The sequence below is a fragment of the Phocoena phocoena genome, chromosome 1 (assembly GCF_963924675.1).
Source record: "Phocoena phocoena chromosome 1, mPhoPho1.1, whole genome shotgun sequence".
NCBI lineage: Eukaryota > Metazoa > Chordata > Mammalia > Artiodactyla > Phocoenidae > Phocoena > Phocoena phocoena.
In genome coordinates, this window is record NC_089219.1 from 7,222,939 (window position 1) to 7,364,080 (window position 141,142).

The following is a 141,142-nucleotide window of genomic DNA, read 5'->3' on the forward strand; positions in this document are numbered from 1 at the left end:
CAAATAATTAAAAATAGAACAACCACATGATCCAGCAATTCCACTTCTGTGGAATACCCAAAAGAACTGAAAGCTGTCTGCAATCCTAAACAGACATTTATTTATACACCCACATTCAGAAAAGTCTTATTCACAAAAACCAAAAGGTGGAAGCAACCCAGGTGACCATCAACGCATAAATGGGTAAACAAAGTATGGTACCATATTGTTCAGCCTTAGAAAGGAAGGACTGGCACTGCCCTGGGGGTCCAGTGGTAAAGAATCCACCTTCCAATGCAGGGGACACCGGTTCGATCCCTGGTCAGGGAACTAAGATCCCACATGCCATGGGGCAACTAAGCCCGCACACCACAACTACTGAGCTCGCACCACAACTAGAGCCCGCGTGCCTCAAACTACAGAGCCCACGCACTCTGGAGCCCGCGCTACAACTAGAGAGAGAAAACCCTCACGCCACAACTAGAGAGAAGGCCGCACGCCACAGTGAAAGATCCTGCGTGCCACAACTAAGACCCGACGCAGCCTAAAATAAATAAATAAATCTTTAAAAAAAAAAAAAAAAAAGGAAGGAAGGACCGACAAAAACAACATGGACAAACCCTGAGGACATGATGCTGAGTGAAATAAGCCAGTCAGAAGAAGACAAATAGTGTGGGATTCCACGTATAGGAAGTACTTCGAGCAGTCAAATCCATAGACAGAAAGTAGAAGGGTGGTTGCCAGCGGCTCTGGGGGGAATGGAAAGGTAATGTTTAGAGGAGACAGAATTTCTGTTTGAGAGGATGAAATAGTTCTGGAGATGGATGGGGGCGATGGTTGTACAACAAGGTGAATGTATTTAACGCCACTGAATTGTATTCTTGAAAAAGGTTAAAATGGTAAATCGTGTGACGTCTGTATTACTACAATTAAAAATAAATACAGAGAATAACTTGGTTTTGTGTTCTAAACATTATCCTTTGTGTCTCATCTTGGATTTGGAGGAGTTTTGTAGCAAAAGGTGTTTTGGGGACCTCAAATCAGCCGTATTTCCAGAAACAGAGGCTCTGGGACCAAGGAGTGAAGGACCTTGAGGGTCCCTCGGCGTCCCTGTCACCATCCCCTTTACAAACTGTAAACACGGTTGGTTTGCTTTGCGAGCCTGTTCCTCCCTGACTGTGTGATTCAGCCATGTCTGTACAGCTACAGACTCACGGGGCTTGAATCGGTGAAGTTTCGGCGTATGAACTGGGATGTATTCAGAATGTAAGTTGCTGCAAGCCAATCCCCAGACTCAGGGGGAGGGGGTGGGGGTGGGGTAAAAACAGGTCCTGAAGGTTGGAGTCCGTGTCTGTGCACACAGCCTGCCTGGTCTGGTGAGGACCTACCTCTCCATCCCCCCGGCATCTCCCCTCCGCTGCTCACCAGCCCCCAGCCACACAGGCCTCCTTCTTCCAACTTCTCACACAATCCAAGCTCACTCCCACCTCAGGGCCTTTGCACCTGCTATATCGCTGGTGGGGACACTCACCCCAGGTCCTTACATGTCTAGCTCCTTTGCATCTTCCACATCTAGCCTAATGCCACTTCTGTAGACAGGCCTTCCCTGACCACCCTCTCCAAAGGAAATGTTAGATACTTAAATCATTTACCATCACAGTGCTCCACTTACTTCCTTCGCGGCATTGGACACGAGGTTATAGTTTATTGTACCATTTGTTCCTTTGTTTATTGATGGTCTTGCCTAATGGAATTTGAGCTCCATGATGGGTGGGGACCACTTCTTGTTCTTATCTGAGTCCCTAGCGCTCAGATCAGAAGGAATTCAGCTAGAAGCTGTGAAAAAAAAAAAAAAATCAGACTTTTCATGATTCAGTGACTCCATTAAGTCCTGAACTGATTCCAGGCCTGGAAAGCAACACGTGGGTGGCGATGTCCTTCTGATGGAGACCATCCAATGGGGCAGGTGAGGTGGGCTGGGGAGGATGGGCTGAGGAATCAGTAGACAGGCTTTGTCAATGTTCGTCCCCACCTGCCTATTCAATCCCCATCTGGAAGTGTCAAGTAGGTGGATATTCCAGAACAAATCTAGGGAAAGGGTGGAGCTGCAGATAGAAATTGGGAGTCAACACGAATGTCATATGGATGGTTTTTTAAGTCATGAAACTTGATGACGTCACCTAGAGAGAGGGTTTGGCCCCCAATCACAGCATTGGGTGGCTTGGCTGTCTTTGAGCGGTAGGGACCACATTTAAAACACTTTGTCAACCACCCAACACGTAGCCTTCAGTGATGGGCATTGGGATCCCATGGAATCGGGAATGATAAGACCCAGGTCTCCTGTTATTTCTGTCCCTTACAATTTGTAGAGCTATCGAGATGCAACGTCTCTAAGCCTCAGTTTCCCCATCTGTAAATTTATTTATCAATAATCCAACTACACTCCCCCAGTGCCCTCGCATGCTGGTGTTGGGAACGACCTGTCCCTGTCCTGGACCCCACAGTTTAGTGGGAGAGCTACAAGGAAGGAGTGGGCTGAGTCCCAAGGAAGCAGGAGGGGCCACTTCTAACTCTGAGAGAGGGTGCGTGTTGGGGAGATTCTGAATACCCCGATGAAGTAAACATTTTAAGCATCTTTTTATAAAAGAGGAAAGTCAGGTTCACTGCAGGTCACACAGCCCGTAAGTGGCAGAGCACACAGTGACATGCTCGGCTATCATTAGCTTTGATGCTCATGGCCATGGCCGTGGCAGCCAAAGCCCTCTGGTAATGAGAACCCAGCTTGTCTTCTTTCCCTACCCCTGCCTTCCTCTCCCTTCACTAGTAATAGATTTACAAATCAGCACAAAGAGGGGTGATCGATGGCAAGGTGGCTTACAGATCAGGGAGAAAGAATAACTATGCATTCTGCTGAGGGCCCCTAATCCAGTCCTGGGAGGTTGGAACATAGAGTCTGGAGCCCAACCACACTGGTTCAAAGCCTCTGTGCCTCAGTGTCCTCATCTGTATAATAGGGACAAGAATAACATTCTCCCCTCACGGGGTTGTTGGGACAGTTGAGTGAGTTAATACAGGCACAGGTGCTCTATAAAGGCTACTAGGATTCTGGCTCCCTTTTGTACACCTGCCCCCTCCCTTGACCTGGGCCCAGGGTAACAGCAGCCCAGCTCTGCCCCACTTAGACTGTGGGGCTGCCAGGCCTGCAACCAGAGCCAGCTCCCCCTGGGAGGACAGCAAACGTGGGATAATTGCCAAGAGCTAATGAAGCCTTCAAACCCTGGTGCCCTGGTTCCCCCTCCCTGGGCCAGGGAGCCCAGGAAAAAAGCCCATTGAGAAGTCAGCCGTCAGAGCCTGAAGGACAGACCCAGGATACACAGGCACCTGTGCCCTCCTGCACGTCTGCAGGGACCCACCGGGACTCCACCCCTACTCTCATGTCCCCTGTCTACCAACTCCCCTGTGGTCCTACAGAAAGCCAGAGAGAGCTGTAATTTCCCCCAGTTCTGTCAGGTACAACTGAGCTGAAGCTGCCCCAAGAAAAAGAGCCCTTCTCCACCCAGCTTCCCCAAGGCAGATCCTCAGTGCCTTTCTCTTGTTTTGCTTACACGGGTGGGTGGTTTTCGGAGCAGGGTGAAGGGGAACACTGGGGTCGTCGCTGGGCTCTGACATCCACCATCATCAGCGTTGGAGTTGGCACAAGCACCCTGGCTCTAGGCCATCTACGTTGGGCCCACAATTTTCTTTTTTTTTTTGGCCCTGCCGCGCGGCTTGTGGGATCTTAGTTCCCCCACCAGGGATCGAACCCTGGGGCCACAGCAATGAAAGTGCTGAGTCCTAACCACTGGACCGCCAGGGAAGTCCCTGGGCCCCCACTTTAAAATCGTAACTGGTTCAGGCTAGGCCAGGAGAGCCCAGCGTGACAGTCAGCAAGTTGGAGGAAGGAGGTAGAGGAAGCCATGCCCCTGCCAGCCGAAGGCTGTAACGGGAGTGCCCCCCACTCCATTATACGTGGGCTCAGAAAACCAGCTGTCTGCCACAGGGACCACGGTCTGTATCCCCACCTCACAGCCATCCCTCACATGGTCTGTCATCTAAATAAATGCACAGCCCTTTCCTCTGCCCCCTATGTCCTGACCCTGCTCTAGGCTACCACTCTTTTCTTGTCTGCACCATCCAAACATCTCTCTGATTCTAATCTTCCACCAACCAATTCTTTGACCACACAGCAGCCAGAAGCATCTTCTTCAGACGTCTTCTCAGGTCGTACCACTGCCCTTTTGAAACCACCACCCTTCAGTGGCTTCCCATTCCCCCCAGGATAAAGTGCAAAATCCTGGGCCTTATTAGTCTGACCTGGCTGCCCTCTCTCCCTGCCATTCTCCGGCCCCATGGGACTTGTTTTCTCTCCAGGCCTCAGGCCCTTTGCCCCTGCTGCTCTTCCTCCGTGGGCCATTCTCCCCCCTCCTTTTAGCCTGGTTCATTCCAGGTCAGTCTTCAGGTCTCCAAGAGACTGAAGCCCCAGGCATGCAGGACCCTATAAAATTCATCCACTAAGGATGCCGTGTGCCAGGCTCAGGTTTGCAACAGAGAAGCGGGCAAATCAGTATTTGTTGCATGAATGCATGAACGAATGAATGAGAAGTGTCTGCCCTGTTTCTCTCTCCTGCTCAGCCCCGTCCGCCTCAGTGGTTGGAAGCTGCTTTGGGTCTAGACACCGTTGCCTCTCCCTGTGGGATGGCTGCATCCACGCTGATGCTCCTGGCCCAGAATCCCTCAGATGTCAGCACAGTCAGCACTGGGTACCAGGTTGAGGAGAACAAGGGGCCTCTCTCCAGTTCAAGGCCCCACCCTGTGGACAAAAACCCAGACCCCGCTTCTCAAAGTCTCTCACCCAACAGCCTTGCCAACTGCCGGCAGCAGCCCCCTCCCCAATCAGTGTAGCTTAAACCCATATCAAGGGGCTGGGGAGCCAAAAAGCATGATAATAATGAGACTTATGTTTACTGGCAGTTTCTCTGGCCAGGGCACAATTAGCTTATGTAATCCTCTCCACAACCCTGAGAGGCAAGCACTGTTAGTATCTATCTCCTCTTTAGAGTAGGGGAACAGATGCTCAGAGAGGTTAAGTGACTTGCCCAAAGTTCTGGAACTTGAACCCACATGGCCTGACTCTATGTGGGTATGGTTAACCTTTGCCACCACTTGGTGGTAAAGCACTCCCATTCTGCAGGCAGGGCAGCTTGCTTAACCTCCCCTAAGCTCAGTTTGCTCAGCTGCAAAATGGGTATAATAAGAGGTCGTGGCTTGTTGGGAGGATTAAATGAGATAGCACTGGACCTGGCTAGCGTGAATGCTCTTACCATTGTCTCAGGGCTCTGGGACGTCAGGCAAAGTCCTCAGCCTGGCCGCCCTGGTGGGATAATACCCACCTCCCAGGCTTGATGGGAGGATGAAGTGAACCACTCCTCCACAATCCCTCATCCACCATCCTAAAATGCAGAAGGCCCCGCAAATTGGAAGCTAACTCCCTCGGCAGCAGAAGCTGACCTGGAGCCACCTCATGTGGCGGCAGACTCTGACCTTGCTGGATCCTGAAGCTATTTACACGGTGTTTTTTAATCCCACACGGTGTGACCATCCAGAACTGTTCTGTGCTTGCGGATGGAGTGCTGCCCTGGGCCTGGGGTGTCATCTAGCATGCAGTACGTGCACCGTCCAGTGTTTCTAAAATCATCAGAATAGCTCTGACTTGTGACACACACCCCAGCGTTTTGGATAAGGGGTTGTGTTTATAGCATCCTCTGCACAGGCTGGCATATAGCAGGTGATCAGTAAATAACCGTTCTCTCTTCTTTTAGGGTTACACGCGTCCTTAACCCTTCTCTCCAGCCTGCTCTGCTCTTTTAAATTGGAAATGACAGTTCTTGTGCATTTCACTGGATGCAAATAGATACCTGGTGAGAATCCTGGTCATAACTACTGTGTATTCAGTATTGATCATGGGTAGGGCTCTAAGCTCTTCATGTGTCCTACCTCAGACCACGTAGCTGGGTGGTTAAGCACATTCTCTTTGTTCAAATCCCAGCTCTGTCACTTATTAGCAAGGCCTGCTGTGTGATGACCTCCCCCCACCCCATGACATAATAAATCGGGATACAGTCATAGTTCCAACTGAAAGTGTCCTAGAAGGACTTAGGACAGCATGTAGCACATACTCAGTGTTAGCAGAATTATTACTATTAATCTTCACTTTGAAGTACATACTATAACTAGCCTGGTTGAACAAGTGGGGTGACTGAGGCATGGGAAGACTGAGTAACTTGGCAGTTGGGTGACACAGTGCTATATTCTACTGCCTCTCAGAAGTCAGGACAAAGGGAGGAGTGGGAGGGAGGGAGGGAGGAGGGAAGAAAAAGGGCATTATCCACCCCGGCAGCGTCTGCCCAGCCGGACAGACTGTCCAGTCAAGTCCCAAGCTTTATTCAAAATATATCAGAAGCACAAGTCTGGGCCTCCGAGAATTTACATTTTACCGAAGGCGCTTTCCTTCTAAGAAATGGTCAGGAAAACGTGGGGTCGGGAATAATGAGCTCACAAAACATTTGGAAAAACAGGTTCCAGCCTGTGGACAAGGAGAGGGAGACCCACTGGCAGTGGCTTATCCTTGCAGGAGCCAGAACAACACAGCCTTTCATTAATGAGAAGGCTTGGCTTGCAGAGCCTCATTAGGACTGTAACCAGAAACCCGGCTCAGGCTGAGTCTGGTAAAGAGGAAGGAAAGGAGGGAGAGAGGCTGCTGGCCTGTGTCCTTTGCCCCCAGTCACACCACCTGCCCCTGCTTCCCTCCAGCCCCCAGGCAGGCACAGGCCTTTCAGCATCTCCTGAGATGTGGGACCCCTCAGGAGAGACTTGTCCCTGCCCCGGACTTAGACTCTGCGAACCTGAAATGCTCCTTACGAATCTCTGCAAAGAAATGAAATCTCAGGCCCTGGGGGTGGGATGGGTAGTGGGATGTTTTCCCAATAGTGTCCCTTTTGCAGAAAAACAAGGATTGAAGAAGCAATTAAAGGTTTGACAGCCAACTGTCAGATGAAGAAAGCAAAAAGAAACCGGTAACAGGTCAGCAGGAAGCCTCAGGACCTTCAAAACCAAAACCTCAGGTTTGGTTACCAAAAACCCAAGCAAGTCTCTCCTCCAGACCCCACCAAGTCTGGGAGCAGTCCACGTCTGAAACTAAGCAATGCCTAAGTGGATCTCCGGGTGTAACTATCTGTCTGTGCCCTTCCACATTTCTAAACTTGATGCGATGTACACATATGCATTTATGTAGTCTGCCTTACTTTTTTCTTTTTAATGAATATTATTGAGATATAATTTACATACAATAAAATGCACCCATTTTAAGAGTAAGTTTTAATGAGTTTTGACAAGTGTGTATACCCTGACCAGAATACAGAACACTTTCATCACCCCAAGAAGTTCCTCCGGCCTCTTTGTAGTTAATCCCCTTCCCAGCCCCAGGCTCAGCCCGAGCCCCAGGCACCTACTGATATGTTCTCTGTCGCTGTAGATTAGTTTTGCCTTTTCTAGAATTTCATATATAGAATCATGTACTCCTTTATGTCCAGCTTCTTTGTTGTTATTGTTGGGGTTTTCTGATACTATTGTAAATAAATTTTTTTTAAACTTCATATTCACACTGTTTGCAGCTAGCAAAAGAAGTATTTCTTTTTTTGTATATTGACCTTGTCTCCTTTGAGCTTGCTAAATTTACTAATTAGTTCTAGCAGTTGTTATATAGATTCCTTAGGATTTCCTAGTAAACTATTACATCACCTATGACTAAAGACAGTTATAATTCTTCCTTTCCAATCTTTATGCTTTTTATTTCTTTTTCTTGCCTCATTGCACTGACTACGACCTCTAGTACCATGTTGAATAAATGGCAAGAGCAGACATCTTTCCTTGTTGTCAATCTTAGGGGGGCAGGCATGCAGTCTTATGCCATTAATTATGATGTCAGCTGTAGGTTTATTGTGACACCCTTCAGCAGGTAGAGGAATTCCTTGCTCCAGTTTGCTAAGAACTCTTTTCAGGAATGGGTATCCTGGGTTGTCAAATGCTTTTTCTGCACATAGTCGATACTCAATAAAAATGTCTTGAATGAATGAATGAATGAATCAGATAGCTTCCTTGACATGGGAATCAAACAATGTATGCTTTTCAACATTTTGTCAGAAATGTCCAGACTTCCCTCTGAAAATGTCCCAGTCTTCTCTCCCACCAACACATACATCAGGGAACGAATGCTGGTCCAGCTCATTGCCACACGGCACAGCAACATGGCCTAGTAACCACAGCCACAGTCCCTTGGCTGAGCCATGAGGGATAGGAGAAAAAAGCACTCCATTTCCCCAGGAAGCAGGGAGTGGCTTCACAGAGAAGGTGACTTCTGAGCTGGTCTCAGAAAAGGTCCAGAGGAGTCTGGCCAATGGAGGAAGGGGACATCCTAAGCAACAGCATGTTCCAAGGCAGGGAGGCATGAAAGATTGTTGCATCAGCCACTAACTAGATGTGTGACCTTGGGCAAATCTATCCTGCTTATCCATAAAAAGGGAAGGAAAACAACAGGGCTGCCAAAGAGTGTGAGTATCCAATGAGATAAATACATGAAAGACCTTGCAAAAACTCTTAACATGAAGGCAGCATTACTGTTAACAAGGGGATGGGGAAGCCTGTTTTTGTGTCCAGCACAGCCTAGACTGACAGTCCTTAGGGAAAGAAGGAGGGGGCAGGGTGCTGCTGTGGTGTGAGAAGCCTGGGTCCCAGTCTCAGACACCTCTATGGGAGCACAGCCAAGATGGAGGGCTGTGCTCCAAGGATGGAATCTCCTTGGGTTTAGAATCCCACCTGGATGGGAACAGCTCCCTCCTGGTTAATAGGGTTGCATTACTCTCTCCTGTTTCTACTCATGCCTCATAAATCATCTTCAGCTAAAACCAGCACTGACTTTCTGAGCAACTGAATCAAGGGATTTGGGAGATCCAGGAAGCATGAAGAAAAACCTTTCTCTTTTCCCTGCCTCCCTCATTTCCTTCCTTCCTTCTTTTTCCCCAAATATGGAGCACTAGTATGGCTTTCCCCCTTCCCAGGGGCAGTAATGGCTTTAATATACAGCATTCACTGTATTTGTATTTTGGATGACTGCTCCTAAGAGCTGTTTTTAAAGAGTCCTCCCAGCAATCAAATACCTAGCTCCTGTGTTTGCACACAATTTCCCTTCTGCTCAAGCTCTTGTTGTGTTTACACACAGGACATCTAGCAGCTTGGTCTGGTCAAGGTACTGCTTTTAGAAGCTCCGGGAGACTGAAAACAAAGTGTTGGTATATTCTGTACCTGGTTCCTCTGGAGAGCGGTGAGAGTGGAGGCCGACAGACTCAAGGGCTGGCCTGTGAGAGCAGGTAGAAGAGTTTTGTTACAAGAGACATGAGGACTTGAAACCAGCAGCAGCAGTAGAAGGAGCACAGAGAGGGGGATACTTTGGGAGAATTCCAGGAAACAGAAGTGCCAGGTGGACTGGGGGGGTGGGGGGGGTGGGGGAGAGATAGAGGAGTCCAAAGTAACAGGAAAGTTTCCGGCGTTGGTGACTGTGCAGATGGTGGTGTCACCATCTTCCAGGACAGGAAATACAAGAAGCAGACAGGTTTGGGGGAGGGGAAGAATTAAGTCATGAGGTCTGTTCAGGACATTTATTCATTCGTTTCTTGGGCATTGCTAGTGGCAGATACCTTGTCAGGAAAAACCGTGAACAAAAGAAACAAAGTCCCTGCAATCCTGAAGCTTACACTCCAGGGGCGGAAGGACAGTTTACACAAATAAAACAACAAAGTAACTGCAGAAGCTTATGTGAGGAAATTAAGCAGAGTCGTGTGGTTGAGTGTGCTGCAAGGGGGGCCAAGGAAGGCCTGTGTGTCCAGACTTGGAGTTAAGAAGTTGCCAGGCTGAGTTTGACGGTGACCCAAGGACATACAAGCAGAGAAGCAGCTCGGATAGAGAAGCTCAGAAATCTGGGCTGGAGATGATCATAAAAGAGGCCAAAAACCGTACCGCAGCATATAATGCTATTTCTAGAAAAATCAAAGATACACAAAATGATACCACGGGTACACTGGGGGTTAAGGCTATTCGGATCTTGTTTTTCCCCTAAACTGGGCGATGAATACAGAGCTGTGAGATGTCATATGTAATTTATATACTTTTTTACACAGCGTATCACAAAGTAAACTTGACTAAAAAAAGGAAAAAAGGCCAGGCGCAGGGTCTCACAACGCTCAACGAAGACCCCGTTTCTGTACCTCCCTCATCAGGGACCAGGCAGCCTCGGCCGGTTCTCGCTTCACGCGCATTGGCTCAGGCAGTCTCCCCGCCCATGTCCGCCCGCCAGCCAATGGGCGTGCGGGATCCGGGTCCACACCCCCGCCGCGCACCGCCCCGGGCCCGCGCCGCCTAGTGACGTCACGGCCCGGCCCCCGCACGTGACAGCGGCGCGCCGGGCTCCCGCTGGCCGTTGGGCTCCCGCTGACTGCCGGGCTCGCGCCGCAGAGGCAGGTGAGGCGCCTGTGGCCACGCGGCAGAGGGCGCGGGCCGAGGGAGCCAGTCGTGGGGGCGCGCGCGCATGGAGGCGGTGCCGGCGGCCGCCTGAGGACAACCGGGAGAGCGGAGAGGCCACCTCGTGCATCCGTCAAGCCGCCTCGAGCCCGCGGCACCCGGCGGCTGCGGGCCGCGGAGCCGGCGCGGCCATGGCGACGGGCAGTCAGCAGAAGGAGAACACGTTGCTACACCTCTTCGCCGGCGGGTGAGTGTCCCGGCCCGACTCCGCGCCCCCGCCCCGCGCCCTCGGTGCGCCGGGGCCGGTTACCGGCCCTCCCGAGGCTGAAGCTCCGCCTGCCGAAAGAGGAAGTCCCTGCGTGGGGGTGGTGGGGAGCCCCGGGGGGAGCAGGGCCTGTCCCACCTCCTGGCCGCATCCCCAGAGGGTGATTTTACGCCGCGTGCGCCGCGCCCACGCCCACCGCCATCCCCATCCCCAACCCCATCCCCATCCCCACGGCACCACCAGCTTTTTCTCCTTTTAAACAGTTAGTGGCTGGTCTGACGAGTGTCACTCGGGGGCGGTCCTGCCTGGCCACGCTGCACTTAACGACCCTCTGCCTAGATTCTCCTCCTGGGCCTTTTTCCGAAGGCTCTGGGCGGTCTTGGGGATGCTTAGTTTGGCCCGGGAGTCCCTCAGGATAGCGCAGGGGCGAGTTCAGATGGTCGAGAGGGCTGCCGGTATTGGGCATCAGCAGGGGCCTGGAAAGTGCTAGTGAACCGTGATGCAGCGGTCAACAACCTGTGGGAGAGCTGATGGGGGACCTCGGGACTAAGTGGAGTCGGGAAGGTGTGCTGAAATGCTTCTCACCTGCTGGTTGAAGCGTCCAACGTCAGAAACAACATTAAATCTAAGACGTGCCCTGTTTTGAAAGTATCATTAGCTTAATCGTCATGGCACCTTGAATTTTTTCAGTGGAGGCAACGTATTTTTAGGGAGGTGGGGTGGTAGGGGGTTAGGAAGGGAGCTGGTGTTTTTGTTTCTTTCAGAAAATAAAAGTAAAAATGTTTTGTATTAGTAATTTGTTTTCTTTTAATACAACCTTTGGGTCCTTTTGGAGTCTTGTAGATGTTTGGAGTCTTATTTGAGGACCTCACAGGCCTGGCACAGCCATTTTTAAGTGTAGGACATTCTGCATAAAGTAGAATTTATCCTGGATTATTATCTTGATTTGTGTATTTTAGTTGCAGCTTAGTGTTTTAGTTACTACCCAGATACGTTCCTTATTACAAACAAGTAATGGTTGAGAATTTATTTGCAAAAATGACCATGATGAAAGTGTTCCTGAGCGCTCTGTACTTTTTATCGTAGTGGATTACCCAGTTACGTTGTTTCTCCGGTCAGAAAATTGGTGGTTCTTCATACACAGGAACGATTTCTCATTCAGCTCTTCCCTATCAATCCCCCTCCTTTTGCTTCATCTCCCCCTTGATATTTACTTTGAGAGTAACACAAGGTTTGGGGAGGGATTCCTAAATTAAGACAGTACATTAATTTGTCATTGTGGGGAATTTTAAACAAGTTGACCATGTTATTTAAGTCATTTCTCAAGCTAAGAAGGATAGCTAATCATTTTCTTTTTAATGATTTTATACTCAGTGATTTTGATTTACAGTTTTTAAGTGAGGTGGTCTTTTAAAAAATTCTTGTATTCCGAACTGGGAGAGTTACTTGCTCTGGAGCAGCCTCTGTGAGGCTTGCTTGGTAATTGATTCCCCTGTCGACATGAATCTCCCTACACGCCCTTCACAGTGCCCTCTGGGTGCTGATTCTCCTCCCGGAGCCCCAGCCTCTTACCTTGTGATGGAGGAAAACTGCAGGAGCCAGCACAGCTCTGGACTGATTAAAACTTGGAGTTTATTAGAGGGGTGCCTGGGGCTATTGTATTTAATAGGGTTCCTTTCCTTCATTAGCAGTTCGGGATTCCTTGCAGATAGGCAAGAAAGAAAATAAATCTTCGAAAAGGATGCTTTCAGAGTAACTAATTGGATTTCGACTCATTCCCACTAGCCTAAAATATACTACTTCCATTTCTTTTAGGGAAGATCATTAAAGGAGCTAAGTATCAAATGGGTGTGTCATGCAGTGAAAATCAGTGGCGCAGTGGTCCCCCCCCCGTGTGGTAGAGGGCTGTGTTGCTTTGCTCCAAGTAACTAGTTTCCACTGTTAAGCTGGCCTCTTTCCAAAGAACTGAGTACTTTCTTTGAAAAGGAGTCAGAGCCCCTGCTTTTTAAGGGGGGGCTCTGTGACATTTCTCCTGATTATTGAATAGCCGTTGGAAACTAACATCAAACAAGTTTAATGCTATAGCTAACTAATGATACTGAGTAAATATTTTTATCAGGTATAACAGGCTTATGAATAGTTGAAAATTAATTTTAGATCCTGGAAAGTAAAAACACCCAAAATAACTCACTGTCTTTTAAATTTCTTAAAAAATTTTTAAGCAGTTTTGTGTCTTCTTTGCAAGGCAAAAATACTCATAAGTTAACCTGTAATAGTTATCTTTTTAATATAGTGGTGCCCTTTAAGAAAGAAGAGAACTGGAGGAGAAACACCCACAAACCAACACCTAGAAATAAGCACTTAAGAATCAGGTCTGTGTGTGTATATGTGCGCCAAATGTAATTTCATAGTTAATTTTAAAATAGGCTCCCGGGCTTCCCTGGTGGCGCAGTGGTTGAGAGTCCGCCTGCCGATGCAGGGGACGTGGGTTTGTGCCCCGGTCCGGGAAGATCCCACATGCCGCGGAGCGGCTGGGCCCGTGAGCCATGGCCGCTGAGCCTGCGCGTCCGGAGCCTGTGCTCCGCAACAGGAGAGGCCGCGACAGTGAGAGGCCCGCGTACCACAAAAAATAAAAAATAAAATAGGCTCCCATCCTTTATACATTGCTTCCTCCTTAGAAATATGTTGGGTTTTGATGGCAGCATGGTAGTGAACTCTCTGAATGTACTCGTAATCAGTCGTTACTGTTCTGTGGTTGCAGTGAAGAAGGTAAACACAGTTTCCAAGCCCAGTGACAGGAATTCAGGGAGGCTCTTATAGCGATTTATGACAGGGCTACCTAATTTATTCTGATTACATAATTTCTTTCTGATCTTTCTTTGCTAATTTTTTGCCTTTATAAACTGGACATCCTTATGTGTACCTGTGTAGTTGTCTGATTATTTCCTTAGGTTAAACCATTAGAAGTACAATTTTTGAGTCAAAACACATTTTTAAGGCTTTTGCTAGCTACCAGCATCTTCATAAGCCATCTCTTAGGGTGGTTTGCTTCAATGTGAAGGAACCTCATTCATTTGATGTCGATTTTTAGTATTTTTAGGGATTCTGCTGTTTTCTCCTTTCTCTCCTCCTATCCCAAAATCTGGGTAGTATTGTTGTCAAAACAAAAAACCTAAATAAATTTTTTTGTAAACCTATCATTCCTTTTCTACTGTTTAAACCAGACCATTAAGAGAAACACTGAAATCCTCCGAAAGTGGCCCTTCTGTGTCTAGGCCTTATGTCTGTTGAGAAAAATCTCTTCTTAAACTTTCCCTATCAAATGACTTGGGAATTCTGGTTGTGCGTGTAGTGTTAGTGGCGTCCTTCGCCTGCTGAACAAGCACCCAGCGTGGCAGGGTGGCGATTCAGGAGAGTACTCGGCACCTGAAATAGCTGTGCTAAGCTGCCCTTAGATTAGAGGTTGATGGCCTCGATAATATGCATTAAGTCTTATTTTTATGGCATGGTTTTGTCATTAAATGTACTTACATAGCCTTTAAAATGTATTTTAATGGGGATACGGTATGTCTTTAAGGTTTTTAAAATATGTAACCTAAGATAATGTTCATAATTCAGTATTTCCCCCCATTACGGACAGCTGTCACCTGGTGTACTCCTATACTGTCCTTGTCCCTGCCGATTTAATCTGTATCAGCTAATGGTTAGCTTTGAAGTGTTAGACACGTTAATATATCTGCTAAGGAACGATGTAGAGAAGATGCAAGATTTATTTGCAATGATGAAAGAAGTTTTGATATAGTGTGCCCATTTATCTTATATAAGGCTTATATAAATGTATTAAGGCTATAAATTAACTTTGATTTCATCCAGTATATTTCATATATGTGACATTTTCAAAAAATTTTATTGTGTTTGGATGAAAGATTCCTGCTAGAATTTAAGCTTCATGAGGGTAGCACCCGTGTCTGTTTTCTTCACTGGTCCATCCTAAGTACACTGCCCACCCCATACGTTAGAGATACTTCACTGATACTTGTTTAATGAGTAACTAATTGATGTGGCCTGTTAAATTGTCCCAAATAAAGAAAAGCAGTACTTTATTTGTGAATTATGAACATGGTTCTGTAGTAAGATTTGCTGAAACTGAATTGGCATAAGGTAATATTATTTTGGATTTGTGTGTTTGTGAAAGATAATGATTCTCTTCAGATTCAGCAGGTACTGTAGAGGTTTTTTTAAATAAATTTTTTTATTTTATTTAGTTAGTTTCGACTGTGTTGGCTCTTCGTTACTGCACGAGGGCTTTCTCTAGTTGCGGAGAGTGGGGGCTACGCTTCGTTGCAGTGTGTGGGCTTCTTATTGCGGTGGCTTCTCTTGTTGCGGAGCACGGGCTCTAGGCGCGCAGGCTCGGTGGTTATGGCATGCAGGCTCAGTAGTTGTGGCCCATGGGCTTAGTTGCTCCATGGCATGTGAGATCTTCCCGGACCAGGGCTCGAACCCATGTCCCCTGCATTGGCAGGCGGATTCTTAACCACTGCGCCACCAGGGAAGCCTACAGAGTTTTTTTATTCGGGTGCTGTTTCAGATTTTTTTTTCTAAATGAGGTAGAATATAGAAAATGGCATCTAAAGGATAGTTACCTGCATCAAAAAATACGTGTTTTGCTTTTACTGAGTGAATACAGAATTTGCATAATCAGAATCTTCTAAGCCCTATGCCAGGTATTCAAATAAAACATTCCAGACAATTGTGTATAAAGAGGCACTCTTTTTTTTCAAGTAGTGACAATAGAGGTAGCAGATGAAAGGAGGAAATTACCAAAAGCTCCAAAGATTGTCTGGCCGTATTATTAGTTAGTAGAATCCATATTGTAGTTAATGTATAAGCTGTGAGTCTGGAAACCAGTTTACTATCAGTTGGGTAGCAATTATAATAAAGAGCATCTTGGTCTTGGCTTTAGTGTCTAAAATGAGTGAGTGTATAGAAAACAGCTTCTTGTTGAAAACATCTAGGTTTTAAAATCCTCCTTGTTGCTCGAAACTCAGAGTTAAAAGGTAAAAATTTGTGTACATAATTTAAAAATTTTGTCTCTGATCACATAAAGATTGTAGATTAATGTAGTGTACGTACTGTAGTAGTAATAGTCCAGTTTTGCTCTGCTGTAAAGTGGAGGGGAGGAGCCTAATCCACAGGTGGAAGAAACAAGCAAGCCCTATGTGGGTAAAGGTAAACAGTTAAATACATCTTTATGTAATAAACACAAGACTTCAGTTCTGGGCAGGAAGAATGAGAGAAGGTAGAGAATGAGGGGAAGGGGAAGGAACAAGTAGTAAAAGATGAAAAAGGTGCAGAAAAATACAGGTAATGGGTTTTTTTTTTAAGAAAATTAGGCAAACAGGTTTCAGAGAACAACGACCTCTTGTGGCTGCTTTGAGACGTGTGTAATTTAACTGCTGAACAAGCAGCAGCGCGGCAGGATGGTGATTCCGGAGAGTACTTAGCATATTTTAGTGGTCCAGGATATGGGTATCCAATCAGAATTAGTCAGTTTCCTGACTGTGTGATGCCAGGACCGCCTCACCATGAAACTCAATGTCGAATGTGACTTTTCCTGCCTTCTGAGCATTGGCTACCAGGACCCTCAGCTGAACCTACTCTAAGACTTAGAAGGAGGTGGCAGAATTTGCCTGACTGCCATTGACCGCTGCACCCCAGGCTGTATATGCAGAGCAGAAAGCTTATGGTTGTCAGCATTGTGGCATTTGGAGTGTTGAGAGAGGCTTTTTCCCGTCACTCTCCCCTTCCCTGTCACCAGCCCCTACTGGTCTGTAGATTGAGGGAGGTTGTGAGGCTGAGAGATGGGCACCTTGCTCTGTGTCCAGAGGCTTCCTGGAGGTGGGAGGCTGCTGCATTACCGGCCCATGCCAGCAGCATGAGAAGGGGCAGTGTGGTGTGCTTGGGAAGGACGTAGGGCTGACTTCCTACCCAGTGCCAGTCTTGTTGCTTCATGGTGGGTGTGGAAGGACACTAGTGGACTCCATTGGCTTGGTGTCAAGGAGCATGGGGACCAGAGGAAGGAAGGACACCTAGTGCTGCCTGCAAGGTTCCCAGGCCAAGTTAGGCCAAAAGGAGGTTGAGGGCTGGAATGCTGGTGGGCCGAATACAGGGGTTCTCAGTGTCGGGGCTCTTGGGGAGATTGAGTGCCACCCCAGGGAGGCCTGCACACCATTTACACTGACTCATAACGTTCTCTGAGGCCACCAATATACGTAACACATGGCCAGGTGGACCCACAGCTAGACCTGGACCATTTACATAAGACTGCTTCTCTCCCAGTCCTCGTGCCCAGAGAGCCCTAAAAGGAAGGGAAGAAAAAAAAGACGGAAGAGCAGACCAAGTCCCCTCAGTGTGTTCACGAGACTGAATTTGAACAGCTGCAAGGGTTAGGAGAGGCAGGATTCGGTGGAGCACAGCTGAAAAGCAGTGCCAGGGAGGACTGGCCAACAGAGCGGAGGTCTACACCGTCTCTGAATGGCGATTCCTGAAAAGCTCCGTTAATGCCTTCTGCAGAGTCATAGTGGATGGGGCTTCATCCTAGCTAGTTGACCGGGTGAGGGGCCGGGCTAATATTGAAGGTCTTTGCATTGAAGAATTGAGAATTGACAGGACGGTTTTTTCCTACAAAGAATATAATTTGTTGTACTCTGAAGTGCTTTGGACTCAACTTGACTAAATATCTCCAGAAAATTTGGAAAGCCAATCTAGAGAAGGCAGTGTTCTGATTCATATGATGTTATCTCCTCAGACTGATGAATGTCCAGTACATGTGGTTCGTGAAGAAAGAAAAAGCAGTTGAACTGAAAGAGTAACGTTTAAAATTCTGCTGTGAAATGTCTTAAATTTCAGGAAGAATCTTCTTTGGACAATTTAGTTTAATGTCAGAACTTGTCTTGTAATTAAGAGTATTTTCGTGAATTTGTATCCAACACAGCTTAATGATTTAAAATATCCTTTGGGGGGACTTCCCTGGCAGTCTAGTGGTTTAGACTCCGCACTCCCACTGCAGGGGGCATGGGTTTGATCCCTGGTCAGGGAACTAAGATTCCACATGCCAACCTGCATGCCAAGCTGTGCAGCCAGGAAAAAAAACAAAAGTCCTTTGGGTATTTTTCATCTAAGATTTTTTTTCCTGGTAGATGAGGAAGGGCTTAGCTACTGAGTTTACAGCTGGCAGTGCTTTCCCAGTTTTTAGTTGTTCCCTGCGATGCTGTGAGGCTGCCTCATCCCTCTTGTGGGAGAGGCACCTGGAGAGCCTCAGCTTGCCCTGAAGGAGGCCAGGACCTTTTCACCACCCCACCCCTGCCCTGGGCACGGTGTGTAATGTGTAGAATGGTGGCTGTGGAGTGAGTGTGGCCCACCATCCCCAGGAGGTGCCCGGCTCGCTATCGCTGGGCGTTCGCTTTGTTAGCAGGCACCGTCCAGCAGGCCATCCTCTGATCGGTGGCATTGGTGTGGATGGCAGTTGGCCGAGGTAAGGAGCACTGCTGACCTGGGGACAAACCAAAGGTGGTTGACCCGTGTCATATTGGAACTTTCTGACTTTCTGATGAAAGAATTTACCCAAAGCTCTGTTTATTTTTTTATTTTTATTTTTTTTCAGCGACAAGAAGTCAGGTTATTGACTTCAGATATTTCTTTATCTTACTCAGGAGCTTGTAAGTTTTCCATTGTTTAAAATGTTATGCTGTTTTTCAAGCACATGGCTCTTTTTAAAAAATATTTATTTATTTATTTGGTTGCACTTGGGTGTTAGTTGTGGCAGGTGGGCTCTTTAGTTGCGGCACGTGGGCTTCTTAGTTGTGGCACGCAAACTCTTAGTTGTGGCATGCATGTGGGATCTAGTTCCCTGGCCAGGGATCGAACCCAGGCCCCCTGCATCGGGAGTGCGGAATCTTAACCACTAGAGAAGTCCCGAACCTGTGCATTTTAATGCCAGGGATACAAAGATGAATACAACGCAGGTCCTGATCTTCAGTGCTTTCCAAAGAGTAGAACCTGTGTCGCTGGTGGTATGGGGGTGACTTTAGATGGTACAGGACATTGTTACCTAGAACCAGACCATCAGACGTGCAGTTTCGTGGATATTATTATTTAAGAAAAGATGAAAGTAGGTATTCTAGGATAAATAGGTGAAAATATTTAAATTTTAAGTTCAGGTAATATTTCAATATGAACAAATTGTAAAGGGTAGTTTGGGGAACGCTGACCCACAGAGACAGTGCATCTCATGACATCTCAGAGGATGAATTGATTAGTTCTGACTGAGGGAAACACAAGGACTTAATGATTAAAAAGTAAGCTTTAGTTTGATTTTCAATGGAGTCCAGATTAATCAGATTTTAATGAAAATCTGGGTTGTAATAAATACTGATTTTCAAAATAGTAGCATTACCTGAATAACTATTTTGTTTCACTGTGAAAAGATGCATTCTCTAGAATATTCATTGCAACATGAGAGTGAAATTGGAAATGACATGAACGTCTAACAGTAGGAAATAGGTTAAAATATTTTACACTGATAGAGAGGAATAGTATGCAACCATTACAAATGGTGGCGTAAGTGTCTATTGACGTGGAAAGACAGTCACGATATCTAGATAAGAAGAAAAAAATGTGAGATTGAAAAACCACTAATGAAAAGCCCTAAAGGATGTACTAACGTGTTAACAGTGGTTATCTTTTTAAGCTGCTGGGATTTCAACTAATTTTTTTTTAAACTCTTGGTGTGCTCTAATTATGAGATGAACATAGGTACCTTTTTTTTTTTTTTTTTTAACAGAGAAAAGTTCAGTTTCCCATTTCATCTGTGTACAGAACAGTATAGCTTTTCTGATGCTGTTGTGATTTCTTCTCTTACAGGTGTGGAGGCACGGTTGGTGCTATTTTCACTTGTCCACTAGAAGTCATTAAGACGAGGTTGCAGTCTTCAAGATTAGCTCTTCGGACAGTCTATTATCCTCAGGTTCATCTGGGGACCATCAGCGGAGCTGGGATGGTGAGACCGACGTCAGTGACGCCTGGACTCTTACAGGTTCTGAAGTAAGTTCAGTGGCGGTTCCAACTCCTACCCCCAGTCCCCCGCCCCCACTGTCAATGCAGTTTATCAGGCCCATCAGATGGAATGTTCTGCTTGTACAGGCTTTGTCCAAATTTAAGAATTAGGTTTCTGTACCAATACCTCTGAACTTTGACCTTGCTGTCTTGGCCTGAGGGCTCCCTGTGTGCACGTGATCAACGTCCAAGGACAGTTAAAGTAAACCTAACAAAGCAAACCCGACATCCATGTTTAAACTGTTGCATCAGAGTGTTGCGCTTGCCCCGCATCTTCTGAGGGCTAGCGAGAAGCTCTGAGGTGGCAGTGAAATTAAAGTTTTTAAATTACACAAGAGGAGGGTTGTGAATATTTTAAGAGGAAGTAATATGGAAATAAAATGGTACAATTTTTTACTTTTTATTTGGAAATAATTTTACATTTATAGAAAAGTTGAAGTATATATTTAGTAAAATGGTCTTTAAAATTTTTGTTTCATACCTAGGCTATCTGCCTAATTTATTATTTTTACTGCATTAAAATATCTCATTTGTTTACAAAGTAGCTAAATATTCTTAGGTCAAATTTGGCTTATCAGTCTCTATGTGTAAGGCAAAATCAGTAATTCAGAAGCGTGCTTGGCAATGTCTGCGTTTTAGCTTGGGGCCTTGTGCTTTAAAAGAGATGTTCAGTGAACGATAGTTGACTTTGACTACGCTGACATTCAGAACTCTAGCACTGACCATTGAGAGAGCATGGGCGCAAGAGAGACACAGCTGTGTATGAGTGTGCGTGTTTAATTGGGAAGTGTTAGAAAAAGACGCAGTACAATGGAAGTGCTCTGTCGTAATAACCACAACGCTTCGCACTTTGGGCAGAATTCTGTCACATTTTAGATAAGGCAGAATGGATTGGAAAGCACTTAATTTATTTTTAGGTACGTTTTGTTTGTAAAGCCGACTTCTGAGTCACTCAGGCACCCATGCCAAACACACGTACGAGGGTGCATCCAAGCTCGGGCAAGACTGGGCAGCAGGGCCAGCTGCCGAGGGCAAGGTCCCAAGTGGGAGAATCAGAAACCCAACTCGGGAAAGAGACGGCTGCTACCCAAGACTCGAGGAAAATCTTTTTTTTTTTTTTTTTTTTTTTAATTGAACGCTGAGAAAGGTTGGGGAGGCACAAAAGGCAGAAAGTTAGGGACAGGCGCAGGGAAGGCGGAAGCACAGAGACGGGAGGCACGCTTTGCTCTCAGTAAGGAGAGAGACAAGCCCGTTTCCTCCAAAAACATGGCTCTGAAGACACCCCATCTCAGTTCGCCTTTTTATAAGTGTAGTCACTAGCAGTGTCTCAAATGACGCCTTTCTTCTGAGGAACTTAAAATGCTAGTGAAACAGGTAATTTGCCAACTCTGCTAACATCCAAGGTGAACTTCCTCTTACATGCTTGCCAACAACGCATGACTGGTGGATTCATCTACTTACTGTAACTGGGAAACTCTTGCCCGGAAGTTGAGGGTGTCACCGGGGCCAAGCCCGTAAGATAAATGGGACTGCTTCTCTAGTTCAAGTATTTCAGGATGCGTGTTCTGCGCCCCCAGTACCTCTGTCTCTCTATCTCCAATAAATCTCTCTCCATGTATGTTTTTCCCCAATTAGAACAATTGTTTACTAAAATGTAAACCAAAGGGGAAGAAGAGCCTCTCCATCTTTTAAAACACATGAACAGTGCCCACACCGCACGCAAGACAACCCATTTTCCTAAGTGGTCTGGTGAGAGACCTTGCCCCCTGCGCCATCCTCAGGAGCAGCGGAGAAACTTCTGCCCAGATGCCTCCAAGGCCCATGCCCCACCCCCCAGTAAAAGCCAAAGCTACTTCCGGGGCCTGCCGGTCTCAGCACCCCTGTCACCCACCCCTCCCATTACTTCCCTGACTTCACCTCCTCGTATTTCCCCTCCCGAACCCTTTCGGCTACATCAGCCTCCTCCTGTCCCTTTAAAAGACTGGGAACTCTGGAACATTCCACATCAGGGCCTTTCTATTGGACATTATCTGCATGGCTGGCCCTCAGTTGTCACCTTTGCGGGAAGGCCTTGCAGTGACCATGCTGTTGAAAACTGAGCCCTTCCATCATGCCCTGTGCCTCCTTCCTGCTTTATTTCTATCCACAGCACTCACCTCTATCCAACACACAGTGTAGTTTACTTATTTATATTGTTTCTTTTCTTTCCCTGCCCCCACCAGAACGGAAGTACCTCAGAGGCAGGGACTTCGGTTTGTTTTGACCACCGAGGTACCCCCAAGCACTGAGAATGCCGCCTGTCACACAGCAAGAATTCAGGACAAATAGAACATGGCACACCAGTAAGATACTGAATATAAAGAGCTTAACACACAGTCCTCCCCCCACTGTGTAAATAATAAATATTAGCTGCTATCATAATACATACATACATAAGAATTATAACTGAGTTTCTTGGTAGCCAAGGCAAAAAGGGGGCTCTCATACTACATAATTCTCATCTGGAGAAAGCACATATGTTATTTCCTGGTAATCAGTTCTGAAAGCAGTCTGTTACCCAGTACTTACATCAGACAGTGTACCAGCATAAGAAGCATATCTTTTAGGATGCTTTAATGGAAGGTGACTACTTTTCACTTTACCACCACCCTCCTGGCTCATCTGGATCATTGGACTGCTTTCTGATTCTTCCACTTATCACCCCTAGGCTAGTGCAGAGCCAGCTCTTTATCCAGGAAATAGTAAACCGAGGACAGAGATCCAGGCCTTTTCTCTATGCCACAAAGCCCATCAAGGTTGTCTGTTCACAGTGTTAGAAGCCATTGGGTTTATCAGATGATTATTCATTTACAACTAAGCTGCTTATTATCAGTCTTACTCTTCCAAGAAGTACTGCATTTATGGTTTTTTTTTTTTACTTCTTTTTATTTATTTATTTAATTTATTTTTATTTTTGGCTGCGTTGGGTCTTGGTTGCCGCATGCAGGCTTTCTCCCGTTGCGGCGAGCGGGGGCTACTCTTCGTTGTGGTGTGCGGGCTTCCCTTGTTGCGGAGCACGGGCTCTAGGCACATGGGCTTCAGTAGTTGTGGCACGCGGGCTCAGTAGTTGTAGCTCACGGGCTATAGAGCGCAGGCTCAGTAGTTGTAGCGCACGGGCTTAGTTGCTCCGCAGCATGTGGGATCTTCCCGGACCAGGGCTCAAATCCGTGTCCCCTGCATTGGCAGGCGGATTCTTAACCACTACGCCACCAGGGAAGCCCAAGAAGTACTGCATTTAAAGACTTAGCAGACAACAGAATTTGTGTACAGGAAGTTGATTTTTCAAAGTACAAATCAGTGTTTGCTTGTGTCTCGCGTTAGGTTAACCTATTAGAGAAAAAATATTCTCCAATGGAGCATCAATTACCGTTATATTTTGAATATAGTTACGAAAAAAGGCAAGATGTTAAAACAATTAGGCTCTCAGTATTAAATTTACCACGGGGTAATTAATACTCCTTTTATTCAGGCATCTGCCTTAAAATGTCTTAGGACTTAGTCTTCTTTTTTTTTTTCCTAATCAGAACTCCTGTTCTTTAAACTACTTCAGGTTACTTTATTTTTGTTTTTTGAAGTACCTCTTTGAAAAGTAATATGTTAGTGAGGTCGTTTCTCTTTTAAACACTGATGGGTTCAGATGAGAGCTTTGTCCTGGATTGGTCAGTGGTATGCATAGTATGATCTAAAATAGTGAAGAGAATGAAACGCTCCAAACAGGACTCTAATTTCTTTCTGCATTTCTTTCCTAAATGAAAGTTTCTATGACTGTGGGAAAATTAGTCTGAGTCCTAACAAGCTGAGGAGTACCATTTATAGTAGGAACTTGATTGTTCCAGAAAAGTTTTGTAAACATCCAGCTAGGTTAGCAGTTTGAATTATGTAACAGATTTGACTTTTTTCCCACTGTTAATATGCGTAACTATGGAGACAGCCTTTCTGCAGTTCTTAAAAGGCCTGAGTCACTTGAGGACATGCGTTCCCTACTGCATTATAGATGAGCGGCTCCCAGCTCCCTGGAGCCAGAGATTCCCTTAATTGTGTGTAGGTGACCCCTGGGCGGCTGCATGGTGAACATTCGTGGGGACCAAAGATGGAGTCTGAACTTTAAAAAATGTTGAATGTATTGACCGTTTGAAATCTTTTACATGCTATACTATAAGGTGTAGGTCACTTCAGGGTGTTATTTGAGAGAATTTTTGGTTGAGAGAGCCTGGCTTTTTAAAAGCCCAATCCTGTTTTGAGAAAGAGTAACAGTAAAGTATTTAAAGTTGAAAACACTAAACTCTGATGCCTGTATTAAGGACCAAATGGCTTGGTTTTGGCCAGTGTGAAAATGCACTGAAACTCCGTGTCCTTCATTTGGAGTGTTAGGTTTACAGAAACCCACGAATTATCTTTACCCCAACCCTTGTTTCGTGGCTTTGTGGGCTACAAACATGAGTTCAGTATTTTTATAACCTATGACCTATAGCTTTTTTTTAAGAACTTTTTTTTAAAATTATTTCTAACTTACAGAAAAGTTACAGGAACAGTGCAAATAACTTGCTTATATACTCTACCTCAGGTCACTTGTCTTTAACATTTTGCCACATTTGCTTATTTGTTTTTGCTCTATATACATACAGTTTTTTTTTTCTGAACCATTTGAAAATAGGTTACATTGCATTATGTCCCTTTACCCTTAATTCTTTAGCATTTATTTCCTACAAAAAGGATATTCTCTTAAAACCACAGTACAGTTTTCAAATTCAGGAAATTTAATATTGATGTACTGCTTTTTAACTAATCTACAGTCTATATTCCAGTTTTATCATTTATCTATTGTTAAGCGATTGATTTAGCACAAGGGTTAAATTTTGTTTTAAAACTCTGTTCCTACAAATATGTCTTCTGTTTTCAAGAACTTTTTCAGTGAGGCTTTCTGGGGTTTTTTTTGTTTGTTTAACTGCTTTATTAAGATGTAATCTACATGCCATACAATGTGCCCACTTAGAGCACACAGTTCTCCTGTTGTAGTATGTTCAGAGTTTTGTGCACCCAGCACAACAATTCTAGAACGTTTTCATCCCCACTATAAGAATCCCCTAACCTGTTTGCAGTCACTCCCCATCCCTAGGACCCCAGCCCTAGACAACCAACTGCTAATCTTCCTTCTGTCTATATAGATTTGTCTCATGGATATTTCATCTAAATGAAATCATACAGCATATGGCCTTTTGTGTCCAGCTCCTTTCACTTAACCTACTTTTTTTTTTTTTTTAAGATTTATTTATTATTTTATTTTATTTTTTTTGGCTGTGTCGGGTCTTAATTGTGGCACGCCGGATGTTTGTTGTAGTGTGCGGGCTTCTCTCTAGTTGTGGCTTGCGGGTTTTCTCTTGTCTAGTTGTGGCGCGCAGGTTCCAGAGCATGTGGGCTCTGTAATTTGTGTCATGCAGGCTCTCTAGTTGAGGCGCGCCAGCTCAGTAGTTGTGGCGCATGGGCTTAGTTGCCCCAGGACCTGAACAGATATTTGGACACTCACATTCATAGTAGCCAAAAGGCAGAAGCAGCCCAAGGGTGAACAACATGTGGGGCATCCATATAATGGACTTATAATTTAGCCTTAAAAAGAAGGAAATTCTGACACATGCTATAACATAGATGAACCTTAATGGCACTGTGCTGAGTGAAAGAAGCCAGTCAGAAAAGGACAAATATTGTAGGATTCTACTCGTATGAGATCCCTAGAGCAGTCAGATTCACAGAGACAGAAAATAGAAGGGTGGTTGCCAGGGCTGGGGTGGGGGGATGGAGAGTTAGTGTTTACTGGGTATGGAATCTGTTTGAATTTTATTTTATTTATTTTTTTAATACAGCAGGTTCTTATTAGTTATCCATTTTATACATATTAGTGTATACATCTCAATCCCAATCTCCCAATTCATCACACCCCCACCACTTTCCTCCCTTGGTGTCTATACGTTTGTTCTCTACATCTGTGTCTCAATTTCTGCCCTGCAAACCAGTTCATCTGTACCATTTTTCTAAGTTCCACATATATGCGTTAATATACGATATTGGTTTTTCTCTTTCTGACTTACTTCACTCTGTATGACAGTCTCTAGATCCATCCATGTCTCTACAGATGACCCAATTTCATTCCTTTTTATGGCTGAGTAATATTCCATTGTGTGTATGTGCCACATCTTCTTTATCCATTCATCTGTCGATGAACATTTAGGTTGCTTCCATGTCCTGGCTATTGTAAATAGTGCTACAGTGAACATTGGGGTGCATGTGTCTTTTTCGATTATGGTTTTCTCTGGGTATATGCCCAGTAGTGGGATTGCTGGGTCATATGGTAATTTTATTTTTTGTTTTTTAAGGAACCTCCATACTGTTCTCTATAGTGGCTGTATCAATTTACATTCCCACCAACAGTGAAACAGGGCTCCCTTTTCTCCACCCCTCTCCAGCATTTGTTTGTAGATTTTTTGATGATGCCCATTCTAACTGGTATGAGGTGATACCTCATTGTAGTTTTGATTTGCATTTCTCTAATAATTAGTGATGTTGAGCAGCTTTTCGTGTGCTTCTTGGCCATCTGTATGTCTTCTTTGGAGAAATGTCTATTTAGGTCTTCTGCCCATTTTTTGATTGGGTTGTTTGTTTTTTTAATATTGAGCTGCATGAGCTGTTTATATATTTTGGAGATTAATCCTTTGTCTGTAATTTGCAAATATTTTCTCCCATTCTGAGGATTGTCCTTTCATCTTGTTTGTAGTTTCCTTTGCTATGCAAAAACTTATGTTTCATTAGGACCCATTTGTTTATTTTTGTTTTTATTTCCATTACTCTGGGAGGTGGATCAAAAAACATCTTGCTGTGATTTATGTCAAAGAGTGTTCTTCCTGTTTTCCTCTAAGAGTTTTATAGTGTCCAGTCTTACATTTAGGTCTCTAATCCATTTTGAGTTTATTTTTGTGTATGGTGTTAGGGAGTGTTCTAGTTTCATTCTTTTACATGTGGCTGTCCAGTTTTCCCAGCACCACTTATTGAAGAGACTGTCTTTTCTCCATTGTATATCCTTGCCTTCTTTGATAGATTAGTTGACCACAGGTGCATGGGTTTATCTCTGGGCTTTCTATCCTGTTCCATTGATCTATATTTCTGTTTTTGTGCCAGTACCATATTGTCTTGATTACTGTAGCTTTGTAGTATAGTCTGAGGTCAGGGAGTCTGATTACTCCAGGTCCGTTTTTTTCCCTCAAGACCGCTTTGGCTATTCGGGGTCTTTCGTGTCTCCATACAAATTTTAAGATTTTTTGTTCTAGTTCTGTAAAAAATGCCATTGGTAATTTGACAGGGATTGCATTGAATCTGTAGACTGCTTTGGGTAGTATAGTCATTTTCACAATATTGAGTCTTCCAATCCAAGAACATGGTATATCTCTCCATCTGTTGGTATCATCTTTAATTTCTTTCATCAGTGTCTTATAGTTTTCTGCATACAGGTCTTTTGTCTCCCTAGGTAGACTTATTCCTAGGTATTTTATTCTTTTTGTTGCAGTGGTAAATGGGAGTGTTTCCTTAATTTCTCCTTCAGATTTTTCATCATTAGTGTATAGGAATGCAAGAGATCTCTGTGCATTAATTTTGTATCCTGCAGCTTTGCCAAGTTCATTGATTAGCTCTAGTAGTTTTTGGGTGGCATCTTTAGGATTCTCTATGTATAGTGTCATGTCATCTGCAAACAGTGACAGTTTTACTTCTTCTTTTCTAATTTGTATTCCTTTTTCTTCTCTGATTGCCGTGGCTAGGACTTCCAAAACTATGTTGGATAATAGTGGTGAGAGTGGACATCCTTGTCTTTTCCTGATCTAAAGAGGAAATGCTTTCAGCTTTTCACCATTGAGAATGATGTTTGCTGTGGGCTTGTCAAATATGGCCTTTATTATGTTGAGGTAGGTTCCCTCTATGCCAACTTTCTGGAGAGCTTTTATCATAAATGGGTGTTGAATTTTGTCAAAAGCTTTTTCTGCATCTCTTGAGATGATCATATGGTTTTTCTTCTTCAGTTTGTTAATATGATGTCTCACATTGATTGCTTTGCATATATTGAAGAATCCTTGCATCTCTGGGATAAATCCCACTTGATCATGGTGTATGATCCTTTTAATGTGTTGTTGGATTCTGTTTGCTAGTGTTTTGTTGAGGATTTTTGCATCTATATTCATCAGTGATTTTGGTCTGTAATTTTCTTTTTTTGTAGTATCTTTGTCTGGTTTTGGTATCAGGGTGACGGTGGCCTCATAGAATGAGTTTGGGAGTGTTCCTTCCTCTGCAATTTTTTGGAAGAGTTTGAGAAGGATGGGTGTTAGCTCTTCTCTAAATGTTTGATAGAATTTACCTGTGAAGCCATCTGGTCCTGGACTTTTGTTTGTTGGAAGATTTTTAATCACAGTTTCAATTTCATTACTTGTGATTGGTCTGTTCATACTTTTCTATTTCTTCCTGGTTCAGTCTTGGAAGGTTATACCTTTCTAAGAATTTGTCCATTTCTTCCAGGTTGTCCATTTTATTGGCATAGAGTTGCTTGTAGTAGTCTCTTAGGATGCTTTGTATTTCTGTGGTGTATGTTGTAACTTCTCCTTTTTCATTTCTAATTTTATTGATTTGAGTCCTCACCCTCTTTTTCTTGATGAGTCTGGCTAATGGTTTATCAATTTTGTTTATCTTCTCAGAACCAGCTTTTAGTTTTATTGATCTTTGCTATTGTTTTCTTTGTTTTTATTTCATTTATTTCTTTTCTGATCTTAATGATTTCTTTCCATTTATTAACTTTGGGTTTTGTTTGTTCTTTTTCTAGTTCCTTTAGGTGTAAGGTTAGATTGTTTATTTGAGATGTTTGTTGTTTCTTGAGGTAGGATTGCATTGCTATAAACTTCCCTCTTAGAACTGCTTTTGCTGCATCCCATAGGTTTTGGATTGTTGTGTTTTCATTGTCATTTGTCTCTAGGTATTTTTTGATTTCCTCTTTGAATTCTTCAGTGATCTCTTGGTTATTTAGTAACGTATTGTTTAGCCTCCAGGTGTTTGTGTTTTTTACGTTTTTTTCCCTGTAATTGATTTCTAATCTCATAGCATTGTGGTCAGAAAAGATGCTTGATGTGATTTCAATTTTCTTAAATTTACTGAGGCTTGATGTGTGACCCAAGATGTGATCTATCCTGGAGAATGTTGCGTGCGCACTTGAGAAGAAAGTGTAATCTACTGTTTTGGGATGGAATGTCCTATAAAAATTAAATCTATCTGGTCTGTTGTGTCATTGAAAGCTTGTGTTTCCTTATTTATTTTCTGTTTGGGTGATCTGTCCGCTGGTGTAAGTGAGGTGTTAAAGTCCCCCACTATTATTGTGCTACTGTTGATTTCCTCTTTTATAGCTTTTAACAGTTGCCTTATGTATTGAGGTGCTCCTGTGTTGGGTGCATATATATTTATAATTGTTATATCTTCTTCTCGGATTGACCCCTTGATTATTAATTAGGGTTCCTTGTCTCTCGTAACGTTCTTTATTTTAAAGACTATTTTATCTGATATGGGTATTGCTACTCCAGCTTGCTTTTGATTTCCATTTGCGTGGAATATCTTTTTCCATCCCCTCACTTTCAGTCTGTATGTGTCCCTAGGTCTGAAGTGGGTCTCTTGTAGACAGCATATATATGGGTCTTGTTTTTGTATCCATTCAGCAAGCCTGTGTCTTTTGGTTGGAGCATTTAATCCATTCACGTTTAAGGTAATTATCGATATGTATGTTCCTATTATCATTTTCTTAATTGTTTTGGGTTTGTTTTTGTAGGTCCTTTTCTTCTCTTGTGTTTCCCACTTACAGAAGTTCCTTTAGTATTTGTTGTAGAGCTGGTTTGGTGGTGCTGAATTCTTTTAGCTTTTGCTTGTCCGTAAAGCTTTTGATTTCTCCATCAAATCTGAATGAGATCCTTGCCGGGTAGAGTAATCTTGGTTGTAGGTAGGTTCTTCCCTTTCATCACTGTAAATATGTCATGCCACTCCCATCTGGCTTGTAGAGTTTCTGCTGAGAAATCAGCTGTTAACCTTACGGGAGTTCCCTTGTATGTTATTTGGCGTTTTTCCCTTGCTGCTTTCAATAATTTTTCTTTAATTTTTGCCAGTTTGATTACTATGTGTCTCAGCATGTTTCTCTTTGGGTTTCTCCTGTATAGGACTCTCTGCACTTCCTGGACTTGGGTGGCTATTTCCTTGCCCATGTTAGGGAAGTTTTCCTCTATAATCTCTTCAAATATTTTCTCCAGTCCTTTCTCTCTCTCTTCTCCTCCTGGGACCCCTATAATGTGAATGCTGTTGCGTTTAATGTCCCAGAGGTCTCTCAGGTTGTCTTCATTTCTTTTCATTCTTTTTTCTGTATTCTGTTCTGCAGCAGTGAGTTCCACCATTCTGTCCTCCAGGTCACTTATCCGTTCTTCTGCCTCAGTTATTCTGCTATTGATTCCTTCTGGTGTATTTTTCATTTCAGTTATTGTATTGTTCATCTCTGTTTGTTCTTTAATTCTTTTAGGTCTTTGTTAAACATTTCTTGCATCTTCTCGATCTTTGCCTCCATTCTTTTTCCAAGGTCCTGGGTCATCTTCACTATCATTATTCTGAATTCTTTTTCTGGAAGGTTGCCTATCTCCACTTCGTTTAGTTGTTTTTCTGGGGTTTTATCTTGTTCCTTCATCTGGTACATAGCATAGCCTCTGCCTTTTCATCTTGTCTGTCTTTCTCTGAATGTGGTTTTTGTTCCACAGGCTGCAGGATTGTAGTTCTTGCTTCTGCTGTCTGCCCTCTGGTGGATGAGGCTATCTCTGGAATCTGTTTGAGAAGATGAAAAAGTTCTGGAGATGGATGCTGGTGATGGTTGTACAGCAGTGTGAATGTACTTATTGCCACTGAACTATACACTTAAAAATGGAAAATGGTAAAAAATTTATGTACCACAGTAAAAAAGTTTTTAAAGAAAAAGCAGGCACAGTATTCTCTTTGAACCTGAGATACTAAGCGTTAGCTTTAAAGAGCAGTCATCGTCCCGTGAAAGTTACTGGATTCTTCTGTTCCTCATTTCCCTGTTTAGGGCTCTCCTGTAATAGGCAAAGATCTAGAAGATAGGTTAGAAATAAGGAATAAATCCAAAAGAAATACCATCCAAAGAAATTTCTCAACCTGTTTCTCAGTGAATCTTGTCATAACAAGGACATCATTTCCTGTATCAGACCCTTTGCTGCTCTCTGCCTTCCTAGGATGTCGGTGGGTAGTGCAAACCCTGAACACCTTGCTCCTTGCCTGAACAAGGGATATTTTGAAACATGTTTTTTCACTGTAGTAATGAAAGCAGTATTCATCAGTCTTCTGATTTTGTATTGTAATATAATCAGATAAGACCCTGGGGTTTTGTAAACATTCTGTTCTTTACTCAGGGAGCTAATGAGAAGGCTGAGCCCTTATCATTTTGCACAGGCCTTGCCTAAGGTTTTTAGAGATACCTCTTTTCTCGTTATTCAGGTCGATCTTGGAGAAGGAAGGACCAAAGTCACTTTTTAGAGGCTTGGGTCCAAATTTGGTTGGAGTTGCACCATCAAGGTAAGCAAACCTTTCAGCTAGCTCACTGCATACAGTATCTAATACACTGAGTCCTTTCTTACTGGAGGGGCAATACGGCTAGATGTCTAGTTTCTTTTTCTGTGGGGGATTTGCCAAAGTGCGTCTGACATATGGAAGTAGTGATGACTGTTGGCATGTTTTTCAGTGTGTGCGTGAGAAAGAGATTCTTCGTTATTTTATACTTAAGTTGAGAACTATTCTGCTCCCATCACGTGGTGTCTCCTCTGAGTGTTTGCTACTCTAAGTATGGCGTGTGGTCAGCAGCATTGGCATCACCTGGGAGCTTGTTAAAACTACACGATCTCAGACCACACCCCAGACCTACATCAGAATTTGCATTCTGCCAAAACCCACAGGTGATTCATATGCACTTGGAAGCACTGATCTAAAGCAATTTTAAAGGCTTCCAAGCTTACTTTATTTAAAAAATTCTTATTTGTGTTACAAGGTTTAATTCTCTTTAAAGCTTATTTGAATATATCAAGCTGCATTGTCCCAATGCAGTAGCCCCTGGTCATGTGGGGCTACTTAAATCAATTAAAATTAAAAATTCAGTTCCTTGGTCTCACCAGCCACATTTCAAGTTACTTAGCGTTCATATGTAGCTAGTGGCTCCTGCATTGGAGAACATAGGTATAGAACATTTCCATCTCTGCAGAAAGTTCTTTTCGACAGTGCTGATACAGAGGATAGGTGTGTGTGGATATGAAAGTGAATGTCTCTGCGTGTGTGTGTGTGTGCGCGCATAGCAGCAGATCTCTGAAAAGTAGGTAAGAAACTGCTTCTAGAAATTGCCTCCTGGGAGGGGGAGCGCAGTGACAAGGGTCACTTATGTGAATCCACATAGTACTTGAATAGACTTTAAGCAAAATTCATCTTTATAACAAAAATGAGAATTTTGTTTTATACAAAGTTAAGACTAAAAGCTTCTAGAATACTTGCATGTCAGTGCTCCAGTTTATACGCAGATCTCCTGAGGATGTTGTAAAAATGCAGAGGTCCAAGAGGGAGGGGATATAGGTATACATATAGCTGATTTACTTCATTGTACAGCAGAAACTAACACAACATTGTAACGCAATTATACGCCAATAAAAAAATGCAGATTCTTATTAAATCCTTTTGTTCCTTTGGAATTCTGTAGCTTATGTGTATAATCTATTGAAAATATAGAAAATACTAGTCTGTGAGGTTATATGAGGTATGCATTGTTAAGAGAAGGCAAACATACTGCATATATGTAGTAAATTTTTTAAATGGAGTCAGATCTACTTGTGGACAGTGCTAATTTGGTAACATCTGTCAATCTGATATAGAGTCCTGGCCACCACACCCATTTAGAACAGTTGGGACCTAGAAAAAACGAAAGACTGTTTTATAACACGTTCATGATATGTAGTCAGGATCCTAAGTTGAAAAATACATTCTGTAATTGATCCATGGGCCAACTGAAAAAAAGCATTTTCCCTGACATTGCTGGTGAAGAAGCAGGGAAAATCACAGCCAGGCTCTGCTCTCCAGCCCCAACAGGAGAGGAGACAGAAGCGGGGAAGCAGACAGAGGCAGAGAAGAGAAGACCGGAGAGCCAAGGTGGGGCGCCCGCCACCCCCAGCGGTCCCTTTCTGGGGCTGGGAGCACGTCAGTGGAGGGTGCATTTGATGAAAACACGTGTGCCACCGTACATGTTCCTATGTGATCCTGAGTCATCAGGAAAAAAGTTCACAGTACATCTGACATACTCATTTCGGTGTAAGGCAGGACAAGTGTGGTATGTTTTAGAAATGTATTATAAATTTTAACAGTTGTGGTATGTGTTGGTGCTTAAAAGGATTGGCATTCATCCAGGATGAAGACTGTAAACGGACTTTGTATGTATATTACCAAAACCTCATTTTCCTCAGTTGTTTTGGGCACTCCCGTCATCATTGAGTACTTTCTGGAGGGCCAATCAGGAGCTTCCTGAAGATGCCTGCAACAGGTTTTGGTTTTTAGCACAGATAAGGTCAAGCTTTCGGTTACATGTTAACTTCTTTCCCATATTGCTAAATTTTTCAGGGGCTGTGGAAGGACATACATATTATATAGCGTCGAACCAATGTCTTGATAGCATTCTCTCTTTGTTCTAACAGGGCTGTGTACTTTGCATGCTACTCCAAAGCCAAAGAGCAGTTCAATGGCATTTTCGTGCCTAATAGCAATACTGTGCACATTTTCTCAGCTGGCTCTGCAGGTATGTTACCGTAGTGAGTGGAGATGAGTTGTTCACTTTGCTAAAGCATGTGTTGTACCAAACAGCTTTCTCCAGGAATTAGAAATTAGGTCTCTGCTTCTTTTGCATCTAAAATCATTTTCCTAAAGCTTTATGTTAGAAGTGATAAAACATGAGTGTTTGAGAGCGGTTTGTAACTTGCTTCCGTTTTCTTTTACCCTAAAGCTTTTTATTCTCCCTCAAAATTGACATGTTCTCATGCATGCTCCTGGTTAGTGTGATGTATCTTTTAAAGGAATATTAATGTGTTTTCATGCCTTTTTATTACATTATTTTCTAAAGTTCGAGCTGCTTTTTCTGTGGCTCCCGACGGTGTCTAGCCTACCCTGAGTACGGTTGGCACTTCTGTCCTTAACAGTTGGATTCTATGATGAGGGCTCCGGGCTTGTAGCGGGATTCTTGCAGTAGGATCAGTGATAGATTAGGTAGCTTCTGTTCTTTTTTGAGGGAATCATTCCACCTACCATGGAAAATTCACAAAAGGATTTTTTCCCCAGGAAATACTTGGCAAAAACATGGACATGTAGATTGCTGAGAGAAGGCTATGTCTTTTTCGATGTAAATTTTATGTCTATTTAAATAGAAGGGTGTTTTAGAGAATTAAATTGGCATTTTATGAAAACTTTCTACCCTCCAAGTTGTACGTATCAGTCTTGTCCCTGTTACTCCAAATAAAAGTACTAGTAATCCATCTGAATAGTTACGGATAATAATTTCTGGACCCCAAATGGGAAATGACATTAGCAGAGCTGCTTCACAACAAGAAAGGTGTTTTACAGAATACGGAGCTCTGAAAGGAGTGCGTGGGGTTCAGAGGAGGCCAGGCTTCACTGCCAAGGCCGATAGGGAGTTAGCCATACGCGAAAGGCTGTGCCCCAGTTTTGTAACTTTTGCAAAATTAACATAGAGGAACCTTGGTAAATAAAACAGACCTGGAGGGAGATTTTTTTTTTTAAATGAAGTCTTTAATTTGCTGTTTTAAGGAGCTAATGTTGCTGTTACTGTTTTTTGTTTTGTTTTTTTTTCCTCCTTCCTGGTAACATTCAGTTTTTTGGGTTTTTTTGTAATTCTAGTATAGTTGATTTACAAAGTTGTGTTAGTTTCAGGTGTACAGCAGAGTGATTAAGTTTCTTATGTATATACACACACATATATTCTTTTTCAGTTTACTTTCCATTATGGTTTATTATAAGGTATTGAATATAGTTCCCTGTGCTGTACAGTAGGTCCTTGTTGTTCATCTGTGGAGGGAGATTTTTAAACCACTATCTAGGGTCCTATTATCTAATCAATCTACTTAGGCTGTGGAGGGGATGAGGTATTCCAGAAGACTCACTGCGTGTCAGGTCAGTACTGCTTTTTTGGTTGGTCTGGAATGATTAACAATATTAAGATGGAGAAGACTTACTTTAAAAATGGTTACTATAGGCAGATCAGTCTTAAAACTTTGATTTCCTAAAATGGTCAGGTATTAAAATGTTGAAGTTCGGATTCAGGTAAATGGAGATTTAGTTTCTTCTATTTTAAGTTGTATATCAGGTACCCTTTTGGATAAGATCAGCAACTTTTTAAAACAAATTATTTCTGAACCTGAACCTTTCAATTCAGTTTTAAAATAGTTTCATATATGTTTACCAATGGAACCACATTAACAGGAATATCAACAGCACCACCTAGCGGCTGAATGGACTAGACAGGGCTCTAGAAAATTGAGAGATAAATGTTAGGTCCTACATACCAGTAGATGTTACATTTTAGGGGACTATAGCTTCCATCTGTAGTATGGAAATATAACTGCTTCCTACCATCCGTTTTTATTATTAAGCCATTGAAAGCCTGATTTCAAAGTTTATCACATGGAATAGACAGCTTTAATAAGCATTGATTCTGTTCACTGATAACATTTACTATTCTTTTTTTCTTCCAGCTTTTGTCACAAATTCCTTAATGAATCCTATATGGATGGTTAAAACCCGGATGCAGCTAGAACGGAAGTAAGTTGTTAATTGTTCCTTCCTTAATATAAGAATTCTTAGGGCTTTTTTTCTTCCACCAGTTCCAGCTGTGGAGTGAGATTGTCCTTAGCCATCCCCATCCTTGTTTTGTCTGAATATAAGCATATGTAGAAACTCCTTTTGTCTTGAGGTTGATACTGCCAAGCCTTGTGGGGAGACAAAGGCCAACAGAAATAACACACAAGGGGGTGTCGAAGTTCGCTCAGTTGTGGCCCCTGATCTACAGGGTAGTCGGTGGGTCTCTGCTCCTGGATGACCCCACCGCCCCCAAGTTGGAGTGCTGCGGGCTCTCCTCCAGGTGGCCTCTCTTTCAAGTGGGAAGATGCCAGGAAGGGCAGAACAGCAAATGCCCCTGGTCTCAGAAGGGGCATTCTAATCTCCAAGGCCCTCAGATATCCGAGATTCCTGTGCTGAAACTAGCCAGGAATTCTTGGGATTTTTCATGCTGTGGGTTCTCTTGGCAGTCTCTGGTGAAGGCTGCAGGTGCTTTTTAGAACAATATTTTTAAAAGCAGTGAAAACCAATTATTGAAATACAATTATCAGTGGGTTTTTTTTAATTGCAATATAGTAATATAATTCTTTAACACATTAAATAACAAGATCAAAGAGCATCCCCATAACTACCGTAATTTCAAGTTAGTGAAGATGGTAAATGATGCTTTGTGATAGGATTCTAAGAACCCTTCTGTTACTAGGTTGCCTAGAAATGTTGTGTGGGGCGCTGGAAACTTCCAGCTAGTCCAGTCTAACCTTAAGCTACCCAGTAAAGAAAGCAGGGGAGAGAGCGAGCAAGTGCGCCCCCTGGAAGTGGAGCTGGGGCCTTAGCTTGTTTTTTCTCTTCAATGACCCCCATAGCCTCTGAATTGGTCTTTGATTCTGTGTTTCCCCTAATCCATTCTGTCTGAAAGAACCTTCTAAAATGCATCAGGTCTAATCATTTTGAATAGATTGCTTGCTCAGAATCCTTCGATGAATGTCAGTGACTCTCAGGGTCAAATCCTCACTCCTTGGCTTAACATTCAAGGTCCTTTGCGATTTTCTAAAAATGTCATGTGCTCTCATGCTTCCGTCTCCCTGAATCTGCCGTCCCCTCACCAGGAATCCCGTTTCCCCTTCTTGTCCCTCAAGAACACCTTGTCCTGCAAGCTGCAGACCAGTGTCCTCTCCTGGAAACCTTTGGCAATCGCTCCCAGTTCCAGGTGTGCACACAGTGTCCTAATGTCACTTCTGTTTAGCAGCGGATAAATGCATGAGTCAGCCGAGAGCCATCCTTTATACGCATTCTTTTACATCTGGCTGGAAGTGACCCGTGCTTAGGCCATTGGAAAGCCGTGTCTGTGTGGGCTCTGTTAACATAGCCCTCAACTGTGAGTATGTGTTGCGTGCTTCCTGTGCAACTAGTCACAGCAGAAACAGCAGGGAATAAGACATGGGCCTTGCCTTCCAGAAGCTCACAGCTTTACAGCAAATAAAGAGAATTCTAGGCTGGTGGGATAAGAGGCCTGAGGTGCTCCAGGACCCTGGAGGGTCCTTAATGCAGCCTGGGCTGGACGTGCAGCCAGGGAGGGGCTCTTGTGGCATCCACCCTCCCATCTACAGGATAGCCGGTGGGCAGCGGCAGGTGTGAAGGTGCCTCAGGCAGGGAATCTGCTGTGCAGAAAATCTGAAGGCAAGAAAGCATTGTTCATTCCGAGCGGCAGAAAGAAGGGGTGTGTCCTGCGTGCAGATGTGCTGGAGAAGGAGGGAGGTGCAGGGAGATAAGACGGGAGAAGCCAAAAGAGAGGGCCACATCCTTAAAAGCCCTGGGGAGGAATGGGCGTTTGGACTCGGCTTTATTTTGAGGCAGCAGTGGTTCAGGGGGCCTGTCTGTCCTCCGTTAGAGGATATTTGGCAGTGTCTGGAGATGTCTTTATCCGCTTAGGTGGCATCTAGTGGGTGGAGGCCAGGGCTGCTGCTAGATATTCTACAACGCATAGGCCCGCCCCCAGCGGAGAATTACCTGGCCCCAGATACCTATAGTGCCAAGGCCGAGGAGCCCTGCGAGGGGGTGTTAAGCAGGGGAGCGAGGTGCTTGGCGTTGGTGTCGCAAAGGTCACGCCAGGTAGGGGGTGTGGCCGGGGGGCCTCCCACGTGCGCCCAGTGTGAGCACTGTCCAGTCCTGGGATTCTGTTTGTATCCCGGCGGTTTATGAAAACTTCCTGTCGTGGGGTAGGAGCATCCAAGCCAAAGGCTTTTTAGTTATTGTAGAGTCTATTCTGTTTATAATTTTACAAATGTAGAAATGATGGAATCAAAATACACCCTTTGGAGACTAGAACGATAAGAAAGAATACTCACACTCACCACCCTGTCGGAGTGTTGGGGAGTTTTTCCTTCAGTATTTTCTTAAAGCATATGTGTACAGTAATCGCAATTATACTTTACATGTAATTTTGTCCAGCACTTCCCCACATCTGACTGCCTTCACAACTGTTTTAATCTAGTATATGTACCACGGTTTACGTATCTGTCCCCATGTGTAGACATTGGGATTGTTTTGATCCTGTTGCAGTCGTATTTTCCTCTGTGATGAACACCTTCCATATAGCTCTTCCCAAAAGTAGATCGAAGACCCTGAGCCCGAGTCTGTGACCCAGTACAGGTGCACGTCCCATCCTGTGGGCCTGTCGGGTGTCCCGGCTGATGGGCCTGGCCTCACAGCAGGCCGGGCTCAGCCAACCACAGACCAGGGAAGACTGTGGCACCCACCATGCAATTCCTCTTTAGCTAATCTTTGTGACTCGGTACAGCAGGCGGGCTCCTGAGCGTGTTGTCGTAACGGCCTCTCGTTGGTCTCCTTCGTGCAGAGTGAGAGGCTCCAAGCAGATGAACACGCTCCAGTGTGCTCGCTATGTTTACCAGACGGAAGGCATTCGTGGTTTCTACAGGGGACTAACTGCCTCGTACGCTGGAATTTCAGAAACCATCATCTGTTTTGCTATTTATGAAAATTTAAAGAAGTATCTGAAAGAAGCTCCCTTAGCCTCTTCTACAAATGGGACTGAGAAAAACTCCACAAATTTTTTTGGACTTATGGCAGCTGCTGCTCTTTCCAAGGGGTGTGCTTCCTGTGTCGCTTACCCCCATGGTAGGTTTTGCTTTTCCTTCCGGAGCAGGAAAATAGCCATCAGTTTGTGTCAGTGTATCCAGATCTCCGTAGCTCAGGTGGACGTGCAAGCACCTGCAGGCGACAGGGTAGCTGAGCCCAGCTCGGCTGGCTTCAGCTCACGTATGCAGCTCACGCGGGCAGTGGGAGCTCCGCTTTACTTGGCGCAGCAGATTGTGGCCAAAACTCGGCTGTGTGGAATATGGGCCCTGGGTTGTGGAACTTCTGATGTTTCCAAAGAAGCCAAAAGTCTGGATTTTATTTAAAATTCCTCAATTTAAAAAAATGATGTAGGAGCCAAGCTTTAAAAAAAATTTCAGCTTCCATTTTGAGTGGAGTGCTGAGGAAAACTACTTGGGGTAAGTTTACTTTTTAAGGAATTAATAATAGACCTAATGTTCTACTGAACTACTTTTAAAAGGAAAAAAAAAACAGCTTATTTTATTGTGCCATGAAAAACAGGTTTTGTTTTCAAACACCCGCTGCACCGTCAGCTGTGACAAATGCACATGGTCAACTTCTCACAGGTCATTGAGCCCCCGTCATGTGCTGGGGCACCGAGCAGCCCCACGGGCTTGCAGAGAGGGGGTTGGATGCTTCCCGGGTCACGTGCCCTGAAGTCCGCTTGACAGGCAGTCACAGGTGTCATGCTGTGGGTGCCAGGGTGAGGCAGGGCCAGGTGGGCAAGGGTATGAAAAAGGAGGAGGCTGGACGGAGTGGAGAAGGATCCTGGTAGGAGGAGAAAGTTGGGGAGTACATGGAAAGACAGTTTTGTTGGAGATGTCACCATACATAATACAAATACACCTCCAGGGAAATGACAGTGTTTACTTCATTGAGAGTAGAAAACCGTAAACTATCTTAAAATTGAGTCCCATTCAAACTAAGCTTATTTTTTAAACCCCTAGAAGTTATTTGGTACTTTTGTATGTATACATCAGTCTTGGGACAATTGACCAATTCCCTAATTGACCGATTCCCAGAGTTAGAAAATGTTCTGAAAAGAACTTTTCATTGTCTCTCTGTGACTACCCCAGCCAAATAGAGCTGAGATGGCAAAGAGCCATAGCTGTACATTAACGTTTATAAAGCTGTGTGCTTCGCGTTCTCTGCACATATTGCTTGGAAGTACAGTTCATCTGTAGCCTGAAATGTGTGTTTCTCTCTGCAGAAGTCATAAGGACACGGCTCCGGGAGGAGGGCACCAAGTACAAGTCTTTTGTCCAGACTGCTCGGCTGGTCTTCCGGGAAGAAGGCTACCTGGCCTTTTATAGAGGACTCTTTGCCCAGCTCATCCGGCAGATACCAAATACTGCCATTGTGTTGTCTACCTATGAGTTAATTGTATACCTGTTAGAAGACCATGCTCAGTAACAGACCATAAAATTGTGGTCTAGAAGAATAAAACTGAGAAACTCTAGAGAATTTTTTTTTTTTCCATTGATGTGTAGAATGTTTGAGACGGAAACAGGAAAGGCCGTAGACTATCTGGCTTGTGTCACCTGTTGGACATTTCCTTTTGGATTCATGCTTTCTGGAAGGTTTATTTTCATTAATGTTAACAGTTAATTATAACTTTTGGTTGTTTTTGTTTTGTTTTGTTTTAACTTAAGAGAATTCAGGATAAAGCAGCCAGTAAATTAAATCATGGTATTTAAGTATAAATTTGTTTTGTGTCCTCTTTTATGTCCGCCCATAGGGTAAACTGTAGCTAAGGACTTCAGTGAAGCACAAGCCTAGAAACGCAGAGAAAAACCATCAAGTCAAGGTACAGTTGTTTTCTAATCTGACTGTAAGATCCTGCACTGTGGGACCGGTAGGAGGCGTCACATCTTGATGGCACAGGGCAGACCAGGACAGACTTCCCAGCTAGTCTCCAAAAACCTTCCACAGATTGATCATTTAAGCTTTCCAGCTGCTGAGTTTAAAAAAATAAGTACAGCTTCCTGACACTAAATATTTTAAACTATAAACCTTTTCCAGAAGTTATCCTCTATCCCCAGTTTAAACCAAAGGCAAGAGTTTTTTTTGTTTGTTTTGTGGTACGCGGGCCTCTCACTGCTGTGGCCTCTCCCGTTGCGGAGCACAGGCTCCAGACCCGCAGGCTCAGCGGCCATGGCTCACGGGCCCAGCCGCTCCGCGGCATGTGGGATCCTCCCGGACCGGGGCACGAACCCGTGTCCCCTACATCAGCAGGCGGACTCTCAACCACTGCGCCACCAGGGAAGCCCAAAGGCAAGAGTTTTAAAGAATGGTTTACCAATTACCTTGGCCCTGGATGTACTTGCCCCAGTTCAGCCTAGTCAAGCCCAGGTCCCTTGTGAGAGTGTCAGAGGGCAGCCTCCGAGTCAGCTGTGAGTGTGGAACGTGGCGCATCTGCAGCCCTGTTCTCGGGGCTCCACCACTGGAGAAGAGGGGCAGGGAGCACGGTTGACTGCCCACCCCTAGGGGAGTGCTCTTTTATTCTGACAGGAGGCATTGGTGTTGTTTAAATACCCTAGAATTTAAGGTTAAAAAGTTAAAATCCTAGAAATGAGAAATCACCAGAGTTTTAAACCCCCCCTCATTTTTAAAGGAAATTTAATAAAGGACAGAAAGATAATAAGACAGAAGGCAGGTAAGATAGATCGTCTTCCCATGAACTCTAACACTGGAATTTGCATATACTGTACATTAAGGTTATTTTTCAATCTGAATATCTAGAAAGATACTTGATTCTAATCACTGATGCACTGTCACATCAGATTCAGTGGCAGATACTCTGGTAGGGATGAGAAGAGGTTATTTTCAAATTGAAATACAGTTGAGTTTAATTCTCTTCACCTTTGGTCATAAAGGAGGTCGGTTGGTGTTTTTGAGCGCCCTCTAGCGTAACTTGCTACAACTGTCAACACTAAATGGAAGTCAAAATAAATGACTTTAGTCCAACTTCAGTGATTCTACAATGCGCGACAGCAAAGATATTTCTGTCCCAGAAGCTCATTTTAACTGTTTAATAGTGGCACTTAGCAACACCTTCCTATTTTAATGTTCATACGAAAGCCTGAATTTTTCCTCAAGATTTTATCTAATATGAAGGTCAAAAGTTAGGTTGCTTAATATTCACTAGTTGGGTATGAGAATTATTTGGAAATAATTTTCACTTATACATTCTTGAGGTAATAAGTTTGACATTAAGCTGGTATAATTTAGTTCTCTGCTTCTGCACCAGGGCATTGAAATGAAAGAAACGTTGAGTACCAGAAGTAGGAAGAGAACAAGCAGGAAGAAAGTGATGCTTCCTCTGTAAAGGGGCTCACTGGATTTTAAAGTGGCATATATCACTGAGCTGTTAATGGAAAAATCCCATGATTGATTTCTCTCTTTTCCACAAGCTTAGTCACTGACATTTCACCATTTTTCAGTAGTCATACGTATAAGACTTTTTAAACCCTCGTTGCTTATCCGTGCGTGCCATGCACTGTGCAAGGTGTTACTTACTTTCTCATTTAAATTCATTCTGACAAACTTGTGAGGCACGTATTACCATCGTGCACATTTTACAAATGAGAGAGGCTCTGAGGCTTGCCTGGCTCGCCGGAGATAAGTAGTAAACTGGACCAATCGTGGGTTTGTGCTGCTTGCTGAGTAGATGAATGTAAGGTGGAAGGGGCATCCGAGCCTACTCAGTGATCTGACTCTGAAGCTAAGGTACAGCAAACCATTCCATTCAATTCACTTAAGGCTTACGATTCCACCCCAGTCAAGGTGAGCTTCTAGCCATGCCCAGGACAGAACTGTTGGGTGCATTCTTTGTCCACATGGATCACAGAGCCCTTCCTTTGAGTGGGACGTTCTGCAGACAATCTTCCTTGGAAAGAGGATGGTGCTTAAATACAACGCCTCACATTTTGAAGGGAAGCTTCACTGCTATTCATTCATTTGTGGTGAAAGCAGAAATGAAGCGAAGGAAAGCCTCTACTCTGACACTTAACTTACAAGAAAGTGGAGCGTCCAGGCAGACTCTCATCACTGCCCAGGCTTCGTGCCCTGCTCCCTTGTCTGCAGTTCCTGGTGAAGGCACAGGACTAGGATGTGGGACAGATTAACCAGCAACAGGAAACAGGAAACATTTGCCGCTAAATCACCCATCACTGTCCAGGACGGTAAGGATTCTAATGTTGACCTCAAAAAACTCTAGTAGTTGTGAAACACTGAAATAGATACTGCGGAATTAAATACAAATATTCCCAACTTGAGCTTCCTTTTTTTTTAAGTTATAAAAGTAATTTAGCACAAACCAATAATACTAAAACACTTTCATGAAGTGAATCTTCACCCCCCCCGAGGTAGCTGTTTGCAGTTCAATGTTAACCATCGTCTGTTCCAATAAACGTACACATATTATAGGAGTTTATTCAAACTTAAGTATTATCAAAATTAATGTGCATGTTGCTTTTTTTTTTAAGTGTTTCATCCCTCTAGGCCAATACCTATAGCTCTGACGTTCTAATAGTTGAATTACGTTCCGTAGCGTGGCTGTCCCATGATCTAGTTACCTTCCTCCCTATGGCGGGAGTGGGCGGGGTTCATGTTTCTGCAAACTAATTTTTTGACCATTGGAGTGGCTTCAGTGGAAGCGGCTTAAGAAGCTCCGACTTGCCGTAAAACAGCGTCGCGCGCATAGGCCCGGTTTGGCTAGGCGTTGGGAAGACAGGACTAGCCGGGGAAAGACTTATTAGCCCGGGATGCTGAAGTCGGGGCGCCGGGCGAGCGAAGCGGGAGCGAAGAAGGGCCGGGCCGGGCCCCGCGCCACCTCCCCCCTCCGGCCGCGGGAGGGCGCGCTCTGGCCGGTACGATGACTTCCGCCGGCGCCCCGCCCACCAGGCTCGCCCCACGCTCCGATTGGCTGCGCGGCGGGAGCGCGCCGAGTCAGGGGGCGGGCCCGCGCCGGCTACAAAGCGGCGAAGGTCACGGCGGGAGGAGGCGCGCGCCGCCGCTCCGCGTCCCGCCCGCGGCCCTCGGCCCAGCCGCCAGCGCCACCGCCGCCGCCTGCCGCCTGCCGCTGCCCACAGCCCATCGCCCGCGCCGGGAGCCATGGAGGGAATGAGCGCGCTGCTGGCCCGCTACCCAACGGCCGGCCTGGCCGGCGGCCTGGGGGTCACGGCGTGCGCCGCCGCCGGCGTGCTGCTCTACCGGATCGCACGGAGGTGAGTGCGCGCGGCCCACGCGGCCGGCTAGTATCACGCCCGCGGCCCTGCACCCGCACCCGCCCTCCGCCCGCTGTCCTCCCAAAACCGCCGGCTCCGGGGCCGCCCGCGCCTCGCAGTCCGTGAGCGCGGCGAGGCCGCGGCGCGGCGGTGGGGCCCGGCCCGTGTGTCCCCGCGCCGAGACCCACTGTGCACGCCCCGCCCCCGGAAGGAAAACCGGGCTGGGGATCCCCAGTCGGGAAGCGGCTGAGGAGTGGGCTGGGGGACCCCAGGAATGTGGGGCGGGCGGGGACAGCCAGCGCTTGACGTACGAACTTCCTACCCCGCGGAGATCTGCGCTGGCCCAGATGCAGGGTCTGCAGGGCCCCCAAACCCTGCGGGAGCGTCGAGCGGGGGTCGGGCCTTGCTCCTTTCCGTCTTGAGCCCCGATCCCTGGTCCTCAGGGGCACGTTGGGTCGCGTGAACACCGGCCGGTGGTTTCTGAGCCGCATACGCTGTCTCGGGCGTTGTTCTAATCTCACATAAGCCCATTTCGGAGTCACAACCCCTGCTCTGTCTAGAGAAGCTGAGGGACAAAAGAGCTACATAAATTGTTATTAACTAGACGAGTCAGGGTGTGAGCTGAAGTATCCTGACGCTGGAGCCTGCATCCCTGACCCCCGGGCTCCACAGCCTCCAAGAGCAGGCAAGCCTGACATACTTCAGAGGTGTTTAAACCGGGCTGGGCTGCCCAGCGGGTTCAGTGGCGGCTCCCCACCCCCGACCCTGGCTCCGAGATCATGCTGACTGACCCCACTGTGCACAGCTGGTCTCCATGGTCAGGGATAAAAGCTTAATGGCCTCTTGCTTCAGGAGGACCTCAGGGGCAGCCCCACTGTCAACCCACTTGATCCACCTTCCCAGGGGATAGGGGAAAAAGGTGGGGTTGTGAGAACATTCTGGAGACAGAATGGGTGGGCTTGTAGCTTCAGCAGGGGATGTGGAAGCGCAGCTCTTAGGTGGGAGAAGCGAAGGAACTTGCCCACGGTCACTCGGCAGCAAGTGGGGGAGCTGGGACTTGAACCTGGAAGGCATGTCTGTTCTTCCTTAGCCATCACCGTATACTGCTTCTCACCCAAAGGGAAAAGAAGTGAGGGTGACTGAGTCACAGGCTTCCTGGGGGAGGAAGGGGTAGGAGGGACGTCAGCTGTGTCTGCTGGATGAGCCAGCCTGGCAGGCTGAGGAGGGGGTGGCCTCAAGGGGTCCCTGACAACGCACAGCTCTACGTGTCCCAGCTTCTGCCCAAAATTTGGAAGCTGGAGGGGCTTCCAACCAGTTTGAACCAACTGGTTCAAACCAGTTATCTTATGCACGAGGGAGCTGAGGTGCAGAGGTGCATGCCACTTGCTGTTGCTCAGATTCCCAGAGCGTGTCGACAGCAGAGGTGCGTCCAGAGCCCGGTTTGCCTCCCAGTTAACCGGGGGCAGGGAATGTCAGCCCAAGGACCAGAGCCTGGGCCAGGTCCTGTCTCCAGGCTTTGCAGCTCTCACTTGTGTTGGTGTGGCTAGATTCGCACTGGGTTTGCTCACTGTGCCTCAAGCTCCCGTCTTGTGCTGCGGCTGTTCCTGGGGGTCCCTGGGCTGCCAGCCACAGCTTTCCCTCTCCCGGAGACAGGAGTCTGAGGCCTTGGTGCAGTGTTGGGTGAGCTGCTTCGAGGGGAGCCAGGAGGGTACCAGTGTGGCGTGACACCAGAGTCGTGGTGTGGCATTGGGACCTTTTGATTGAGAAGGACCAGGCCTTTCCCAGGAGGCTCTGAGATTCTACCAGAGCGCTGGCTTTTGTCTGGGGGTCATAAGTTAGCCACTGTCACGATTCAGAAGCAAGACCAGGCTGAGCCCTTCTCCCTCTGTGGGGGAAACAGTGACAGTGAGGAATGGCTTTGGCCACAGCGTGGGTTTAGAATGACCCTGGGGAGGGCATGTGAGGAGAGTTGTTTCTGGAAATGGACTTGGCCGGCTGGGTGTTTGGGGGCTCAGCACAGCGATGGAGGGACCTGGACGGAGGATCGGCCGGGGAGCAGGGGGAAGAGCCCGCTTCTCTGAAGGGCTGCGGTCCCCAGAGCCTCCGGCAGGGCCAACCCTGGCTTCCCACCCGCGGAGTGCTCTTGACCGGACTGTGTGTTATGACCTGGCGTGGGGCAGGAGCTGCCGTTGGCCCCATTCTACAGACGAGGAAACAGAGGCCCAGGGAGATTGGGCTTCCTGCCCTATGACACCAAGTTGCTAAACGGCAGAGCCCTGCCTCACTCTGGCCCTTCAGCTCCTAACCAAGCCTTGTGCTCTGGGTCCTCACTGAGCAACTTGGCTGTCACTCTGCACCCATAGGAGGCCAGGTGGAAGCCCCAGTTACACTTCCCCAGGCTGGCGTGCCCTGTACCCAGGCAGTCTTGGTGGCTTCCTGTGCCTCCCCCACCCAAACTCCCACCCCCAGGCTCTGCCGCTTGCCATCGTATCCATCTCCTGCCAGCACATCCCTACTCAAGACCTCTGGAGGCCCCCGTAGGTGGTTATTGGATTGTCCACTTTCTGGTGTTTGGAAACAGAGAGGATGCAGCCTCCCAGGTAAAAGAGTTAAGCCTCGGCCTGGCGTCCAGGGTCCCTGGTTCCCGCTCACCTCTTGCCAGGCTCTCCTGGTGCTGCGCACTCTGGCTGGGGGGACCCTGCTCTCCGCACGCATGCCGGGTGGTGCCCCCCTTGCCCGCAGTCCATCTGTTTGAGGGCCACCTGCTCATTTGCCTTGCTGCCCGGCAAACCCGTTCTTGAGGGGGACGGCAAATGCACCACTTGTTGGCTGTCTCCTATGGCACCTGTCACCAGCTGCCCTGTGAGGTCGTTGTCCTCGTCCTTGTGTCCGGGTCAGGAGTGGAGAGCCTCGCTCGTCTCTGCCTCCCTGCGATCCAGCGTGTACCCAGCCAGCGCTGTGCTGAGGGGCCGGTGTGGTCCACCGAGGGCGGATCCGGCCTTTCCGTCTTGGTGTTGGCTGGACTGCTGTGGGCCTAAGTGTGATTCGCCTTGAGGCTGGCGCGGGCGGCTGGAGGCCCGCTGGGTCCTGGTGGCACTGAGTTGCACTTTGGTGCCGCTGTCCCGCTGCCCAGGAGGCTGCTCCTTGGATTCTCTCTGGTGGATCGGACAACACTCAGGGCACAGAGGAGCAAGTGAGGAGCCGTGTGGGGTCCAACAAGGACCCCTCGCCTGTGAGCCTGTCCTGGGATCCCCTCGGGGCCCTGCTGGAGGCTGACCTCTCGGCCCCCCAAGGGAACCAGCCTGACTCTCAGAGACCATCTTCCAGACCCCGCCAGGCCAGCACGTGGTGCCAGGGTCACAGGCTGCGTGCCAGACCCTCTCGGGGAACTTCTCAGGGCCTGGCGGAGACTGGTGGACGCCTGGGCCTCCCCCAGATTCTGAGCACCACCCCCCCGCCCCCCAGCAGGGACTGATCCCTATCAGTGTCTCTTCCATGTGGCACGGTGCTGGGCTCACAGCAGGTGCCCACCCCCTGGCAGGGTCCTGGACCAAGGGCCTGGAGCTGCAGCCCTCAGAGAGATGGGCCAGTGGTGGGCTAGAGCTGACGCCCCCCGCTCCCACCAGACCTGTAGGGCACGGTGGGATGCCAGGGCACGAGCTCTGTTGGAACTAACTGTCCGTGTGTGGGGCTGAGGGGGTGATACCATTGTTGGGAGCCTGTGTTCATCTTTTCTTCCCCATTGTGGGTCTGGGGCTTGTGGAGGGACGGTTCCAGAGCATGCAGTTGCCCCTGGCTCCCCGCCAGGGGCCCATCCTGCCCTTGGCTGCCTCGGGCCTCCTCCAACCCCCGCAGAGCCTGAGAGAGCTCAGCACACAGGTAGCAGGAGCTGGGTGAGTACCTTCCAGACCCTCCCGGCCGCTCACCCTCTGGGGCCCAACCTTCCACCTGAGGTGGCCTGGCCTGGCCTGGACCCACCTAACTTGCTCCTGCCTGTGTCACAGGGACCTTCTGTCTTGTCCCCTCAGATCTTGTCCACCACGAAGAGTGCTTTGACCCAGAGCCTCACTGGGGATGGAGGTTGTTGGCTTGCGGGAGAAGCGGGTGAGGGCTAGGAGGGGAGCAGGCTGGAGGGGCTTTTCCCTGAGCAGCAGCAGGACCCCGGCTAAGTGGGCGCAGAATAGGCTGACCCAAGGGCTCCTGCGTCAGGCCTGGTAGCGGTGGGTGCAGGCCCAGAGGCCGGGCCCGCGCCGTGGCTGTGGGGACAGTACGTACGAGCTGTGAGGTCAGCCGTCAAGTGCAGCCCGCGAATGTGAGTCACTTCATCCACGTGTCTGGCGCGTGACGCTTCCGGCAGGCGGCAGCGGCACTGGTGCTTGGGGAGCTGACATTCACACCCAGCTCCCCGTAGCTTTGCTGGTCTGTCTGCCGCTCACAGGCCTGCACGCGCTTTCAGGGCTCACCCCTTGGGAGCTTTGGGAGGTGACTTCCTGGCGCGGGGACCCCCAGCTGGCCAAGGTGGCAGGCAGCTGCCCTGTCCGCGAGAGAGGACCCTCACCCCGCCAACCCTGGGCAGGGATTACCAAGCCAGAGCCGCTGGCCCAGGGACCAGGACTTATCCCCAGCCTCCCCTTCCTGCCACCTCCTTCCAGGCCAGGCTCACTTCCCTAGCAACAGAGCTGGAGGTTCAGGGTAGAAATGATGACTTCCTGGGCGGGAGGGGCTTCGTGCCTGGCCCCCTGGACCAAAGCTTCAGTTCCTGCTCGCCTGCCACCGGTCGTCTTTATTCCCTTCCCATCTCTCTTTATTCGTGGGCTGCCAGCTCTTCTGCTGGCTTCTTTCCAGAGGCGGGGTGTGGTGCGGTGAGCTTCTGGGGTGAAGGGGGCAGAGGGACCCATCACGAGGACAGCAGAACCTGGGGGCAGAGGGGAGAGGTTTTCCGGCCTGCCTCGTCACCCCTTTGGACACACCACTATGCACTCTAACAGAGAAGCCTGTGAAGCAGGTACAGGTTAACAAAGAGAAAGCCAGGTGCTTAACTGCCCAGGGATGCCAAGTGCCGGCTTCTCAGCAGAGCGGTTCCCATACGCTAGCCGCCTCCTTCCCCTGCTCTTTGCCTGAAGCCCAGTGAAGCTGTCAAAACGCCTCCGCTGATCACCTGCCCAGCTCAGCGCTTTCCTAAGTTCTCTCATTTGGGGAATGGACATGGCAACTACCAAGCAAACCCCTCCAGTCCCAAGAATCTAAAACAACGTGGGCGACAGGTGGCAGCTGCTCTCCTGGGGACTTCTGTGAAGCCCAGGAGGTGCCTTCCATCCGATCCCCTCAGCAGCCTTTTGTGGGCAGGGATTATCATTATCCCCCTCGGCCAGATAAAGAAATGACTTTCCCCAAAGGCCACACCATGACCACGAGCCGCGCTGCCCAGTGCTGCTGTTTCTGGGCCTTGCCCTCTGGTTCAGTGATGCTGAAGACGTGCGGTCCCTTGTCGTCCATTCTGAGGGCCTTGGCCTGAACTGGAGCTGCAGGTGCCCTCTGTGGACCCTGGGACCCTTCCTTGCAAGGTCTGGTTTCATGTCCTTGTCTCTGTCTGGGCTTTCTCCTCCCCTCCCCTGCCCTCCCCGTGTAAGCTGTCATTTATTGGGTATTTAGCTGGGCACTGTAAGCGCTTCCCACACTTGACATGTCTCGTGCCCAGTCGACAGGTGAGAAGACTGAGGCTTGGAGGACTCTAGTAACCTGCCCATGGTCAGTGCAAGGGCAAGGCCAGGAAGCATCAGCAGTGTCAGAAGCAGCAGCTCTGCTTCCCGGGGAGCCAGCCTTTCTTCCAGGCCCCTGACAATGCCGGGGACAGGGTAGTGACACAGCCAGCGCCCTGCGTTGCGAAGCACCTTTACGTGTCTTGTGTCATTGGGTCCTTGTAACACGCAGATGCCCTGGTTCTGTGATCGCTCCCACTTTGCAGATGCGGGCCGAGGCTGGGAGAGGAGAAGGTGGCAGAGCCGGGGGCTCTGGCTCGCAGAAGGTTGGGGCCGTGCTGTCCTGTGGACAGTAGGGGTGTCCGTGTGTGGTATGGCTGCCCATCCCAGCGAAGGCCCAGGCGGCACCCCCAGAGCTGGAGGTGGACTCTGGGGGTGAGTAGGGAGACAGGAGTGGCAAGGCCAGGACCCCAGGGTTCAAGCAGCTGCCACCTGTTGCCCACATTGTTTTAGATTCTTGGGACTAGAGGGGTTTGCTTGGTAGTTGCCATGTCCATTCCCCAATCCCCTCGACACACACACCCCCAACAGCCAGGGAGATGGATGGCCGGCCCTAGAGCACAGATCCGTCGGTGTCTGGGCCGGGATTATCCCGCACACCCCACCTGTCAGCACACATGTGGCCGGCAAGGGCCACTGGGGCCAGCCTGTCCTGTCCCCCTGCTGGGGAGGGGTGGCCCCAGGCTGAGCAGCCTTCTGCAGTCCCTACCCCTTGGCCTCCTTGGCCCTCGCTCTCCTGGGGACTTCTGTGAAGCCCAGGAGGTGCCTTCCATCTGGAAACTCCCCAGGGAGCACCATTTCCGCATCCTGGGAACAGGCCCAGGTCTGCGGGCCTTGCGGGGATGGAGGGTGGTCCTAGAGCCTGGTCCCTGTCGGCCCCGTGGCCTGGCTGGCCCTGGGTTCTTGGTGCATCTCCAGCTCAGGGGAGGCTTGGCCTCAGAGGCCAAGGAGAAGCCCAGGTCCTGCCGTTGGACACACAGCGTCCTGTCCTCCTCCGCCTGCCTGCATCTCCCGCTTCCCACATGCTCTCCCTGGTCTCCTGTCGCCTGGGTACGGAGGCCTTCCCGCTGATTCCACTCTGCTCGTCCACAGGATGAAGCCGACACACACCGTCGTCAACTGCTGGTTCTGCAACCAGGACACGGTGGTGCCCTATGGGAACCGCAACTGCTGGGACTGCCCCCACTGCGAACAGTACAACGGCTTCCAGGAGGTGCGGCCCTCCCATCCAGGACCTGTGGGCCCTGGGCCCCTCCTTTGAGGAGGAGCAGACAGGCTTGGGCAGCTAGGGTGACTTGTGCAAAGTCCCAGCTCTGAAACTGGCAGGTTTGGGTTCAGACCCAGATCTTTCTGGCTCTGAAGCCCATCTCTACCTTGCACCAGGCCAGGGTCAGCAGGCTCTCTGTGGGCCGGGCAATGAGGAGTTCAGGCTTTGCAGGCCACACGGTCTCTTGCGACTGCTCGGCACTGCAGAGCCTCCACAGACATGTGTAGCGCGTGTGGCTGTGAATAAAGCCCAGGAAAGCTTTATTCACAGACGTGGGCAGCCAGCCCATCGCCAGAGTTTGCCAACCCCTGTGCCAGCCCCTGTTGGGTCCTGAGGAGGGACACCAGGTGGGAGTGTGGGCAGGGGGCGGGATCCAGGCTGCACCCTCAGCGTATCGCCTGTGTTGGGGGTTCCCGTGAAGTTTTTCTGGAAGAAGAGCTTCTGCGTTGCGCGTAAAACAAGGGAGTGTTAGCGATCCACTTCCGTGGAGTGTGGGCACGCGGGCCCTCCGTCCGGCCCCCGAACCCGTGGGGAGGCTCTTGCCCGCAGGGAGGGGCTCCCCCTGACTCAAGTCCTCCTCCCCGCCCAGAACGGCGACTACAACAAGCCGATCCCCGCCCAGTACCTGGAGCACCTGAACCACGTGGTGAGCGGCGCGCCAGGCCCCCGAGCCCCCATGCAGCCCCCGCAGTGGGTGAGCAGCCAGGTGCTGCTGTGCCGGCGGTGCAGTCACCACCAGACCACCAAGATCAAGCAGCTGGCCGCCTTCTCGCCGCGCGACGAGGTGAGCGGGTGTGGGAGGGGCTGGGGGTTCGAGCAGTGGAGGGGAGGCCCCTCCTCACCCCAGCCCCGTGCTGGCCCTGTGTTCCGCGTGTGTGATCTAGTCCATCTCAGCTGCCACTCGCTTCTCGCTCTTTCTGTCTCGTGTCACTGCTCTGGGGGCCCCAAGCCTGGGAGCATCGTGGAAAGCCCAGCTCCTGCCAGCCCAGAGGGCTTTGTCCCTGGGTAGGGGGAGGTAGGGTCCTTGGGCTCCAGCTTGGGGCCCTGTTGGACCATCCTGTCCGTGTCCCTCTGAGTCAGTCTTAGCCACTGGCTGGCGGGCAGTTTGCTCTGGAGTTGGTGGACGATGTCCCGGCTTGTGGGAGAGGAGGGGAGACAGGTGCTGCCGAGAGGCTTGGTGTTAGGGCTTTGCCTCCCCCGGGTCCACCGTGGAGCCCAGCAGCCTTGTCATCTAGCTGATGTCACCTCACCCAGTCTGGGGGTTCCGTGACCTCAGGAGAAAATCCCAGCTGAAGCCCAGAGACACTGACTTTCCCAAGGCCCAGCCTGGGAATGGTGGAGGGAGGGAAATGGAGGTGAGCTGGGGCTGGGAGGGGAGAGGCAGGGAGGCTGCAGAGAGAAGGGCAGGCATGTGCGATGAGGCAGCCAGGGCACCTCTTCTGGCACATTCAGTCCCAGCAAGAGATCAAACTGATAACCCTCCCGCCCTCCCCTGGAAGCAGGGAGGGAGGGGCGTGTTGCTGCATCTCTTGGGGGAGGAGGGGTGGGAGGGGACTCGAGTCTCCTGGGCTGTTCCTGAAACGTAAAGGCCCTTTGGTTTCTGCTAGGGCCCTGGCCCGGCCAGGGGCTCGCCAGTGTCTTCTAGACCACTGGGCTTAAGGGCGGAGGCAGCCCCACCTCTGGGTTGTCCATCTGCCCGCGTCCAGGTGGTGTCAGCCCAGAGCTACCTTCCCCCGTGGGTCACCTGCCTTCCTGGAGCTCTGGAGTCCGGGAGCAGGGCCTGAAGCAGGGGCCGCGTCCCAGACTCTGGCCTCAAGGTGCGTCCTTCGGAGCGACAGAATTGGCTGGAGTGTCTGCTGTCAGCTGAGGGCCCTGCTGTGTCCCGGCCTCTGGGCGGCCCTCATTCCCAGCCGTTTGTCCTGTTGGGCAGCAGGGGAAGCAGGTGCAGACTGGGGACGACTCGCACACGGTCGCGCCCTGGAGACCCTGAGCCTCTGTCTCCCTCCGCAGGGCAGATATGACGAGGAGATCGAGGTGTACCGGCACCACCTGGAGCAGATGTACAAGCTGTGCCGGCCGTGCCAGGCGGCCGTCGAGCACTACATCAAGCACCAGAACCGCCAGCTGCGCGCCCTGCTGCTCAGCCACCAGTTCAGGCGCCGGGAGGCCGACCAGACCCACGCGCAGGTCCGAGGGGCGTCCATGGGGCACTCCAGGCATCCCAGCCCTGGGGTCTGTGCAGGAAACCCCTTCCCAGAGGGCTGGGCCAGCGACTGGGGGGCAGCTCTGCAGAGCTGAGGCCCTTTTCCCTGGGGCAACAACTGTCCCGTGGGGCCACATCCCAACCTGTCCCCAGACACGGAGCGGAGCAGGGGTCCTAAGGAGAATGTTAGTTATTTGCGTGCGTGACAGGGGTTTCTGAGCTGCCCTGCTGAGCCTGGGCACCTGCCAGCACCTGTGTGGGTTCCTCCCAGCGCCTTCGTGGTGCGTGCTCTCCAAGGCGCCGTGGAAACCAGACTTGGGGAGGTTAAGTCACTTGCAGAGGGCCACGTACCTGGTGTGTGGTGTCACCAGGATTTGAGCCCAGGACTGGCTGGCTAAAACCACCGTTAATTTTTATCACTGTACTCAGATGCTGGAATGTCCTGGCTTTAAAGAATGTGATATAAGTAGCAACTGGGTTTAGAAGTAAAATCCGTCCTCCCCAGAGAAACTCCCACCCACACCCTGGGTCCCCGGAGGCGCCCTCTGGTTGTGGCCATCTCGCTGACTGGTTGGTGTGTGCTTTCCAGTCTGCAGCCAGGCCCCCGACCACACAGCCACGCGCCAGCCACACGCCCACTTGCACAGTGGGATGCTCTGACCCTTGCTTTCCTCCTCTGCACCGCGTTCCCAGACTGAACAACTTACTGCTGTTTTTTTAAACTTAATTTTGGCCAGAGTTATCTGTACACTTATTACAATTCCAGTTAGAGCCGCAGTAGGAATTTTTTATGAGAATTTGCAAACGATTGAAAAAAACGTGCTTGAAAGAAGAGGCCACCATCACTTCAAAAGGATTTCTGTGGAGAATGTGGCAGCACGGCTCTTCCCCTCACAGGAGCTCGCAGTGGGGTGACGGCCCAGAAATGAGACAGAGTAATGGGACCCAGTGGTGAACCAGAAACAAAGCCAAGAGGGTGTGAGAATTTAGGGCGTCTCTGATCACCAGGAACTGGTGGGTTCTTCGGCAGGTGGGCCCCGGCCAGACCCCCGTGCACAGAGTGGGCACCAGGATGGGTGTCGGTGGCTCTGTCCCTCTTGCCGACCAGTCTCTCCCTCCCTCCCTCCCTCCCTCAGAGCTTCTGCTCGTCCGTGGTGAAGGCCCCGCTCCAGGTCATCGTGCTCCGAGCCCTCGCCTTCCTGGCCTGCGCCTTCCTGCTGACCACCGCGCTGTACGGCACCAGCAACCCTTTTGCCCCGGGGGCGCCCCTGCCCCCGGCCCTGCCGCCTGGTAGCAATGGCTCGGCCCCGCCTGACAACAGCACAGCCCCTGGGACCGAGGGCTGGCGGCAGCTGCTGGGCCTGCTGCCCAAGCACGCGGCGGAGAAGCTGCACGAGGCCTGGGCCTTTGGGCAGAGCCACCAGATGGGCGTCGTGGGGCTGGGCCTGCTCACCTGCCTGCTGGCCATGCTGCTGGCCGGCCGCCTCAGGTGCGTGGGGGGGCGGGCGGGCGGGGCACGGTGGGAGCAGAGCTCCAGGCTGGAGGGGCGGGGCTCTGAGGGGCCACTGGGGCCACACCGCCTCGCTGCTCCACCTCAGGCTTCTCATCTGCGGAGTCGGCTGATGATAACCTGCCTCACGGGCTGTTGGAGGTCGAGTGGGCGCCCTTGGGCCTTTGCTCTGCTTCCCCGTGCGGTTGCAGACCCTGTACCGAACGGTGTCCACATCATCTCCCAGTGACTCTGAGGGAGGTTCCTTAGCCCCGTCGTACAGACTAGAACACTGAGGCTCAGAGAAACACTGACTCGGAGTCATGCGGCCTGTAACTGTTGGAAGCGGCGTTCAGAGGCCCACGCTCTCCTCATGGCCCTGGGTTCTGTCCTCTGAGCAGGGCTGGGGGTGGATGAAGGTGGCAGAGTGGGAGGGGTCGCCTTATCCCGCCTCGCTGGGCCCTCACTCCCGCTCTCCCCGCAGGCTCCGGAGGATCGACGCCTTCTCCACTGGCCTGTGGGCCCTGCTGCTGGCGCTGCACCTGGCCGAGCAGTACCTGCAGGCTGCCTCGCCCAGCTGGCTGGACACGCTCAAGTTCAGCACCACGTCCCTGTGCTGCCTGGTGGGCTTCACAGCAGCCGTGGCCACGAGGAAGGCGACGGGCCCACGGAGGTTCCGGCCCCGAAGGTCAGAGAAGCAGCAGTGACTGCGGGGGGAGGACAGACGGACGGACAGGCCCAGGGCTTTGCCCGCAGCGCAGACAGTGCTCCTCTGTCTTGCATCTTTCTTACCTGCCTCACTTCCGGCCCCGCCCAGCCTAGGGCCCCCGGTCCTGGCCCAGCCCTTCCACTTCCCCGAGGAGTCAGGCCTGCCCCCCTTTCCTTTCTGGCTCCACCAAGCCATTCCCCAGCCCAGGCCCCCAGCCCACCGAGTGCTCTCTAGCTGCTCACTGCCTCCACCTCTCTGGCCAAAGACCCCCTCACCGTCCTGAGCCTGGAACACGGGCAGCGCCCATGCTGCCTGCCTCTGACCCGTGGCTTCCTGCTGGCAGCTCCAGGCACCCCACACTGGCCACGGCCCTTTTCCTGGCTCTGACACCACGGGAAGAGGGTTGCAGGCCTGCTGCCTGCTTCTCCTCTCACCTTGCCGTGCCTCTGGGCCCCCTGACATGGGTTGGTGATGGTGGCTGCAGGCTGGGCCCTGGCCGCATGGCCTGACCACTCGGGCTGCTTGGCATGGGCAGGTGCTGCTGAGCCGGGGCCAGAGCAGAGTCCCCTACCTCGTCCCACTGTCGCTTCTCTGGTCTGTCCCTTTGGTCCTGCCCGTTGCCCTGTAAGCCCCGTGGAGCTGGTGAAACCAGGAGGAGACAGGGCTGCCCCCTGGGTTCCCTGCTCTGAGACCCTGTTATCCCTCAGCCTCCTTCCCCAGGAATGGAGAGTGCAGTTCTTAGGCCCAGACAGGCCTTGACCATGAGTGTGTAGGGTGAGGCCTTTCTCAAGGTGGACAGGAGGAAATCCTGCCTCTCCTGTGGTCAGCAGGTATCTTAACAGCCAGGCCGTGGTGAGAATTGGCCCAGGCTGGGGGAAGGTCTAAGCTCTAAATACTCTCTCCTTTACTTCTCTATCTTTTGGGCACCACTGTGAGCCAGATAGGCAGAACCTGGGCACACACACTCTGCCCACTCTCCTGGGAAGCCCCTGGGTTCTGCCCTCGAAAGGCAGGACCCCAACCTTTATGGCCAAGCCCTCCACTCATTCCCTGCAGGGACCGGGGTTCAGGCTTCCTGGGCCGAGGCGGCCCTGATTGGCAGGCAGCGTGGGGCCTGAACTGCTCTCGTTGGCCCTGTTCCCTTCCCCCCATACCAGGGGTGTCCCCAGTTTCCTCCCCTCACCCCCTTCCTCCAGTATGATGCCTGGGAAGTGTTCCAACTGCCCAAGGTTAGCATGGAGTAAGGAGCCCAAGGGACACGCAGGCCCATGACACCAGGTCATTGTCACCTTGTCCCTCTCTGGCCTGTCACTGCCCTCCTCCTGGCCCCTAGAGCCCCTCAGGGAGGGCACCACAGCTCCTGCTTCCCACTTCCCTGTAGGGCAGCCGCAGACCCCACAGGGCTTCAGCCTCGCTCTCCCTGGGCCAGGCCCTGCTGTGCCAGCCTGTTTACTGCCTGTGGGTGGAGAGCTGGACCCCTCTCCAGGGCCCCTGAGTGCTGACCTTGGCGTGGATGTGCTCTGGAGGCTGACGTGCCGTCCACGTTTTGAGGCAGTTCCCAGCCTGGGGGCTGCCCTCCCAGGGCCGTGGCAGGAGGCTGGACCAAGGCCGTGCGCCCCTCCAGGGCCCTGGGTCCTGCAACTCCTCGCTGCAGGCACGAGCCCCCTCCAGGTGTGGCCCCAAGTGCGCCAACCCCTCCGCTGTACACATGGGAGCCCAGGGAAGGCAAGAGCGGATCACACGCGTGTGCGGGTCACACTCAGGAAAGGGCGGCCAGCTGGCTGAGCCTGAGGGGCAGGTGGAGCATGCCCGGCTCAGGCCCCTCGCAGAGCCCCCGGGGAACAGGAGTCGTGCCCAGGCCCCTCCGTCCTCGGGTTCTCGGGCTCCGAGGCGGCCACCCCTCGCCACTCACCCCTCGGCGCCCGGGTGGGGAGCGCCCGGGTGGAGCGTGAGATGGAAGGGCGCTGACGAGGCAGAGGGGGAGTGGGCTGGCCGTCCCTCGGCCCGGCGGCCAGCCTCGGGGAGAAGGCGCGGCGGGCACCAGGCGGGGAGCCAGTGTCTGTTGGCTGTGTGTGCCCTGCCCTCTGGAATCTCCTGTTCTCAAGGAAGCTGGCAGCGCGATGCTAATTACTGTTTTTCTTGGTGTTGAGTAGAAGCAGGACATCTGTGCGTACGTGTGTATTTAATTATTTATAACAACCCTAACCAGCTCTCTCGCTGGCCAGGAACCTGCTGAGCAGGTGTCGCTCCTGCCCTCTAGTGGGGACGGAAAGACACCTTCGTGTCGCTGAGATGGAGCTCATCGAGGAAGGCTTCCCGGCCTCTTTAGTGTTTGGTGTGATGTTTTAAAATCACCCACCTGTCCCTTAAAGTTTCATTACATAGAGCATATTCCAGCACCTTCCGACATTACTGGCGACAGCTGAGGAAGTGCGGGCACCACTGGGATCGTGGCTTATTACCTGGGAACGTGTCGGCCCTGCTTGGGGCCTCTCTCCCCTCCGCTGGGGACGACAGTCAGACCATCTGGGATCAAGGGGCCGTCTTCTCCCTCCAGCTCTGGGGTCCCCGCCCCAGGCCGAGCAGGCTCACTCGTAACGCTTGCCCAGGAGCCCGCCGGGAGGGGCCCGTGTCCCTTCTGCCTGCAGCTGTCACCGAGTGTCCCGTGCTCTCTTGTGCAGACGTGGATGATTGTCTAGTGATCCTCCAATTACTGTAACCGCAACTCCCGGCCATAGATGTAGTGTTTTTGATGCTGTATTTTCAATAAATGCCTCCGGGGCCCTGCTTTGACCGGTGGGCGTCAGGCACCACGTCTTTTCTGGTTTTTTTCTTTCACGTTCCTCCAGAGGCTTCTGTGCCGGGGGCGGGGGCTTCGGGCCAGGTTTGGGAGCTGGCAGCGCGGGCACCAAGCGGCTCAGGGCCCACCATCCTCGGGCGCCCTGCTGGCCCGTGCTTCTCCTCGTCTCCATAAACTGCTGCTTAAGATGCAGTCCTCTCTCCTGTTGTTCCCGGCTTGGCCTGGGATTGGCTTGGAAAATCAAAGGTCCCCCTCAGTGTCAGATGGGAGGCAGTGCAGCCAGCCGCCCGCCCCCTCGCTGGAGCCCCTGTGTCCCGGCGGACACACACAGTTGGATCCGGGCCGGGGCCTCACTGAGATGGGATTTGAAGGCACAGGCGGTCTGGGCGGGCCTCGCCAGAGGAAGTGTCGGTCCCTGTGCAGCGCTCGGGAGCCTGGCGGAGATGGGGCTCCTCTGACGGGCCTCCTGGGGCCTGTCTTCTGCGGAACCAGGACAAGGGCTCACGCTTGGCGCTTCACAAGGATCTGCTAGTTGAGTGATGCCACCGCGTGTCCCAGTGAGAGGGTCAGACCACAGAACCGTCTCCCCCTCGGTGCCACCATTTTTAGTAGCATCAGAGATTGGGAAAGCACCTGTACCGGGTGGATGAGAGACTCAGGCTATAAGCTCCGGGGCAGCCCCAGGTGTGAGCAGGATCTGGGAAGCGTAGGAAAGGGCTGACAAGACCCAGCTTCTCCTGGGCCCAGCTGGCCACCTCTGAAACCTGCAGCCCGACTTGGACCCTCTCCTCTTACTTGCCAATTACTGCAGGTGGCCCTCGGCAGACTCGCGGCCTGGCCTGGCCTGTGGGCTGCCCGGTGGGGCGGCACAGGAAGCCCAGCGCAGGCAGAGTCGCGCTGCCACCCGCTGGAAGGGCCCGGGCGTGCCCGCCCCCGTGGCCCACGTGCCCCGCCCTCATCAGGCTGCTTCTGCACAGGGCGGATGGGGTCCTCTGGGAGGTGCAGGCCCCAGCAGGGGGCGGGGCTTCGTGCGTGATTGGAGCGAGTTGGCCAAAGGTCCCAGCGCACCTTCACCGCCCTTCACTGTCGTGCCTAGTGTCCCCCAACCTTGCAGGCCACTCCTCAAGGTCGTCTGTCCTGCCAAACGGTATGTCATTCTAAAATGACAGCACAAAATCGTATCTTGTATTTAGAGGCAGGACCTTCCGCAGGCGTTTTGGGGGAAAGGAGGTGTAGGGGTCAGACGGGCTTAGGCAGGATGGGTCAGCGGGTGGAATGCAGGCGTGTCCAGCCTGGGGCCAGCCAGGTTGCCCAGACTCCGCCGTAGATTTGCTTGATTTCCCCGTGTCCCTCAGCCACTGGGCCCCGGCCTTGGTTCTGAAGTCCAGGTGGCTTCCTGGTGCTTTGGAAGGCTTTAAGGAGGCCACGCGATTCTCCAGGAGGGCATCAGCTGACCCCACACTTTCCTCATAAAACTTGTTTAAAGAGAGGGGCAGGGATGAGAAATAGGGAAATCAGTGGCGTGGAGATATTGGCCAGCGGTGCCCCGAGCTCAAGGTCGTGGTGGGCACGGGGTGGGTACCTTAGGCAGCCCCCCGGCTCTGCTGCAGGGACTGAGCCCGCCTGCCCGTCCATCGGCACATTATCCATGGGCTCAGTTGTCCCTTGGGGACCGAGGTAAGGCTGGACCTCCCGCAGCTCCGTCCAGACGGCGGACTAATCATGTATTAACTGTCTCTGTCCCTCCCCCTCTGTAATCGGTTGCCTTAATCAGAAGCATGGTTGATATTCTGGCTTGGGGCCACCGGCTCCTGTTGTGTGATCTGTACCGTTCTCGAGTTAAAGAGACACTGTCACCTTCCGTCTTTCGGGCAGCCTTGCGATCGTTACGGGTCTTTCTAAGTTCAAGTTGGTGTCCGGCCAGAGCCTCTTCCCAGATATTCCCAAGCTTGGCTGCCTTCCGCCCCGCTCTTCCAGGGGCTTTCGAGGAGTGTCTGAGACCAGAGGGCAGCGGCAGGACTCCCAGAGTCGGGCCCTGGGGAGCAGGGGCTCCCCGAGCTCGGCCGCTGCCGGGAGGTTCTGGGCACCAGGCGGGTAGCGGCGCGGAGGAGCCCAAGGCCGTCGGCCCAATTGAGCGGCCAGCGCAGGGCTGGGCGTTTTTTGCTTCGAGGTGAAGGGTTGGCGTGAGGCTGGCGAGGGCGACAGTGTCACTTTAATACCGAGACTCGTAGTGGACCTAGTTTGCTGTGAGGCTGAGGGGGATCGGAGGGGGCATGCCGGGAGGGGTGGGTCACGCTGGCACCTCCCAGCCACCCGCTCCTAATGGCGTGAATGTGGTCGGACTGCTTTTCTGCTGCAACTAACACACGCCTCCTCTGGGACCCCGACTCGTGCCCCACCTCGCACCGTGGGAGGGGAGGGGGCCCGCCGTGCGGAGGCCACTCCGGGGGCCCCCGGGGCTGACCCAGTCCCCTCTCCCATGCCCGCTGGGCTCTGTCTCGCAGGTACTTCCCGGGAGACTCTGCCGGCCTCTTCCCCGCCGGCCACAGCCTGGCCGTCCCCTGCCGAAGCGTCGCAGGCCCCTCGCCGGCTCTGTTCATCCCCGCCCCGCCCGGCTTCCTGCCACTTGCCAACCAGCAGCTGTTCCGGTCTCCCCGCCGGGCCTCGCCCTCCTCGCTGCCCGGCCGCCTCAGCCGGGCCCTCTCACTGGGAACCATCCCCTCTCTGACGCGAGCAGGTAAGTGGCGCTCGGGCCGTGGTGGGCAGCGCGGGGCTGGGGGCAGCCGGGCTCGGGCACTCTGGCTGAGCCCGAGGTGGGTGGTGGTGCTTCTGCTGTAGAGACGGGCGGAACTGGGTTCAGACCCTGCTGTGTCCACTCACTGGCTGCCTTAGCCAAGGGGCTTAACCATGCTGAGCCTCAGTTGCCCTCAAAAAAAATTGAGGCCAGTGGTGGAACCCACTCTGTGGGTGGTCGTGAGGGTTAAACCGGGTGGTGTATTTAAAGGCATCCGGTGGGTCCATGTCCCCTCCCGTGGGGTTTTGTCTTTTATCACCGTTCTCACCGTTCTTATTAACTGCCGTTGTTTTGAGACACTGGGGGCTGGGAATTTTGCCCCCGGCCTTTCTGTGTGGTCCACAGGGCAGGGATTCGGTTCAGGTCTGCTACATTTATGGAGCCCCGGAGTGACCAGCACCTGGTCCCTGTCACCGGAGGCTTTGTCTCATCCCTCTCCTTCCCCAGCAGGGTCTTCCGTGACGACCCTCCTCACCTTGGGAAGCCACCCGGTGCCCACGGGGTTTGCTTCACCCTCGGGGTGCGGCCTGGGGTGCGGGGCTGTGCGGCAGGATCCAGCCTCTAGGAAGGTGGGCGGCATCTTGGTTAAGCCGGGCTTGCTGACGTGCAGTGTCTCTCTTAAGCCCCTGAGCAGCTCCCCCAAGCAGGGGCCTCCCCCTCCAGTCCGACACCCCTCTGGACCTGTTTCCCTCCGGGACCCAGCGTCTGCTGTATGCAGTCCAGCGTCCTCGTAGGTAGAGGGTGGGCCACAGTGCAGGACACACGGCTCGCTGGACACAGCTCGTGAGCTGAGCGGTGGGGAGTGTTTGAGGCCTTCAGGCTGGGATTGAAGGGCTGAGAGCCCCGAGGGGTACGGAGACCTGGACTCCAGGGACTTCTGTGTCACCGAATGTGAGCCGTGTTGCTGGTGGAGGGTGGCTGCCGCCTGCCCTCCTCTGGAAATGGCTGTTCAGCAGAGTTCCTGAGCCCGTGGCCGGCAAGTCCCAGCTCAGGCCCTGGGGCTGACGGACAGGGCCTCTGCAGGCGCTCCGTGAACAGCAGCTGGAGCCGGGGGGAGGGGAGCAGAGTGGACATGGAATGCCCTGGACCCAGGGATCTGGAGGGCCCGGAAGCTGGGCCCTTCCCCAGAAGAGAGTTCTCTGTGTCAACAGGCAGCCTCCCGGTTGCCCTGGGAGGCCCGAGGCAAGGGCTCAGGAGGCCCCCTTCCCCGAGGGTGGCAGAGCAGTTCTGTGGAACACAGGCTGGTCTCAGGGTGGGATCCCGGAGTCTCCATTGCTGGGGCGGGTCCTTGGCTCAGGTGTCAGGAGGCCCTGGTGGTCCAGGGCACGGGCGCAGTACCAGGGTCCATCTTCCCGTCTGTCTCTCTCTGCTCTACTTGCCTCTGCACCTCTCGCTGCAGGCCTCACCCCTGCGTCCCTGCAGCTCAGCCCCAGCAGGAAGGCCCCTCCCCAGTTCTTGAAAGGACTCCGGCTGTGCTTGGGCCACGTGGCCATCCTCACACAGTCACTTGGGGGTTGACCTGGGTCTGTGTCCCCGGACCGGTGGGTGGAAGGGGCAGGCGGGGCTCTGTGGCCGACGGACCCCTCCGAGCCCTTCGGGCAGTGGGGCAGCAGCCCCCACGCGGGCACGTGGAGGCCGCCGGCTCTTTCCACGCTCGGCTGTCAGCAGGGCGCTTGGGAGACCAAGGGGCTCATGAGATGGAGCCCCTGCCCTTGGGGCGCACTTGGCTGAGGAAGGGGCAGCGGGCCCAGCGCAGGTGGTCAGGTGACGGGTTAGTGGAGCAGGGCAGGGCTCCAAACGGCTGAAGCAAGGCTCAGGTCAGGTACCGGGATGCGACCTCCCGTGCGGCCTGCTGTGGGTTTCGGCCTCCTCATCTGCGAGGTGGGAACGTGCCCTCGTGAAAGCTCCACACGGGTGACGGTCTTGGCAGAGCAGCCGTGTGAGGGGGGGAGGGGGCTGGAGCCCGGGCCCTGCCTCCGCAGGGACCTGTGTTGCCTTTCTCTTTCCTCTCCAGACTCAGGGTATCTGTTCAGTGGGAGCCGCCCACCGTCTCAGGTGTCCCGATCCAGAGAGGTTCCGGTTTCAGGTGAGGAGGACAGAACGCCAAGAGGAGTGACCGGGAAGCCGCCTGAGGCAGGGCAGCGCGTGGGCCGGCGTTTCCAAAGCGTGTGCAGGGCGGGACAGCAGCCACATTGAGCGTGAGCTTTGGGGTCAGACGGGCCCCCAGAGGGGGTCACGTTTAAACCCCAACCCTGTGCCTCCCAGCTGTGCAGCCCTGGGCAAGTGCTTCACGCCCTGTGCCTCAGTCTCCTCTTCTGGGAAATGGGCGTGAGAGTTTCTAGGATCAGCTACGATGCTGTCGTCCTTACAGTGGTGACGGATGGAGGCGGCACTTGGGGTGCCGGCGTCAGCGGGGCTCAGGGTCGCTGACCTCAGGTCTCCAGGGTTGGTTTCTCCCCGGGCCTTGCTCTCAGCTGAGGGAGGAACCAGGGGCTTTGGATAGAAGTCAGGGGGAAGGGGGCAGAGGGGGCATGGCTGAGGCTCCGGGATCCTCTCCCCTCTCTCGGGTGCCTGGTGGGGTGCAGGCCCCTCCTACCTCAGTTCTCAGCAGGGCTCCCCTCTGCCCCCCAGTCTAGGCCCAGCCTTGCCTTTCTCCCTGGGTCAATACAGGAAAGAGCCCCAGGACCACAGCCGGTCCTATAACTAGAGCAGACATTGACACGATATCGTCATCTTTGTTTCTGTCATCCTCCCACCCTCCAGATTACTTCTCTCTGCTGTCGGGGAGCTGCCCCTCCTCCCCCGTCCCTTCCCCAGCGCCCTCCGTGGCCGGCTCAGTGGCCTCCAGCTCTGGCTCTCTGCGCCACCGCAGACCCCTCATCAGCCCTGCCCGGCTCAACCTGAAGGGGCAGAAGCTGCTGCTGTTCCCGTCGCCCCCTGGGGAGGCCCCTAACACCCCCAGCAGCTCCGACGAACACTCGCCCCGCAATGGCAGCCTCTTCACCATCGAGCCGCCCCCCGTCCCACAGAGGCAGCCGGCGCGGGACACGAAGCACACCGTGGGTACGGCCCTCTGACCACCCTCTCGGAGGCGGGAGAGCCCAGCGGGCCATGGGAGGCCTCTGGTCAGTGTGCAGCGGTGGGGACACCATCAAGAGGTCACACGGGGCCTGTCCTGGCTCTTATCTGATTGTGTGGCCACTCTCCCAAGTCCAGACATCCCTGGCCTGGCTCTCCTGGCTTCTGGTGACCTTGAACCCTCCAGGACGTTGCCCTTTTTTGGCTGATTTTATTTTCTTCTTTTGCAATTGACCTGGAGGCTCCTCTGTTCCTTGGGATGGGTCAAAAATGCATCAGGCTGCATCTGGTTGCAGATGTTTTTGTTTTGCTCAAATGAAGTTTTTCCACAAAGCATTTTAGAATTTTTAAAATTAGGCCTCAACCTTTAAAATCTAGAACTTTCACATGAATGTGTGGATTTCCTGTGTCTCGTATTATATCAGAAGATCTGGCCACGCTGGGCCAGACAGGTAGAAGGGCAGGCTGAGGTCCCACGCCCCAGCCTCTGCCACTCCCTGCCCCACTGACCTGCCCCCTCCACAGCCTCGCTTGTGGCCGTCGTCTTCTACCGCCTGGCGGTGTTTGAGTTTGTTGCTCCTGATCTAAAGCCAGCTCCCTTCACGGCAGCTACACGGACAGGACCTGAATGAGGACCTGGCCTCCCACTGCCCACTGCCTGGGGCGGGCCGAGCAAGTTGGGACCGGCAGGGCTGGCTGGCCGGCCGCGTCTGAGGACCATCCTGGGATTGGAGGTGGAGCTGCCCTGCGTCTGTCCCTGGGGGTGAGCCGTGAGCTCCCACTGAAACGCCCCTTCTCCCTGCAGACATGAAGTCAGCGCCGGAGGGGGGCAGCACGTGCAGCAGCCGCTCCATCAAGAAAGAGGACGACTCGTCCCGGTCGTCCTCCTGTGTGGTGGACACGACCACCAGAGGGTGCGCGGAGGAGGCCCCCACCTGGCGAGGTCTGCACCCCGTGTGATGTGCGGGAGGGGGGCAGGGTAGCGCGGGGTCTCCGGGTCTGCAGCCACCTCCTGAGAGCTGTCCGAGAACAGCCCCTCGAGGGCTCTTGGGTGACAGAAGAGGGTGAGATGGCCCACCCATCTCACCTGTCTGTGACAGCATCCCCACTCAGATTAGGGTCTGCATCTGCGCTCTTACAGGAGCCTCTGGCAGGAGCCTCTGGCCACAGGTGGCTCTTTACATCTAACAGTTGAAATGTAATAACAATTAAAAATCTACTTGCTTAGCCGCACCAGCCACATTGCAGGCGCTCCACTGCCGCGTGTGGCCTGTGGCTGCTTGACTGGACAGAACAGATACAGAACACTTTCACCTTGGGAGAAAGTTCCCCAGGAGGGTGTCAGCGTGGGCGCCCTGGGGGCCAGTGCAGAGGCTGCAGGCTGCGCAGGGCACTGAGTTGCCTGGGTTCAAATCCTGGCTCCTCTGCTTGCGGGATGGGGGCAGGCTGTGACGTCAAATCCCAGTTCAGTGTAAAGCCCAGCAGTCAGCTCCTGGTACCCCCTCCAGATGTGTGGGAGACATGTATGTTGACAGGATTTCCCTGTAATGATCATTTGGAGCTGACTGGAAATGGGTGCTGCTCCCAAATCAGGTGGGGTCTGGGATGTGACCCCGCAGCATCAGCTTGGGGTGGGGGACCCCAGTCAGCAGCTTATCGCCTTTGAGGCCTGGGCAGGGTACTCGTCCTGTCCTGTCTGTAAAGCTGGTGTACCCCATGGCAAGGTGCAGGTGTGTGCCACCCTAGCCCGGTACCTGCCTGGTGGCACAGGGTCAGGAAGAGAGGTATCTTCCAGGAGTCAGGACTTGGGAATTCCCCGGTGGTCCAGTGGTTAGCACTCCGCTTTCACTGCTGAGGGCCCAGGTTCAACACCTGGTCAGAGAAGTAACATCCCACAAGCTGCGGGGCACAGCCGAAAAAAAAAAAAAAGGAGTCAGAATTTAACCAGTGACCCCACGTTCCCGGGTCTTTTCAGATGGGGAGGCCTCTGGGTGCCCGGAAAGAACTGGGGCGGGGCCTCAGCCCAGGAGCACCTCCCCTGGGGGCGGGGCCTCAGCCCGGGAGCGCCTCCCCTGGGGGCGGGACCTCAGCCCCACATTGCTCACAGGTCTCTCGTTTTCTCTCTGGAAGGTCGTTTAGCCCCCTCGCTGATCCGGGGCCTCCTGGCCGTGAGCTTGACTGTCAACGCCCTCTTCACCTCAGCCTACCTGTACCAGAGCCTGCGCTGACCCGCGGTCCGCAGCCTCCCAGCACCCAGAGAATCTTGGAGGGTGCGCCCAGGTGCATGCCGCTTCCACCACTGCCGGCCTCAGCCCTCCTCGAGGGGCTGCCGCCTCCGCCCTTTTCTCCAGGGCCCTGGACCTCGCCAGAGGGAGCCCTGTTCCCGGAAGCCTTCTCCCCACCTAACAGACTGTGGGGCTGGGCATGGTCTTGGGGGTCCCAGCCCTCCCCACCCACCTCTTTGGCTGACATCAGTTGTGTGTTTGGTGCTGACACTCTGATCCTGAAGCCAGGGGTCGCCGAGGGGCTGCATGACCCTGGGGTCCCTCCCCACCATCCAGCCCTGCCTGGCGGGAACGCCATGACTGCTGTGACGGGATCAGGAGCTGTGGCCCTGAGCCCGCAGCCGCGGGCTATGATTACATCTTTGTACTGTACCCCTCTGTCCCGTGGGCCGCCTCAGGCTCCCTGGGGGAGGAGGGAGGGGAGGTCTCCAGCCGGGTGGAGGATAAACCTCCCCTGGCAGGCCCCGTTGAGGGCCAGCATCTTTTGCCGTTTTGTCCTGCCCCTTCCTGTGGGCTGTGGGCTACGCCTTCCCTCTGGCTCTCCTGGGCGGGCAGGTGAGTTTCCTGCCCAGGGCCCCTCAGAGTTCCTGGGTCTCAGGGGCCCAATTGGACTAGTGTAAGCACCACCCCCGACACTCACTTCTCCCTGCTTGTGTCCCCATTTTATTACCTCTGGTGACCTTCCCTGGCAGCAGCCCTGCAGCCGTGAGAGCACTACCCGGGGCCCGCCCCGCCCCGTTTCCAGGCCCCTCCCTCATGCACTGTCCACAGGGGCCTTGTTTGACCCCCTCAGCCTGCAGGTCTCTGATGAGACTGGACCCTCACGCCCACCCTCAGCATTCTGCTGTCGCGGTGGGCTCAGCGCGACCTCTGTCTCCAGGCCACTGTGGCCAGCCTGCTTCCTACCCCACGCCCCTTGGTCCTGCCACTGCCCCCGAGAAGAGGAAGGATGGGTCTCAGTCTGGCACAGGGACCCTCAAGATGCCGTGAGGAATGAGAGACTGCCTGTGGGTGTCAGAATCCCCGTCCCGCTGCCCTGGGCCCTGGACGCAGGTGTGGGGCTGTGTGTGTGTGTGTGTATGTGTGTGCGTGTGTGCGTGCACACTCGTGCGTGTGTCAGTGCACGCGTTCGTGCCACTTCAGGAGGAAGCAGCAGCCTCTGTGAATTCTGAGACTCATGTGGGGAGGCTCAAGACGGCAGGGGAAGGGTCTTCACTCTGTCATTCAGGGATAAAGTTTAATTTTATTTTTCTACACATTTTTGCCAGGCAAGGCGTTCTGCTGGGAAGCAGGATACCCCCAGTCCTCCCTGCCGGGGAGGTTTAGTTTTATTAAGCTTTGGGTGCTTTTTTAGTAATTTTTTTTTACCATGTGGGGAAGGAGGTTGCTCTGACGTCCCCCGACTCCTGAGAGCTACTGTTTCCTGCCCTACCCCTCACCCCAGAACGGGGGGGATTGGGGGCCAGGGGCCATGCCACGTCCCAGACTCTAGCTGCCAGAGATGGTTCCAACTCGGAGGTGGTGCCTCTTGGCCTCCATTCGTACCGTGGGCGTGGCCGTTGAGTTTTTTAATTTTACTGTTTGCCTAACCACGCCAAATTCCATTCCCGAATACCCTTCCTTCCTCTCTGGCTCTGAGGAAGCCCTGACTGAGTGCCCAGCCCCCTCCTCTCGCGCCTGGGCCAGCCTGGCCCCTCCTGCCCAGGGCCGGTGGTCCTAGCGCCCCCCAGGGGCAGGGGAGAGGCTGGGCGGGGAGGGGGCTGACTTACGTTTTCTTTCAAACAAAAAACACAACCTTATTTTTCTTTACAAAAGCAAAAAAAAAAAGGAAACCAAAACCTTTGAACTATACCTCAGCCTGTCTCGTCTTTATTCTCTTTGGGCAGCCCAGGCCTTGGATTGGGGGCCGGGGCGGCGGCAGGGGAGCCCGGGCTGCCCTGGAAGTGATTTCACTCGCTTGTTTCTTGGATACAGAGCCCGGGGTGGTGGGTTCTGAGTGGCAGTGTCCCCAGAAGGACTGAAGGGTTTGAACAGGACGTTATCGGCCTGGACGGGCCTGGGCGGCGGGCGTGTCCTGAGCAGAGACGGGAGGCTCTGGGCAAACAGCGTGAGCAGGGGCTTAGCCGTCTCTCTGCAAGATCCCGTCCCAACCAGCGGGCCAGCGTCCTGAGCGTCCCAGCACAGGTTCTGGGCCCAGGCTGCCTGGTGACTGCGGAGTCTGCATTTTTATGGGCTTTGTTTTGATGCTGTGAAGGAACAAGCCCACCATCCAGGGTTGAGCTGGGGATAATTAAAAGCACCACACGATGCAGAGGGCCTCATTTGGGCCCAGCACCCATGGGGAGGGTGGGTGGTGGGTGATTGGCTCCCCGAGGCCGGCGGGGCAGATGGGAAGGGACGGGGCTGGACTGCTCACTCCGACCGCACTCAGGTCACAGCCGACCTTCGGGGCAGCAGGGCCAAGCTGCCTGCAGGTGGAGCCACAAACACCCTCAGTTCACTGACCTCAGGGGTGTGATGTCCCCTGAGGCTGTGACCTCAGGGGGCCAAAGGGCCCACTTCTTAGGAGCCCTCTCCTCTGTTGAGCCTGCGAGGTGCCTGCCCAGGAAGATCCAGGGGCTCCCTTAAAAATCACGCGGGTCCCCTTGCTCAGGGCTCACACCCAGCCCTGTGCTGGGAAGAGGAAACCCAGCTGAAGGGGCCGCGGGGAGGCTCAACCACAGTTGTTTCTGTGAGGGATTTCTTCCTTTAGGTGTGTCTATTATTATCTTACTAACGTCACCTGTTTTTTTTTTTTTCTTTTTTTAATATTTATTTGGCTGCGTTGGGTCTTAGTTGCGGCACACGGGATCTTCCGTTGCAACGCACGGGCTCTTCATTGTGCCATGCAGGCTTCTCTCTAGTTGTGGCGTGCGGGCTCGGTAGTTGCGGCGTGTGGGCTTAGTTGCCCCGTGGCATGTGGGATCTTAGTTCTCCAACCAGAGATCAAAACCCGTGTTCCCCTGCATTGGAAGGCAGATTCTTAACCACTGGACCACCAAGGAAGTCCTGTTGTTTTCTTATAAAAGGGAAATACGTTTGTTGTAGAAAATCTAGAAATACAAGTGAGCAAAAAAAAAAATGACTCATAATCCCACAATTAAAATATTGGCACCTACCCTTTTCTTCTACATACATATCTTCTTTTTTTTTTCTTTTCTTTTACGAAAATGGGATCTTTCTGTCCACAACATTTTGTCACTTTACTTCTCACTTTACACCATCATGGGCCTATTTCCATATCAAGGGTGACTTCTTGTCCCTCTTAAAGGCTGCCTTCCCCTTGAGCACAAGCGGGTAATTTTACCTTCCCTTACTGCTGAGCATCTAGAAGGCTTATCATTTCTCCCTGCTTTTATACTTGGGACAGCAGTAAGTATCTTGTAGGAACCTACGTCTTCTGTACTGAAGACTTTTCTTAGGATAATTCTTGAGAGTTGAGTTGTTCTATCAAAGGTTTTCAGGATTCTGAAGCTTTTTATATGCGTTGCCTGGTTGCATTCTAGAAAGCCACAGAAAATGATGAGTTGTTTTTTGTTTGTTTTTTCAAAAATCTGGAGCTGACTTTTGCTTTGGAAATCTGCACCTGGTTACCAGACAGCTTATGTGGTGGGATGGAAAGATCAGATCGAAGTTCTGGTCACATTTGTAAAGAGATGGTTCCCGCCCCACCTCAGGCTCCAGGGAGGGACTTGGTGGAGGATGAAGGGCAGCAAGCAGGGTGCCCAGCACCATGTCTAGCAGAGAAGCTCAATTTTCAAGTGCTGGACTCCACTTGGGTTGTATGTCAGAAAAAAGTTCTGCAGATTAAAAAGAAAAAGTTTTGAAAATCACTGCTAGCATACTAGCTACCTTACCAACCGTGTGATGCCTGGACCCCTCTGCAACAGGAGCTGAAGGACCTAGATGATGACCTCCTTAGAAGGGTCTAAGGGGCGATCAGAGTCAGAAGCCCCCCATTAGAGGATGTTTGAGGGGTCCGGAGTGGCTCCACTGCTGCAAAATGCTTTCTGTGGTAGCAGCTCTGAGGACGTTTTGCCGCAGGGGGTAGAAGTGGGGAAAGCTGCCCTCCGTCCCCGAAGGGTCCGGCAGGCGAGAGCGAGCTGGGTCACAGTGAAGGAGGCGAGAGATCCAGGATTTCCACAGCATCTTCATCCACTGCCAGCCAGATTTCCAAGATAAATGTGCCAGGCTGTGCTAGGCACTGGGGCTACAATGGTGGGCAGAACAGAGATGCCTCTGCCCCCCAGAGCCTACCTGGAGCAGGAGGGTGGGCTTAGGTAAGTACCCAGTACATAATTACACACCTGAAAGAGCTGTGAGGTCATGGGTCACGGCCCCTTGAGGTTGGAGATGTAACTTTAAGGCAAGATGAGACGTATCACTGTAAGTGGGAGTAAGTGCTTATGCAAAGGCCCTGGGGTGGCTTTCAAGGAATCGAAAGGTTAGTGCGGCAGGAACGCAGGGAGGGAGTGTGCAGGTAGCTCCAGGTGAGCCCAGGAGGAGAGCAGAAGCCACCCACAAGGGGTACCATGAGGGGCACATTAGGGATTTCAGACTTCATCCTAAAAATAAAGGGAAAGCCAGTGTCGAGTATAAGCAAAGGAGGGACAGGAGCAAATGTGCTTTTTTTAAATTTTTTGGCCGTGCCATGCGGTATGCGGGATCCTAGTTCCCCGACCAGGGATCGAACCCGTGCCCCCTGCAGTGGGAGCACGGAGTCTTAACCACTGGACCGCCAGGGAAGTCCCAGCAAACGTGCATTTCTAAAAGATGATTTATCAGAACAGTGAGTATGGGTAGGAAGAGCACGAGAACGAAACCAGGGAACCATTGGGGGCGGGGAGGGGTGCTGCTACATGGTTCAGGAGAGAGAAAATGGCAGCTGGGATGGGATGGAGGCAGAGTGACACTGTCAGTTTCCAGGGACAACCCACAGGACTTGGTGACTGGAGATAGGGGCAGAGGAGTGTCCAGGTTGACCCCTGGGTTTTTAGTGAGCACAATTGGCTGGCTGAAGCAGTCCCTCCCGACCTAGGGAAACTAGCGTGGTGGCAGGGGCAGAGCATAGGCTGGGCCTTTGCATGGGGTCCTTTGGAGACAGCTGTGCCCCTGCCTGGAGCTCTCCTCCTCTGACTGCACAGCTTCAGGTCCCACTAAAAGGCCGCCTTGAGAGGCCCGCTCTGAATGGGTTCCTCTATTATTCTCTCAATATCGTACGGTTTCTGCCATGAATGACAAGTGGTGGTTGCCCACTGAGATTACTTACTCGGCTGCCTCTCCCTTCAGAACATAATTTCCACGAGAGCAGAGAACTTGGCTTGGAGTTGAGGCTCATTAGCTGTTGATGCCTGAATGAATAATGAATGAAATGTCCATTAGGCTGCCAGCATGCAGGTATGTCCGGGTCTCGACTCCAAGGAGAGGTGTCGGGAAGGACACACATTTAGGGCTCCCTGAAGCCAGGGGGAGAGTGTCAGATGCTAGGCTTCAGAGCCCCTTTGGAGTGTCTTTCACGGACCTGGAGGGCAGGTAGGACAACAGAGGCCAGGAGGCATCCAAAGCCCCTTCCCACCTAGGAAGCCATGACCCTGGAGTAGGTGGGGAGGGCCGCTCATGATGGGGGGAGGTGAAGGCAGAAGGTGGCAGAAGCCACTGTCGAGAAGGGGTCCTGCAGGTGTGGTGCCACTTCAGGCTTGAGAGACACAAGCTCTGACCCTCCTCTCTGAGCTGAACCAGGATGCTAGAGGGTCCCTGTGAGAGCCAGGCTGCGTGAGGTGTGGGAGAGAAGCCCGCCTCTAACCTCGTACTAGAAGTCACTGGGGAATGGGTCTGATTTAGGAGTTTTGTCTTCTTGGATCGTCTGGAGGAAAGTGTCTGCCACCCACACTCAGAGGTGAGGTTTCTGTGTGGTTTAAGGCTGGGCTGGGGGTAGGGGTAGGCAGAATCTTTTTTTTTTCCCTTTTTTAAAAATAAATTTATGTATTTATTTAATTTTGGCTGCTTTGGGTCTTCGTTGCTGCGCGCGGGCTTTCTCTAGTTGCGGCGTGCGGGGGCTACTCTTCGTTGCGGTGCAGGGGCTTCTCATTGCGGTGGCTTCTCGTTGCGGAGCACAGGCTCTAGGCGCGCGGGCTTAAGTAGTTGTGGTGCGAGGGCTCAGTAGTTGTGGCTCGCAGGCTCTAGAGCGCAGGCTCAGTAGTTGTGGCGCATGGGCTTAGCTACTCCACGGCATGTGGGATCTTCCCGGACCTGGGTTTGAACCTGTGTCCCCTTCATTGGCAGGCGGATTCTTAACCACTGTGACACCAGGGAAGTCCAGGCAGAGTCTTCATGGGGAGGATGCAGATGGGCATTTGCAAATATCTGGCCTGGTGTGACCCCGCCAACCTGCCCTCACCCCAACAAAGGCAAAGGGGCCAGGCTGGATCTGGGGGCCGCGGGGAGGGACCTCACAGGGACAACAGGTCCACCACCCGGACCGGAGGCCGCACCTCAGAGGTGGGGACATGACCTCTGGCTGTTCCATCCACTACCCCAGGGATGGAACCTCCTACCTCAGGGGCACAAGCAGACCGTGGGCAGCGGTGATGGGCAGAGTTGCTGGCTTTGGACCTGGACAGGACCAGGGATGAAGCTGCAGCTGACTCTGGGGATATTTGTCCTTCCCCTTCTAAACCAAGTAAGGACCAATAACCATGCTTAGCGTGGACAGTCTCCCACTGGGCCCGAGCCCTGGGATTTGAGGGGGGAAAATCAAACCGACTGGGATGCTGGGTTTCGGCTCTGCCCTTGCTGCTGAGAAAATCATATGCAATGTCAAAGAAACAGTCCCCTGGGGCAGAAATGGTGACACTTCTACTATATGTTTTTGGGGTTAAACAAAGCAATTTTGTTTTGGTTTGGTTTTTGTTTGGGGGTTTTGTTTGTTTGTTTTTGGCCACATGGTGGGGCATGTGGGATCTTAGTTCCCTGACCAGGTATTGAACCCGTGCCCCCTGCAGTGGAAGTGCAGGAGTCTTAACCACTGGACTGCCAGTGAAGTCCCACAGAAAGCAATTCTGGGTGTGAGTCCCAGGGGGTTTATCTACCCCACTCAGTGCATTAAGTAGCCTAACTGCCCAGGGCTAAACGTGCAGGTGAAATTTTGCTGGGGTCCTTTCACTGTTCCCCTCAATTCTGAAGGTGGAAAGAGTTTTCTGGTGGTGATTTTTTTTTTTTTTTTTAACTAAAAGTTGTTCAATTTTTGGAGAACCAAGATCTGAGTCCAAGATTTATGAGCATAGCAGCATTTTCTGTGTTTGGTGTTTTCCTCTACTTAGCTGAATTATTTGCTACTTAGCTTGAATCGCGTGTGGAAATTAATAGCAATACATATGTAGGGGCTTCCTCACTGCCTGTGGCACCTTAGCCAGAATTGGGTGGCCTGTGTGTCAGGGCATCGCTGCTGGGGCCACTTGGTGCACTTTATAGAATTTCTTTAAACAACCTGAACTCTTCCTTTTAATACTAGTGGACCTTTCCAAGTTAATCCATCTAAATTACACGTATTAGCACAAGTCCACGTAGCATAGCTCTCACCTGCCCACCAGATTGCCAGAACATTCCCCAAGAACTGTTCATGCTGCCTTCCGGCGAGGAGATGCATGATTTCCCCTTTCAACTTGCTGTAGACATAATGCAGGAAGACTAATTGGTTTAAGGAAAAGTTTGTGGTTTTCTGAAGTTGATTTTATTGCCAGGCCTAGTATGGGGCAGCCATCTATCACGGGTCAAGGCATTTTATGACCTTGAGGCCTCCCTGCAGCTGCTGAGAGGTTGGCTGAGTTGGGATTTTTTCTAGAGATTTGGTTTTCTGTTTTCAGGGACTCTGACAGCGTGTCATGAACTTGCAGCTCCCAAATTCACTGTGGTGGAGCCTGAGGGACATGGATCTCTATTTTGACCTTATAAATAGCAAAAAGGGTGGGGGAGTTGGATTGAATATTTCACTTTTATTTGGCCCCTTCACTCCACACTGCCAATTCACCAACTGCATTAGCTGATGACCTTATAGAAGGGCTGGTAGAAATGGCCCCAAGTGACCGCAGGCACAACCGAGCAGTGTAGAAAGAGACCAAATCAGCAGGTCCCATTTTCTGCTTCCATGCTGAGTAAGCAGTAACCAGCCCGCAGTTGCTTGTCAGCTGTATTTTTTCCCCACAAAATCACTAGAATACATGGAATTGGTATGGCTTTCCAAAATAGTCACCTATTTAAAAACAAAACCTTATTATAGAGTTTTTCTAGTAGTGATATCAGTTCATTCGTTGTGAAGATTGTACCATAATTATGCAAGGTGCTAGCAATAGGGGAAGCTGGATGTGGGGTATACAGAAACTCTCTGTACCATCTTTTCTGTAAATCTAAAATTGTTCCAGGGACTTCCCTGGCGGTCCAGCGGGTAAGACTCTCCGTTCCCAATGCAGGGTTCGATCCCTGGTCGGGGAACTAGATCCCACAAGCATGCCGCAACTAAGAAGTGCGTATGCCACAACTAAAAGATCCCACATGCCGCAGTAAAGATCCCACATGTCGCAACTAAGATGTGACGCAGCCTAAATTATTTAATTAATTTTTTAAAGTACTTCACTTAAAATATTTTTTAATTTAAAAGAAATAAAATTGTTCCAAAATTAAATGTTTATTTTAAAAAATTTATTTACAGAACTTGGGGGAATCCTTGGCCGTTACAATAACACTGCTTAGTGGGACGGTTGCTTTAGTTGTTTTTCTTATGCATTCTTCCCCTAATAAACATCCCTAATCTTTCACTTGGTCCCTAACTCATCAGTAGAAACACACCAGCTAAATTTTTGAAATTAGTATCTTTTTAAAGGTATCAGCATAGCACTTGATGGCAACTTAAAAGCTTTCAACTTATAACTAATTCAGACTCAGTTCAAATTTGACCAGAGCGTTTTGCAGGAAACAACCTTAGAGATCATAAGACCCATTTTACAGATGAGGAAACTGAGGCACTGCCTCTCCCCATGATAAAACAGAACATCAGCAGGGATCTTATGCATGCTCTGGCTTCCAGATCCTGAACTTGTCAACTTTTTAAATCAGTGGTTTTCAAACTTTTGTGTGCACAGGACTCAAATAAGTCTGAACCTTAGATCTTGGGGGGGACCCAGGAATCTGCATTTCCAGCAAGTGCCCAAGCGTGTGGTACTCCAAAGATGTCGCTCATAGTCTGTTAGCAGGAGAAGGGATCCTGAGGGCATTTCCAGGAGGCACCACCTGCTCCCCACGGCCCCCAATCTTCCTTCTGATCCCAGGCTGGCATTTAGAACCCACTACCTGATGCAGGGCTCACCAAGACCACCGAAGTGAGGCCCACAGGCCTGCTGGAACTGCCCTGCCTTATTAACACATAGCCCTAAAATTTTGAGTCTAACTCACTGATTCTCAACCTTGGCAGGATATTGGAATCCCCTGGAAAACTTTAAAAAATGCTGATGCTGGCTCCCACCCCCAGAGATTCTGATGAGCCTATTTACTTATTTTTCTTATTTGGTTGCACTGGGTCTTAGTTGCGGCAGGCGGGCTCCTTAGTTGTGGCACATGGGCTCCTTTGTTGTGGCATGCAAACTCTTAGTTGCAGCATGCATGTGGGATCTAGTTCCCTGACCAGGGACTGAACCCCAGGCCTCCTGCATTGGGAGGGCAGAGTCTTATCCACTGGGCCACCAGGGAAGTCCCCTGATGAGCTAACTGAGCTTAGGGGAGGGGGGTGGAATACAGGGAGACAGATAAACGCAAGAGTTCCAAACAAAGCAGCTTGCGGACCCAGAGGAAGGAGAGAGAAACAAGTGCAATAATCTATATCAAGATGCTTGGCAATACTAGGTGCTCAATAAAAATCTGATTCCTTCACCTGTTAGATTCTCAGAGGTTGATCTTTATTTAGCATAGTCCCTATTTGCTCTCCTGCAGTTACCGCAGGACCCAAAACAGGAAATGAACCAAATGTCCATCTACAGTAGAATGGATAAAAAATTACAGCAGGGGCTTCCCTGGTGGCGCAGTGGTTGAGGGTCCACCTGCCGATGCAGGGGACACGGGTTCGTGCCCCGGTCCAGGAGGATCCCGTGTGCCGCAGAGCGGCTGGGCCCATGGGCCATGGCCGCTGGGCCTGCGCGTCCAGAGCCTGTGCTCCGCGGCGGGGGAGGCCATAGCAGTGACAGGCCCGCATACCGCAAAAAAACAAAACAAACAAACAAAGAATTACAGCGAACGTGGACATTTACACATGTTGACATTAACACAGCAATGAAATGAGCAGATTTTTGCTATGCAACAACATGGATGGACTTATAACACAACATTGAATGAAAGAAGATAGACACAAATGAATACATATATAGTTATTTATATAAAAAGTTCAAAATCAGACAACAATAATCTATAGGGTTAGAATCACAATAGTGGTTATAAAACCAAGCAGGACCCTGTGGGGTCTTCCTGGGGACAGACCCCAGTGTCCCACTCCGGCCTCTTGTTTATATAAAAGCTTTAGCCTCCTAAGTCTTCTCTGAGTTCCAAAGAGCAGATTTAATCAGAGAAGTGAGAAAATGCAGAAACAAAAGGAAACTGTCAAGCGAGGCAAAATAATCGTTTAGCCGCCCTTCCTCCTCAAGGGCTGTAGATAATATCATGAGCCGTGTCCTTTGAGCTGTTTTGCGGATTCTACAACCCCCACCAGGTGGAAGAAGTTAACCTCTTGCTGACCACAGCACGTAGACCCCAGACCAGTTGGAACCAGAAGGGTGATGACGCTGACTCCCAAAAGACCACCCGGTTACCTTACCACCAACCAATCAGAAGAATGTCCACAAACTGATCAGATACCCCGCGACCTTCTCCCTCACCTTGCCTTTAAAATCCCTTCCCCAAAAGCCACTGCGGAGTTCAGGTCTTTTGAGCACGAGCTGCCTGTTCTCCTTGCTTGGCCGCATGTTGGGCACCTTGCGCTAAACGCTGTACTTTCCTTCACCACAACACACAATCAGTGGACTGGCTTTCCTGTGCGTCGGGTGAGCAGACCCGAGTTTGGTTTGGTATCAGTTACTCTCCTGAGGGATGGGAAGTACCTAGAAGGGGGCCTGGAGGGGTGAGGCTCTGGGTGCTTGTAATGTTCTACTTCTTAAGCTGGATGCCGTTGGTATGGCTTGTGAAAACTCACCAAGCTGTACACTTAGGATTTCTGTGCTTCCTGTATGGGTGATGTTGTGGACTGAATTGTGTGCCCCTAAAATTCATACGTTGAGCCCTAACCCTCGATGTGACTGTATTTGGAGATAGCCCCTTTAAGGAGGTAATTAAGGTTAAATGAAGTCATAAGAATAGAGTCCTAAGCCAATAGGACCGGTGTCCTTTTAAGAAGAGAGAAAGACACCAGGGACGCATGTGCACAGAGGAAAGACCACGTGGGGACACAGCAAGGAGGTGGTCGTCTGCAAGCCAAGGAGAGAGGCCTCAGGAGAAAGCAAACCTGCTGACACCTTGATCTTGGATTTCCAGCTTCCAGAAACGTGAGACAATAAATTTCTGTTGTTTAAGCGACCCAGTCAGTGATATTTTGTTATGACAGCAGTAACAAACTAATACAGATGACATAGTTCAATATAAAGTTGAAAAAGTTAAAAGTTCCCCAGGTTATTCTAATGGAGACACAAGATTGAGGATCACTGCAGTAGCCCAAACGCTATCAAACTGAGATCCTTTCTTCATAGTCTGGTGCAGAGAACCAGAATATGTCCAAGTTGGGGTAGGGAATGAAGGAACTAGGGGCTTCTCTGCCTCATTTTAAGGACATTATTGGTTCCTAGAATTGGGCTGTGTTTAATAGTTGGAAAAACCCTATAGGTCACTGAAAGTTTATGAATGTCTATGATATATACTCTGTCTATACTCTATATACTAGTCTTCTATTTTTAATAATGTCTTGGGCTTCCCTGGTGGCGCAGTGGTTGAGAGTCTGCCTGCCGATGCAGGGGACGTGGGTTCGTGCCCCGGTCTGGGGGGATCCCACATGCCGTGGAGCGGCTGGGTCCATGAGCCACGGCCGCTGAGCCTGCACATCCGGAGCCTGTGCTCCGCAACGGGAGAGGCCACAACAGTGAGAAGCCCACGTACAGCAAAAAAAAAAAATTTTTTTTTTTTAAATGTCTTTATTGAGACATAATTTACATACTCTAAAATTCATCATCTTAAAGTGTACAGTTCAGTGATTTTTAGTAAATTCACAGCATTGTATAAGTATCATCACTATCTAATTATAGAACATTTTCATCACCCCAAAGAGAAACCCTGTGCCCATCAGCATTCACCCCTCCCCCGTTTAGTCATTAGAGAAATGCAAATCAAAACCACAGTGAGATCTCACTTCACACCTAGGGTGGCCATAACAAAAACAGACACACAGTAACAAGTATTGATGAGAATTTGGAGAAACTGGAACCCTCATACATTTCAATGTTAATCAGAGAGTCACCAAATGACCCAGCAAGTCTACTCCTAGAAACACACCCAAGAGAATTGAAAACAAATGTGACAAAAAGACTTGTACATGAAATTTCGTAGCAGCTTTATTCACAATAGACAAAACTAGAAACAACTCAAATATCCATTACTAGATGACTGGATAAACGAAATGTGACATATCCCCAAAATGGAATGGTACTTGGCAAAAAGGAACGAACTACTGATACAGCCAACAACAGGAATGAGTATCAAAATCCTTACGTGAAGGGAAAGATGCTAGATACAAAGCAATACTACAGTATGAGCCCATTTTTGTAAAATTCTAGGAAATGCAAACTAATCCATAGTGATGATAAAAAACAAAACAGATCAGTGGCTGCCTGAGACTGCAGTGGAGGGAAGGATTGATATGGAGGGGCCCCAGGAATCTGGGGGTGATGGGAATGTTCTTCATCCTGACAGAGACAATGTTTCTGGGGTGAATACGTTTGCCAAGACTCAGCCAATGGGACACTGTAAATGGATGTCGTCAGCAGTACATAAATTATATCTTTAAAAAGTTTATTTTTTAAAAAAAGTTTATTTATTTATTTTTTTTAAAAAAAGAAGGGCTTGTAAAAAAACAAACAAACAACTCTTTCAGTGTCTCGGGTAAGTGGTTCCAGTTTTTCATTTGGGTGAGATTCATTGAAAGGAGATGGAGGCCTGCAGAATAATGACTCCCAAAGAAATCTATATCCTAATTCCCGGGACCTGTTAGAGTCAAACAGAGTTGGAAGAAAAGGCGAGGAAGCAGATTCTCACCTAGAGCCTCCAGAAGGGACACAGCTTCTCAAAACCTTGATTGTAGCCCAGGGAGACCCACATCGCACATTTTGCCCACAGACCTGTAAGACAACAGGTGTGTGTTGTTTGAAGCCACTAAATTTGCTGTAACTTGTTACAGCAACTAGAGGATACTCATACAGAGGCCTCCCTGGTGTCTCTATGGGAATACCCCATGAGAGGCTGCCCTCTCCACACTGGGGGCTGGTTTCTTTTTATCAGTGTGTGTCTCAGGTTGCAAGGGATCATGGGGGATTGATGCTGGGGCAGCCTCAGGGTGAGCAGTAAGCTGAGCCCAGATTCACCCACTCAGAATCTGAGACAGAGCCCCTGTGATCTTTGTCACGTGGCACATGCTGGCCCCCAGCCCCTGTGCCAGCCTCCCCCTGAGGGCCCTGAAGCTTCCGCAACACCTGCCAAGACATTCTTCACACCTGGACCCGCCGCTCGCTCCTTCTCAGCCTGGATGTTCCAACTGAAACATCTCCCCGACACTGCCATCCCGTGCTGCTGAGGACCTTACATTCCCACTGGCTGGGGCTCAGCCTAGATCGCAAGCCCCTGGCCCACAGTGTGGAAACAGTCTTTCTCCAGAAATTGGCAGAGGTAGGGGCCAAGGAGGGTCGCTGCTGGGTTTATGATCAAGAACTTGGAAGCAGGGGGGTGGGGGGAGGGATAAATTAAGAGGTTAGGGTTGACATATACACACTACTGTATATAAAATAGACAACCAACAAGGACCTACTGTGTAGCACAGGAAACGATATTTTGTAATAACCTATAAGGGAAGGGACTCTGAAGAAGAATATATATATAGTATATAAAATATATGTAATATATATATTAAATATATATATAACTGAATCGCTGTGCTGTACACCTGAAACTAACACAATATTGTAAATCAACTATACTTCAATAAAAAAAAATTGGAAGCAACATGCATGTCCATCATCGGGGGCTCATCAGATAAATATGGCACATTTCCATCCATTGGAGTGTCGGGCAGCTCCTAAAAGGAAGGAGAGAGAGAGCTCTGTGCGTGCTGACCTGGAAATCGGACAATCACCCAGAGCCCATGCGTCAGGTACGATCAGGGAGAGGTTAGGTGGGCAAACTCCAGACCAAACCACCTGTCTGCGAATCCTCCATCTTCCACTTACACTGTGACCTTGGACAAATCACTTGGACCTGTGCCTCCAGTCTCTCATCTGTATAATGGGGGTAGCAATCGTTTATTCTCTATCCTGTAATCCCTACCTCACAGCATTGAAATGAGATAAGCATATAAAGTGCTAACACAGGAGCTGGTGTGTAGGGTGACTTGTTATTCTTCATGAATGAGAAAAGCAGGTTGCAGAGTGACAGGTACAATAGATTGCCTTCTTGTACATATCTAAAGGCCTGCACCTCCTTAGGAGTGTATCTAAGAGGCAAAGCAGGAAGCAGAGCCGGCTTCCTGGGTGTGAGACCCACGCAGTGGCTCACAGCCCCATGTGCAGAAAGGCTCCGTGCTCCACTTGGTTTAATGCTCTGCTGTCAGCATCTTGAAATTCTTCATCTTTTTTGAACAAGGGGCCCCATAGTTTAATTTTGCACAGGGCCCTGCAATTCTGTAGCCCCTCCTGCCAGGAAGGAACTCATACCAGACTATCAGCCATGGTGGTCCCTGGGGAATAGGATTTCTTGTATCCTTCCATATACTATATGTGTTTCCAAGCATCTGTTCTCTTGCAACTTGTATACATATATCCAGGATAAAATCTAGCCGCCCTGTGGAAACAACGTGGGCTTGTAGTGGGCAGAACTGGGTGAAATTCTGCCTCTACCTGGCTCGCTCACCTTGGATAAATTAATTACTCTCCTGAGACTCAGGCCTCTCCTGGAAAAAACTGGGGACCTGTTTTCTACCTCTTCGGGCTGCTATAAGATTGAGTCTGTAGTATAAAGGTGCTTGTTACATAGTTACCGGGTTGGGGATGAGGGTGGGGGGGCAGGAGAGCAGAAAAACTGACAACACGGCCTGATTTAAATCCCAACTCAGGGAATTCCCTGGTGGTCCAGTGGTTAGGACTCCGTGCTCTCACTGCCAGGACCTGGGTTCAATCCCTGATCGGGGAACTTAGATCCTGCAAGCCGCGAGGCATGGCCAACTTCTGACCCATGACCACCAAGAAAAAAAGTACATAAATTCCAACTCAGCCAACTCCCACGTAAAGTTGGATCCTTTTTGCATCGACCTCAGTTTTGTCATCAATAAAATGGGGGCAGTACAGACTCACAATCCCTTATTGTCAGTTCCAAAGCCCCCAAAGCTATGAAAACGGCAAGTGTTGAAGTCTGGTACAAACTCACTTGGCTAAATCTCTGACCTGAACTGAGGTGAGGCTATGATCTGGATTCCCCACCCACCGCCCGTCCCCCTCACGCTTTGCCTACAAGCCACACATTCTCCTGCAGAATGACTCATGGGTTTGATAATGGAGGGCTCTCTGGACGCCCCTGTGGCTGTGAGGTGGTGAATCTGGACCGCCCCCCCCTCCCCCGCCAGAGCTAGGGTGAGGCTTAGACACCTTGCAGTGGGTCGGAAGCCACGCACTGCTAGGTGCATGGGGTTGACCCACGAGGAAGGTTGGTTGGTGTTGTTACTTGATGTCACCAGATGAATTTGGGCTCAAATCTCCTCTCTGCCCCTTATCAACTGGGTGGGCTTGGGCAACGTGCACAAGGTCTCTGGGTCTCCTAACGTGTGGGCGTTGATGCCACATCACGGTGCTTCATCGCGGTAGGCAGGAGCCCGGGGGGACCAGGGAGGAGCAGACACTCCGTCAAGGCGGCCACATTTGTTCGCTTGTTCATTGGGTGCTGAGCGCCCTAGAAGGTCAGGCAGGCAAGCGGGGGCTGCAGAGAGGGCACCTCGGGGCCTCTGCCTTCAGAGGGGCCCACGCCAGGGAGAGGTTTGAGGAGAGGGCTGCTCTGCTAACTCCCAGGAGGGAAGAGGTGAGGAGGGGCTCCGCCTCCTGTCCTGCACTGAGAAGACCCCACACGGCCCACTCTGGAACCTGGCGACAGCTGCTCAGGAGACCCCGAAAACCCAGGGGCGGGACTTCATTGCATTCACTGGTCCTGCTTGTGCAACGAGGGACTGGACTATGGCTCTTGGAGAGAGGGGTGGGGATGGGCTTGTTCATGGCTCCACGATGCCTGGGACCCAAAGGGTGCGGTGGACACTCAGGGCTGGCTTCCCTGTGTTCTTAGCTTCAAGTCCCTGCAGGCCCACCCACTTCGGCCCTGCCTCCCTCCCCCTGCCCCGTCCCTGGCTCCCTGGCTCTCCACCCACCCTCCACCTCAGTACCACCCTTAGGCCCAGACAAGGGGGTACAGGGACTGCAGGCCCCATGCCTCAGGGGTGCCCCAAACTTTGGATCCCCTTCCTCAAAGAGCATCTTCCTGGGTGCCCGGGACCAACAGGGGCCACAATTGTCATTTAGGTGGGACACTTAACCCCTCAGATGCTTCAAGGAGTTCAGGTCTTCACACCTATGCAGTCAGCCCGGGAGGGAGCCTGGTAAAGGGTGGCTCCCGCTGGCCAGCGGGGCATTGCTTCGGGAGGTTGCATGAGATTGGGCTGCAAGGATGGTGATGCCACGCTGATTCTGGATTCCTCAGAATTGTTTATACAGACAGGAGCCGTGTAAACACCTGCTGGGGTCCCTGCACACCGGGGGGCAGCCCTGCTCCAGTGCCGTGATTTTTCTGCAGCTCCTGGAATATCTCAGGCCCCTCCCACCTCCAGGCCCTTGGGTGACTCCCGTTCTGGTGGCTCACGGGGCCCCATCTGTCCTGGTCAGGACCCCCGATTCAGCCCCGAGCACTGCTTGGGATCTATCTGGCTCGTTCCCAAACTGGTGAGCTCTCTGCTGCCTCTGGGTCTCCCGCACCCTTTCTGCCCAGCTCTCAGTCCTGCAGCTTTTCCTTCCAGTGCCACGTCCTTCAGGAAGCCTTCAAACCTTCCCATAGCCCCTGGGACTTTCCTCTGGCAGCCAAGCCTGCGGCTCACCTGTGAGGCTGGAGCAGCTCGGTTTCCTCACACCCGTCGCCCACCCCCACACCTGCAGGGTCAGCTTGGCTCACGGGAGGCTCCTCTTTCGATAGATGTTGGTGGAAGGAATAAATGAGTGAAAATGTGTATATTTGTTTAACAAAATTGAGATCATGCTGGGCATGCTGGTTTTGTTTTTTTAAGACAGCTTTTTAAAAAATGTCTCACATCTTGAGCATTTTCCCTTTCCATTAAATATTCTTCCACACGATTCTGAGGACGGCACACTTTTTCACCTTTGGTGCCGTAACTTTTTCAAAGCAACCCCTGCTGTTGAGCGGCAGGCTTCATTAAAGGAAGCAGCTTCGCTAAATGGAAGATGAGTTACAGCGAGTCCTATGTGTGTAAGGGATGCTCAGAACACATCTCCCGCACCGTTTTAAAAAATGTTTATTTATTTATTTATGGCTGAGTTGGGTCTTCGTTGCCGCTCACGGGTTTTCTCATTGCGGTGGCTTTTCTTATTGCAGAGCACGGGCTCTAGGCGTGCAGGCTTCAGTAGTTGCGGCACGCGGGCTCAGTAGTTGCGGCAGGCGGGCCCTTGAGCCCGAGGACTTCAGTAGTCATTAGTTGCTCCGCAGCATGTGGGATCTTCCCGGACCAGGGCTCGAACCCATGTCCCCTGCATGGGCAGGCAGATTCTTAACCACTGCACCACCAGGGAAGTCCCTATGTATGTATGTATGTATGTATGTATGTATGTATGTATTTGGTTGTGCCGGGTCTTCATTGCGGCATGCAGGGACACAAGAGGTCTTCGTTGCCGCTTGCGGGATCTTTAGTTTCCCCTGCACATTTTAAATGTCCCTCCCCAATGACCTAGGGTGGGGAAAAGGGGTGGGTGGGAGGAAGCTGCTGGTCCTGATACCAGACTCCCCCTGGTTTCTGGTGATTTTGAGTTCAGAGAAGGGGATTTGGACAGGGAGGAGGGATCATGTCAAAGGCAGCGGGAAACACCTAACGCCCCCTCTCTCGTGTGGGGCTGCACCTGCTTTCTGGGTCCAGGACCCAGAGGACCTTTCTAGTCTCAACAAGGGGCCCCTGGAAGGCTGGGGGGGGGGTCCCCGTGGGAAGGCAAAGGCAGCAGCACGAGCGTCACCTACTACAACCCACCCTGGGTCTCCCTTTCTTAAGGGCCTGAGCCAAGGTCCTCCTGCCTCTTTTTACCACCACGCCCTCTTCCTGGGTGTCCGACCAGTGCGATCAGTGGCCTGATGCTCGGTTTAATGCTCTGCTTGAAGAGCCATCTGGAAATTCTTAGTTTCCCTTTGTACGTTTCCCCTTTGCATGTTACACACGGATCCTGCCAGCACCTGTCCTCCTGTGCCACCAGCAACACGGGGCCCTTCAGCTTCTGGACCAAGTCAGGCCCAGGGGTTCTGGATCCCGGCCTGTCCATCACCTTAGCCCCTTGTCTGCCACCCCCCACCTTTCCCCTGTGCTGTGAAAATCCCAGAAGAGGCTGCGTGAAGGACCATTGTGAGACCTGAGTGAGTTAACTGGGTAAGGATTACTTAGAACAGTGCCTGGTACTTGGTAAGCACTGGTTATGATCACTCCCACTCAGGACCCTGGAACTTTCCAGACCTTTGTCTTTGCCTAGTTAGCCTGTAGAGCAATGAAGTCTTCTGGAAATAGGATCTGGCTGGGACAGGAGGGAACACGGGTTAGAGGAAAGAAGCTGCAGTTATGGGCTTCCCTGGTGGCGCAGTGGTTAAGAATCCGCCTGCCAATGCAGGGGACACGGGTTCGAGCCCTGGTCCGGGAAGATCCCGCATGCCGCAGAGCAACTAAGCCTGTGTGCCACAACTACTGAGCCTGCGCTCTAGAGCCCGTGAGCCACAACTACCGAGCCCGCGTGACCCAACTACTGAAGCCCATGCGCCTAGAGCCCGTGCTCCGCAACAAGAGAAGCCCCCGCTCGCCGCAACTAGAGAAAGCCCGCACGCAAAAACGAAGACCCAATGCAGCCAAAGTAAATAAATAAATCTATTTTTAAAAATAAGCTGCATTTAGAAGGTTGCAGTGAAATGTTCAAGGTGATAAAGTGAAAGAAACTGTCTCAAACCAGCTTCCGCCAAGAGGCCTGGGCCAGGGGGAGGTGGGAGCCGGCCTGCTGTGCCTCCAGCTTCACACTCCTCCCTTCCCCAATCCCAGAGGCTGGGGAGCTGCACGGTGAAGGAGGGAGGCCAGGCAGGGCAGCAGCCTCCTGATGTGCGGTTTGGAGCCCAAGCAGGGTGAGGAGGGCACCTGGGGGTCTGGCGATGGCGGCCCCCTACCCTGCTTTCTTCTGCATAGCGCATACTGCCTTGCAAGGTGTTGTTTTATCCTGTAACATCTGCCCCTCCCCTCCCCCAAAACCGCCCACCCTTTGAATGTCCTCAAGGGTGGGGACGTTCGTTGATCACCCTGTATCCTCAGGACGTAGGACCATGTTTGGTGGCATCTGACAACGTGTCGAATGACTGAGTGAAACCTGTAGCCCCCTGGCCCTCGACGGTGACACCTGCATGAGGCAGAGGAGAGAAGTGGACGGTGAGGCAGGTTTCTGCTTAGGCCACTGCGGGGCGGTAAGGGTGGGACAACTTTCACCAAAGCAGGAAGGGAATGCAGGATGAGGGCAGGTTGATGGGAAGTCGGGCTGGGGGCAGATTCCTTGGAGGTGACTGCCGCGTGCCCAGGTGGAGAGGCCACCAGGCTGCTGCAGAATCGGCGGGGAGCTTGGGAGGAAAGCCCAGGAAGGAGCTGCAGCCGGGCGCCCCAGGCACGGGAGCTGAGCAACGGGAAGAGGCAAGAGCTGGGCTGAGCCGCCGGCTCCAAGCTAAGCCGGGAAAGCGCCTCTGGAATAACCTGCCCCTTGCGCACAGGAATTGAGAAAAGAACAAGAAGTTTGGGGAAGTACACAATGTACTGGGGCGCACAATATCTGCCCCAGACCACCAGCAGCCCAGGCACAGCAACACAGGGTTTGCTCATTTTCCCATCCCTGGAGGGAGCTGGGTAGAAAGGAAGGTGAATTCCCTGTCTTATAGTTTATTAGCTTAGCAGAATCACCACGCACTTAACCCGACCGGCCGCAGGGAGCGCGGGCTGAGCGCAGCGAGGCGCGGCTGGGACAGAGATGGCGTTAACCCCAAATTGCCACAAGGTGGCGCCCGTGCTCCCCTGAAGCCCAAACAGGAGGCCCAGAGGCTGGGGCGGCGGGAGCCGGGGGAGAAGGCGGTGGGCAGCCGGCAGGCTCCGCTCCGGGCTCCACCTTAGCCTCTTTGTCGGGGTGCAGCCTCGCATCCCATCCAGCCCTCCTGTGGGGGTGGGAGCGGTACAGGAGTGTGTGTGTTTGGGTGCAGTGTGTGTGTGCAGTGTGTGTACACATCCAAAGCTGGGGTGTGTATGTGTGTGTGTGTGTGTACATCCAAAGGTGGGGTGTGTGTGTGCGTGTGTACATCCAAAGCTGGCCCCTAAACCAGGGGAGGCTGGAAAACCCCAGGTACAGTGACTGAGAGCACAGCTTCCAACAGACAGGTTCAAACCCCTGATCAGCCCCTTCGTGCCCACGTGGCTTCCCCTCTCTCTGCCTCGGGTTTCTCACCTGTTAAATAGGAGCATAATGCTGGGACTTCAGGGGCTGCTTGTGAGGAGTAAATGAGAGGATGATGATAATAAACGTCTACTGCGCTCTCCCTAAGGGCCAGGCGCTGTTCTAAGCACCCTCCTGTACTAGCCCGTTCTCACATATTCCCTTGCATGGGAGTGGCTGGGGACCGGAGGCCGAGGCTCCTGCACAGAGGAAAGGAGGCCCCTGGGTGCTGCTGAGGGGGCAGCTACCCCCAGGGGCCAGGGAGAGGAGGGACCGCCTTTGATGCTGAGGGCGGGAGCCTGTCTTGCTTGCCCACGGGGAGAGCACACGGCTCCGTGTGGTCTCACAGCCGCAGACGCTTCTGGGAAAGGGGCCCCTGTCGCGGCAGAGGTCGCTCGGTGGCGTGTGGCAGCGAGCGAAGGCCACAGCACGACGTCACGGTCCCCACCTCAGGGACCGCGGGGCAGCAGTGCCTTCGGCAGGGGCGGGAGAGCTCTGTGGAATGTTGGGGGGAAGCCCAGCAGCAGCTGGAGGTAGGGGGGTGGCCAGGAAGCAGGTGGGTGCGGCACAGGGGGCTAAAGCACAGGGGAGGCCCCGTGGGTCAAGGTCTCGGGGGGGCCAGGCCAGGGAGAGGCTTGGGGGTGGGGACTCAGTGGGGAGGGTCCCCAGAAGCCCCCGTTTGCCCGCCGGGGTCTGTCCTGGGGCGGGGCAAGCAGGGTGAGGTGGGCTTCACGACCTTGGGGTCGGGGAGAGCTGGGGTCAAGGTGAGGCCTCGGGCCTGGATGGGGAGCGGCCTTTGCGGGGTACCCTCCCCACCCCATCACCTCGCTGCTCAGGCCACCTGGAGTCCCGTCTCTTTTCCCTGGGGCCCCATTCTGTGATGCTTCTCAGACACATAGAGAGAGAGAAAGAATTGGGGCTACCCCAAGTTCCAGGCCTGTGAGGGAAAGCGAGCTCTGACCTCACCTGAAGTTCTGAGTCCTTTGGACCGTGGGCCCGCTGAGGTCATAAACACCTGATTTTGGATTTCGGGGGGGGGCAGTGCCCTCCCTCTGAGGCTGTCATCTGGGTGCCTTCCCCTCCCTGACGCCCCCCTTCTCCTCTCCTGGTCCTCCCAGCTCACACATTCCAGGAACCAGCACCTCAAGGGTTGCCCTCAGCTGCCGGCCCCGCCCCCATTCTTCCCACCAGCTCAGATGTGCTGAGATGCAGGAGCCAGAAACGGCCTCCCCTCCCACCCTCCCCTCACCCACTGCGTACTCACAGGCCCAGAACAAAAACACACCGCAAACAGAAATCGAAGTCTGAGAAAGAATCAAGGAGCCATGACCCAGCCGTGGGAAAGGCTGTGTGGCCTCCACCAAGTCACTTAACTTCTCTGGGTTTATTTGCTTACCTGCAAAATGGGGTAAAGTTACCATCCTTGAGGAGTTGTTATCAGAAGGTGAGAGAAGGGGCTTCCCCGGTGGCGCAGTGGTTGAGAGTCCACCTGCCGATGCAGGGGACGCGGGTTCGCGCCCCGGTCCTGGAGGATCCCACACGCCGCGGAGCGGCTGGGCCCGTGAGCCGTGGCCGCTGAGCCTGCGCGTCTGGAGCCTGTGCTCTGCAATGGGAGAGGCCACAGCAGTGAGAGGCCCGCGTACTGCAAAAAAAAAAAGGTGAGAGAAGATGTAAAATGCGGGATGCAGGTGTGATGTTTGGTCTAAAAAAAAGCCCCTCCTGGGCAAAGGGTTCTTTCTGGATTCTCCCCGACCGCACTCCTATGCTCAGGCTGGGGCTGCCCGCTCACCACTTTCCTGTAAGACTGCGGGTGGAAGGGGGCTGCCACAGTCTCTGTTGGGTAGTGCTTCTGCAGCCTTGCTCTCCAGCTCCACTTCCTGTTTTTCTCCCCAACGAATTTTGCACCATTGCTCTTTCATCAGGGCGAGCTGGTGGGTGGTGGGGTGAAGGCGGAGGCCTGCCTGGGAAGGCAACCTGGGGAAGCCAGAGCGAGGGGTGCGCGGGGCATGCCCTGCCCCCCAGCTACAAGCTCTGGACTCCGCGGGCCGCTGCTCAGCGTAGACAGGATGCTAGAACCCGGGAGGCTGGTGGGGGGAGGCTAGGAGCCCGCCTGATGGGAGGAGCAGGGGTTCCTACGTCCTCATCCTCAACTGGGAAACAGCATTTGTTCCTACGCTTGGGGCAGGACCTAGGGATGGACTGAACCAGGCTGAAGCCACCTCTCTGGTGATATGAGGGGTGGAGGGGCCACTCTGAAAGGTGAGTCCAGCCTCCCTGCCTCCCTGAGGCTGTTAGGCCTCTGAGCCTCCAGTTTCAGTGCCACTGGGTGTCAGGTTCCTGCTGGAAGGAAATGAAAGAGCTGTTTCCATACTGGCTGGGACCAGAACTTTCCTCTCCCTTGGCTACAGTCCCCTGACCCTTCTCCTGGGCAAAGGCTGACTTGTCCGGCCGTGACTGTGCCATTCATTCATCCGATTCATTCAGCATTTCTACAGACTCACTTGCAACAGTCTCTGGGTGCCCGACACGGAGCTCAGGGCCGGGGAGCCAGGCCAGATCCGTGCAGAGCCCCTGACCCCAGGGAGCAGCTGAGCACACAGGCAGTCACAGTCGAGCAGACCAAGTCTGCAGTGGGGATGGCACAGCCTGGAGTAAAGATGGGGACCAGCTCTGGGCAAGGGAGCCAGGTGGGTAACACCTGTGCTGAGTAGCCAGGCAAATAAAGTACGGGGTAGGGGCAGAAGGGGGAGCTGGGAAGGGTGCTCCAGGCAAGGGGAACAGCACGAGCAAAGGCCCAGAGTCAGAGAGAGAGCCCGGGCTTCTCTGGAGCCGCAAGTCACAGCTCATGGTACAGCACGGAGGGCAGCCCGCAACCCTGGGGGGCTAGCTGTGTCGGCTCCCTTGTTTACCCATGTCTACTGTGTTCTTGAACCTCAGCCTCACCGGATACCCCAGTATAGGTCGCTGTCCCACCATATGTGTGGTTCCAATAATCAGAAATCAGCGCTGTTAGCTCCAAGAGGAAAGGGGACTCCATGGCCGATGTATAGGATGTGCCCATGGGACCCAGAGACACAGCCCGGCTTTGGGGTGATGGGACCGGACAGCCCTGGGCACTCTCTCAGCGCTGCTGGCTTGTTCCCATTTGCCCACCTGCATCGCACCTGCCAAGCTGATGGATCCTGGATCCCTTCACCCCAAGAGAACCATTTCCAGGTCCCAAGCCCATTTCCGGAGGAGTTGACTCTCCTCTCTTGGATCAAGGCCTCCCTTCTGGCCCAGAGAGCTATGGCTAGTGGTCAAGTTTCTGTTCCGAGTTGCCTGTCCTCATGACCACACAAGGGAGGGTGACCAGAAAAGGGGGCCGGATAGGCGGTCTGTCCTGCCCAGTACCCACAGCCTTGCTGTTCTCCTTCGGCTTTCCCCAGACATCTCCGTTCCAGTTGCCCTTGCTTAACCTTGACATCACAAACTCGACCACAGATGCTTCGCCCCCCACGCCAAATGCGAGGCAATCCAAGCCCTGTCAAACCATTGCGCCCAGGGCTCCATCCTCAGAGCTGCCGTCTTCAGCTGATCCCCACGCCCCTCTGTTTCTGCGGAATCTCCCCTACGGTGGCCCCTCAGGATCCCCCTCGATTGATAGACTAAATGATCACTAATTTAACCTCCCCTACCGTACTTGATCTATAGAGCAAACAAGGGAAGCTCCGTACAGAACACACAGCATGGCCTTCTAGACCGGCACAGTAAATGAAACTTTAGGAATAAGCTATCACGTGGGGTTTGCTCTGCTGGTTACCTACCTCGGCTCCTCTGTTGGCAAGTGTGGCTGCCCCAGGTTCTGCCCACTGGGAAGAGACCCCTTGCCTAGAGTCTTTCAGGCCTGCCCTTGAGAGGTTCTTGGGAAGGCTTTTTCTAGAAGAGGATGCAGCTGCCCCGGCAGCCTGCTTCTTGTTGGTGCCAGTACTTGGACCTGGGAAACGCCCAGAGGGTAAGACATCACAAGCCCCAACTTCCAAGTTTTAGGGTTTCCTGGAGTTTCAAACCCCATAAAACCCTAGTTGGTTGCCTGTCAATTTTACTTTGGGTCGCGTCATTTACTAACATCCAATTCCATGAAATCCTGCCCAGTTCAATACTCAGCCTTAGGCTGGGCCGTGCCCCAGGGCTGGGGTTTCTTAGCAGCAAGCATGGTGGCCAGTTTCTTCTTTTAGCCTAAAGATGAGAAGAGGAATCATCGTCTGACCTGGGGTGGAAGGAAGACTTTTTCTCTAAATTCTCTTGGGATGTTACCCCTGCCTGCCCTCCGGCCACTTGACAATAGGAGGCTTTAGAGAGACCAGAGGTTAAGGGTTGTCCACTCCTGTGGCTCTTCCCAGATATCCACATTCCAACCGCTAAGCCCGGCCTTTTCTGTTCGGTGCTCCCTGAGCGTTAGACACAGGGTGAGACAGAGAATGTGTCTGCCGCTTAGAGCAGGTACATGATTAGCAGACCCTGGGTGGTCACCAGCTATAGGAGAAAAGCATTTCCCTTGACAGACTTAGATATTTGCCCTTCTTTTTCCTGATCTTGAACGGAACTGAACGGAATTGGACTCATCTTGTAGCACCTTCTGAAGACAGCTAGAAGTAACGCACAGACTGGCAGCCTGGACATTTTGCTACCAAGTTTCCTGAAGTATCAGCCTTGACTGGTACATGTTCTGGGCCACATGAGATCATTGAAAGTAATTTTTTAAAATAAGTTTACGTATTTATTTTTGGCTGCGTCAGGTCTTTGTTGCTGCGCACGGGCTTTCTCTAGTTGCGGTGAGCGGGGGCAACTCCTTGTTGCAGTGCGTGGGCTTCTCGTTGTGGTGGCTTCTCTTGTTGTGGAGCACAGGCCCTACAGCGTGCAGGTTTCAGTAGTTGCAGCACGTGGGCTCAGTAGTTGTGGCTCGTGGGCTCTACAGCACAGGCTCAGTAGTTGTGACGTGCGGGCTCAGTAGTTGTGGCTCTCAGGCTCTAGAGCACAGGCTCAGTAGTTGTGGTACACAGGCTTAGTTGCTCCGCAGCATGTGGGATCTTCCCAGACCAGGGCTCGAACCCATGTCCCCTGCATTGGCAGGCAGATTCTTAACCACTGCACCACTGGGGAAGTCCCGTTGAAAGTAATTTAACTGATCTGTTACCACGTACCTAGACCGGCCGGTGTCCGGTCCCAGGATAAGGAGCCCTCACTGTCCCTCACTCTACCTCAGGTCACCTAGTTTCAATCTTCAATATCCTGGGACAGGGGACTTCCCTGGCGGTCCAGTGGTTGGGACTCTGCACTTCCACTGCTGGGGGCCTGGGTTTGATCCCCAGTTGGGGAACTAAGATCCTGCAAGCTGTGAGGCACGGCCCCCCAAAAAATGTTTTAAAAAGTATCCTGGAAGCAGAGTCAAGATGGTGGTGTGGGAAGACGTGGAGTTAGTGTCTCCCTACAATTAGGGCACCTGCTGGCCGCTGGTAGGGGACTCGGACGCCCAAGGAGACGGAAGGAGCCCCAAAGTGAACCAGCGGCTTGCGGGATCTTGGTTCATGAGCCCTGGGTCTGGCTGAAGTTCCTGCGGTGGGAGCTCTGAGTCCGAACCACTGGACTAACAGAGAACCTTAGACTCCAAAGAATATTCATTGGACTGAGTTCTCATGGAGTTCCTCATTTCAGCACCAAGATCCAGCTCTACCCAATAGGCTACAAACACTGGCGTTGGAAGCCTCAGGTCAAACAACCAGTAAGACAGGAACACAATCCAACTCATCAAAAAAAAAATGAGACGGCAAAAAATTACATCACAGATGAAGGAGCAAGGTAAAAACCTACAAGACCAAATAAATGAAGAGGAAATAGGCAACCTACCTGAAAAATAATTCAGAGTAATGATAGTAAAGATGATCCAGAATATCAGAAGTAGAATGGAGGCACGGATTGAGAAAATACAAGAAATGTTTAACAAAGATCTAGAAGAACTAAAGAACAAACAAACAGAGATGAACAACACAATAACTGAAGTGAAAAATACCCTAGAAGGAATCCATAAGAGAATAACGGAGGGAGAAGAATGAATAAGTGAGCTGTAAGACAAAACGGTGGAAATAACTGCTGAGGAGCAGAATAAAGAAAAGAGAATGAAAAGAATTGAAGACAATCTCAGAGACCTCTGGGACAACACTAAGCACACCAACATTCGAATTACAGGGGTCCCAGAAGAAGAAGAGAAAAAGAAAGGGTCTGAGAAAATATTTAAAGAGATTATGGTTGAAAAGTCCCCTAACATGGAGAAGGAAATAGTCACCCAAGTCCAGGAAGCACAGAGAGTCCCACAGGATAATCCCTAGGAGAAACACACCAAGACATATTAATCAAACTAACAAAAATTAACTTCAAAGAAAAAATATTAAAAGCAGCAAGGGAAAAACACAAAATAACATACAAAGGAATCCCCATAATGTTATGAGCTGATTTTTCAATGGAAACTCTGCAGGCCAGAAGGGAGTGGCAGGATATACTTAAAGTGATGAAAGAGAGAAACCTACAACCAAGATTACTGTACCCAGCAACAAGGATCTCATTCAGAGTCAATGGAGAAATCAAAAGCTTTTCAGACAAGCAAAAGCTAAGAGACTTCAGCACCACCAAACCAGCTTTACAACAAATGCTAAAGAAACTTCTCTAAGCAGAAAACACAAGAGAAGAAAAAGACCCACAAAAACAAACCCAAAACAATTAAGAAAATGGTAATAGGAACATACATATCAATAATAACCTTGAATGTAAATGGATTAAATGCCCCAACCAAAAGACACAGACTGGCTGAATGGATACAAAAACAAGACTCATACATATGCTGTCTACAAGAGACCTACTTCAGGCCTAGGGACACATACAGACTGAAAGTGAAGGGATGGGAAAAGATATTCCATGCAAATGGAAATCAAAAGAAAGCTGGGGTAGCAATACTTGTATCAGATAAAATAGACTTTTAAATAAAGACTGTTACAAGAGATAAGGAAGGACACTACATAATGATCAAAGGATCAATCCAAGAAGAAGCTATAACAATTATAAATGTTTACACACCCAACATAGGAGCACCTCAATACATAAGGCAAATGCTAACAACCATGAAAGGGGAAATCGACAGTAACAGTAGGGGACTTTAACACCCCACTTACACCAATGGACACATCATCCAAACAGAAAATAAATAAGGAAACAAATAAGGAAATAAATAAGGAAACTTTAAATGATACAATAGACCAGATAGATCTAATTGATATTTATAGAACATTCCACCCAAAAGTGGCAAAATACACTTTCTTCTCAAGTGCACATGGAACATTCTCCAGGATACATCACACCTTGGGTCACAAATCAAGCCTCAGTAAATTTAAGAAAATTGAAATCATATCAAGGATCTTTTCTGACCACAACACTATGAGACTGGAAATCAATTACAGGAAAAAAACTGTAAAAAACACAAATACATGGAGGCTAAACAGTGCACTACTAAATAACCAAGAGATCACTGAAGAAATCGAAGAAAAAATTTAAAAATACATAGAAACAAATGACAACAAAAACACGACGACCCAAAACCTATGGGACACAGCAAAAACAGTTCTAAGAGGGAAGTTTAGAGCAACACAATCTCACGTCAAGAAACAAGAAAAATCTCAAATAAACAATCTAACCCTACACTTAAAACAACTACAGAAAGAAGAACAAAGAAAACCCAAAGTTAGTAGAAGAAATCATAAAGATCAGAGCAGAAATAAATGAAATAGAAACGAAGAAAACAATAGCAAAGATCATAAAACTAAAAGCTGGTTCTCTGAGAAGATAAACAAAATTGAAAACCCTTAGCCAGCCTCATCAAGAAAAAGAGGGAGAGGACACAAATCAATAAGATTAGAAATGAAAAAGGAGAAATCACAACTGACACTGCAGAAATACAAAGGATTATAAGGGACTACTACAAACAAGTATATGCCAATAAAATGCACAACCATGAAGAAATGGACAAATTCTCAGAAAGGTACAACTTTCCAAGACTGAACCAGGAAGAATTAGAAAATATAAACAGACCTATCACAAGGAATGAAATTGAAACCATAATTAAAAATCTTCCAACAAACAGAAGTTCAGGACCAGATGGCTTCACAGGTTCTATCAAAAATTCTATCACACATTTAGAGAAGAGTTAACACCAATCCTTCTCAAACTCTTTCAAAAAATTGCAGAGGGAGAAACACTCCCAAATTCATTCTACAAAGCCACCATCACCCTGATACCAAAACCAGAAAAAGATACTACAAAAAAAGAAAATTACAGACCAAAATCACTGATGAATATAGATGCAAAAATCCTCAACAAAATACTAGCAAACAGAATCCAACAGCACATTAAAAGGACCATACACCATGATCACGTGGGGTTTATCCCAGGGATGCAGGGATTCTTCAATATACACAAATCAATCAATGTGATACACCATATCAACAAATTGAAGAATAAAAACCTATTGATCACCTCTATAGATGCAGAAAAAGCTTTTGACAAAATTCAACACCAGTTTATGATAAAAACTCTCCAGAAAATGGGCATAGAGGGAACCTACCTCAACATAATAAAGGCCATATGTGAGAAACCCACAGCAAACGTCATTCTCAATGGTGAAAAACTGAAAGCATTTCCTCTAAGATCAGAAACAAGACAAGGATGTCCACTCTCACCGCTCTTATTCAACATAGTTTTGGAAGTCCTAGCCACGGCAATCAGAGAAGAAAAAGAAATAAAAGGAATACAAATTGGAAAAGAAGTAAAACTGTCACTGTTTGCAGATGACATAAGAGTATCCTAAAGATGCCACCAGAAAACTACTAGAGCTAATCAATGAATTTGGTAAAGTTGCAAGATACAAAGTTAATGCACAGAAATCTCTGGCATTCCTATACACCAACAATGAGAAATAAGAAAGATAAATTAAGGAAACACTCCCATTTACCACTGCAACAAAAAGAATAAAATACCTAGGAATAAACCTGCCTAAGGAGGCGAAAGACTTGTACTCAAAAAACTATAAAACACTGATGAAAGAAATCAAAGATGACATAAACAGATGGAGAGATATACCATGTTCTTGGATTGGAAGAATCAATATTGTGAAAATGACCATACTACCCAAAGCAATCTACAGATTCAACGCAATCCCTATCAAACTACCAATGGCATTCTTCACAGAATTAGAACAAAAAATTTTACAATTTGTATGGAAATGCAAAAGACCCCGAATAGCCAAAGCAATCTTGAGAAAGAAAAACGGAGTTAGAGAAATCAGGCTCCCCGACTTCAAACCATACCACTAAGCTACAGTAATCAAGACAAAAACAGAAATATAGATCAATGGTACAAGTTAGAATGCCCAGAGATAAACCCACACACATATGGGCACCTAATTTACAACAAAGGAGGCAAAAACATACAGTGCAGAAAAGACAGTCACTTCAATAAGTGGTGCTGGGAAAACTGGACAGCTACATGTAAAAGAATGAAATTAGAACGCTCCCTAACACCATACACAAAAATAAACTCCAAATGGATTAAAGACTTAAATGTAAGAGTAGACACTCTAAAGCTCTTAGAGGAAAACAGGAAAAACACTCTGACATGAACCACAGCAAGATCTTTTTCGACCCACCTCCTAGTGTAACAGAAATAAAAACAAAAATAAACAAATGGGACTTACTTAAACTTAAAAGCTTTTGCACAGCAAAGGAAACCATAAGCAAGACAAAGAGACAAATCTCAGAATGGGAGAAAATATTTGTAAATGAAACAACAGACAAAGGATTAATCTCCAACATATACAAACAGCTCATGGAGCTCAATATCAAAAAAACAAGCAATCCAGTTAAGAAATGGGCAGAAGACCTAAATAGACATTTCACCAAGGAAGACATACAGATGGCCAAGGAGCACATGAAAAGATGCTCAACATCACTACTTATTAGAGAAATGCAAATCCAAACTACAATGAAGGATCACCTCACACCAGTTAGAATGGGCATCATCAGAAAATCTACAAACAACAAATGCTGGAGAGGGTGTGGAGAAAAGGGTACCCTCTTGCACTGTTGGTGGGAATGTAAATTGATACAGCCACTATGGAGAACAGTATGGAGGCTCCTTAAAAAACTAAAACTAGAACTACCATATGACCCAGCAATCCCACTACTGGGCATATACCCTGAGAAAACCATAATTCAAAAAGAGTCATGTACCACAATGTTCATTGCAGCTCTATTTACAATAGCCAGGACATGGAAGCAACCTAAGTGTCCATCGACAGATGAATGGATAGAGAAGATGTGGCACATATATACAATGGAATATTACTCAGCCATAAAAAGAAATGAAACTGAGTTATTTGTAGTGAGGTGGATGGACCTAGAGTCTGTCATACAGAGTGAAGTAAGTCAGAAAGAGAAAAACAAATACCATATGCTAACGCATATATATGGAATCTAAAAAAAATGGTACTGATGAACCTAGTGGCAGGACAGGAATAAAGTCGCAGACACAGAGAATGGCCTTGAGGACATGGGGCGGGGAGGGGAAGCTGGGGCTAAGTGAGAGTAGCATTGACATATATACACTACCAAATGTAAAATAGATAGCTAGTGGGAATCAGCCACATAGCACAGGGAGATCAGCTCGGTGCTTTGCGACGACCTAGAGGGGTGGGATAGGGAGGGTGGGAGGGAGGCTCAAGAGGGAGGGGATATGGGGACCTGTGTGCATATGGCTGATTCACTTTGCTGTGCAACAGAAACTAACACAGTACTGCGAAGCAATTATACTCCATAAAGATCCATTACAAAAAATCCTGTGACAAACCATAACGGAAAAGAATATGAAAAAGAATATACATATATTATATATATATTAGAGTCTCTGCCGTACAGAAGAAATTAACATAACATTTTAAATCAACTACACTTCAATAAAATTTTTTAAAAAGATATCTAGTTTCTAGTTTGAAAAGCTGTTTCTTTCAACACCCCCTTCTGATACCAATTTCTATATTAATTGGGATTTGTTTGTTTGTTTCAAATGACAGAACCTAAGTCAAAAGACTTTGTCCTGGGTGGACTATTGTCCTCCTAAAATTCATGCCCATCTGGAACCTCAGAATGTGACCTTAATTGGAAATAGGTTTTTGCAGATCTAATGAGTTAAGATGAGGTCATGCTGGACGAGGGTGTCTTTATAAGAAGAGGGAAATTCGGACAAAGACACAGATGCGTAGGGAGAATACCCTTTGAAGACAGGGGTAGAGATTAGGGTGATGCATGTACCAGCTGTTGGATGCTAAGGATTGCAGGCAGCCCCCAGAGGATAAGAAAGAAGCCTGGAATAGATTCTCCCTCAGAACCTCTGGAGGGAATCCACCCTGCCAACACCTCGATTTCGAACTTCTATCCTCCGGAACTGTGAAAGAATACATTTCTGTTGTTTTAAACCGCCCAGATTGTGGTAATTTGTTACAGCAGCTCTAGGAAACGGGTCCAGATTTTGAGCAGCATATGGGAGGAAGGCTTAAGGGTGCAGGGGGCTTTCAGAAGAATCCAAGGGTAAGAATGCAACGGGACCTGAAAAAGATGCACGGACCAAGAGCTGTAAAGTTGCCCCGAATCCTGTCTCTTGTCTGTGATCCTCTCTTGCCCTGCATGCACCTGCCTCACAATCTTCTCTCAACCTCCGTTGCTCTGCACAACAGAATCTCTGATTTCTTTAGTCCTCTTATTTTTTTTTTTTTTTTTGGCCGTGCCGCGCAGCACGTGGGATCTTAGCTCCCCGACCAGAGATCGAACCTTCGTCCCGTGCGTTGGAAGTAGGGAGTCTTAACCACGGGACCACTAAGGAATTCCCCTCTTGCGTCCTTTCGATGGGCATAAGAGGCCGCACAGCTCCCCAGCTCACATGTTACAGCGCCCAGGCTCCATGTACCTGAAGAAACACTGTTCTAGTTCTTAACCCATATTCTGGGGAAGATCACTGCTTGGCAAACCTGGCACCAGGCGACCACCCCTGGTTCCATCAACCTGGGCAGGCTCAAAGGCAAGCACACCTGACCAAGACTGCTATATAGCCACGGGGATGCACTGGGGGGGAGTGCTTCTAGAGAAAGGAGCTGGACACACATCTCAAGAGTGTGGTGCCCTTGTCATCTGGTGCCTCCCCGGATTGGAGCTCCCATTGGCTGAAGACCTGCTATCCACTGACAGAGTTCCTGGATGCCACCTGTATTCCCAAATGAGTCCTTCTCCTGGGGGCTCATCCCTGTACAGGGTCACCCCTGTTCCTCATTTGCAGACACGTGACCATCTGGCTGCAGTACGACAGGATTGGAGCCCAGGCAGGATGGAACAATGGCTCATCTACTGTCCTAATGTAAAGAGCGGTTAGAGGGATTAGCTCTGACTTGGGGAGAGGAAATCAAGTTTTACATTTTTGCATTTTTATTACACATTTGGCAAAGTGTGACTAGAAAATGAAACAGAAAGAAAAACATCTGTCACCCTCCTCCCACACAGCTTTCACTGTTCTAAGTCACCTCCTGCTACACACGTGCGTGTATGGGGCACTTATGCTGTGGGAACCCAGCACAGAGGCAATTCTGCATTGAGCCCTTTTCACTTCGTGATGGGATCACTTCCTATGATGCCCCAGGTCTTCAGAATCACTATTTTCAATGGCTGCATACTATTCCATTCAGTGGATGGACCATGCCTTCCTCGGGACAGTTCTGGCCAAGGGGAAGACCCTCCACAATGCTGAGGTGACACATTTTCTTCCTCTCACTTTTGGTTCATGGGCCAACTTACTGCTGCTGCTTGTCTGATAGACTCCACACCCTCCAGGTCATCTGACTTCAGGGTCATAGGAAGGCTGCCACCTAGTGGTGAAGCTATTGACCTAGGCACACCGGGTCCGCTAATCCCACCTGCCAACTGGGTGACCTTGGCCAGTTGCCCAAGGCACTGCTTCAGTTTCTTCCTTCCAGAAGTTCAAACTCAAGGTGTCAGCAGGGCCGCCCCCTCCGTAGACTCTAGGAGAGATTCCTTCCTGGCCTCTTCCAGCATCTGGTGGCTGCAGGAGGCCTTCAGCTGGTGGCCACATCCTTCCAATCTCTGCCTCCGTCTTCACGTGGCCCTCTCCCATTCCTGTCTCTGTGTCCTCTTCTTGTCTGTCTCGAATCTTCCTCTGTCATTCTCTTACTGATGCTTTTTCTGTCTGTGGGAAAAGAAGCCAGTTGGATGCTTTCTCATTGAGGTTTTTAGCGTTTCACATGGCAGCGCTCCTCAGAATGGGCGCCTTTAAAGACAGCTATCTAGAGCGGCATGTTCTAGGTAGATAGAAGCTTTTAGAGCAGGGGGTAAAGCGTGTACCGGGATGTCGTCGGGGGACAGCAAGGCCCAGCTCCATCCAGCACTGCCTCTTCTGCACCCTATTTGCAAAGTGTTGTCTGTCTCCAGACCACTTTCACTGAAACATGTCTTTTTAGTCTCGCAAGCTCTCTGAAGTTGGCATGACAACTTTTTATTATCATTTTACAGAGGAGGAGACAGACTGGACGATGTGGGAGCAGGGCTGGGTCTCAGGGCTCCCAGAAGAGAAGGTTCCAGAATACCCATCCCCCAGCCCCATCAGACCCCACGGGCTGAGTCTCCAGGGCCAGAGAATAAAGGCCTTGCCTCTGAACCTTCTGCACTGCACCCCCTCCCAATCTGTGACTCCGGCTAACCGCCTAAATCATTGTACTCCAGGCTTTTAACACGATGCCCTTGCTTTCTGCACATCCTTCCTGGCCCCAAGGCATTCAGCCTGGTCCTTCCCCCCATCCCCCCAGCATCATTCTAATATTTTTTCTTTAAATAAAAATTTGCAAATTTATTTATTTTTTGGCCGCGGCACGTGGCATGTGGGATCTCAGTTCCCCAACCAGGGATCAAACCCACGCCCCATGCATTGGAAGCATGGAGTCTTAACCACTGGACCTCCAGGGAAGTCCCATAAATAAATTTTAAATTTTAGAATAGTTTCAGATTTACAGAGAAGTTGCAAAGATAGCATAAGGAGTTCTCATATATTCCACACCTAGTTTCTCCATTGCTAACATCTTACATTGCGATGGTACTTTTGCCCCAAGTACATGACTATTAACTAAAGTTCATACTTCATCCAGATTTCCTTAGTTTTTACCTAATGTCCCTTTTCTGTTCCGAGATCCCACCCAGAACATCACATGACATTTCGTTGTCATGTCACCTTAGGCTGCTCTTGGCTGCGACAGTTTCTCAGATTTTCCTCGTCTTTGATAATCTTGACAGTTATGAGGAGGGCTGGTCAGGTATTTTTGTAGACCGTTCCCTCATTTGGGTTTGCGTGGTGGTTTGGGTTTTTTTTTCTCATGACTAGACTAGTGTTTATGGGCTCTTGTGGGGAAGACCACAGAGCAAAGTGTCGTTCTCATCACATCACATCAAGGGTGCCTGCTGTCAACATACTTACCACTGATGATGGGAACCTTGGTCACCTGGCTGTGGCGGTGGCTGCCAGGCATCTCCACTGGCAGGTCCACCTTTGTCCCTCCTTCCCTTGTGTCCTCTTTGGAAGAAGTCACAAGCCTACACTGAAGGGGTGCTGAGTTCAGCTCCTCCTACGTGAGGGCAGGTGAAGCCTCTTCCCAAATTAGCTGGTGCTCTTCTGTACAGGAGATTAGTCTCCCTTGCTTATTTATTTAGTCAGTCATTTACTTATATCAGTCCGGACTCACAGATATTTATTTTATACCTTGGGCTCCTTTTTTTTGTCATTCATTTTAAAAATAATTTATTGAATTCAATATAATGACAACTGTTCTGATAGTAAAGAAAAATAAAAAATGATCCCTGCCTTCAAAGAATTTAAATTCTCAATCTTTCCTGCTTATTATGATTTAAACACTATCAGTTGTTTTGTTTTTGCGGTACGCGGGCCTCTCACTGTTGTGGCCTCTCCCGCCGCGGAGCACAGGCTCCGGATGCGCAGGCTCAGCGGCCATGGCTCACGGGCCCAGCCGCTCCGCGGCATGTGGGATCTTCCTGGACCGGGACACGAACCCGCGTCCCCTGCATCGGCAGGCAGACCCTCAACCACTGCGCCACCAGGGAAGCCCTAAATACTATTAGTTTTAAATTTAACTTCCTAATTTCTCTTCCCAGATTTATTTTGTAGAAGTATTCATTTGTTTCTTAGAAGTTTACAGCTGTAGTGTTAATAATGTGGGAGACGTGAATTAATCTTTTAAGGTGGCAACACTCCAGGCAAACGGCTGTAGCTCTGCAGGAGAGTTACACTCTCTTGAGGGCTGTAGTCTCATGGCTGATTATTAACACCCCATGTTATGTCCATAGGGAAAGAGCTGGGTACAGATTTTATACCTTGGGTTCTAATCCAATAATGCCTTATTTTGTTGCTCAATCTGTCCCCTCACTGGCCGTTAGAAGTCTGTTCACTTCACTGCCGTGTCCCTAACCCCATCACTGTGGTGTTTCGTTTTGTTTTTGCTGTGTTCTTCTCTTTCTGACACTGTAAGATGCTCCAGGCTCATCTTGTCTATTTCCTGTGTTCTCATCAAAGAATCAGCCATTTCTCCAAGGAGTCCTGGTCTTTTTATTGAGCAGAGTGGGATTAGAGACCCAGATCTGGGTGCTGGCTGTGTGCTCGTTGCTTCTTGGGGGTTACTGTTTCTAGAACTTTAGGGTTGGCAGAGCAAGGAAGTACATACGTGTATATTGTAGACTTTTTAACATGTAAATCACAGCCCGCCCTTCTCTAGATCAGCTTAGAACCCTCCCTCTGCTTCTCATCACCCTTTCAGCCAAATCCCAAATATCCCGCTGCCCCTCCCCAGATCCTTCCCTTTGCTGTTTGCACCCACCTCACCTCCAGCCTCCCTGGCCTCCTTCCTGGTCCTCCAACGTGCTCAGCACCTTTGCACTGGCCTGTTCCCTCTGCCGGGGATGCCCTTCCCTCCAGCAGGGCCTTCCCTCCCCTCGTTCAGATCCTCGCTCTGCTGGAAGGTCCTGACCTCCAGTGTCCCCTCCCCCACCCCTCTCCCCTCCTAACCTGCTGAATATTTCTTTGCAGCACTTAGTGCTCCATGACACTGTATCCTATTTTCATTCTTCATAGTTTCTCTTCTCACTGGAGTGTAAGCCCCAGGAGGGCAGGTCTTTGGCTCGTACAGTGCTATATCCCAAAGCCTGGAACTTGCCACATGAATCAGTGTTGCAAAACCTGGGTCAACCCCGGTGTATGGAGGTGCGGGGGCTGGATCCAGCCTTAGTGACCCCAAACCCCGCTACTCCCCCCCTCCCCTTTCCACATTTACCCTACACCCTAGACTAGGAAGAGCTTTAGAGGATTTGTTTAAAGCCAGCTGCTGTTTCTGGAGCATTGACTGTGCTAGTGGCAGGATCATCCACTCAGGGAACCCTCCCCAGCACAGGGTCAGGAGGTGCTGAAGTGACTACCCCAGGGTTGCACGGCTGGGATTTGAACCCAGGCAGCCTGGGTTTTGAGTGTGAGTGTTTTGGGGGTTTTTGGGGGGGGGATTGGTTTTTTTTGTTTGTTTTTTTGCGGTACGCGGGCCTGTCACTGCTGTGGCCTCTCCCGCTGCGGAGCACAGGCTCCGGACGCACAGGTCCAGCGGCCATGGCCCACGGGCCCAGCCGCTCTGCGGCATGCGGGATCCTCGCGGACCGGGGCACAAACCCGTGTCCCCTGAATTGGCAGGCAGACTCTCAACCACTGCGCCACCAGGGAAACCCCCAAGTGTGCGTGTTTTACAAAAAGGATAACTCGATTTCTGTTTGGAGCTCTCATCCAGGTGGGCCCAGAAACTCAGTCCCCATCAGTTCAGGCCTGGTCCCACAGGAGCCAGGTTCATCTGGGCCACCTCTGACTTGTCTGGGTCTTCCTGGGCCCTTCGATCCAGCTCTGACCTGAGGTGAATGAAGTGCGAGGGCACAAACCATCCACCCCTGGGTCATTCCCCACATGACAGGCACAGCCTGGAGCCCCAGCTTCTCTTCCTCAGGTATCCCCCCCGGCCATCTCTCTGCACTCGCTGGAGCCTGTGTCCTCAAAAGTCAGACTTTCCAGGAATCAAGCCTGACCTTGGCCGAGTTCTCCACCCATCTGCATTGCCCTTCCATTGCCACCACCATTATGTTGTTGTCCCCAGAAGGCAGCAGCTTTCTTGTTGTGCTGACAGGGACCTGCAGTGAGGATGCATTTTACATCTTGACTTAATGGTCACCCACACGTACCTATAAATGAGACAAAAAGCCTCAGGGAGGGATACCACCCTTACTACGTGGAATACAATCTGGTATCGTTTATTCTGTTGCATTTTTATAAACTTGACCTGCTGAGTGGATTTCCAGTACACTAATGTGTTAATACATCACAACCTGCTGTCACTGCTATTGAAAAATGTTGTCCTAGAGCAGAAACACCCCATCCCGCAAAGCACAAAGATGATGTTCTGGAATAACCCAATAACTACCATTTTCTGGGGGTTCACTCTGTGTCAGGTATCCTTAGGAGCACTTTACATGTATTAACTCATTTAATCCTAACAACAGTTCTAAACGTTGAAAGTCATTATCAGCATCCTTGTTTTTCAGATGAGGAAATGGAGGCACAGAGAGCTTAAGCCACTCACCTGAGGTCACACAGCTCCGCAGTGGCCGTGCCAGGCACTTTGGCTGCAGGGAAGGTGCTCTTAATTGTGAATCTTCACCACACTTTCCTTGGCTAAGGCAAATGGGCAAGGGTTTGAGCTGGATAATTTTTGCCCTGCCTGGAAGGAAAGGCCCCTCGGCAAAGTGGGCTTAGTGCCAGGATGGGGCATGGAGGCAGGTGTCTGGAGCCCGTTGTGGAGGGGCTGAGGAAGTGAGCTCCTCACTTGTCCCCCTGCAGCCGGTGCTCATCTTGGCTCTGGCTGCACTGAGTTAACCCTGCTGTGGGCACGTGTGGGTGGCGGTGGTGAAAGCACTCAAGGTCGAACAGAGCAGAGACGCTTACTGCATCCGTGCGAAGCTGTGGAGGCTGGCTTGGCTTTCAGAGGGGGAACTTCTGCAGGACAAGGTGGCAGGCCCAGAAGGAAACTGGTCTGGAGGGCTCTGTGTGCTCCTCTGAGAGGCCCACGGGGTGCCTCCTGTCCATCCGAGCCGCTCTCCACCGACCAGCTGCCCCCTTAATACCCAAGATCTTTTTTCCCTTCCGTAAAATGGGGCCAAAGTCTTTCCCAGTCAGGAGGTCACGGGAGTAACACGTGTTGACTTCCCTACAGCCCAAGTGCCACTTTTCTTCTAGGACTGCTATAAATTCTCCACCTTGGCGGGCCCATTTCACTTACAATTCAAAAGGAACTTGAAGGAGCTTCCTCCAAAACACACATGACAACAGTTAAAAATAAAGTGAGAAAGAGAGATCAGAAATTGTAGAGAGAAAGGCAGAAGTCTACTGGGAACTTGAGGGGGCCATATTGACCATACTTGATGCCACAGTTAGCTTGACTTTCCTGGTACCCCAGGCAAAAGAGGGGAATAAGTCTTACGGTTTGGTCTCTAAAAGGAAGTGCATTGGGGTTTCAGGAAAGTGAAACTTCTTGGACTGGGGCATAAGCAGTGTGGCATGGGCAAAGAATCGAGGATCTGGAAGCAGTCAGACACTGACTGTGGCCCCTCAAAAGGATTCAACCTTCCTGAGCCTCAGTTTCCGTATCTTTCAAGTGGGGATGATAAGATTTCTCTTGGGAGGCTATTGTCGAGATCAGAGATAACAGCGTGTGAAGCACATCTGAGCACTTGGCAGGTCTCCCGTCTCGCATATTACAAAGCATGATCTGACTGGCGGTCAGCAAATCCGTATTCAACGAAGAGCTGCTGTGGATGATGCAAAAGCGTTCCTGATCTGACTGTTTCTTACAACCAGCTCTGAAACCAGCAAGCAGTGTTTAAATTACAACCAGGCAAACGCAGGGCCAGGACAGATGTTTGGAAACATCCAAACCTGCCATCAGATTTTCTCTTTGAAATGTCCATTTCTCTGCCAGCTTTTGACAGTATCGCCCTGGAGTGGTCCTGGCCTGGGGTAGGAGTGAGGCTGTGAGCCTCAGATGTTCTGTTGGGAAGGATGTACCCTCCTGGGGACAGACCCAACATTCTCTGCCAAAGAGACCCACGGTCCCTCCTGGTTCCTCCACAGGTATCATGCAGTTGAGAGATCAGAGCCTGCATCCTAGATCTTAGAAAACTGGGACCACTTAGTAACCCACTCATCTTACCCAAATTCTCTCCCCTTTCCTGTCTAGACACAGAACCGCCTGTTCCTTCCGTTGCTGTAGCCAGCACTGAGCCCGAGACTGTCCTGAGAGGCCAGGGAATCTCTTGGATAGAAAGAGCCCCTCCCGAAGCCTCAGTGTCTTCATCTGTCCAAGGGAACCAAACAGGTGCTTTACCTCGCAGGCTGGGTTGGGGAGGGTCCTTTAAGTCATTTGATTAAGCTATTGACTGGCTCATCCCCCATCACATCCTAGAAGGATCTGAAGCCACTACTGTAATCTGGGGCGGGGCGCGGCGGGGGTGGGGGGGTGGGGCGCTGGCCCTCAACCCCCATGCTCTCTACCCATGAAAGCCTGGAGGCCTCCGTTTCCCTCCAGGGCTGAGCGGAGTGGGACTTTGAGCTCCAAGCTCCGCCCCACTTACCCTCCCTCCTGCCCAGTTCCCTGCACTTGGCTTTGGGGTCGCTCCTGGCTGCCTCCCGCTTTCCTCCGGCCACTGTTGAAATTCTTTAGTGTGTGAATGTGGAAGGCGTGGGGCTCTTATGGGCTCTTAGGACCTTTATTTGGTTGTTTTCTTTTATATATAAATACATATAAACTTGTTTTGAAGAAGGTCAAGGTGCAGCTTCCAGAGGCCCTGGAATGATGCCCCTCCAACCGCAGACGGGGTGGGGACTTGGGGGGGCGGGAGGGGAGGGCGCAGCGGCAGAAGAAGCTGCAGGAGGACCTGTTGTTTTTCCTGTTGCAAGTAAAAAGGAAACAAAGTGGGAAGTGGAGTATGCGGGCTGTCAGCAGGCGGGGCGCCCCTACCGCGCCCCGCCTCCCTCCCTCGAGGCTCACTCGCGCCCAGCGCCGTCGCTCCCAGCGGCCGCCGGCCCGAGCCGCCCCAGCCCCTGCTAGCCGCGCCGGGACCGGTAAGCGCTCGCCTCAGGCTGCGTCTGGGAGGTGGGGGAGAGGACCGGGGCCGGGGACTTCGGGGGACCTCGGGGAGCCGCGGGACCGGCTTGCGGACTTCTCCCGGCGCGTACAGCCCGTGCGCCCCGGCTCTGTGCGCCCGCCCGCGTCCAGCGAGCCCGGGACCTGGGCCAAGGCTGTGCGCGGGAGTCGGGGCCGCTCCCTGAGTGTCCGCCGAGAGGGGTGCGCACAGCTCCCCTGCGCCTGGACTGCTTGCCCCGCGGAGCGGGACGGGGGAGCTCCCGGGCCCGGCGGCGGCGTACGGGCTGCGCTCCCAGCGGCTTTGTGGCCTCGCGTGCACCCGCCGAGGCGCGGGGAGACGGACAGCGTTCAGCCGCGTGCGCCCTGTCCCGGGCGCTGGCGAGCGGCACCCCAGGGCGCCCCGGCCGCGCCGCGGGGTGCAGGCTACTCTCCTTAACGTTGGTGCCGCCCCCCTGCTCCCGTCGAGCGGTGGGGAGAGGGGTGCGCACACGTCCCCGGCGCCCCGGCCCGGCGCGCCCTCCCCAGCTCTGGTGAGCGGGGCCCTGGGCTGGAGAGCGGCTGGCGAGGACGTTGCCGGGCGCGTGCACGCGCGGCCGGTCCCTCTCCGGCCCACCCCGGCCGGGCTCCGGCCGCGGGCGCCGCTCACCGCGTGTTTACTGCAGCCGCGCGGCGGAGATCAGCCCCCGGATCTGCGGCTGGGCCCGGGTTACGGCGGCAAAACCGCCTTCAGCTTTGCATTTCCGGACTCTTTTTTTCTTTCTTCTTTTAAATACTCTTACCCGTAATTCAGCCTGAATGAGGCTGCTTCTTCTTTTTTTTTTTTTTTAAATCGAGTTTCCTGTTTTTATTTAGGCTTCGTCTTCTGCACCCCTTTCTTTGAGATCGAGGAGAGGGGAGCAGGGAGAACTTTCTTGGGGACCAGGATGGGGGGCACTGCTTTGCCGTCTGCGCCCTGCCTTGGTGGGGAGATGGAGGTCCAGGGGGCCAGGAGAGGACTGATAGGAGGCCCCGAAAAGTGCGCTCCCGGAGGGGAAGCGGGTGGGGATGGGATTTCCGGGGTCGGAGTGGAGTGGGGGGCGTCCTGGGGCGGTCCACGTACCAGATTCTCGCACAGCACCCTTGGGATCCCCCCAGTTTGCAGATGGAGCGCTCTGGCGCCCTCGGCTGATTGAGCAGCTTTCACTTCGTTCAGGTGTCCCCTGGAAGGAGGGACCTGCGGGGTCTCGAACCCCACCGTACCATCAAGTGGGGCTTCTTCCCCCGGGCTCCTGCAGAGCCCCAGTGGCCGCCACCCTCAGAAATGTCCTGCACGGTCACGCGTGTGTGCGGGGCGGTTGTGCCTTGGGGCCGGGAGCGGGTTCCTTCCCCAGGAATCTCGGAGGGAAAGGTTCACTGCTCCAAAGGGACTTTGAAACCGAGGACTGATCCCACTGAGCACTTCCCGAAGGGGTGCACACCGCTGGAGTGACTGACAGTGCCTTGGTGTTCTTGTCAAGTGAATGGTACCACAGGGGACTCTTCCCCTCCAAAGAAGTGACTGTTTTTACAGATGGTTTTCGGTTAACCATAGGAGCTGAATGATGTCTCCATTTTCACCGGAGGAAACGAAGGCTCAGAAAAGTGAAATAACTTCCCGACCCACACGTTTACAATTAGCTGATCCAGAATCCCGGTTCCTTCAGATGCCAGAGCGTTTAATCATCTGACGGTGTGGCTGCTTGCAGATGAAGGAGAAGTTTGCTAGTAGTTCTCTTGTTGTGGGGATGGGGGACTCGGGGTGTCCTTTCAGAGCCACCTGGATACTCTCCTGTAAAACCCTTCTACCGTTACCCACCCGGTTTGATTGATGTGACAAGTGGGGACAAAGATTCTTCTGATTTAGCAGGCGGTCACCAAACACAAGGAGACAGAACAGAGCTTTTTCTGCTCTCTCTAGAGCAGAAATTGCCAACCCTTTAGCCTTTCCATGCCCTGCTGTGGCTTGATTTCCTGACTGAGAGTCTGTCCACCCTGGCTCATGAGGGCACTGCCTGGCACATGCGGAGGTTGGTTCTCTTTCGGTGCTTTCACCAAAGTAATGAAAGACACCCTGGAGTGTGGGGATTGGGTAGGAGGATGGGGTGTGCTCTCAAAACCTAGTTGTTAGTTGCCAGCTCTAAAGACAGCCAAGCTTACCTCCTTCTGACCTCCACTCCCCTCACCTTCTCCACCAATGTTCGGAAACGACGCTGGCCACTCTGCGAATATAGCTGTTTCTGGAATTAGGGCAACTGCCCCAGAGGCCCTCCCGGCCATGCCAATGCCCCTTTCCAGCAGGATAAGCTGCATTTCTGCAGCCTTGGTCCATGCCCGGGGAGGGTACATAAAGCATACCTTTGCACGATGCTGCGGGCTCCATCCTTTCTCTTGCTTTATTACGTTTAGCAAGTGTTTACCGTGATCCCCGGTGGGGGGTGAGGGGGGCGGGCCAAGGGGCTGTGCTAACAACAAGGCGGGCAGGCAGGGCGGGTACCAGCCCCAGGGGGACCTTACGCGGCACAGACAATCCGCAAATAGAGACCAGCTTCAGACCCGGTTAGACTTTGTGCCGGGTCGAGGGAAATAGTGGTGGTGGTGGGGGGTGAATGGGGGGATGTGAGGGGTTAGTTCCTGCTTCACCTTGTTTTTCTTCAATTACACAGTTAAAGGGAGAAGTGAATGTGCAACTTATGAAGCAATTCCCCTTTGGCTGGCTTATTTTTCAAAACCATTTTTGTTTACAGAGCAGTTTCCTCCCTCCAGCTGCTTCTGTGGGTCTGACCGTGGGGCTCGGGGCCCCATCAAATGTCTCCTGACCGTGGGACCTCAGAAGAGCTCTTTCAGTCACTCTCCAGGGGACCAACACGTTTCCCAGCCAAGCTGTCGGAGGGGCAGGTCCGGAGGGCCGTGCTCTGGGCGGGTCAGGGAGTGTCAGTGCCCTGCTGTCTGGTAGTGAGACGCGTGTGGTCATTAACCACGAGCCAAGGATGGCTGGAGCCTGACTGGTTTGAGAGGGAGGAAAACATTCTTGTCAACATCCTCGTCTTGGTGCCACTGCCAGTGTTTCATAAATGACAAAGGTTGCAAAACTCCTCTCTCCTTACAGTGAATGCGAAAACTGAATTTTCTATTTGGTTGGTGGAAATCCCCTGCAATCATATCAAAATGCTGCCAATTTCAAGATGAAAAAAAAAAATTTGAAAGCCCAGGAACCTCCCTCCTCACTCTCTCCTTGCAGACAAACACTGACTTTCTTTGGGTCATTCCAAAATATGGCCCACTCTCCCCTCCCTTGGGGTCAGCCCGGCCCCTGGGGCCTGAGGTTGGTGTTACACCAGCTTGGTGTGCGGGAGAACCCTCCACTCCTGCCGCAGAAGTGGTGACCTCACCCATTCAGAGAAGGCTCTCTGAGCTTCTCCTAGAAATGGGTGCTTTCCAAGCCCACCTACTTTCTGAGCCGAGTAGGAGAGTGTTGGGAGTGATGGGTGTGGCTGTTTCTAAAGTGGTATTTCAGTTCGCTTCTGTTTCACTCTCTTTGGGGGAAATTGCAAGCCTCAGAATCCCCAGTTGTCACACTGAAATAGCAGTATTACCGCCAGTCTTAAAGATTTCATATATTCATTTGTAAAGTGCCAGGTACACAGTGAAACACATAACGTCTGTAAAGGAGCTGGTGTGTAGAAGGTGATCTGTAAGTGATTTATTATTTTCCCACTATCCCAACGTAGCCACTGCCAATTTGGGTATCTTTTCCTTTTTAAAAATGTGCATTTTTAATTGTGACTAGTAGGCATGTGCTTTTTTATCTTAATTTTTATGTTTCAATTGTGGTAAAATATATATATAATTTACTATTTTGACGTACGTTCACCTTGTTAAGAACCATCACTACCATCCATCTCCAGAATTTTCTTGTCTTGCAATATTGAAACCCTTTACCCCTTAAACCCTAGTTCCCTATACCCCGTTCCACCCAGCCCCTGGCAACCACCATTCAACTTCCTGTCTCTGAATTTGACTACTCTTGGTGTTTAACTGGAATTGCACAGTATTTGTCCTTTTGTGACTGGCTCCTTTCACTTAGCATAATGGCCTCTAGATTCATCCACGTTGCAGCATGTGTCAGGATCCCCTTCTTTTTTAGGGCTGAATAATATTCCATTATATGGATGGACCACATTTTGCTTATCCAGTCATCTATCAATGAACACTTGGGGGCTTCCCTGGTGGCGCAGTGGTTGAGAGTCCACCTGCAATGCGGGGGACGCGGGTTCGTGCCCTGGCCTGGAGGATCCCGCGTGCCGCGGAGCGGCTGGGCCCGTGAGCCATGGCCGCTGAGCCTGTGCTCCGCAACGAGAGGGGCCACGGCAGTGAGAGTCCCGTGTGCCGCATTAAAAAAAAAAAAAAGTACACTTGGGTTGCTTCCACTTTGGGGTTATTGTGAATAATGCCACTTTGAACTTGGATATACAGATATCTGTTTGGGTCCTTGCTTTGAATTCTTTTGCATATACAACCAGAAGTGTAATTGCTGGCTCATATGGTAATCCTATACTTAATTTTTTGAGGGGCAAAGCATATGCTTTTGTAACTTGCTTTTTCACTTAACATGGGCACATTGCTTCATCACCTGGCCGCCCTTTTTTTTTTTTTTTTTTGCGGTATGTGGGCCTCTCACTGTTGTGGCCTCTCACGCTGCGGAGCACAGGCTCCAGACGCTCACGCGCAGCGGCCATGGCTCACAGACTCAGCCGCTCCGCGACATGTGGGATCCTCCCAGACCGAGGTACGAACCCATATCCCCTGCATCGGCAGGCGGACTCTCAACCACTGTGCCACCAGGGAAGCCCTGGCCGCCCTTTTATTGGCAGTATAAGTGTCATAATGCAGGGACACCATCATTTTCTTGGTCATCCTCCATTGTGGGGCATTTATGTTGCTTCCAGACACACACACACACACACACACACACACACACACACAACTTTTGAAATACTGTAACGGATATTTTCAGGTATCTGAGTTTTCACAAATTATCACATTAAAGGCACTGACCTTTTTTTTTTTTGCGGTACGCAGGCGTCTCACAGTTGTGGCCTCTCCTGTTGCGGAGCACAGGCTCTGGACGCACAGGCTCAGCGGCCATGGCTCACGGGCCCAGCCACTCCACGGCATGTGGGATCTTCCCGGACCAGGGCACGAACCCGCGTCCCCTGCATCGGCAGGCGGACTCTCAACCACTGCGCCACCAGGGAAGCCCCGGCATTGACCATTTTTATGGCTCCTGAAGCTAAATGTTTTCCCAAGAAAGATGGGACCAGTTTATCCCAGTGATATATAATAGTTTCATGACACTCTTGCTGGCATTTAAAATAATATTGGAAAAAAATGTTTTACTAATAGGCCTAAAAGGTAGTCATCTTAAATGTGCTTTGTTTTCTTTCTGTTTTTGTTTCTGGTTTGTTTGTTTGTTTTTGCAGTGAGACTAAGTAGCTTTCTTTTTGGTTGCTAGCTGCATGTATAGCAGGAGGTTTGCTGCAGTGTGATACGGTAGTGAAACCCTTGAACTCTGGAATTGGATGGAACTCTGGAATTTAAACTGTGGTTTCTCCACAACCCTGCTGTGTGACCTTAAGTAGATTACTTACCTTCTCTGATCCTCGGTTTCCTCTTCTATAAAGTGAAGCTCAAGGGACCTATTCTTAGGGTTGTGTTAAGGATTAAGTGAGATAAACTAGATAATGAACATCACCTAGCACATAGCTGATACTCAGTAAACACTAGCTGTTTTCGTTATTATCATTATTTTAATTTAACAAGTCCCCATTCACTCTCACGATTCACCTTGTTTCTGCAAGGAGAGACGGTTTACACTTAAGCCAAAGGGATCCACTTTTCTGCTGTAAAGGTAGCCAATCCTAGGAGGAAGCTGACAGCCCCTCTCTGTCGAAATGCATGCTTTCGCCGGCTGGCTGGCTGGCTGCATTTGGGTGTGAGCCTCCCTGGGGCAAATACATGAACCGATGCCAGGTGATGCTTAACCTCGCTGAAAGGCGGGGCTGTGAGGGGCTGCAGGACCCTGTGCTCTACGGCCCTGTCGCCTCCATGTCGTGGAAGTGGGGGTGAAGACTTACAAATGGTGGGGCCCAGAATTCATCTTGGTGAGCGTTCTGCGTCCACATCCTGATGCTCCTTCATGCAGTTTGGGAAACTGAGGCAGGTGTTTCAGGTATGGGACTCTGGGGGCTTTGGCACAAGCAGGCTTTTGCAGCCCCTTGGAGTAAAGAGGCCTCCATGCTCCTCTCAAGTGGGCATCAGGTAGCCTCAGGTGAGGGGGGATGTAAGTCCAGCACACAGATTATTTATCCACGCTTAATGCGTGCATTTTCCTCTTTGCTGCTGATCTGTGTCTGAGGAGGAAGTTAATAAAACCAGGGTCTTGGTCTCAAATAAACAGCTTCATGAGAAATTTCTTCTAAGGGGAAAAAACACACAAAAAAACCCTAACTTTCCCCTTTATCTGCCCCTCTCAAAAAACTCAATTCAAAAACATTTCTCATGTTCAGAGCCAATGAAAAGGTGAGCAAAACCACACCTCCTGTTTCTTCTGATGGCTCTTGGGTCCAAAAGCCGGCTCACTGGGTCATGAATCTTTTTTGCCTATTGTGTGGTGTGACGAATATTTGGATACTACAGGTCATCTACTGTCATTGGGAAACCAGTGATGAAGCGTGGTCTATTTTTAAATTCAATGCAGCAGCACATCTGATATGTGGCAGCTTCGTAAGATGTGTGTGGCTTTATATTTCCAGCGGGAAGTACAGTGGGAGGCACAGTGTTTTGAGAATGGGTAGAAACGAATCCTTATGTTCGCGTCTAAAGCAAGAACTTTGGGACTTCCCTGGCGGTCCAGTGGTTAAGACTCAGTGCTTCCACTGCAGAGGTCACGGGTTCGATCCCTGGTCAGGGAACTAAGGTCCCATGTGCCACTCAGCCAATTAAAAAAAAAAAAAAAAGCCGAGCTTTAAAATTGGACAGAAGTTCAGATCTTGGCTTTGACCCCTAACACATAGTGACCTGGACGAGTTGCTTAACCTCTTAGCCTCCAGGTTTTCACCTGAAAATTGGGATAACAGTAGCTCTCTTACGGGATTGTCGTGAGGATTAGAAATAAGGAAAAATCTGTAGTTGGTAACGGGCATCCAAAGGTTGCTGTTTTTGCCAGTGGGTGAATGGATCTTTGCAGCCCACGCCGTAGGAGTGAATGGATTTTAAATGACAGGTATCTTTGTCGTAAGTCATTGAGGTTTGCTTGCCTGCTAAGGTTTATTCAACCACTATCTTATTTGACCCTCCCATGAATGATCTTTTTGGAATGCACAGGGTGTGTATTAATAAATACCTACCGCCATGTTACAGATAAAGGTTGGGATTGCTTTGTCCTTTGTTATCAGCCTGCTCTTCTCAAATGTGCCCAAACCAGAAGGTTTAGTTTTTCCAGCTTTTTCTAACCCTTCAAGGTCTGAAGGAGCTTGGAGGACAGGGGCTGAGGAGGGCAGAGGTGAGGTCTTCTGGTGAGGTCTGCCATCAAGTGGCATTGGCCATGGCAGTGGGCTCTGGCTTGGCCCTGTCACCTGCAAGCTGCAGCAGCAGGACGGGGATGCCCAAGTGGGCAAGCTGCTCTGGAGGCAGCTGTCCCAGAAGCCCTTGTACTGCAGGTTTGTGGGAAAGCAGTTGGGAGATGGCTGGGCAGCTGGCAGTGACCTTGACCCTCACGGACTGTGCTTCTCCAACTTTCCCACCCGCTCTTCCTGCCAGAGGAGATGGGATTCCGACCCTAGCCTGCAGCAACCCACCCCAACCGTGACCTTGCTTTGAAGCTTCAAGTTTTATTTTTAACACTAACATTAATTTTACATTCTATTCCATGATAATCCGTGTTTGTTTTGCTGTGAGGACTATTCCTCCCTTACTTGAGTCAGATGGATGCTCTGGGAAGATGTTTATGTTTTTCCTGTGGCTTCCGCTACTCCCAGCCCAGTGCCTTCAACTATAGTTTGGAAAACATAGATTAAGGCAAAGTAACGATTAGATTAGACGCAACTGTGACAAGAAATGTCTAGCTTCATAAGAGCCCTTTTATCCTGTGTGATTCATTGGTTGAGTAACTGCAACTTTGGTTTACGTAGCTAATTAACATGCTACACCTCGAATCTAAGCATTTTGTTTTAACTTAAAACATCGATGTACGTTGATGTACTGATGTAGGGCCAAGAGCTTTTGTTTGATCGGTTCATCATTCTTACATGAGGCGTATCGACCTTGTCCGTTTTTATTCTTCTCCCCTATCTCTCTCTCTTTTTAAAATATTTATTTATTTATTTGGCTGCCCCGGGTCTTAGTTGGGGCACACGGGATCTAGTTCCCTGACCAGGGATCGAACCTGGGCCCCCTGTATTGGGAGTGTGGAGTCTTAACCACTGGACCACCAGGGAAGTCCCTCTCCGCTATCTTTTACAGTTGCTTTGCTCAGTCTCATTCAACGGAAACTTTTGTTTTAGTGACTTGTCTTTATTATTTCTAAAGCAGTCAGTTCCGTCTTCATGGAAACAGCTCTTTCTTTTTTCAAACCCGATTTCTTCCACTTATCCACTTACCACGTTGTGTCACTACAAAGGTGAACAGCTGGTGTGGGTGTATCTGGGCACAATCACAGCCAGCTCTTGCAGAGACCAGGACCTGGCAGCCTGGCACCCCGGGTGGTCAGCATGAGAGCAAATGCAGAGCACAGCTCCCCGGATTCTGCTAGGGAGAGGTCAGGTAAGACGTCGGAATCACAGAGCCTGGGCGAGAGGCGGGGTTTGACTTAGAACTCCCATCTCAACGACACCAGCCCCTCACTCTGAGATGAGCACAACAAGCTCTAGAAGGGAGGCCTTTCACACCAGTTTCTTTTTCTGCAGATCCAATCAGCAGCATTTGTACTAATGAACCTTGCTATTGGCCAGCTCTGAATTGCCACCTTCATTGCTCTAACTTGCTCTGTCTTTTGTCTAATAATAATAACAACACAGACACTTCTGTAGCCCCCCACTCTGCTAGGCAGTGTTCTGGGCACTTTGAAAATACTAATTTATTCTTTTAAGCACTATTGCGATCTCTGTTTTACAGAAGGGGGAACTGAGGCACAGAAAGTTTAGTAACTTCCGTAGGTATGACCCAGGAAGTGCTTAGGTATTACCTAGGCACTTCCTGGGTATTGCCCGAGGAAGTGGCAGGGCCTGTTCCTAACCCCTGTCCTGTACTGTCTCCATATGTGGCCACCTATTTCCCAGGAGGAAGCATTTATTTGGGGCAGGGGAATCTGGATCCCAGGTGGGAGGAGGGCTGAGGCCTCTGGGAGTCCATTGGCTGTGCAGAGGAGCTGGGGTCCAGGCAGCCTTTCTCTTCTTGCTGGTCCTTTGTCTCTGGTGGAGTGTCTTCCTGGGATCTGTTCCTCTACAGAGAAGTGCCGGGAGGATGCAGCTTCCAGTACCCAGCGTGGCCCCAGCCTGCCCAGGTGGTGCCCATTCTCCCCCTTTGTCCAGAGGAAGCAGGGCCTGGCCTCTGAAATCTCAACTGCTTCCTTTCCCAACTCTTGAACCTTCTGTGGGAAGTCCACCTAAGGGTCCTCAAGCTAATGGGTGACACAGTCAGGGCATTGGGACTCAGGTGTCTTCTTGACCAGTGGCCCCAGTCTGGTTCCTTTGCACTGACCCAGGAGAGGCAGTGTGGTACACTGGTAAGAGCAGGGCTCAGTCAACCTGGTTCAGATCTGCCTCTCCCATCACTAGCTGTGCAGTGTAACCTCCTTGAGCCTCACCCTCATCCTTTGTGAAACAGAGGGCCTGCCTTCAGGGCTACGTGTGATCATTAAATTCGAAAATGGACGTAAGGCACCTAAAATGTGCCTTATCGTGGTAGGTGCTCAGTGATGGGAGCTGCTTGCTGTAGCCCCCAAGATGGGCCTGATAACTGATGAAGAGGCTGTTGTTCTGAACTTATCCCAGAGGCTCCCAGGGCAGGAGCAGCCTGGAGACCTGGGAGTGGAAGGAAGAGGCTCGGGGGCACCTGCCAAGGAGAGATGGACCAGGTGATGGCTGATGGAATGAGATGTTCAGAGTTCTCTGTCATCCCCAAGGCCTACAGGTTGTCTGCAGATCTAGGGTTTCATGACAACAGGAGAGAAGGACACGTAAGCCCATGGCTGCGTGGAGAAGGAGGCTGGGGGCTGAGCCTGGGGAGGGGGCACCCAGGAGAATGGAGTAAACTGCCGAGTAGCTGGGACCCTTATGAGGGACACCCATCTCCATTGCCACCCTGAATGTGTGTGTGTGTGTGTGTGAGACCCTGAATGTGTGTGTGTGTGTGTGTGTGTGACTTGTTTGGGATCAGGAGAGAAGAGAGGAAGTCGAGTTTGTAGCTTTAAAGGATATTAATTTCTTGAGGGTCTTGAGATTGGGCTGGTCTACATCTTCCAGGTATCATAGGCTGTGATTTTCCTAGAATATGCATGCGCATGTCTTTAATACATGTGCTATATGTTTTATAAGTGTGTGTGTGTGTGTGTATACTATATAGATTTAATTGTACAGAATCAATACAAGCTACTTATGAAAAGTTTGTTACAAATACAGATTTGCCAAAGGAAGAAAAAAAAAATCTATCATCCACCTGCCCTAGAAATCCACCACTCAATGGTTTCTAACCTTTTTCAGATTTTAAATCCTTTTGAAAATCTGCTGGGACTTCCCTGGTGGTCCAGTGGCGAAGGCTCCGTGCTCCCAATGCAGGGGGCCCGGGTTCGATCCCTGGTCAGGGAACTAGATCTCTCAGGCTGCAACTAAAGAGTTCACATGCTGCAACTAAAGATCCCGCATGCCGCAAATTAAAAAAAGAAAACAGAAAGGAAAATCCACTGAAAAATCTCAGACCTTCTCCCCAGAAAATGTTCCTAGGAGAACATTTGTGTGTATACTTTCATTAGGTTCCCCGGGCCCCCAGGCTCACCCTAGACTGTGGGAGGGTGCAGTGAAGAGCTGTTTGGGTCCGACCGCTGGCTTCTTCACACTGTGAGACTCTGACTCCGAAACCAACCTCAGAGGCCGGAGAGAGATGGAAGATTCTGACCACCCCAAGGCCTCTGTGAGACACACTTGTTCAAAGTCTGCTTTGAAGCTGTTTCTGTTTCCAGTCTTGGCCACCTCTTAGGTACGATGTACAAGTGTGCTCTGTGTCGTTTAAGTCCTTTTCTTTGCCCTAAATTCACTGCCCCTTTTGGGGGCTTTCAGCCAGGACCGGCTTTCCTGCATCATTGGGTGACTCCCCTGTAGGATCGGTTCATTTGCGGAGCCCGCCTGTCCTTTGGGACAGTTGCATCCTGTGGGTTTGTGGGCCTCACCCCGCCCGCTTCTGCGTGAAGGGCCTTGGCTTGGGTAGGTCGAAAAGCCAGGCCAGGAGAGCTGGGTGTCGACCATGGGTGGGTGGAATGGTCTCTGAGGGATGGGAAGTCGGGGACATGTCCAGGCCTTGCATGTTGGGCTCCAGGCGGCTTGAGACCCTGTATGATGAACACACAGACCCCCTTTCACTGAGTGGGTGGGCTGGTAGACCACCCCACCCCATGGTGCCTGAGGCATTGGTTAGCCTCCCTGAGACCTTAGCATGTTCTCTGCTCCAGGCATGGGGGGGCCCCTCCACTTTTGAGAATCCCAAGGCTTTTTTCCTAGTCCTGTGGGGAACCAGCCTCCCTTGGTGCCACTTCCCATTTTGGACAGTGACCTCGCCTGGTTTCCTCTCCCCCTTTTCTTTCTTTTTTCAAATTATTTATTATTTATGTATTTATTTATTTATTTTTGGCTGTGTTGGGTCTTCGTTGCTGCTCATGGGCTTTCTCTGGTTGCGGTGAGCGGGGGCTATTCTTCCTTGCGGTGCGCGGGCTTCTCATTGCGGTGGCTTCTCTTGTGTGGAGCATGGGCTCTAGGCGCGGGGGCTTCAGTAGTTGTAGCGCGTGGGCTTCAGTAGTTGTGGCTCGCGGGCCCTGGAGTGCAGGCTCAGTAGTTGTGGCACGCGGGCTTAGTTGCTCCGTGGCATGTGGGATCTTCCCGGACCAGGGCTCGAACCCGGGTCCCCTGCGTTGTCAGGTGGATTCTTAACCACCGCGCCACCAAGGAAGCCCTCCTCTCTCCCTTTTCTAACACAACAAGCTTTATTGAGATATAATTCACATGCCATAAAATTCATTTAAGGTACACAATTCAGTGGTTTCTTAATATACTTACAGAATTGTGCAACCATCACCATAATCTATTTTAGAACATGTTCATCACTCAAAAAAGAAACCTTGTACTCACTAGCAGTCACTCCCCAGTTCTTCCCAACCCCCCCTGCCCTAGACAACCACTGGTCTACTTTCTGTTTCTAGGGACCTGGCTGTTCTGGACATTTCATACACATCGAATCACACAGGACGTGGTCTTCTGTGGCTGGCTTCTTTCACTCGGCATGTTGCTGATTCTTTAGGAACGTGTCTGACTCATAATTACAGTGGAGGAGTTGTTTGTACCGACTGTTTATTCAGTCACAGGTATCGGACGGAGCCTCTGCTATACTAAGCCTGGATCAGGTGCTGGGCCACACAGCAAGGAACACGGCAGCCATTCGTGTATTAGTTATCTCTTGCTATGTAACAAGTTATCCCAAAACTTAGCTTAAACAACGAACACTTACCATCTCCGTTTCTTTGGGTCAGAATAAGGGAGCAGCTGGGGCTGCAGGTGTATGTGGCTGGAGGTACCTGCCAAGGTTTTGATGTGTCAGTTCCTTGCCATGTAGGCTGGCTTCTTCATAGGGCAGCTTGAGTGTCCTTACAACATGGCTGCTGGCTCAGCCCAGAGTTAAAGATGCGAGAAAGAGAAAAGAGAAAAAAAAAAAAAAATAGATGAGAGAAAGAGACAAAGATTGCCCAAGACCGAAGCCCTATGGTCTTTTATAACCTAATCTAAAAGGTGACCTGGCATCACTCTGCCATATTCTTTTGGTCACAACCCTGCTATAATGTGGGTGGGGAGCTGCACAAAGGTGTGACTACCAAGAAGGGCAAGTACCTGGATATAGTTTCATATAGAGGATGGTCCTTATGAGATCCAGGACGCAGCGGGCTCGTTCATGAAGGCCTTACGGTGCTGCCTCTGAATGAGCTTTGGGTCAGCTCTGAGTTCTCTGGGCTCCATGCTCTACTGAGGCCTCTTCCCTCTCCCCCTACTCTGTATTTGTAATTAGGGAGCTTGACATGTAATTATATATAGCCTTGAACTTGGTTGTACCAGATTTACCCACCTCTGTTAGAATAATTTTTACAGATTCTTTCTCCAGGTATTTATGAATTCTGTTTGCATTTCTATCGAATGGGTGAGCCAGTTTTTGCATTTCCTTTCATTCCTGTTGTCAAGAAGGGTATTATTGACTAGAACAGGGCCAGGACTCATCCCGGTGGTTTTGACCACTTCCCACCAGGGCACTGGGTCACATCATCTAACACAGTCTCCGGAGACCCTTCCTTTTCCAAGTGGTCCATAAGATTGTCTTGAGGGGCAGGACTGGGTCATGATAAAATGGGCATATATCATGCATAAAAAAATCGACTCTAGGGCTTCCCTGGTGGCGCAGTGGTTGGAAGTCCGCCTGCCAATGCAGGGGACGCAGGTTCGTGCCCCGGTCCGGGAGGATCCCACATGCCGCGGAGCGGCTGGGCCCGTGAGCCATGGCCGCTGAGCCTGTGCGTTCAGAGCCTGTGCTCCGCAACGGGAGAGGCCGCAACGGTGAGAGGCCCATGTACCGCAAAAAAAAAAAAAAAAAAAAAATCGACCCTTGTGCCCTACAGGAGGTGGATGATTCATCGTTAGAAGCAGTTTTAGTTTTTGGTAGATGTGGGTTCTGATCCCTGCTCTGCCACTTATTGTGTAACTTTGGGTAAGTCTTGGGCCTCAGTTTCCTTAAGGAGATGATGATAATACCTACTATGTGGGGTTCTTTTGATGATTTGATGAGATAATGTCCCAGGTATGTACTGCTGCACAAACTACACCAAACTTAGAGATATAAAGTAACAAGTGTTTTTATTATGGGCATGGATTCCGTGGGCCAGGCACTCAGACAGGGCTGGACAGGACAGCTTGGCTGTGTTCTGTGGTGTCTGAGGTCAGCAGGGAAGACTCTCAAAGGGCTGCGGATTACTTGAACATGGGGTTGGGGGGGTACTGGAATCACCTGGGAGTTTCTTCACTTGTCTAGTTGCCTGGGCAGGGATGACTCAAAGGCTGGGCCCAGATGGGACTGCCAGTCTGAGTGCCTACACTGGCTTCTCTTTCTGGCTTTGGGCTTCCTCACAGCATGGCGGCTCTGGGTCACACTTTCTTGATGCCAGAACTCCAACAAGAAGCATTGGTGCTTGGTTCCAGACCAAAGTGGAAGCTGTATGACCTTTTATGACCTAAACTCTCAAGTCACTTAGCGCCACTCCTGCTATACTCTCTTAGTCAAGGAAGTCAAAAGCCCACCCAGATTTCAGGGGAGGAGACATAGATGCCTTTTCTATGAGAATTGGCCACCATGTTTTAAAGCCTTCATGATAAATGTAAAAACATTTAGCATGATGACTGCCATGTTGTATGGGCCAGAACTGCCATGTTGTATGGGCCAGAACTGCCGTGTTGTATGGGCCAGAACTGCCGTGTTGTATGGGCCAGAACTGCCGTGTTGTATGGGCCAGAACATGTTAGATGCCGTTCCCTCTGCTGCTGCCCTCTTTTTTTTTTTTTTCACATCTTTATCGGAGTATAAATGCTTTACAATGTTGTGTTAGTTTCTGCTGTACAACAAAGTGAATCAGCTGTATGTATTCATATATCCCCATATCCCCTCCGTCTTGAGCCTCCCTCCCACCCTCCCTACCCCACCCCTCTAGGTCATCACAAAGCATCGAGTTGATCTTGTGACGTGCAGCAGCTTCCCACTAGCCATCCATTTTACATTTGGTAGTGTATATATGTCCACGCTACTCTCTCGCTTCATCCCAGCTTCCCCTCCCGCCCCGCCCCCCGCCCCGTGTCCTCAAGTCCATTCTCTACGTCTGCGTCTTTATTCCTGCCCTGCCACTAGGTGCTGTCCACTTTGGTATCTCCCAGGTACTGACTGCTGTGGATCTGATTGTGTGACTTACGTAAGCCCCCTGCCCCCCGTCTTAACTAAATGATCTTTAAGCTGCAGCTCCGTAAATATGTTTAGTCTAATATTGCCAGATTCATTCTTTTTACCTTCTTCAAGTTTGGACCCAACTTTTAAAAATTTCCTAGCCCTTAGTTGAATTTCCTTACCCTCAACGGCTTCTCAAACACATCTAGAGGTTTTCACAAGGAGATTCTAGAAGGTCAGTTTCCCGAGTCCCCCGGGGTATCTTTCGTGAGCTTTGATGTGTGATTCACACAGTCCCCTGATGTTCCAGGCACCCTTTTTATCCCCTTACTCTAATTTTCTCAGAATAAAAATTCACAATTGACCTTTTCCAGAAACAGAGGAATAGCTTTTCTTCTCTAAAATGTATAAAAAAGTCTAAGACATCATGTCCTCCCACAAGGATCACATGCTAGAATTGGAAACCTAAGACTCACAGGAAACCATGGTGGAATGCAGGATATAACCAGGTGCCCCACCGTGAGGCCCGGCTGGTAGCCCCCTACCTGTGCTGTCCCATGGCTCCTTACCTCTACTGGCCAAGTCGATGATGTCTGGTGGCTCTTCTTTTACAGGGGAGGATATGGCTCTGGAGAGATTAGGACACTCATCCAAAGGCAGATCTAACTCCAGGGCTGGCGCTCCTACCTTTCTTGGGGAGATACCCTGCAACCACGCACGCTTTTGGGTTGACAGGTTGCATTGCAGACATGAGCATCACTTTTTAAATCTGTGCCTCCCCTACCCCACCCCCAGATCACAAACTCTGGAAGCCTCAGTTCAGATAGCCTTTTTTGGTCTAAGCTTGGGGAATTAGCAAAAGAAAGAAGGAAGCTCCAGATTCTAATTAACTTTGCTTTTTAACTACAGATGAGCCACTTTTTGAGTTACCTGGGGGTGAGAGTCTCAAAGATTAATGAAAATATGTAAAGATGACAGGCAAGCAGGAGCCAGACACTCCTGTAATTAGGTTTCCTCATCCTTGTGCCTTGAGAGTAAAAAGATCAAGGGAACAAAAGGACAGGGGAATTATGTGAATAACTGTGGTAACTGTCTTCCGCCTTTGAGGAGGATTATTTTTCAGAGTCTTCCTGTTTTTCCCAATAGAACTTAAAACAAACATTTAACTGTTTGTTTTTTTGGTTGTTGTTAGCTTCATCTTTTTTTTTTTTCAACTGTAGCCTTTTTAGTCTTGTCCCTACTCAGCTTAATCTTATCTGACCACACCTAAAAATGCTATAGAAAAAGAAAAATGATTTTCCTTCTAGCCTTCTAAGTTCTTGGCTGAGGCCTCCCCACACCTGCCCTGTAGTAAAAAGACAGATTAACAGGAGAATAACAAATTTAAACACATACATATGTATGGAAGCCCCCCAAAGATATGAGACTCAAAGAAGTCACCAGAGCAGAAAGCTTTTGTCTCTTTTAGACAAACAATTAATTTGTGAAGAATTGACAAGACAAGGGATTTGGGCTAGGGGTAGTAAGATGGTGAAGAAGTTAACAAGGTTTGGGGCTTCCCTGGTGGCGCAGTGGTTAAGAATCCGCCTGCCAATGCAGGGGATATGGGTTCAAGCCCTGGTGCGGGAAGATTCCACATGCCGCGGAGCAGCTGAGCCCGTGAGCCACAACTACTGAAGCCCACATGCCTAGAACCCATGCTCCACAACAAGAGAAGCCACCACAATGAGAAGCCCGCGCACTGCAAGGAAGAGTAGCCCCTGCTCTCCGCAACTAGAGAAAGCCCTGAGAGCAGCAACGAAGACCCAATGCAGCCAAAAATTAATTAATTAATTTTTAAAAAGTTAACCAGGTTTGTTTGCACAGTCTCCTTGGCCCTAAACTCCCTGTCTCTGGTGGTTAGGGATGCCTTCTACCTCCTGGAACAGGGAAGATCCCTTTCACATGGGAGATTTACTTCCTGCTTTTAGGGGATAAAGAAGGTTCAGAGTGTCCTTTGTGCACTGGCTGTTTATCAACTCCTTTTAATTCAAAATAATCAATATGCCAAAGTGGCGTATTTAGGGTTTTCATATTCTGACCCCCTGCAATGCTGAGTGCCAGGTTTGAATTCGAAGAGCCAAGCAGAATTCCAGGAAGGTTGGAGGCTGGGATATCGGTGGGCAGCAGAGGGAAGCTGACATTTCATCACAGCGAGCTCACGTGGAAATGTCAGGATGGGGAGGAGTGCCTCATGGAGCAGATCAACTCCCCTCTTACAGGTCTGTTGAATGTACCAAGGGTTCTCATGGGTGTGAGCAGAGGCGCTTCGGATTTCTTGCCTCAAGCTCGGGAGCTTATAAAGAGGATCCACTCCTTCTGGCAGTCGCTAGTAGAGGACTGGGAATCTAATTTCCCTATTCTTTCTAACAATGGTGAAACTAATTTATTTATCCACTAAACTAATTTCTTTATACCCTCACTATTATTTCAAAAAGGACTTAAGATCCCTTAGCTTGGAATGAGGAGATCAGGAGACTTTGATTTTTCTTCCCTCTCTGCCAGGTTGCTGCATCTCTTTGTGTCCGTTTCCCATCTGTGAGAGCAAACACTTCTGAGTGGTTAGTATACACACCGGGCACTGTTATAGAGACTTTCCATGTGTCTGTATTAATTCACTTAATTCTCTCCCAAACAACTGATTACATTATGTATCTTTTTGGAATTTGTCAGTGCAGTTCCAGTACATTTGTGAATACACGGAGGATGACTTCTGTGGCTTTTGCCATTTCAAAGAATCTTGGGTTTTTCTCTTGGCTCCAGAGGAAAATAATACCCCAATTTGAACAGTGCTAATGGGGACCTTGTCTTTGAGCTTGACTTTCAACCAGACCCAGGCTGGAGAGAAAGGAAGTCTGCAGGATAGGGGGCCTGGGGCCGCCTATGGAGATGGGAACAGCCAAAGCCTGTCTGCCCCTTGGAAAATCTCTTTGGTGGCTTGGCCCTGTGGGGTCGTTATCCCTTCCTGGTTGGGGGTTGTTAGGGATACAACCCCTCCCCAGTCAGGATGGCAGTCAGAGAACCCCTCCTAGCCTCTGTCTGCCCATCCAAGGCCCAGCTGTGACCCTGAGGCTTATTTTTCATCCTGGGAAATCCCCTTCCTGTGGGTCAAGGGCGGTCCTGCCTCCCCCCACCCCCACGAGGTACCCCTCCCTACCCGGGCTGAGTCCGGGTTCGAGCCGCCAGCGTCCCCGAGAGTGAAGGTGGAGGTGGAGGAAGCCAGCCGGTGGAGCGCTGGGTTGGGTGCGGGGCGGTTCCCACCCAGTGGCCAGGCTCCGCCTTCTCCAGAGATGGTCGGCAAAGTGCACAGCCCGCTGCGCTGTGCGGGTAGAGAGTGAGGTTGAGTGTGAATGCGCACGAGTGCGTGTGTGTCTGTGGTCTCGGCGTCTGTGTCATTGTGTGTTTACATAAAGTAATTGTGTATCTTCGGTCTCTGTGTCTGAGTACTTGTGCGGGAATGTGTGACTTCGTGCGTCATTGTGTGTGTCAATTTACCCGAGTGCGTGTGTGTGAACGTGCATGCTAGTGTATGTTTTTGTGAGTGTGTCTGTGTGTGACATCCGGGGATGGGATACGGAGGGGGATCCTCCCATCCTGAACCCCGTCTCTCTTCTCCTCGAGGTGGCCGGGGCGCCCAGAACCCCGGCCCTGACAGGGGTGCTAGGGTTGGCGACGCAGAGCTCACCGAGGGTCCCGCGACCTCCCACGGCCGGGCCGCCTGGTCTGCGCATCCCAGGCTTCTTCAACATTCCCGGGAGCTCCTGGCCGAGTTTTTCTCCTGCCCTCTTCGCAGGCTCTAGGCGACGCTGGGGCGGAGGGAGGCTCTTGGGGCCGGATGGGCGGGCCCTCCCTGCCTTGGGCGCCTCACCTGGAACACTGGCTGGAGGCGGAGACTTGCGGAGCAGTTGGGACCACCGAGGGCTGTGCCTCAGGCCACTTTGTTCTGCCCCACGTCTGCCCCGCTCGGGTGGGGTCACTCTGGGGTCACTCTGAACCTCGCACTCCCCTCCTCCTCTTGCGCTCCACTGTGACACAGGTTGAAGTCCGGCTGTGGACCCGAAAGAACATTCGAGGGGACCTGGGACGTTGCAGGGCAAGAAGCGTGTGGGCCCGGTAACAGTCCAAAGTGCTTCCAAAGCTAGCTCTGCTGCTAAGAGGCTGTGGGATTGGGTGCGGACGTGTGTGTGTCTGTGTGTGTGTGAGTTCCTTGCCCTCTGAGCTTCGGCTTCATTTACAACCCAAGGGAGAACAATACCCACTTTACAGTGTGATGCCTGGATGAAAACTGGAGCAAAGTGCAGGGGGATGACCGCGCTATTGCACGCACGCTATGCCAGCACGCATAGTTCATTGTAATGAATAGGTGTACCGTGAAAGTCCCGGGTTAACCCATTTATTTTCTAAATCCGACATGTGAGGTAAACTCCGATGGAGAGGGAGGCCCAGCGGCTGGGGAACAGCCCGCACACTGGATTTGAGCACAGAGCCAGGGCTGGCCAGTTACTCGGGTGACCCCGGCTCCTGACAAGTGACTCTGGTCCCTTGCCCCGCCCTTTCTGGTGATTCCCTGGGAACCCGGGAGAGGAAAGCAGTTAGGCGGACGACCGGCCCTGGCTCACTTGGCAGGTGGCATTTTCTATCCTCTGGTTACAAGGCTGAAGGGGGGCCAAGGCCAGCGTGCGCAAGCCGTCCGGGGTCCAGCGGCGGCTGAGGTTCCCGACTCCATGCGCAACCCCACCCGCCAGCAGGGAGCAGCGGGGGTCCGGGAGGATTTGCAGCGGCGTCCACGAGGTGCGCAGCAGACGCCTGCTCTCCAGAGCTTCGCCTGGCTGGGGCTGTGAGAATTTGCCGACGGTGCCCGCGCCGCCGCTGGCCCCGCCCCAGCCCCGGGGACGCCCCGCCCCCTGGCCCTGCCCGCGTCGGCCTGTTGTCCGGGCACCGCCCAGGACCGCGCCCCTCCGCGGATGCCCCGCTCACCCGCTCCGCACCGCGGGCCTGCCCTCAGGCCCCCGGGGCTCCGCGCCACCGCCCAGAGGCTCGCGCCCTCCCGTCGCTCCGGGACCCGCCCGCCGCGTCCCCTGGGCAACCGTCTCCAGGGAGACCGGGCCCCGCCCCCGGCATCGACACCCGGTACGGAGCTCACCTGTGCGGGCGTCTGCGGGGTCCCAGTGCCCCCCCCACGGCGCACGCCCCGCCACGCCTCGCCACGCCCCGCCCAGCGCCGGGCTTTGTCCGCCTGGGGAGATCCGGGGACCGGGGGCGCGTGGGGTCTGGAGGAGGAGGCGCGTTCCCGGGGCAGACCGAACCCCGTTGGGGAGGCCGAGGCAGCGGGCCGCTCTCGCGTTGTGATTCTCTGGTGTGGGCTGATTCATACCCTCCTTTTCTGATCTCATTGCATCCCTTTTATGCCCCCGTGGGGCCAGGAATCCGGGGTGTCCCGCTACCGCCCTAGATGGGAATGAGCAGGGCCCTCAGCCGGGCTCCGGACGAGGACGCGCGCCTGTTCGGGGAAAGATGTTTACTTGTCAGGGACCGAGCAGTTGCCGCGCGCGCCCTCCCCTCCCCCTGCCCCCGATTCGGGACCGAGCATCCTGCGCTCTGGCCATTCCTAGCGTTGCCTCCCAAAGCTTTGCCCTTGAACCCAGAGGGCTAGAGGGCGGTAGACCCAGCTCCTGAGGTCCCGGCCAGCGTGAGGGCCAGAGCAAAAGACGTCCTCCCTCGCCCCCTCTTGTGAATTCTGCCCCGGCTCCGTATTTCCTGACCTGAATTCCTAAGGACTAGTTTTTCTCTTATCTTTCATTCTCTCGGCTCCATCACTTTTTTTGCTTCGTCTTTCCTCGTTTCGAAAGTGCTTTCTCTACGATCCTGTCTCATTTCCCTGTGACTGAGCTGTTGTTTTTTGTCCTCTTGTTAATTAACTCCCTTGGTCAGAATGGAAGTTATTTCTTTCTTAGCTCTTGTCGCTGACCTCCCGTTTCTCTGGTGACAGTGCTTTGGGAAGTGCCTTGCCATCCTCTCACCTGGATGCTAAATGGAGAGACCATCCAAGCCCATGTTCCTGGGCTCCTGCAGCAGGGTCCATGGGGTATCCTTCCAGGGATTAGGCCGGCAGCCGGGAGAATTCCAGCTTGGACCTTGGGAAATGTCTTCTTGGAATGACACCTTTTCCAACGGCTTCCTAGGACTGGGCTTTTTGTCTCATGGAGAAACCAGTGGTTTAGGTTTCCTGCTCTTCAGGAGCCCAGTGGGTTCCAAGCAGGAGACTCCTGCTGTGCGGGTAGCTGGGGGGAAGTTGGGAGGGTGGCAGGTCCTGCAGCTGGAACCCAGCCACCTGGGCTCCCAGAACTCAGGTGTCTTTCTGTCTCTGGGGTCAGATTATTTCCAGGAGCCGCCCACAGTAGGGAAAGAAGCACCACAGATGCAGTGAGTGGGCCGACCCCTCCCCACACACCCTTCCTTTTCATCTCCAGCAAGCAGGGATGAATCTTCCTTTATGATGCAGTTTGGGTCTTGAATGGGGACCTCAAGTTCACAGACCTGCTTTTTGCAGCCATTGAATGGAACTTGAACCCAGGCTTGACTCAGATCACTTACTTTGCTTTCAAAAACCAAACAAAACAACAAACAACTCTAAAAATGATCTGAGTCATCTGTATGTATATGAATTCCTGCCAGGCACTGGAAATGTTCCTGTGGTTTGCTTCAGTACCACCAAAGGGAGCTGGGGGTGGCATTGACACAGATGGTGAAAAAGGCCCATTAAGTACAATGTGACTGGTTTGCAAAAAGGAAACCTTGGTGAGACAGTTGCTTTTGAGCTAAAGTCCTCTAAGAGAATGCACAGAAGTTTTCTGAGACTTTCTCTTTTTAAAGATTTCTTTCTTTCTCTTTCTTTTTCTTTTCTTTTCTTTTTTTTCAGACAGATAAGGAGCTCAGAGTCAGGCAAGGGCGGAATGATGCTCATTCATCCCAAAGCATCTTTAATCTGCCAGGCAGAGGGACCTTTGCTTCTGGTCTTTCTTGGATCATTCCAGAGAGGTAGGTTGGGCAAAGGAAACAAGTGGGGGGGGGGGGGAAGAGGAGATGTTATTTTGTAGATAGGTTAAGAATTTGAATGGAATCCACCCTCCCTGACTATCTAGCCAAAGGAGAACTTCTCTTTAGGATTAGAATGCTAAAAGGAAGAGAGTGACCCAAATTTGTGCTCAGAGCCTATGAAGGGGGATGTGAACTAGACCCCAGCCAGCTTCGCAAGAGAGGGATGCTGCTACCTGGGAAGGAAGGGATGGCTGTGCTCCGAGGAGCCCTGGAGCCCGTTATTAAACTGCAGCATTTGGTATTTGACTTGCTGCGTTCATGATAGAGCTGGGCTGACCTATTTGGTGCGAGAAAAATTAAAACCTTCTTCCGAAGGAAGTGGATTGGATTTTCATAACTTGATATTGCTTCTCAAGGAGTCCTTAGGTGGGGACATTCTGTTTCTCTAGAGAGTTGGCAGTCACTGGATCGGTAAGAGGATGCTCCTTGGAACTTCCCGGACATTAGCTTGCAAGCTGAATGTAGTCCCTTCATTGTGCAAATGAAGAAATTGAGGTCAGAGACTGACACTGACCGAGCCTTGGCTGAACACCTGCCTTTGGTATCTGGGGGTAGCTGGGTGTGATTAGCAAGTGTGCAGATTTGTCCCGTTTGCAAGCTGTGTGGGTACATATGTATTCTGTGGGTGCACAGCACCATCTTCCTTATACAGTTGCTCGAGCAGCTACTGTCATTTCTGATGGTTCACGTAGGGCACGAGGTTACATGATGTCATCCTTGGAGGCTTTCCCCCACCCCACCTCATTTTTCCTAGGTCTTCATCGGTACTTTCCAAACTTCTTTGTTAGTGTGGACCTCTTTAAAAAGATCAAAGTATTAAGCAGAGTTTTAACCTCTAAAGCAGATTAAAAGAGTGCCACAAGTAGAGACTGGCCCAGAACTCCTCCCACTGAGCAGCTGTCCTACTCCTGCCACCCTCTGAAGGCCTTGGGGTGCTTCTGTGGAACCCCAGGACTCCCTGGCACATAGGCGAAAACCATGGATTATGTAGACCTGTGTAGAGGAATTAGAGTTTCTTTTTCTGCTACACAGCTGTTTACACTATCTTGATTTGTGTTTCAGAAGATGCCTTTAAATCATGATTTTTAACCCTCCTACTTTTTGATTTGTAAAGGATACCTATTTACTGTCCAAAGTTTACAAAATACAAAAAAATTACAAGATCACTCTTCTATAATCCTACCCCCCTCCCAAAAAAACCATTGTTTCCTTGTTGGAGTATCCTCCCTGGAGAGTCTTCTGTGTGTGTATCTTTGGAAACTTGATTTTTATTTCTTGGTAAATATTATCATGAACTTCCACAAACACATAACTGAATGCATGTGTTTATCTCTGCTCTGTTTCAAAAGCCCACTAAAATGAGAGTAGAGGAATAAAAAGGTATAAATCCTTAAGAAAACAGAAAATGATGATAGAGGGGGAGGGATATGAGCAAAATTTTTGAAAGATGGGAAGCAAGTGGGTGAAAGAAAAGCAAAGCTTAGAATGTTGAATGTCCTGGCTGTGCGGGAAGCAAGCTGGCTTGTACACATGACCCACCAAAGGCTAAAGAATGGGGGCCACAGAGTGTTCCCAACGATGGGGGCGGGGAGCGGGGCTGGAAGCAGGAATATTGGTTTAAAGTGTGTGTTAGAGCCACAGACCCCTCTCTCAGGCTGCGTAGCCAGGCAGCTCCCTCCTCCACCAGCAGAAGATGGCTAGTTTCCTGCAGGCAGTATTGAACCAGAACAGCAGAAGGCAGGGGAGGCTCTATATTGAGAACAGGAAGATTCAGTGAAAGTTTGCATGCTGAATAGATAGACCCTCTCCTAGCTGGTTCCCGGAACATGGCAGCCTGGCTTCTACCCGTCCTCCAGGCAGGGGCCTTGAACTCTCTCTAAGGAACCCAACCTCATATGAAAAAACGCTACTTCTCAGCGACACCTACCAAGCAACCGGCCCTGCACAAGCACCTTTCAGTGCCTCTCTCTTAAATTTGAATGGGCAGCCTGGATCATCACACACCGAATGAGTCCTCTAACATGAAAGACAGAGACCCAGAAGTCATAAACATGGTTGTTTTAAAAAAAGGCGTATTTATAAAACAATAATAAGCTCTTGGATATCAAAACTAGGATAGTAGAAGTAGAAACTTCAATAGAATAGAGTTAGAAGATTGAACAATGAATTTCTAGAAAGTAAGACAGAAAGACTTGAGGGACGGAAAATAAGAAAGAAGATAAGAAAATTAGAGCAGTTTGGGAGGCCCAGTATCCATCTCATCGGAGAGAAATGGAGAAGGAAAAGTTATTAAACTCCAGGAAAAAAGAAAAAATCTAGAACTCAAGAGTTTGCATTAAGAATCTCTGTGTAGCACTCAGCCCAACAAATAATGAGATACAGTACATCAGGGACTTACCCGCTGGTCCAGTGGTAAAGAATCTGCCTTCCAATGCAGGGGACGCGGGTTCAATCCCTGGTCAGGGAACTAAGATCCCACATGCCGCGGGGCAACTAAGCACACGCACCTCAACTACTGAGCCCGTGCGCTTCAACTAGAGTGCCCGCGTGCCGCAACTACAGAGCCCACGCGCTCTGGAGCCCACATGCCACAACTAGAGAGAGAAAACCCACACGCTACAACTAGAGAGAAGCCCATGCACCACAACGAAGAGCCTGCACACCACAACAAAAAGATTCTGCTTGCCTCAATGAAGACCCAATGCAGCCAAAAATAAAAATAAATAAATTATATATTTTAAAAAAGATACACTACATCAAAGTAAAAGATGTTCTATGGGACATCAACATGAACTTCCAAAAGTCCAGAGATAGAAGTTACTAAAAGCCAGTGCAGGGAAAAGGGGCCACGTACAGAAGATCAGAGCACGGAATGGCATCGGACTTTACAAAATCAACACCAGGAGCTACAAGACAGTGGAGCAACTCTTTCAAATTTCTGAGGGAAATTCATTCCCAACCCAGAATTCTGTAATCATCATTCAAGCAAAATAATAGGATGAAGACCTTTTTCAGACATGTAATTTTTCAAAAACTTCACACACACACACACACACACACACACCCTTTGTATCCCTTTTCAAGGAAGCTACTAGAGGATGTGCTGTACTAAAATGAGAGAGTAAACCAAGAAAGAGGAACGAGTGGTACAATATGCAGTTGTCTCTGGTTTCTCACTTGGCTCAGCCACCAGATGACTTTCTGTATTTCAGCTGTTGCTATCTTTGAGCCTTGGGAGTGGGGAGGGAAAAAAACACCTACCCCACCATGGGAACTGGAAAGTACTCCCTTCCAAGCCTCCCCTGCAGCCAGCACCTGTGATGTGGGCTCCACTGATGAAATGTACCTATGTTATATTTTGACAGAGAAGAGAGGGATGAAACGTGTGTTGTTTCCATGGTTATGGTGGTGATAGCGGGGATGGGCTTCAAGGTTGAGTTCTTGGCGCAGAAGTGGCAGGGGTACAAAGTAGCACCCGGTACGCAGTGGCAATACCAGCAATTTTGCCATCAGACGTGATTCTGTATCATGGAGTCCACATGGTGTACTACAGTTATATTTCCTTTCTTGTTCAACTTTTTGTTTTTCCTGGAGTTGATAGTTGCCTCATGTTTTTATTTGCTTTGTTTGTTGCCTCATATTTTTATTTGCTTTGTTTTCAATGTACTAATCACTAATTCTTCCTCAAACTCTCCAACAGAACTGTTAAACCCCTCACAATGCAGCAAATATGTCAGATAACCTGTCAGCTCCTTCCCTGCTTAATCAGTGAGAGTCAGCTTCTTTACTTGCAACCAAGAACTCTGACTGGTGGAGAGAAGGTGAAGGGAATTCCCATAATGATAGTGAAAAGAAGTTCCAGTATCATAGTTGTGCAGTTGGTCTAGAGAGCAGCCAGCCCAATTTGGAGCAAGACGGCTGAGGGCCCCAGGAGGAATCTCTAAGAAAAAAATGGAGCTGATGGATTATCTGACGTATTTGCTGTATTATAAGGATTTTGTAGTGCTGTTAGAGAGTTTGAGGAAGAATTACATATTCACACATAGAAAACAAAGAAAATTTAAAACGAGGCAACTGTAGGAGTAACAAAAAGTTGAACAAGAAAGGAAACCATAGTATAGGATGTGGCTTAGCTTTGAACAATATTTACATAGTTATAATAATGGAAGAACTAAAGTTTGATTAACAGAAAGTGATCACATAACTATATCCAGGAAATGGGGGAGAGGATCCATGCATGTGTGTATGTAAAGGAAAGCACAAACTCATCTTCTCAGGTAAATAGTTAAAAGTTGAAGATCAAGAAATATCAGTATAAACCTGTTATTTAGAAATGCAGAGATAAATGCCAAAAGATACAACTGAAATTGGGGGTGGTTTGTTTGGATATGGAGGTCAAGGGACTGCTAATTTTTTGCTGCAAGCATTTTAGTTTTAATTAATTTTTAAAATTATGTGCTTGCAAAACTTTCACAGATATTAAAATTTAAAAGCCATTAGTATCATGGCCACATCCACCCATAATATAGCTGCTTTCATTTTCTCTATGCTTTCTGAAATGTTTTGTCCACAAACACATGTTGCCATGATAAATATATGTGCATTATTGGTTTCATTTAATGTGGGGAGTATTTGCAGTGCCGTGTCATTCTAGTGACTACATTCACTCTTGTTGTTTGTGTTGTCATTTACTTAGACATTTCTTTATTATTTTTGATTTATGAGTTTCACAGACAATACTACGATCAATATCTTTGTGCGTATAGCTTTTCCTTTTTCACTTTTGAATTGCTTCCTTAAGACAGTTTCCAGATTCCCCAAATTACCAGATATGAGACCATGGATCTTTCTCTTGATTTTGCTGTGTAGTATTGAGGGACCCTGCATGGTTGCAGGCCCAAGGCCCCCCTGGGTGCACCATGAATTGATCATCATAGGGATAGAACTTTTTGTAGGGTAGTTGGCTCATTTTTTTTTTTCTGATGGCAGTAGCAGGAGTCAGTCTCTCTCTCTCTCTTTTTTTCCCATATAGAACAGAATTTCCAAAGACCTACACGTCTCCTTCTCTGACTTCTGTCTTGGTTTTCCCCCACTGAGGATTTTTTTCCTTTTTAAAATATTCAAATTAGAAGTTACTGTCCTGTTGAATAATATGGACTCAAAGGGAGACACATTTAAAATGGGAGAGAGTGAAAAAAAAAAAAAGAAGAAGAAGGAAAAAGAAAAAAGAAGTGAGGGAGGCAGAAGTGGGTAGACTAGGAAACCAGGGAGTAAGGTAGTTCATGTCCTCAGCTTACCTTCCAAGCAGACACTGGGATGCCTTCTTCTGCACGGTGTCACGTGACTTTTTTTGTCCAATCCCATCCTTCACCCCTCTGACCTCTTTTTCTCCAGGTGGCAGGAGGTGGGGTGTCAGACAGCCCTCCAAACAAGCCCATCCTTCCTCTTCCTGGGGTGGTCTTCAGGATGTCCTACTTGCCTGGACTAAAACAAAAACAAACAAACAAAAGAAAGCATTTGTATCTTGGAAGAATAGCACATCTTTCCTAAAACTGTACCTGTTGAGGGCCCTGGGCCATGCATTTCCCTCTGGCCTATGGCTTCATTCTCTTCAGGAAGGTGAAGGCTGCAGGCTTCAAGGCTGGGCTGCTGGGATGCCTGTTCCGCAGCTCCTTAAGAGCAGAGGATTGGGGTGTTTCGTGGCCTGTAGGGCCCAACGCCTTCCCTCATTCATCTGCTCTGCCAGCTCTGACCTGGGGCCCTGGCCTCATTACTTTCCCCGCTCCATTCTTGCCTCCCTTCCTTCCATTTTCCTCACAGCAGCCAAAGCAGTCTTCGTAAAGCGTAAAATCAGGCCATCTCCGTCCCCTGCTTAAAACCCCCCAGTGACTTCCCACTGCAGTGGTGACAAAGCCTGGCTCCTCATGGAGGCTCCAAGGCCCTGCAGGATCAGCCACATTGTCTCTCCCCAGTCTCCCCTTCTGCTGTGACTCCCATTACCTGGTCTTCTGCCTCAGGGCCTTTGCACTTCCCGTTCCAGCTGCCTGGAACCCTATTTCATAGATCTTTCCTGGATCCTTCTCATCATTTGAGCCTTATCTGCAATATCTCACCTGAGGACCCTTACCTGACCTGCCATCCAAAGGAGATGCTCCCTGCAAACCTGTTTTATCACATTCTAATCCTATACTCTCTGAAATCATCTTGTTTATTCAGTTGTTGCTCTGTAAGAGCAGGGATGGTGCCTGTCCCATTCCCTGATGGACACATGGAAGGCGATCAAATCAATATTTGCTGAATGAATGAATGAGCGAGTGAATGAATGAATAGGACTTGGGACCTTCAGCCTTCTGGGTCAAGGAGGGGCCCCTCATTCTTTTTCCTGAGGGTCTCCAGGAGGATGTGGTGGTTGAAGGATCTCCTGGCAGCCAGAGCAGGGTGGTGGTTTCTGGAAAGCTCCTTCGGGGTAAACATCCAGGAGATTCACCAGGTGGTGGCCCTCCAGGTAAAGCATCTTCCGCTCTGCTTCTGAAGCGCTCACTTGCTCTCACTTTCCATCTAAGTTGGGCAACAGGAAAAGTGTTCATTTCATTCTCCGTGGGAGACTGACTGGAAACAGCACTTGATTAGGACTTTTTGAGGCCGAGAAGTCCTGGAGATAAACCCGGGTCAAGAGGCCCAGTGTGAGCTCTGCTCTGTTCAGCGTGATGTGGAAGGCCGGCCCCTGTGGCCCCCTGCCCCTTGTCATGTGGCTGCTGGTCTCGCATCCTCCCAGCATGGGTGGACGGTAAATACTTAGACTGTGTGTGTAACTACCTTCTACAACTTTCTGTGACTGAGGCTCCTTCCCTTGGGCTAACTAGGTTGTAACTTTGGGCTCTGAAATCCAGGTATTGGACAGATGTTTTGTCCTCAGGTTAAGGACATGAACATCTCTCTCTATACAGGTTCATAGGAGCCGTCCAGGGGGACCTCTAGACTCTTGCTTTAGAATAACATCTGAAGTGTACAGGGCATCCCCTCAGGGAGGAGGATGTTTATGCTCAGACAAGCAAGACACAACTTCCCTTCTTTTCTCACTGCCTGTCCCCTGCTGAGAGTGACTCATGTGTTCCCTTGGGAAGCTGTTCCCCAGGGTATGTGATTGTTCCCCAGGCACCAAAAAGCCTGTCTTTACATTGACAAAGGCTGGACAGCATCTCCCGGTCAGTGTGTCAACCACATTGGTGACGGCCACTGGAAAGAGGCAGAAGTCTAACAAGACTCGGGAGACGCCAGCTCAGAGCCCCAAAATGGTGGAGTTTCAACAGGAATGAAAGGGATCCTTCGGCAGTCCTGAGCTTGGGACAAGCCATCAGCCAGCTGGTCTGCCAGCCCAGGGGGACTATGTGGGCTGCAAGGTCACTCCTAGTCCCGAAGAAGCATTTGTGGGATTCTACATCCCTTGCTTCCCTTTTCCCTTAGAAATAACTTAGGGCCCCCTGAGGCGTTCCCTGCTGCCAGTGGGGAAGGATGGTGGTGGCAGATGCCCTTTTATCGAAATCTTTAGAGTAACTCCTCTGCTGGCCGCTCAGGACTCAGGAGGTCAGACCCCTCAGACCTTCACAGCTGAGAAACTGTTCTTCAGCCTCAGGCCAGAGAAGGTGCATCTACCTGGGAATGTCTAGGGACAGCTCCAGAGGGCTGGTGACAGAGACCCCCGCCGCACCCCTGGTGCCCACCCCGCCCACCCCCTGGCCAGGATGACTGCTGCCACACAGCTGTTCTGTGGATTGTGTGGGCCGGAAGTGGGAAGGTGAAAGGAAGTGAGCTCCTTCTTGCCCAGTTTTCTTTACTATTTTATTAACGATTCAGATGTGGATGGACAGAGGAAGCCTCTCTCAAGATTCTGGATGACAGAGTGAGAAGGATTGTTCCTGGTTCTTCTTTGGTCCATCCCACTTTAGTGCCTTGAGGGTGGCCGTGACCCTTACTTACCTTCCTGGCCCCATGGCTCCACATGTGTGTGCAGGTCTACTGATCCCAAATGATATCTCTGTGACCCCTAAGGCCTCTCCCCTGAGCTGCAAACTGGGACGTTGCCCCTTGGCTGTCTCCATTGGGATGTTCAGTAAGCCGCTCAGATTCAGTACGTCTGAAATGGAGCTCTTGCTCTTTCAGTTCCCTGCAAATCTGTTTCTCCCTTACACTTTCCCATCTCAGTAAATATCCACCAGCCATGCAGTCTCCCAAGCCCAAACCTGCCTGTCATCCTCGCCCCTTCTCTCACTGTCCCCCATCTGACGCCCCCGCACCGCGCACCCCACCACCAGCTCGTAGATATACCTTGATTCCCTCCCTCTCCAGTTCCATCTCCTCCTCCTGGGTCAAGCCACAGTCATCTGTGGCACTAGCTGCCCTACATTCTGGACTGCATGCTTGCAACCCTTCAGCATCATTTCAGATGCAAATAGGATCTGGTGGCTCCCTTTCCTAAAACCCTCTAGGGCTGTGCACTCACTGCATCGCCCCTAGAGTGAAAGCCAGATGCTTCCCCTGTAAAGGCTCTGCAGGACTGGTCCCTGCTGACCTCCTCAGCCCATCTCATCCCCCACCCTCCCCTACGCTCCAGCGGCAAGGGCCCGCCTTCTGTTGGCTCAGGACGTGATGGCTCACCCTGGCCCTCTGCCCCAGTGTCCTCCCCTCAGAGGGGCCTTTCTCGGCCTCCCTATATGCAGTAGCCCCTCCTGCTGTCCTCCATCACATCGTCACTAGACACTCTGTCCTTCACCACGTTGATACAACGCGGGAACATCCTTCTTGTCTACTGTGTCTCCCCTACTGGTGTGTAAGCGCCTTCTGGGGAGGGACCCTTTGTCTCATTCACCACTGTGTTCCCAGCACCTCGCACGATTCCTGACAATAAATACTAGTCGAATAAACTAAAATATCTCAGGTTAAGTGATATATACAAAATGTCAAATCCAATAATACATGAGTGCTGATTATTTCCATGAGATGAAATTACCAAGAATAATTGTGAGTTCCTGCGTCTAGATTCAGAAAGTTAGTGTTCCTGTACAGACTGGGAGAAGTATCTGGAGGGTTGGCAGCCAGCAAACTTGGTGATGTGGCCACCAAAGAACTTTCGGTGGGAAGGGGAGGCGGGGGAGGGGAGCCTGATACACTTTTAGGCCAAACAAATGGGAGTTTGGTGACTAGAACATTCTCCTACAATTGGCCTGCCAGGCCCCATCTGGAGCATCTTGTTTTCTTGGAGTGCCAAACTTTGGCAAAAGAGTCTAAATCTGCTCTGTAGGGAGAACAGAGGTGTGGGGCCACCATCCAGCAGAAGAGCCATCAGATAACGACTCCATGTGCCTCTAGGTGGCAGCACAAAGGACGGGGCTGGGTCTTAGCGGTGGGCCAGTGTCCAAGGGAAGACATTTCTAACACTAGAAGCTTCCAAAAATGGAATGTGCTGCTCTATTAATGGAAATAAATACTTTCAGCTGCAAGTGATAGAAAATCCAACTGAAACTGCTCTAAGTTAACAACAAAAAGGCAGAGCTGGGGCGGGTTTTTTGGCCGATAGAACTGAAAATTCTATGGGTAGAGTGTAGCTTCAGGCATGGCTGGATCCAGGGAATCAAAGGCTGTCCTCGGGACCCTGCTTCACTTTCCATACTGAGCTCTGCTTTTCTCCACGTTCGTCCTTTCTCAGGTTCCACCCCTCAGAGCAGTGGGTGGTCACCAGCAGCTCTTGGTAGATATTCTGTCTTTTCTGTTCTCCCAGGAAAAAGTGCCCAAAGAAGTCCAGATGTCAAAACCCATGGGATTGACTTCATAGTCACATGTCCATCCTAGAATCACTGTAGCCAGAGAGGTATGACAGTTGGCTGGGGCTACGTCCCGTTCCTGCTTCCAACCCAGTCCCTGTGGCCAGGGGAAATGCAGGGCTCTGATAGACTGGGCCTGGGTCTCAGGCCACTCCGGGAGCCAGGAGAGAAGTCAACCCATCTGAGCCACTTGGACTGAGGGTGCAGTGAGTTTGTGGAAGGTCCCCAGCTCCCAGATCAAGAAACCGAAAGTTACCAGCACCGCTGTGCCGCTCTCCCCCAGGGTAAACTGCCTTCCACCCGAGGTAACCCCTATCTCTTCTTCTGCCAACATAGACTAGTTCTGCCAGCGCTTGTTCTCCATTTAAATGGGATCTTGAGCACATACCCTTTTGTGCCTGACGTCTTTCTCTCAGCTTTATATGTGTGAGATTCATTTATATTGTTGAATTGATAGATCATCCACTCTCACTGCTAATATAACATTCCATCGGGAGAGGAAACCACAGTTTATTTTTCCATTCTACTGCTGATGAGCACTTGGGAAGTTTCTGTTTGGGGACTGCTATGAATAGCGATGCTATACTCTTGTATGCTTCTTCTGGCGCACCTGTGCTGGCATTTCTGGAGTTAATTGCTGGGTCGTAGGACATATGTGTTCACCTTTAGTAGATACTGCCAAACAGTTTTCCAAAGTGGTTGTACCAATCCGCATTCTTGGAGCAGTTCTAAAGCCTCGGGATTAGCTGACATCTGTGTCCCGTACATACCGAGAGCGACAGGTCTGGGCTTCATGGAGAGCTGGGGCTTGTTAGCAGCTGCATCCTGGGTCCTG

The 141,142-nt window shown here is 50.4% G+C and overlaps 2 protein-coding genes across 2 annotated transcripts; both read left to right on the forward strand.

Annotated features, from left to right (window-relative positions):
* Positions 1-10,597: 10,597 nt before the first annotated feature.
* Positions 10,598-40,752, forward strand: SLC25A33 (solute carrier family 25 member 33). Its single transcript, XM_065882375.1, has 7 exons — positions 10,598-10,834; positions 19,775-19,954; positions 31,565-31,642; positions 33,793-33,893; positions 35,860-35,926; positions 38,796-39,076; positions 40,266-40,752. The coding sequence occupies exons 1-7, from the start codon at positions 10,779-10,781 to the stop codon at positions 40,466-40,468; spliced, it is 966 nt and encodes a 321-aa protein (XP_065738447.1). The 5' UTR covers positions 10,598-10,778; the 3' UTR covers positions 40,469-40,752.
* A 3,418-nt stretch (positions 40,753-44,170) lies between these two features.
* Positions 44,171-66,610, forward strand: TMEM201 (transmembrane protein 201). The gene is made up of 11 exons (XM_065896565.1): positions 44,171-44,283; positions 51,135-51,255; positions 51,899-52,093; positions 53,320-53,496; positions 54,649-55,001; positions 55,486-55,689; positions 61,015-61,247; positions 63,319-63,390; positions 64,068-64,367; positions 65,188-65,325; positions 66,513-66,610. The coding sequence occupies exons 1-11, from the start codon at positions 44,171-44,173 to the stop codon at positions 66,608-66,610; spliced, it is 2,004 nt and encodes a 667-aa protein (XP_065752637.1).
* Positions 66,611-141,142: the final 74,532 nt, after the last annotated feature.

What these genes read in the sequence shown, in the direction of transcription:
- TMEM201 (XM_065896565.1), top strand. Translation starts at nt 44,171, where the DNA reads ATGGAGGGAATGAGCGCGCTGCTGGCCCGCTACCCAACGGCCGGCCTG. An exon ending in CCCCTCTCTGACGCGAGCAG is followed by an intron (nt 61,248 to 63,318) that starts GTAAGTGGCGCT and finishes TTTCCTCTCCAG; the next exon opens with ACTCAGGGTATCTGTTCAGT. An exon ending in CAGAGAGGTTCCGGTTTCAG is followed by an intron (nt 63,391 to 64,067) that starts GTGAGGAGGACA and finishes CCCACCCTCCAG; the next exon opens with ATTACTTCTCTCTGCTGTCG.
- SLC25A33 (XM_065882375.1), top strand. Translation starts at nt 10,779, where the DNA reads ATGGCGACGGGCAGTCAGCAGAAGGAGAACACGTTGCTACACCTCTTC. An exon ending in CGGATGCAGCTAGAACGGAA is followed by an intron (nt 35,927 to 38,795) that starts GTAAGTTGTTAA and finishes TCCTTCGTGCAG; the next exon opens with AGTGAGAGGCTCCAAGCAGA. An exon ending in CTGTGTCGCTTACCCCCATG is followed by an intron (nt 39,077 to 40,265) that starts GTAGGTTTTGCT and finishes TTCTCTCTGCAG; the next exon opens with AAGTCATAAGGACACGGCTC.